The 131,798-nt window shown below is 33.9% G+C and overlaps 11 protein-coding genes and 1 pseudogene across 17 annotated transcripts; 9 read left to right on the top strand and 3 right to left on the bottom strand.

The window, feature by feature from the left end:
- Window positions 1-15,725: 15,725 nt before the first annotated feature.
- Window positions 15,726-19,159, top strand: LOC126719241 (uncharacterized GPI-anchored protein At5g19250-like). The gene is made up of 3 exons (XM_050421816.1): window positions 15,726-15,807; window positions 16,767-17,057; window positions 18,589-19,159. The coding sequence occupies exons 1-3, from the start codon at window positions 15,726-15,728 to the stop codon at window positions 19,116-19,118; spliced, it is 903 nt and encodes a 300-aa protein (XP_050277773.1). The 3' UTR covers window positions 19,119-19,159.
- A 7,561-nt stretch (window positions 19,160-26,720) lies between these two features.
- Window positions 26,721-30,015, top strand: LOC126717061 (uncharacterized GPI-anchored protein At5g19250-like). Its single transcript, XM_050418236.1, has 2 exons — window positions 26,721-26,889; window positions 29,300-30,015. Exons 1-2 carry the CDS (start codon window positions 26,787-26,789, stop codon window positions 29,794-29,796), a joined length of 600 nt encoding a protein of 199 aa, XP_050274193.1. The 5' UTR covers window positions 26,721-26,786; the 3' UTR covers window positions 29,797-30,015.
- A 3,951-nt stretch (window positions 30,016-33,966) lies between these two features.
- LOC126717060 (uncharacterized) lies at window positions 33,967-41,350 on the top strand. 5 transcript variants are annotated; one of them, XM_050418231.1, is made up of 12 exons: window positions 33,967-34,649; window positions 35,089-35,157; window positions 35,381-35,701; window positions 35,791-36,090; window positions 36,204-36,512; window positions 36,605-36,673; window positions 37,208-37,702; window positions 37,790-37,858; window positions 38,305-38,469; window positions 39,277-39,493; window positions 39,634-39,978; window positions 40,670-41,350. In XM_050418231.1, the coding sequence occupies exons 1-12, from the start codon at window positions 34,104-34,106 to the stop codon at window positions 40,780-40,782; spliced, it is 3,018 nt and encodes a 1,005-aa protein (XP_050274188.1). In that variant the 5' UTR covers window positions 33,967-34,103; the 3' UTR covers window positions 40,783-41,350. The 5 variants fall into 5 exon arrangements, with proteins under 5 accessions (XP_050274188.1, XP_050274187.1, XP_050274189.1 ...); XM_050418230.1 differs by having other exon boundaries at window positions 33,968-34,649; window positions 35,791-36,099; XM_050418235.1 differs by having other exon boundaries at window positions 34,485-34,649; window positions 35,089-35,161; window positions 35,791-36,099.
- Window positions 41,351-43,346: 1,996 nt separating this feature from the next.
- Window positions 43,347-49,286, top strand: LOC126717058 (serine--tRNA ligase). Of its 2 annotated transcripts, none has more exons than XM_050418229.1 (9): window positions 43,347-43,664; window positions 43,778-43,848; window positions 45,563-45,720; window positions 45,803-45,908; window positions 46,814-47,007; window positions 47,327-47,430; window positions 47,507-47,690; window positions 48,033-48,212; window positions 48,899-49,286. In XM_050418229.1, exons 1-9 carry the CDS (start codon window positions 43,654-43,656, stop codon window positions 49,106-49,108), a joined length of 1,218 nt encoding a protein of 405 aa, XP_050274186.1. In that variant the 5' UTR covers window positions 43,347-43,653; the 3' UTR covers window positions 49,109-49,286. The 2 variants fall into 2 exon arrangements, with proteins under 2 accessions (XP_050274186.1, XP_050274185.1); XM_050418228.1 differs by having other exon boundaries at window positions 43,350-43,664; window positions 45,559-45,720.
- A 6,431-nt stretch (window positions 49,287-55,717) lies between these two features.
- Window positions 55,718-60,522, bottom strand: LOC126717057 (peroxisomal adenine nucleotide carrier 1). Its single transcript, XM_050418227.1, has 5 exons — window positions 60,187-60,522; window positions 57,221-57,452; window positions 56,735-56,881; window positions 56,444-56,601; window positions 55,718-56,328 (listed from the first exon to the last, which is right to left on the bottom strand). Exons 1-5 carry the CDS (start codon window positions 60,327-60,329, stop codon window positions 56,049-56,051), a joined length of 960 nt encoding a protein of 319 aa, XP_050274184.1. The 5' UTR covers window positions 60,330-60,522; the 3' UTR covers window positions 55,718-56,048.
- A 12,885-nt stretch (window positions 60,523-73,407) lies between these two features.
- On the top strand, window positions 73,408-82,746 carry LOC126717055 (mitochondrial Rho GTPase 1-like). Its single transcript, XM_050418225.1, has 14 exons — window positions 73,408-74,012; window positions 75,314-75,446; window positions 75,762-75,911; window positions 77,010-77,186; window positions 77,362-77,613; window positions 78,879-78,947; window positions 79,110-79,165; window positions 79,370-79,451; window positions 79,679-79,890; window positions 79,987-80,056; window positions 80,166-80,278; window positions 80,743-80,893; window positions 81,834-82,020; window positions 82,302-82,746. Exons 1-14 carry the CDS (start codon window positions 73,795-73,797, stop codon window positions 82,373-82,375), a joined length of 1,944 nt encoding a protein of 647 aa, XP_050274182.1. The 5' UTR covers window positions 73,408-73,794; the 3' UTR covers window positions 82,376-82,746.
- A 611-nt stretch (window positions 82,747-83,357) lies between these two features.
- On the bottom strand, window positions 83,358-84,590 carry LOC126717056 (cyclin-P3-1). Its single transcript, XM_050418226.1, has 2 exons — window positions 84,027-84,590; window positions 83,358-83,849 (listed from the first exon to the last, which is right to left on the bottom strand). The coding sequence occupies exons 1-2, from the start codon at window positions 84,416-84,418 to the stop codon at window positions 83,666-83,668; spliced, it is 576 nt and encodes a 191-aa protein (XP_050274183.1). The 5' UTR covers window positions 84,419-84,590; the 3' UTR covers window positions 83,358-83,665.
- Window positions 84,591-100,642: 16,052 nt separating this feature from the next.
- Window positions 100,643-104,148, top strand: LOC126717054 (putative UDP-glucuronate:xylan alpha-glucuronosyltransferase 4). The gene is made up of 2 exons (XM_050418224.1): window positions 100,643-101,531; window positions 102,767-104,148. The coding sequence occupies exons 1-2, from the start codon at window positions 100,730-100,732 to the stop codon at window positions 103,663-103,665; spliced, it is 1,701 nt and encodes a 566-aa protein (XP_050274181.1). The 5' UTR covers window positions 100,643-100,729; the 3' UTR covers window positions 103,666-104,148.
- A 4-nt stretch (window positions 104,149-104,152) lies between these two features.
- On the top strand, window positions 104,153-106,510 carry LOC126719240 (putative UDP-glucuronate:xylan alpha-glucuronosyltransferase 4; annotated as a pseudogene).
- A 3,269-nt stretch (window positions 106,511-109,779) lies between these two features.
- Window positions 109,780-115,557, top strand: LOC126719239 (putative UDP-glucuronate:xylan alpha-glucuronosyltransferase 4). Its single transcript, XM_050421815.1, has 2 exons — window positions 109,780-110,518; window positions 114,602-115,557. Exons 1-2 carry the CDS (start codon window positions 109,780-109,782, stop codon window positions 115,555-115,557), a joined length of 1,695 nt encoding a protein of 564 aa, XP_050277772.1.
- Window positions 115,558-117,994: 2,437 nt separating this feature from the next.
- Window positions 117,995-126,185, top strand: LOC126717053 (mitogen-activated protein kinase kinase kinase ANP1-like). Of its 2 annotated transcripts, none has more exons than XM_050418223.1 (17): window positions 117,995-118,437; window positions 119,136-119,177; window positions 120,677-120,742; window positions 120,823-120,933; window positions 121,097-121,177; window positions 121,257-121,322; window positions 121,444-121,526; window positions 123,211-123,292; window positions 123,370-123,470; window positions 123,714-123,753; window positions 123,928-123,987; window positions 124,075-124,124; window positions 124,220-124,424; window positions 124,518-124,754; window positions 124,843-125,177; window positions 125,271-125,338; window positions 125,682-126,185. In XM_050418223.1, the coding sequence occupies exons 1-17, from the start codon at window positions 118,126-118,128 to the stop codon at window positions 125,783-125,785; spliced, it is 2,043 nt and encodes a 680-aa protein (XP_050274180.1). In that variant the 5' UTR covers window positions 117,995-118,125; the 3' UTR covers window positions 125,786-126,185. The 2 variants fall into 2 exon arrangements, with proteins under 2 accessions (XP_050274180.1, XP_050274179.1); XM_050418222.1 differs by having other exon boundaries at window positions 121,257-121,334.
- Window positions 126,186-126,749: 564 nt separating this feature from the next.
- LOC126717052 (probable microtubule-binding protein TANGLED) lies at window positions 126,750-129,253 on the bottom strand. The gene is made up of 4 exons (XM_050418221.1): window positions 128,968-129,253; window positions 128,325-128,467; window positions 128,138-128,196; window positions 126,750-127,844 (listed from the first exon to the last, which is right to left on the bottom strand). Exons 1-4 carry the CDS (start codon window positions 129,046-129,048, stop codon window positions 127,060-127,062), a joined length of 1,068 nt encoding a protein of 355 aa, XP_050274178.1. The 5' UTR covers window positions 129,049-129,253; the 3' UTR covers window positions 126,750-127,059.
- Between the last annotated feature and the right edge of the window lie 2,545 nt (window positions 129,254-131,798).

The raw sequence follows: 131,798 nt of genomic DNA, 5'->3' as shown, positions 1-131,798 counted from the left end.
AAAAGCCCAAAGTAATGAATTTGTAGAGAGTGAATTAGAAAACTGGGTTAAAATAAATTGGATCACGAATAAAATGTGCTCGGTAGACAAGGACAGAGAAACAAATTGAATTAAATTAGAGAAAATCGTCCTCGGCACAGTCCGAGGAGATCAGTTCTTATATATTCATTACAAGTTTGGTTGCAGAGTTCATTCTTGATTGCTACAGTGTTTCTTTTGTGATTTTTCGATTCCCTATCCAAGGCGCATCTCTTACATTATATAGTTTCTCTTGGATCATCTTGATCTTACACTTGTTGATCATTTAAGCCATTACTTGAGTGTTTGTCCCATCAGACACATTTTTTGGCCTTCTGTGAGTTGTGGTAGCCAAGGCAGCACTGTTCAGAGGTTTTCTCCACATAAATGCGGCCAGAAAGTTAGTTGCAGGGCATTCAATACGGTAGCAGCAGTTTTCCTTAGACCTTTCCTAGCTCCCTTTCTTCTAGTACGTTTATAATACACGTCCTTCTCAGTGAAATTTTCTGGAAGGTCATTTTGAGTGATAGATTATACGTTTGATCAGTGTTTCATTTATCCGAGGAGGCACTCCTCCTCGGACCACCTTTCCTAACCTTTCCACTTGCATGTTGCTTATGGGACTTTGGACTTAACACCCTCACTATTGTTTGTTCATCCTTGGACCAATCAACATCCTCGAACAAAGCTCAAGGCCCAATACATACAACTTTGGGCCCTTATCCCTACAATATCAATTGTATAAAAATATATGATAAAAAAGAATAGTAAAACACCTAGAAGTAGAATTGGGAGCAAACATGAAACTAAGAAAAAATAATAATTGATATAAATTTTTGCTTTTGAAATGTATTTATTTATTTTCTAGAGAGAATGTTTATTTAATTATTTATTTTTAATGAATGAGCAATTTTAATAGTGTTACTAACACAACACTTTCATAACAAAATGTAGGTAGCAAGTTGTTAAAGGTATATAAAAAAATGATTTAAGTTGTAGGTCTAGATAAAAACTAGTTACAGCTTGCCATTTAACCTTTATTGTAAATTAATTGTGAAAAATACTGTGAAAATAGCACTAAGATGATCATATTCAAGTTCATTCCTGTAGGGTTTAAACAAAATTTAAATTCAGGGTGTTCAAATTTTTATTTTTGGAGGTAAAACAAAAAAAAAATTATATATATTAAAAAAAATGGGACCGTTTAGGGGGTTCATTTGAACCCCTTGGGTTGCCTATAGCACTGCCCCTATCCAAAACATAAGGTTATGGTCCTTATGAATGATAAATAGGAAATTACTAAGTTGTGTAACATAAAAAATAAACAAATAAATGAATGCAGTTGCATCATGTGTCCAGCTGAGAAGATAGAGCCTGGTCCGAAATCATATGATTTAATTCCACATCCTCCTTTTATGTATTTTAATAAAATTATGGGTTTTCATAAATAAATAAAATTATGGGCACATCATCCTTATCATATATACTTATCAAGAAAAAAAAAAAAAACTGAGGTTTTTATTTGTTTTTCAAGGTTAATTTTTGTGGGGCCCAACGATTTATGGGCCGAGCCCATTTATTCATGGGGAGCCCTAAGGCCCAAGCCGAAGAGGGTTACAATCCAAACTCAATAACATAAAGTCCAAAATGGCCCAGAGATGTTGCCGAGGACAGTTCAGTCCTCGGCAGACCCAAAATTCCACCGAGAAGAAGGGCAAAAACGGTATAGGAACAAGCCTGAAAGAAAATCCAAAATATCTAGAAAAAGCTACCCTTCCCATGCAAGGCTCTGACCTAACAGAGTCGTATTCGTCAGCTTTATCAACCATCCCCAACGACTTTAGGTTTGGATGGACAGGACAAGTATCAGTCTTGGAAATGTCGACCCTACACGTGGACGAAGGAAAGTGAATGCAGACTAGTATAAAAGAAAAAATAAGTAATCTAGAGAAGGGGGTGGGGAAGACTGGCCAGAAAGGGAGGGCTTCCAGTCCACCTCCAGGAGAAAGACTCCAAGAGTGAAGGCACTTTAATCACATATGAACACCACAACAACCACCGCTGGGTGACTAAGGCCTAGCCTTTCGAATCCACTCTCTACAAATGATATTGTTTGGGCCCATTCACGTGCGAACCCAACACTACTGCGGTTCGTCGCGGAACGTGACCCTACAATTGGCGCCGTCTGTGGGAAAGGCTTGTGCGTTGGTTCGAGCGGCAGTGGAGTTGAGCTTCTGTCGAACAAGGATCTACGACGAGGCCTTTACGACCGGCGACACATCGTTGTTATTCTGACACAATTTCCTACTAGGGGCTATACCTCGTAATGCTAGTGGCATGGCAAGTCTAGGGGCTTTACACATCAAGCTAGTTTCCCCCACCTTATTCGAGGAGCTAACCTTCAGGAAGTAGATAAATTAAGAAACAGAATACAAGTTTTGGACAGAACCAAGGCCTTGTATGGTCTTCGGACTCAAGCCTCTGGGGAAACCAACTACTTACAAGAAAAATACAAGTTTTGGACAGAACCAAGGCCTTGTATGGTCTTCGGACTCAAGCCTCTGGGGAAACCAACTACTTACAAGAAAAATACAAGTTTTGGACAGAACCAAAGCCTTGTATGGTCCTCGGACCCAAGCCTCTGGGGAAACCAACTACTTAAAAAGAGAATACAAGTTTTGGACAGAACCAAGGCCTTGTATGATCCTCGGACCCAAGCCTCTGGGGAAACCAACTACTTACAAGAAAAATACAAGTTTTGGACAGAACCAAGGCCTTGTATGGTCCTCGGACCCAAACCTCTGGGGAAACCAACTACTTACAAGAAAAATACAAGTTTTGGACAGAACCAAGGCCTTGTATGGTCTTCGGACTCAAGCCTCTGGGGAAACCAACTACTTACAAGAAAAATACAAGTTTTGGACAGAACCAAGGCCTTGTATGGTCCTCGGACCCAAGCCTCTGGAGAAACCAACTACTTAAAAAGAGAATACAAGTTTTGGACAGAACCAAGGCCTTGTATGGTCCTCGGACCCAAGCCTCTGGGGAAACCAACTACTTACAAGAAAAATACAAGTTTTGGACAGAACTAAGGCCTTGTATGGTCTTCGGACTCAAGCCTCTGGGGAAACCAACTACTTACAAGAAAAATACAAGTTTTGGACAGAACCAAGGCCCTGTATGGTCCTCGGACCCAAGCCTCTGGGGAAACCAACTACTTACAAGAAAAATACAAGTTTTGGACAGAACCAAGGCCTTGTATGGTCTTCGGACTCAAGCCTCTGGGGAAACCAACTACTTACAAGAAAAATACAAGTTTTGGACAGAACCAAGGCCTTGTATGGTCCTCGGACCCAAGCCTCTGGGAAAACCAACTACTTAAAAAGAGAATACAAGTTTTGGACAGAACCAAGGCCTTGTGTGGTCCTCGGACCCAAGCCTCTGGGGAAACCAACTACTTAAAAAGAAAATACAAGTTTTGGACAGAACCAAGGCCTTGTATGGTCCTCGGACCCAAGCCTCTGGGGAAACCAACTACTTACAAAGAGAACACAAGTTTTGGACAGAACCAAGGCCTTGTATGGTCCTCGGACCCAAGCCTCTGGGGAAACCGACTACTTACAAAGAGAACACAAGTTTTGGACAGAACCAAGGCCTTGTATGGTTCTCGGACCCAAGCCTCTGGGGAAACCAACTACTTACAAAGAGAACACAAGTTTTGGACAGAACCAAGGCCTTGTATGGTCCTCGGACCCAAGCCTCTGGGGAAACCAACTACTTACAAAGACAATACAAGTTTTGGGCAGAACCAAGGCCTTGTATGGTCTTCGGACCCAAGCCTCTGAGGAAACCAATTATTTAAAAGGAAAAACTACGTTACGTGGACCTTAGAATCTCCCCGAGGAAAATTCTCCATTAACAATTGGGTTAATTCCTGAACTACATGGATTCTCTAGTTTGCCCTCGGATCCTCAACACCAAAGGGACTAGTACGGAATGGGGCAACATGTTTCCAAAAGCATAAGCGAAGTCATTCAATGCTCGGTCATCCCCTTGGATGAATTATTTAGAATTTGTCGTTCTCAGACAGTATTCTCGCACTTATTACAGAACGTTCAACCATTATCTCGGTTAGTTTCCTAAGTTCAACTTACTATGAATTGTTATTATTGTGCCTGGTAGTGTTGGCAAATTAGAATTAGTTGGATTGTATTCCACGGGTTCTTGCTTTAAATATCGCCGAGAAGAAACAAACACATGGAGCACGCCCATTCACAAAGTGGTGTTGCCAAAAGAACAATATTGAAAACAAGTAAGTAAGTTTCCATTTTCACTAAAACAAAGAAACAGTACAACGTACAATGAAAAGCTGGAATCAGCTTATGTCAGAGCTCACTACATAATTGGAAAGGAAGATACAAGAGAATAAAACAAAGCAGAAGAGGCAGTACAGATGAGAGGTTGGCTTCTAAAGCTAACCACATAACCAAAAAGAAAGAAAGATACAAGAAAATAAGATAAAGCCGAGGAAGTGGATCAGAGGAAAGGTTGGCTACTGCTCCAAGACCTTGTTCTTCCTCAATGCCTTTATATGCCCATAACTCAGGCAGCAAAAGAAACCCAACTTGAGCCTCACACCGCTGAAGGAAAGGTGCAGGGAGCCGGAAGTTGAGAAGCCTTCACCAAAAATTTGCCTGCGACAGGGCAGAGACGCTGATGGCGGAGAATCTTTCTTCTGACACACCAAAATTCTGGCATGAACAGAACCTGCTTCGGATTTTGACTAGAAGAGGGAGAAACACCCTTTCCCCTCTGTCGAAGTGGAGTATTCTCTTAAATTTATGCTTCTTTTGCCCGTACCTCACTATTCTGAGTCTCAGGAGGACACGGCGCCTCTGTTGCGGAGAGAGTTTCTTCTCCCCAACCCTCGCCTCAAACATGTTATGCTAAGGGGGGATAGCACTGGATATGGGAGTTGTGATTTGGGAGGAAACTGAAGAATTGGTGCGTAGGTGAAGCAACTTTCTCTCCTATTTATTTAAAGAGATAAGGTGGTGGCATTTAATTCACGCAGCGTTCCGAGGAACGCTACAGACAAGATGGCTCTGGCTCAATCTCCAACGCCACCTGCAACCATGGGATTAAAGGAGTCTCGGGAAGGTGCACCTCGAACATTGGGACGCCAAAAAGTACTGCGTGACCAAAAACTACATAAATACCCTTTAAGTTGTGGGCCTAGTGAATTTGCGGCCCAGGCCCGTTCTGCATGGGGGCCCAGGGACAATGGCCCACGCCGAGGAATAACCGTTGCCGAGGACAGCCTCCTGCTCGGCACCTCGCGAAATACCTGAGGAGAGGGAGAAACTGAACTACAGCCTTCGGACTCAAGCCTATGGGGAAACCAACTACCTAGGTGACAAAACTAGGTTTTGGACAGAACCAAGGCGTTGTGAAGCCCTCGGACTCAAGCCTATGGGGAAACCAACTACATAAATACCCTTTAAGTTGTGGGCCTAGTGAATTTGCGGCCCAAGCCCGTTCTGCATGGGGGCCCAGGGACAATGGCCCACGCCGAGGAATAACCGTTGCCGAGGACAGCCTCCTGCTCGGCACCTCGCGAAATACCTGAGGAGAGGGAGAAACTGAACTATAGCCTTCAGACTCAAGCCTATGGGGAAACCAACTACCTAGGTGACAAAACTAGGTTTTGGACAGAACCAAGGCGTTGTGAAGCCCTCGGACTCAAGCCTATGGGGAAACCAACTACCTAGGTGACAAAACTAGGTTTTGGACAGAACCAAGGCGTTGTGAAGTCCTCGGACTCAAACCTATTGGGACGCCCACTACTCAAATGGGGAAAGCTCTCGGCTCAAATACTTTAAAATGTTGAGGCTGATAAAAGTGTTAGGATGATGGTGAGACACCCCATTATTTGACAGCCTACGGGAGTTGTTCATTCTTGCAGGAAATATGTCTTCGGATGATTACTTCCTATACCGCATAGAGCATCCAGTTCTAATGTCGGCATTGTCTTGGGTAAGTATCGTTATTCACAGATAGGTATTGCTGTGTCAAATAATGCTATTAAAGTTATGGTGACATCTTTTTATTAGCAAGTATTTCGGCCTTAATTGTCATTGGTTCAAATGCTATACTATTGTGCCGAGCAGCGCTTGTAAACTTGTAAAAACATAGAAACAGAATATGCGAAGTAAAACAACAACAATTTTTATTAATATGAAAATTTATTACAACGTACAAAGAGAGGCTTAAACAAGCCTATACAAAAGGTAAACTACCGAAGCAACAATAATATTCGCAATACAGATAAGTAAACAGTCTGGTGTCTTTTAAACTCGTCTTCAAAGTCTCTCCAATCTCTGCCTCAGTAGTGCTCCTATTGAGAGAAGAACTTTCTTTAGAAAAAGTTGAAGGAGAAGGAAGAAGAAAATGAAGGACAAGGAAGAAGAGGATGGAGGAGATGAATGAGGAAGATGGAGAAGATGAATGAGGAAGATGGAGGAGATGAATGAAGAAGATGGAGGACATGAGTAAGAGAAGGAGGAGAAGAAGAGGGAAAAGATGAGAAGGAAGAAAGAGAGGCGGAAGGAGGCGCCAGTGAACGAAGAGAGGAAGAAGCAGGGGCACTTAGTCCCTGCCCCAGTCCTGACTCCTAACACGCTGGCGCCATATTAGATATGCTCATGAGAGAGCGGGTAGTACTGATGATGTGTGTCCTCGGCTCAGTCACGTCAAAAATGTGACGTGACGAGTCCCTGCTTCGGATTTTGGCTGAAAGAAAGGCGAGACAAATCTTGAGTCTCCGCCATCCTTGCCCTGATCGAGCCATTTCGAGTTTCGTTAGAACATGGTGTTTCTGGGAGGGGAATAGTTTTTTCATTGCTAATTACTACGGTGAGTGTGTTTCAGGTTAGGGTATAACTGGAGAATAAGAGTAAACTCCGGAAGGAATCTAAGGGTTTCAAATTTTGGTGGGAGTAAAGGGATTCATTTGTGGGAGAAACCACTCCTGTTTCTCCTCTTTATATAGGGGACGAAGAAAAGAGTGCTTAATGAGTTCAGATCTCCAAGGAAATCTGCAAACATAAATACGTCCGTTTCATTCTCCCACGCCATCAAAAATCGTTGAACCTGGGAGGTCTCGTAAAGGGAAGATATTAAATACGCGCTTCAGATAACCAAACGGCATAAACGCATCGTACGCAAATCAAGGGGAATATCTTGTAGACCGGTACATTCCCTGGGCAGGTGAAGGGTCGCCAGCGTCAGTCAAGGGCTGAATTAAATGAGCTATAATAAAGGCTCGGTATCATCAAAACCCCCCTCTCCAACCAGGAAGTCGGACAGCAGGGTTTTGAGGGGCTATTGTGGGGCCCAACGATTTATGGGCCGAGCCCATTTATTCATGGGGAGCCCTAAGGCCCAAGCCGAAGAGGGTTACAATCCAAACTCAATAACATAAAGCCCAAAATGGCCCAGAGATGTTGCCGAGGACAGTTTAGTCCTCGGCAGACCCAAAATTCCACCGAGAAGAAGGGCAAAAACGGTATAGGAACAAGCCTGAAAGAAAATCCAAAATATCTAGAAAAAGCTGCCCTTCCCATGCAAGGCTCTGACCTAACAGAGTCGTATTCGTCAGCTTTATCAACCATCCCCAACGACTTTAGGTTTGGATGGACGGGACAAGTATCAGTCTTGGAAATGTCGACCCTACACGTGGACGAAGGAAAGTGAATGCAGACTAGTATAAAAGAAAAAATAAGTAATCTAGAGAAGGGGGTGGGGAAGACTGGCCAGAAAGGGAGGGCTTCCAGTCCACCTCCAGGAGAAAGACTCCAAGAGTGAAGGCACTTTAATCACATATGAACACCACAACAACCACCGCTGGGTGACTAAGGCCTAGCCTTTCGAATCCACTCTCTACAAATGATATTGTTTGGGCCCATTCACGTGCGAACCCAACACTATTGCGGTTCGTCGCGGAACGTGACCCTACAATTTTTATTTCACTTTTAAATATATTAGTGGACATATTGGAGAGGGGATTACGGTTTGGGGTTGTACACGATGAGGACTAGTTCTACTTGCCAGTGAAAGCAAGAAAGAATCAGAGTCATCAATAAAAAATCATAATGTGGTAATTCTAAGCGGGTTTGATATCCTTAATTTTGTCATCATTGTCAGTGTTTTTGGTGACTATTTTGGTTGTTTGTGGTGAAAAAAAAAATGTTTTCATATGATTTGGTTTTGGCTCCCTATAAGTTAATATTTATGCTTAGTGAGTTTGCACATCCTACATGCTTTATACAATGTCTTAGAGACATGGGGTTTATTGCTATTATGATTTCTTTTTTGGGGTTTCATTTCTTTCCTTTAGATAGATATGATATGAAAGAGATTTTACAAGTCAAAGATTCAGCAGTTTTGCAGGTAACTATGATTAAACCCCTGCATTAAAAAAAAAAAGCATGAGATTTAATGTTATTTGTGTGTACCTTATGCATTCTAGGAAAAATAAGGTATACTTGAATTCAAAAACCATTTTAAGAAGATTTTCAAATTACTACAAAACTAGTGTGCACTAAAATAATATTGAAGATAGTATAGTAGTTTCTAGGTTTCAGGGATGGAGATTAAGACTGCAATGAATTCTTGAATGGTAGTACATATGAATTTAATTTTAAGGGAATCAAGTTATTTGCCTTTTGCATTGTTGTGATTGTTAGTACAATAGTAATTGAGCTTCAATATTGTATCAAAGAGAGCATAGTAATTCAGAAAACAAAACAATAGTGAAGATAGTATAGTAGTTACTGTGAAAATGTTGTTACTACTTTTCTCACCCCAAAAAAAAAAAAAAGTTGTTATTGCTTCAAACCACTACACATTGTATTTTCCCTATATTATTGTACGATGTAACTTATGGCATGTGGTTTGTCAAATGCTTTCTCATTTTATATGTGCTTACATCTTCTTCTTCTTTTGATTTCAAAAACACAACATGCATACATCTCCCTCTCTCTAAATTTGGGTTTAATCCTCTCTATCCTTCTCTCTAAGGTTCGCTCCTCTGTTTTGATTATCTCCATTGACTCTGCTCACAATTTCAACAACGCTTCACTAAGACACCCACTTTGGATAATGGCTTTTCCAATCTCTGTGCTTTGATAATCCGTTTTACATAATTCAATTGTATTGGCCTTTTCTTTTATGAGGGTTTTTGGGTTTTTTTTTTGGTAGTTGATTAGACGTATAAATTTCGTGTTTTTGATGAATATGGTGGAAACAATTATTTTTATTTTATTTTTATATGGATGACCAAATTTGTGATTTTTAGAGACTTTTTTTTTGGGTTTTGCATGTTGGATTATCTTCTCACAATTTTAATTAAGCATCTATTTAGGCGTTCAGGAAAAAAAAGTGAAGCAAAAGTAAATGGAAACACAATTAATTGTGAAGATTCTTTTTAGATACCTTTGTGAATTATGACTTTTGCTTTGTTAATTTGCCAATTGTGGATTACTTTGTAGGTTTTGGTCGGTATTTTTTTTAGAGAGATTTAACAAAGCAATGAACTATAGCTTTGTATATATATTTTTTCTTGTTAGAGATATATATTAGACATATATTAGCCCAATGTAATAGGCCCAAGTCCAGTCCTACTTATACTAGTAGTCTAGAGTTTAGTCGCCTATATATACTCATGTTATGACTCATTGTAATACAGGTTATTGTATTACACTCTTATACATAATAAAAATATAGCCCTTAAGGGATTCCTTCGTGGATATAAGCCGTCATGGCTGAACCACGTAACCCTCGTGTTCTCAGTGTTCCTATTCTATGCTTTTTCTTCCGCATCCACTCTAGCATATACAAACATGGTATAACACATTATGTTGCTAATAACATTCACTTTAACATTTCTAATAAACGTATTGTTTGTGTCATTCATACTAAGATGTTTCTATGGTATTCTATCATATTTCACTTTCGTTGGTTATTTCAATCCAACATATTTGGGAACTCTCACACCATCGTTCATATGGGAAGAACACCTAAATAACTTCTTTTTTTGTTGCAGATGTTTGCATTTTTTTTTTCATGTTTATTGATGTGCATGAAATATATATAATAAAGTATTTACATATCTACATATTTAACCTTACTTTTATGTTATTTTGTGACTTATTATATAATATTTTTGTATTGCAGGTAACAAGGGCTTTATATACAAAGTGGGGCTAGGCCAATTGAATCAAGCCGACTTACATCCAGCCAGGCATGAATTCATCAAGAGAAGACAAAAAAAATTTAAGAATAAGAAGTGACCCCTACTCAATCTGACGTGGTAAAAGTGCCAAGGAAACATTTAATCATGAGATAGTTTTTTTTTTTTTTTTTTTTTTTTTTTTTGAGAATTTTAATCATGAGATAGTAAAGTTAGCATGTGAAGTAAAATGAAGAAAAAAAAAAGTAGAGATAAAGAATAAAGAATAAAGAGAAGCAGCCTGGAGACACGTGAAGGAGCAAGAAAAAGAAAAAAAAAAGAAGAAGAAATGTGGGCTTGGGCTTTCTTCTTACTCCATCGAACCACAAATAAGAGAGGCTCTAGGCCATTGCGGGTTTTCTGGGAAGCTCTTGCATGTGTCCAAGTATATAAATGGAGCAAAACAGAAAAATAAAAGGAGAGACCACTAGGGATGGAATTGAAGTGTAGGTAGTCGCATGTGGCTTCCACTCTAGCTTTTCTCTAGCATTGTGACTATTTCTTTTTTTATTTTATTTGTCTAGTTTAATGTTTAGTATTTTATTTTTGTGTTTATTTTAATTACCATAAGTAGCTAAATTTATAATTAAGGTTGAAACTTTGTTAAGGATTATCAGTAATATTTATGTGATTTGATTTTTTCCACAATAGTTGTTTTTTAATGATTTAAATTGTTCTTACTTTATATCAATTGACTAGATTTTAGATATGAGTTCAATCATGTTTTTCTCATGATTAAGGATTTGTCTTAATTAATTGAATGTTTAGTTTGTTATTTATTGATTTTAAAATTGGATATCTCTTATGATTTGTTTGGCTATGGATATAATTGATAATTTGATTTTATACCTAGGAAACGAAGAAGAGCATGCTTTAAATATTTAAATAGAAGTTTTAATAATAATATTTTTTATGATAGCAAGATTGATTTCTAGATTATCATGTAGTGGTTGGGAAAAATTAATGATCGTAAATATATACTGATATGAATTAATAAAGCAAATTCCAAAACCTTAATTCATTTCTCTAGATTGTTTACATCTCTTTACTGCTTTATATTATATATTTGCTTAGTTTAATTATTTGCTTAGTATATTTAATTGCAAACAATCAATTTTTATTAAACTAGATTAGGATTAATTTGGTTGAAATTTGATTATTTTTTCTACGTTCATTCAAGTCCCTATGGGTTCGATATTTCGGTACAGTTCGTACACGTGTGAGTGCTTTAAAATTTCACAACATTTGTAGCTGTACATCATTAAGCAAGGGTTACATATAATTCTTTATTCATTGTTTATTTTTTTTCCTTATCTTTTTTTGGTAGTAAGCTTAATTTAAGTACTACATTTGAAGTTTTTTTCTCCTTTGCTCTTGCTTATGTTTTTTTTTTTTTTTTTTTTGCTCTAAAAGAATGTACTACCATATATCTTGTATGTTAGTTGGAGAAGTTAAATATTGTATTATGCTTGGTTAAATGAGATTTTTACATTTTTTTTTGGGTTTCAACTTTTATAATTTTTAGCTGTAAGTTCCTCAGGGCTCAAGTTTCTTAGGGATTTTGTGCACGATAAATCTCTCTCTCTCTCTCTCTCTTCCTCTTAAATTTGCTTATTTTATAGAGTTTACCCAAAAAGTTTTTTTTTTTTTTTTTTAAATGAAAGAATTTGATCTTGTTAATTTTTAAATTTTGAGCAAGTTATTGGAGTTTTAGTACATAAATTTTGCAGTTAGAATATTGTTTCAAATTTGGTGAATTTTGGGGAATGTAATAGTGTGAAAATTTTACAAACTTTTACTGTTTGGGAAACCAACTTGAGTCTAACAAGAAAGTCATGAACAACTTAAGGATCCAACATGATGGCCATGAACATCCAGGTAGTCTGTTGGCATGTTTTTGTTCCAATTCTTTTCCTTCCTTGGATATAACTTTGCCGTTTGATATTTTAACTGAAATTGAAATTACAAAATTTTCTTATTCTTGATGAAATTGTTTATGGGTTTTATTTTATGTATAGTTTTCAATGCAACTAACATCAATTCAATACACAATTATGCAGGTGGAAATGAGAGTTCTTGGTGCTCTTTTTTAAAGCTATGTCTAATTTATTAATTTCTGTTGCTTACTGTTTCAATGTTAAGGATTCAGTGACAAACATATTTTGTATTTGTACTATTGTTTTACTTGTGGGGAAAATTTGATGAGTTTTCTATGTTTGTGTTTTGCAGTTCGGATTGATTTGCTAGATGTGAATAGTGATGCGGGGAGAATTAGACAAAGAAGATGAACTACCTGTCTTCTATCTCAAGGTTTCTATTTTTCCTTTATATTAAGCTATAAATGTGTAATAGTTTCTTCGAAATCTTATATAGATTCTATTTATAGACATACATTCAACATAATATATTAAAAGAAACTCCTATTAATTTTTTTTCCTAAGTTAATTATTGAATCAACCATGCATCCAAAATCTGTTTTAAATGGATATAATTCAACTGATGATTATATACCCTTTTTTTTTTCTAAACTAGAGATGAATGTTTACATTGAATTGTGTACTTGATGGTGCACTCCCACACATAGATAGCGTGGAAGAAAACCATAAACTGGAGTTCTATAGAGTTTTTGAAAACTTGCCTCAAGTTATGATTAGGAGTTCTATGATGATTGTATGTAACTTATTATAGAACATGGTGGAAAAATTGAATCTAAAGGAAAGATGAAACATTTTGGTTGAGAGCAAGTGTCACAAATGTCTCAAAGGTTATTATTGCATGTTGACAAGTTTGGGGTTTGATGGCGCCATAGAAGTTTCAGTGGAAGTCTTCTCTCAGTTGCCAAGCTGTCATGTATGTAAATTAGGCTACTTATTGAAAAATATTGTAAAAATTAGGCTAGATATTGAAAGTTCTTACTGAATGCTATAGTTACTAAAAGCTATGTTTAGCTACTAAACTACTTGAGATGTTCTTTAAATTTTTGGGATATAAGTTAATAAGACATGTCTTTTACATTATGTTTTCAGATACAATTTTTATTCAACTTTGATGTTGGTTTTTATTCCCTTTTAGATTCTATAGAGAAGTAGGAACACAGAATTTGTATTTTAATTTTGTGTATTTTTGTGTATGCTAATCCACATTCCCGCACACAATATATACACTATCAACTTATATAGTTTCATGGCTGGATAGTTTAGCAAATACCTGTTAGTCTTAAATGGGGTTTTGCATTTAATAAAATTTAATGAATTCAAAGTGGAAATTTGTTAGATAGCACCGATTGTGTTTTCAACCAATAGAATTTTCAAGAAACATTTGACATTTTTTTTAATGAATTAGTTTATATAACATGCCTCATTAAATAAATCAATCATCAAATATTTAGAAACAAATTATAAGTAGTATGGAACTTTGCAATATGAACTAAACATTAGACTTGCATATCTCTTTTCCAACTACAAAATGTACCAATAATGAGAAACACTATTTGAAAGGAGATTTAATTAGAAAATAATTGTGCTTGCTGAAGTAAGAGTAAGGGTCCGTTTGGATACAGCTGAAAACTGAAAACTGAAAAACACTGTAGCGAAATAATTTTTAAATGTGTGAATAGTATCGTGGGACCCATTTTTAATGAAAAAGTTGCTGAAAAGTGAAATTTGTGGGTCCGTGAACAGTACACGATGTGCTGTGATTGGTCCAAAAAAATTTGACAAGTCAAAGTTTGCGGCTACTGTTCATTGAACAGTGCATGAACAGTAGCCGCAACACCCAAAACGCGTGAAAAAAATAAAAAATAAAAAAAAAACGTAAACGCAGACGCAGAAGTTTTCATCCCAATCCAAACGCAACCTAAAGATTCATAAATTTACTTTTGTAAGTCTGGAAAGAAGTACTTTTAAAGGTTATGATTATGGATTCATCAAACTTGCAACATTTAACCATTTAAACTTGCTATTTAAGTACATGAATATTAGGAATTAATCTTATAGCTTTCATCTTATAGTCTAGAGGAAGGTGAATTAAAAAAATGAATTTCTTGAACATTTTTTTGAATTTTTCCGTGCATCGCACATGTTAGTAAACTAGTGTATAAGTAATTAAACTTGAAACCTTACATTGTAGCTTTTTGTAACGTGTGGCAAGTGTCTTTGTAAAAGCTACTTAGACACGGCTTCAAGTTATAATGGAGACCACATATTATGTTACAAACAAGGCAATGACTGTTTGAGCCAAAATAAAATAATTAATTAATTAATTAATTATAGGTAAAAGTCCAAAATGAAATAATCCCAAACTTAAATGGTACAAAAGCATACTTTAGTGAATTATTTAAATGATCAATTTTGAAAATTGCTGGTAGTGAATTAATAAGGGATGGCTACATGGAGGCCTCTTTAATATGATTTTTTTTAATCTGCATTTTTGTGTTTCACTTCCATGTCTCTTTAATCATTTAGTAAAGCAGGAATCTTTTACTAATAATTAGGAAATTAAAGAAAAATCAAGAAAGAACAGCCAAAGGATCTTCGATTAAAGTTATTCCCTTCATTCTATTTTAAGATCGTATCCTATTCATTGACAGGCATACGTGTGCTTCCTTTAATATATATATATATATATATATATAATTTTTTTTTTTTTTTAAGATGATCATATTAAGTATGAGCACACTGCACACATATGTTTTTATTTATCAACATTTTTTTATATAATTCATGCCAATCATATTTTTTTTCTGCTAAAATATAAATTACATCCTCTACGTTTGGGTGAATTGTCAATTTCATCTCAAAGTCTAGTTTTCATTTTGTTATAGTTTTTTTTTTTTTTTTTTTAAATTTAATAGTTACAACAAGGAAATAAATATTCAAATCTTAAATCGATATGTTGAAAACACTAAAAAATGTCAACCAATTAATTTGCAAGATTCTTGACTTTTTTGTCACTATAATTCTAAACTTTATCAGCAATTTTATAGACAACAACAAATCCAAGGACCAATTTGCCAGAGATGTTAAGTTTAAGAGCAAAAATTTTGAAAAGGCAAAGTACGTAATTGTAACAGCAACCATTAATATTTTCAAAGCGAGAATTTTCGCTTTAAAATGTCTATCTTTGCAATGATATACTGTAAGCGCAATGCATTACCAAAATATCTTTTAAACTATCGCCGTAAGAGAATCCAACTTCACTTGTTACTGGTACAAGAAAAAGAGATGGAACCTACAGCACCTTGACATGCACGGCAAATTGACAAAAAAAGCTGAGATTCTAAGGACAATTATAGCTAAGAAAAGTTACAAGTTCTTGTCTTCTCTGTCCTACTAACGTGTTCTTGTTATAGTATTTTTATTTTTTATATACTGCTCATCACAAGGCACAGCTCTATAGGATACTCAAGTCTGAAACCATGGCCATCCTTAAACTTAGCCTTGTTTTGCTTGTTCTTCATGTTGTGCAACTGCAAGGCAACGCAATGAGTGATTGTGAGGGTACTCTCTCTCTCTATTAATATATAAATATTAATAAATAAATATATACATAAAAAAAATGTATAATAATATACTATTATACATATAATATAATATATATATAGTATGTTTTTCATATATAGTTTAATTTACTTAGCTGTCGTTGAAGATATACATGAAAAGTTGCATGATTGCTTCACTATCTTTTTTTAAGAAATATTTGTAGAATCCAATGCTTGTTTTCTTTATTCTTCTAATTTTTTTAAAAAAAATTGGGTTTATAGCAAAATCCTAAAATCTAAAATTATGAAAGCATTAGGAGATTGAAGAGAAAAATGTTGATGGGGCAAGAATATATGACATACATAGTGGTTTTTTTTTTATTACTATTGTGGGTACTTTTTTGGAGTTACTTGGTAGCCTTTTGGCTTTCTGTACTCTCCTTTTGGTTTCCCACATCGAATAAAACTCCCTCCCCCTTTGCCTTATAAGCGTGAGCTTAAGAGAAAGGAGTATCATCAAAAAATGCACCCACAACTATTATTCATAGTTTCCGTTACTTTCAAGTGCCCTAAATATTTTGTTTAGTTTAAAATACTGAATCTATTACTTTGAGTTTCAAATACAGTGACAAGACCAGTTTGTTCTACCTTGAAAAAAATGTTGTGATATGGGATATAGTACATGTAGGGACTTTCAATTTGAAAGATAACATTTTCTATTTAGAGGACTACAACTTATCCTATAAAAGTAGGAGTATAATTTTCTATCTTCACTTTATCACTAATTTACTACTAACCAATTCAATTTTTACACCTACAGCTAAAAAAAAATCTCTTCGATGAGATTAATGGTAACAGGACGCCACTACATCTCGCCAACTTCACTAAGAACAGCAATGCAGCTTGCTTGGCTAATAAGATTGCAGACCAATTAAAGAATGTAACATGTAAAACGCCTTCACTATAGCTCTACTCCAGGCACCAAGCCGAATATCACCGATTTTGACAAGCTCCTAGATGGCTGTGACATAAAAGAGAATCACATAGTTCAAGGGGTCATATTGCCTGTTTGTGTGCCCAAAATTAACCTATCGTTGATGACTGATAATTATACAATTACTACAACATCTCAATATGCAAAATATCTGAAGGATTCAAACTACGCTGGGATTGGGATTGGCTCTAAGGATAATTGGATGGTGGTTGTTTTGAGCACTAACACATCAGCCGGAAACTTTTCCCGTGCAACTTCTTTGATTGCAAATTTCAGTATGCGTAATTACTTGGTGGCTTTGTTCATTGGATTTCTTGTTGTTTCAATGAGCTGAAATGCATGCTCCAGGTGCTTGTTATTGATATACAGATCATTTAGCTTCTTTTTGTGTGTTTGTTGTGTAAAGTTGTGAACTTAGTTGAGATTGTTTTTCTTGTTGTAGAGTATCGTGATTGTAATTGTGCATATTTCTTATGGCAAGTTCATTCTTGCTGAATCTGTAAGATATGTATAACAAACTTGTCATGAATAAGATATGGAGTTCCATAATTGATTGTGATGGTTCTCTCTCCCTGCAAAATTAATATATAAATATTAATTAGTACTAATAAATAAATACATAAATAAACAACTATATAATAATATAATTATTATACATAATATATATATACATACGTATTTTTCATATCTAATTTTGTAAAGCAAAGGAATTTCAGGAAGGAAAAGTAAATACTCTGAAATGAAACTTGTATTCACAAAGAAAATGAAAAGGCACACAGAATCTTACTCACTGGGTTGCTATTTATACTTCATAGCAATCAGTTACTCAAGCCCACAAATCAGGCGGTAAACTAGCAAATGTAACTAACTAAAACAGAAAACAATCTAACGGCTAAAAAGAAATCTAATAAAATTACAACACATGTCCATCTAACCGCCTGAATCACGTGCCAGAAACTGAAACCTCATTTAACAATACGACATCGTTTTTCCTTTGTAATTGCTTATTTCCTTTAACAGAAAACGATGTTGTTTTCTTCAATTGCTTCATCAAACTTCTTGCTTCAGTTTCAACAAATTTACTTGCTATCATTGACGAAATACATGAAAAGTTGTATGTGTGCTTCACTGTCTTGATTGTTTCAAGAAATATTTGTAGAATTTAATGCTTCTTTTCTTTATTTTTCAAAATTTTTTATAAAAAAATATCTTAAAGTTTAAAAATTGTGAAAGAGTCAAGAGATTGAAGAGAAAAATGCTGGTGGGGCAAGAAAATATGACATACATAGTGGTTTTATTATTATTATTATTATTATAGCCTCAGTTGCTTTCAAGTGCCTTAAAGATTTTGTTTTTATTATTTTGAGTTTGAGATACCGTGACATGACCCGTTGTTCTGCCCTGAAAATATGTTGTGACCAGTTGAAGCATGAAATTCAATTTCGTTTTCAGTTTCATTAGTAGGACTAAATTTTGGAACATGCATGTGCTCAATTCCAATCAATGGTCCCTGAGTATCAAGGATAATATCGGACTCCTAAAGAAATTCATTGAGTTGCTAAACTAATTTTTTGTTAAAGTAATCAAACAAAATCCAAAACCATCAGTCAGCAACCTTTTTAAAAAATCATGAAAGTATGATAAAGTTATTGAAACAGTGCTAAAAATAATTTTTCTGCAACAATTGAATTCCATCAAAGTATCAGATTAAGAATTAATATTGGTAGCTAGTTGTAGAAAATAGAGAAGATCACTGCTAAATAGGCTAACTTTGGTGCATTACTTAGTTAATCTTCACTCTATTAGTTCTAACCAATGCAATTTTTACATCTACTGCCCAAACATATCTCTGGGATGACCTTAATGGTTACAGGAGGTCACTACATCTCAACAACTTCACTGACAACAGCAATGCAGCTTGCCTAGCTAATAAAATTGCAGACCAGTTAAAGAATGAAACATGTAAAAACGCCTTTAACTTCAGCTCCACTCCAGGCACCAAGCCTAATGTCCCCAAATTTGACAAGTTCTTGCATAAGTGTGACATAAAAGACAAACACGCAGTTGATGGGATCATATTGCCTGTTTGTGTGCCTAGATTAGACCCAATTGTGGTGTTTTCTAATTATACAAAATCTCAATATGCAAAATATCTGAAGAATTCAAACTACACCGGGGCTGGGATTGCCTCTGAGGATAATTGGATGGTGGTTGTTTTGAGCACTAACACAACAACCGGCAACTTTTCCGGTGTAGCTTCTTTGATTGCAAATATCAGTATGGGTAACTATATGTTGGCTTTGTTCCTTGGATTGCTGCTTGTTTCAGTGAGCTGAAATGCTCCAGGTGCTTGTGATTTACACAAATTTACCTTCTTTTGACATGTTTTTTATGTAAAGTTGTGAACTTGGCAGGGATTGTTTCTCTTTTTGTAACATATTATGATTGTAATTGTGCATATTTCTTATGGCAAGTTCATTCTTGCTGAATATGTAAAAACTGCATAACAAACTTGTGCAGTATATGAATAAAATATGGAGTTCCATTACTATGCTTTGGTAATAGAGTAATAATCAAGGGGTAAAGGCCCAAAAACATGACCTTTTTATTCATGTTTATAAAAAAAAAAAATGTCCTTTTTATTCATTAGTATCTTCAATTGATTTAAAGCATTTTTTCTAGCTCATGCTTTCCAAGGTTCAAATGGAGAACTGATGCAGCAAAAGTTGCTTTTAAATAGGATTTTGCAAACAGAAAAATAAAATAAATCTAGGAATCAACACCAAGCAAGAATTAAAAACTTGTCATATAAACTACTACGACTAAACTCTGACCGTAATTGACTTGTACCAAAGCTCAATTATTAAATAATAATTAAAATAGCATTGACTCTAGAAAATTCAATAAATTACTAATTAGCTAATAAGACCTAAAATAAAATCCAATGGACCAATGGTAAAATACAATTGGTTTCTAAAATTAAATGAATTTTAAATAATTGTTGCGCTCCTTGCATCTAGAACTGGCAATACACTTTTATATTTGATTAAATTACATTTTGCCTTTTGGCCCTTTAAAGTTTGAGATTTTTTTTTTCCGTCACTTAAGTGTTAAATTTTTTATTTTAATCCCCCAAGTTTGATTCCGTTTAGACGTTAAATCAATGTCAAATTAGCTCAAAACGATGTAAATTTTTTATTTGAAACTACATCTTTTTAAAGTGTGTTTAATTCACATCACTTTTTATTTTTTAGTAAAATAACTCAATTTTTTTCCTTTTTTTTTCTCTCTAACACTAAAAATAGCAATTCATGCCTTAGAGCTGATAACAATTGGGGTGGAGGATGGTGGCGACACAGTTTGGGTCTATGTATGTTTGAGTAGTGAAACAATAAAATACGATGTACATTGTCATGGTTTAATCATGAGTCAGTCAGTCAGCGGGACTTGTCCCAACTTGGCCATGCAACTGTGTAGGGTGAGTTTCCATTACCATGAAATTGGTCGGTTTTGTGGGTTGTGTTGATGGAGTTTTGTGAGGTCTGAATGTCTGATTGTTGTGTGGATCATATTTTTCCTTGGTTTTACTTTCTATATCCTTGAAATTTGAAAATTATTAGTATCTAATACTACTTGAGCAACTGTTGTAACGTTAGGTTAGTATATAGTTAATTCTCAAAATAAAAAATAAATAAAAATAAAAAAGAAAAGAAAGAAAGAAAGAAAGAGTAGTCTATGGTCAGTAAAGAATTTAGTCCACTATAAATACTCTCCATTGAATTATTGTAACGTAACACACAAGATATGATATAAAAGATATAACCATCAATAACTTTTTCATTATGGATGTAGATCGTTATGCTAAAACATATTATTGTCTGTTTATATACAAATTTACCTACTTTTGTGTGTTTCTTGTGTAAAGTTGTTAACTTAGACGAGATTGTTTTTCTTGTTGTAGCATATCATGATTGCAATTGTATATATTTCTTATGGCAAGTTCATTCTTATTGAATATGTAAGATCTACATAACAAACTTGTGCGATACATGATAAGATATGGAGTTCCATAACTATGCTTTGTTAGATAGCAATGGAGTAATAATCATTAATTAGAATGGTAAAAGGCCCTGAAATATGACCATGTTTATTTAGTATATTCAATTGATTTTAAGCATTCTTTTTTAGATTCATGCTTTATTTTAGAAAATCCAACACCCCCAGTTCTCTTCCTTTAAATTAGTAACATATATAAAGTTCTCCCTATTCATCATATTCATGATGGCTTTAATTTTATTGAACTGTAAATCATGGTCCTGTTTAGAGGCATATATGATATTTTCTCACACATAGATTAGTTGAAGCGAAATTCTTCACTCTAGTGGCGGAGCCAAGATTTTAGTTTAGGAGAGACAAGATTTAAAGAAAATATTAAGCAAAAATAACCTAAAAAAAATTAATTGATATCAATAACCAAATGAATAAAAAGTTGTAAACAACTGTAATTGTCATACAAAATTTAATATAAATGTAAATGTAAACTATAATTTATTTTTCATACCAAGTTTAATTTACGTACTAAAAAGCCTTTGACCTTTTTTTTTTTTTTTTTTTTCATATTTTGAAATTGTTGCATAGTCACTAACAATCAAAGTAAAATATTAATCTAAATAAATCAATCTAAATATGTAAGAGTATAGCAATAACCTGTAAAATTGTATATAGGTATGTGAAAATGACAGACAATAAATCATAGTCTACCACGTAGAATGGTTATGAAAGATGTGTAGTATTGGTTGACTTGAGGTTGTAGAATAACTCAAATGGTTGTGAATATAAATATATATTTTTTTTAGTTAAACACTAAAGTGCAGTGTATGGTACTTATCAAATTGACAACTTGGACAATATAAAAGCTTAAAAAAGAGAAGTTAATATTACTATGGTAACTGTTAAGCGGCGTGAATTGTAAAGCTTTTCCTTTTTCTTTTCTTTTTTTGGTGTCAGGGCTGTTTTCTACAACAGAACAGCTGAACAGGTTACACTTTTTTTTTTCTTCCCTTGTATTAGGCAAAGCATTTAAGAAAGGAACAAAGATGCTATAATATCCATGAGACTTTTCAAGAGCAGTCGCCCGCCCCTACTTCACCCTAACTTCTTTTTAGGTGACAAATAGAAAATTCTGGTTACTATAGATATTTATTAAAGCAAATGATGAAGCTATTAAGGTTTTCATTTCACCGTTAAAACTTGAAAGGGTTTTTTTTTTTTGATAACTTGAAAGTTATTTTGGTTACAAGGTAACGAAACTTGAAGGGTTTTGATTCTCACACATCCACTTTTATGTATTAAAATATGGATATTTTCATATCAATTATGGACATGTGCAGGAAATAATGAATGTGAGTGAATGTGAAACAATTAATATTTTTCAAAAAATAAAATCTTACACCTACAGCCTTTTGTAACATGTGACAATTGTCTTTATTGTAAAAGCTACTTAGACGTAGCTTTAAGCTATTATGGGTACCACAGGTTATGTTACAACCAAAAAAATAAATAAATAACTTGTTTGAGCCAAAATAAATTATAAGGTCCAAAATGAAATAACTTTAAACTTAAAATGTCAAAAGTGTACTTTAGGGAATAATTTAAAAGATCAATTTTGAGAATTGTTAGTAGTGAATTGATAAGCAAATAAGCCATGTCTACTGGGACGGACCTATCTTACGAACAAGGGGGCCAAGTCACCCACCCCAAAAGATTTTATATTATATTACCAATTAAAAAATAAATGCAAGTGTAATAAAAATATATAATTTTAATTAGTAATTTTTGCATCTAAAAAAAACAAGAGAATAGAGTTTAAGTAAAAATATTATTAAGTAATATTTTTTTAAATCATATTTAAATATATATAAAATGTCTCAATTTAGTTCTCTCTTTAGACTCCAAAATACATTAAACCACCCCTGAGTATAAGTATTGTGGTCCAACAACATTCGAAACATACAAGTGGAGCAACAAAAAAGCTAAACCTTACAATTCAGATGCTTTCTCAAGAGTCAAGTAATTCCAAGTTCTTTCCAATGTCTTCCTCATATCCCAAGCAAGGATATATCCTTACACCTTTTTAATATAAGGCAAGACAAATATTTGATAGGAATTGCATTCAAGTTACATTTATGTTAACTTTTACAAAATTATAATACTTGTTAGCTTTTTCCCATAATGTAATATTTGGATATTACAAATATCAAGGAGATTTGGAATTTGGATACTACAAATTCACTAATCTATGAAGAACTTAAATTATAGTATTTTTTATTTTAAAATATAATTAAAAATAAACTCGTAGAGATTTAGTGTCCGTTTGGCATGATTAATTTTGCCAACCTATTTTACTATTTATCTTATTTTTGTTACTATTCATGAGTCCTACTGCACTTTTTGGTACTAGTCATAGGTTCAACTATACTATTTCAGCTAATTTTTATTTTTATCTACAGTACTTTCAATAAAAAATTTTCAGTTTCAGCAAAATAAGCGGGTTCCAAACAGACCCTTAATGACAATAATTGTTGTGAAGTTTTGCATGCATGATAAACCTGCTGAAGATATTTAATCAAACAATGGTTTCAACAAAATTGAAATTTAATAAAAGTTAATAGAATGATGTAACTTTTTTAAAACTTACACTAAATTTAACTTAAACCCAATTCATTTGGCAATAAATCTAACAAAAATGTATTAATTTAAGTGAAAACCAACAACTAATAATTAGGCCCAAAATATATTGCATTTGACATTTACATTACAAATCACATACATACGTAAGAATAATCTTGCAAAAACAGCTTTGAGTACTTACAAGAACAAAAATTCAATTTTGGCTTTAGAATACCCCTAGGAAAGCTTCTGAGTTAGACCATGTCTTCATTCCTTTTAAAGTTAAGTTCACTTCGGAGAGTTCATCTATATAACTTCTACTCTATATAGGACTAAGGTGTTACTTTTTAAGGATAAACACATGTTCTTTTGTTTTTTGGTTTCAACTTATGACTATGTCATTGTGACCAAAAAAAAAATTCTCAAAAACAAAAGAAACGAAAAAGAGAAACAAATGGGTACGTAAGGCATTTATGCTCATATACAAAATTATAAGAATCAAGAAAATACTATATTCCATTAAATTTTTTTGCTCCCACACACAAAAAACTCAATTTAAATCACTAGAATTTCCGTCTAAAATACGTAGGACGTTTGGCAGGTATGCAAAATTACTATAAAATAGTAATTTTTTTATATAACTTTTATAAAAATTCAGGAATCATAAAATTGGGTTTTTATTTATTTATTTATTTTTTGGTGAGTGGGAGAAACAAATTTTAATGGAATATAGTACTTTCTGATTCTTAAAACTTTTTTTTTTTTGATAAAATATATTTTTAGTACTATATTAATTCCAATGTACCTAATCCAGTTACAACATTGTTCGCCTTGTTTGCTATTAAAGAATGGTAAATCATGATATTTTTAAACTTCATTAATAAATTCTAATACCTTTTATATGTTTACAATCTTTTTTAGATTATATATATATATATATATATATATATTGTGGGGTTTTTTCCCCGCACACTCGGCTCATTGTCCTCTTTGGGGAGCCAAGCCCGCAAGGATTTGTCCTCGTCCCCGAGTGTGGGAACCTTCTCTAACCGATGTGGGACTCTAAGGATGCAGTGTAAAAGGCTACAAGGCAAGCCCTTGGCCCGAAGATCCGTCCATCCGATGTGGGACTCTAAGGATGCAGTGTAAAAGGCTACAAGGCAAGCCCTTGGCCCGAAGATCCGTCCATCCAAGGTTCCCACACTTGGGGACGAGGACAAATCCTTGCAGGCTTGGCTCCCCAAAGAGGACAATGAGCCGAGTGTGCGGGGAAAAAAAACCCCACATATATATATATATATATATAGTTTGTTTAGAAATGAATTTTTAGAATTAGACTGGTAGTTATATACCCTAAATTAAAACTAGTGCATAGAAAAATAATAATAATAAATTGGAGACCAATAAATACATTTATAGATCTGTGTATGTTTGATATGGCACTGGAACTCAACGAAGTCCTCACCTTATTTAGTGCTACAATGTCTCCAATCTCAAGTGCTAGTCAATTTGGTGTGCAAAAGTTAGGATCAAACATTGTGAGAAAGAAAGTGTGAAGGAGAGAGGTTGAGAATGGGAATAATAAATTAGGTGTGGACATAATAATTGAAATTTAAAATGGTGTTGGGGATTAGAGTGTGGTTCCGTCTCCCCTTAAGCTTACCAAATATTAGTTTATCATGCTTTTCAAATATCAATGTCATTAGCCATTAATAAAAACTCAATAATTAATGACAAGCTTAATGTTTTTTTTTTTTTGGTGTATTTGTATTTCTAAACATACTAAACAAATAAGCTTATAGACTTAAATGGTATATGGCATCCAATTGTTGTGAAATTTTGTATGTGATTAATTTATAACAGATGTTTAATAAAATTATAAATTTCACTTAATAGTGATTTATAAAAGGTAGAGATCATGTACCCTTTATCAAAGTAGCATTAGATGTGTAGGTTCCAGTTAACTCAACTGATAAAGTCTTTGATGGTTGTATAAGAGATCGTGGGTTCAATCCCCGCCTACACCAAAAACTAATTGGTGTCTTGGTCTGATGATAAAGAGTTATTATCAGGAGCGGACACCATAGGTTGAAACTCTCTAAAAAAAAAAGTAGCATTAGATGTAACATGAATCAAACCCATTAGTAATAAATATTGTTAATTCAAGCAAAAATGATAGTCAAACAACTTAATACCTAGAATTTGTTGTGAAAATGTTGTCGATGTAACACTTCAAAAAAAAATGCCACATACACAAAAATTTCATAACATTTTTATAAACAGTTAAGTTGACAAGTTTTTACTAATTCTCATTTAGGTCTACCACTAATATCATTTTTTTACTTATAACTATCAATCTGTCATATTAACAAGTGTGAAAAGTTTTGTCAACAATTTTTTGCATCTATAAACTTTCTCAAAAAAAAAAAAAAAAAATCTATATTGCTTGTAGGATCTGCTCTAAATTTTGTCACTCAAGTATAAAATAATTGTGATTTTTCTACGCTATGTTTAAACATTTAAACATAGCGTAGAAAAATCACAATTTTATAGCTGCGGGACTCAGGCTCTTCTCCATTCGAACCATTGCCTTTAAAAAATTTCAGAATTGTGTTTTTAGCCACTTTGTTTTATCCTTCGTGTTAAGTTATTGCTTTATTCTCTTCTCAAAAAAGTCATTTTGCCTTTCATTTTTTTTTTTTGGTTAAAGTGAAATATGTAAAATTTATTTTATTAAAGAAAATTTGGGTACAACAAGTCAACAAAGGAAAAAATGTAGTCTATAGAGACAAAAGAAGAACATTGTAAATATATTATAGTCGGTTTTATTGCTTTAGATGGTAGGTTTTTTTTTTTTTTTTTTTTTTTTTTTTTTTTATAAATAAGTGGGTTAGTCATGTTACATTACAAATTAAAAAATAAATGCTAGTAGAACAAGAATGCAAAATTTTAATTCATAATTTTTGCATCTAAAAAGAATCAAGAGAATAGAGTTTAAGTAAAAAAATATTATTTAAGTAATATTAAAAAAAAAATTAAAATCATATTTAAAAAAAATATATATATATATATATATATATATTATATTAATAGGTCTCAATTTAGTTTTTGCTTTAGACCTAAATGCATCAAGCCGACTGAATGGTACAAGAAAAAGAGATGGCACCTAGAGCACCTTGACATGCACGGCAACTAAAAGAAAATCAGAGATTCTAAGGACAATTATAGCTAAGAAAAGTTACAAGCTCGTCTTTTCTATCCTCTGAATGTGTTCTGATAGTATTTTTATATACCCCTCGTTACAAGGCACAGCTCTCTGTGACAAGTCTGAAACCATGGCCATCTTTAAACTTAGCCTCTCCCTTGTTTTGCTTGTTCTTCATGTTGTGCAAGGAAACGCAAAGAGTACTTCGGCTGGTACTCAGAGTACTTCTGCTGGTACTCTCTCTCTCTCTCTCTCTCTCTCTCTCTCTCTCTCTCTATATATATATATATATATATATATATAATCTCATTAACACTTACACCAATGTTACCCTCAATAAGTAATGTTACACTTATATTACTCAATAACTTATTATTAAATTTATATTTTGAAAATCTCACTATTGAATTACATGTTTTATATGCTCTTAACATATTGACAATTATTATACCAATCAGATATTATTAACCGTTTGATCAATAAACTCATCCTTTATGCATTATTTTAAACTACAAAAACTTGAATTTAAACAATTAATTGATAACATGGTTATTGATTTTTGATTATCTTGAAATTTTGCAAGCATGAAGAATATACGAAGATAATGTAATCTAATAGTGTATTTGTCAAAACTTACATCCAATTAAATAATATCAAGTGATGTAAAATTGCATAAAGTTACACCAAGTGTAACTTTAAACTAAGTTACACCACCTAAATTTTTTTTTTTTTTAAAAAGATCACCTAATAACTTTTTATTGGATTAACGTTTCAAATATCCTACTATAGGATAACATGTTTACTATGTTCTTAATATGCATACCAACTTTCATACCAATTATATGCTATCTCCTATTCAATCTAAAAACTCATCTTTTATGTATAATTTTAAATACAAAAACTTGTAAATTAAACATTTAATTAATAACATGGTTATTGATCTCAGATCGTCTTAAAATTTTTTAAGCATGTAAAGTATAAGAAGAAAATCTAATCAAATTGTAGATTTGTTAAAATTTGTGTTTAATAAATAATATTAGATAATATAACATAGCTTAAAACCCAACCAGGATTTTGATTTGGGAAAAGATTAAAAGACATGATTTGAAGCGCAAAAAAAAAAAAAAAAAAAAAATCTATAATTATAATCGGTACTAATAAATAAATACATAAATAGACAACTATATAATAATATAATTATTGTTCATAATATATATATATATATATATGAATTTTTCATTTTTAATTTAATTTACATGCTATAATTGACGATATACATGAGAAGGTGTATGTGTGCTTCATTGTCGTGAATCTCGTGATTGTTTTAAGAATATTTGTAGAATTCGATGCTTCTTCATTCTACTAATTTTTAAAATAATTTGGGTTTATAGCAAAATTCTAAAGTGTGAAATTGTGAAATAGTTAAGAGATAAAAGAGAAAAATATTGGGGGAGCAAGAAAATAAGACATGCATAGTGGTTATTATTATTATTATTAATTTAAAATATAGCCTCCATTACTTTCAAGTGACCTAAAGATGTTGCTATTTTAGTTTTAAAATGCAGAATCAATTACTTTGAGTTTCAAATACCATGACAAGATTAGTTTGTTCTGCCCTAAAAAAATGTTGTGAATATGAATATAGAACATGTAGGGACTTTCAATTTGAAAGATAACATTTTCTATTTAAAGGACTAAGAACATTCACATTAAATGTTCTAAAATAACTAAAATGTTATTTTAGTACTCAAAAATCTAAAAAATCTACAACATCAAAGGTACCAAAAGTCAAATTTTTTAAGACCTAGGTAGGTATTAAACACAAGAAAACATTATTTAAATGAAATTTGAGAGGGAGAGACTTGAGTTGTAAAATAAATAATAAATAAACATATTATTACTGGTATGTGTTGTAGTTACTGTTGTTCGGTCTTAATTACTGTGTTTTTAGGCAAGTTAGTTCCTCAACTTGAAGCATGAAATTCAATTTCATTTTCAGTTTCAGTATAGTAGGACTAAATTTTGGAACATGCATGTGCTCAATTCCAATCAATGGTCCCTGAGTATCAAGGATAATATCGGATTCTTAAAGAATTTCATTGAGTTGCTAAACTAATTTTTTTTTTTTTTTTTTTGTGAAATTAATCAAACAAAATCTAAAACCATCAGGCAGCAACCTTTTTTAAAGTGATGAAGTTATTGGAACAGTGCATAAAATATTTTTCTGTAGAATAGGGTAGTCTGCATTAGAAGAACTGAGCACTTAGACCATTTTATATCTTGAATCTTGATGAGTAACAGGCTTTTCAGAAGTATTTGGTGCTTTCAAGAGAACACAACCAAAATAATCTTTGCTTCTCTCACTTTTTCCCTCCTATAAGATCAAAATTATTTGACAAATCAAGAAAACACAACCAAATTATTTATCTAAATGGCATTTGTTGTCTTTTTTTATTTCTTAAGTTTTGGCTGATGCCTTTCCCACTCTTTCAACCATTTTAATTCCATCAAAATATCAAATTGACATTGGTAGCTAGTTGTAGACATAGAGAAGATTACTGCTAAATAGGTTAACTTTGGTGCGTTACTTACTTAAATCTTCGAATTTATTAATGCTAACCAATGCAATTTTTACATCTACAGCTGAAAGCTATCTCTTGGAAGACCTTAATGGTTACAGGATGTCACTACATCTCAACAACTTCACTGAGAACAGCAATGCAGCTTGCCTAGCTAATGAAATTGCAGACCAGTTACAGAACGAAACTTGTAAAAACGCCTTTCACTTCAGCTCTACTCCAGGCACCAAGCCTAAAGTCCCCAAATTTGACAAGTTCTTGGATAATTGTGACATAAATGACAACAACACAGTCGATGGGGTCATATTGCCTGTTTGTGTGCCTAGATTAGACCCATTTCTGGTGTTTTCTAATTATACAAAATCTCAATATGCAAAATATCTGAAGGATTCAAACTACACTGGGGTTGGGATTGGCTCTGAGGATATTTGGATGGTGGTCGTTTTGAGCACTAACACATCAACCGGAAGCTTTTCTGGTGCAGCTTCTTTGATTGCAAATATCAGTATGGGTAACTATACGTTGGCTTTGTTCCTTGGATTGCTCTTCTTGTTTCGGTGAGCTGAAATGCTCCAAGTGCTTGTTATTTATATACAGATTTGCCTTCTTTTTGTGTGTTTGTTGTGTAAAGTTGTGAACTTGGCAGGGATTGTTTCTCTTTTTGTAACATATTATGATTGTAATTGAGCATATTTCTTATGGCAAGTTCATTCTTGCTGAATATGTAAGAACCGCATAACAAACTTGTGCAGTACATGAATAAAACATGGAGTTCCATTACTATGCTTTAGTAATGAAGTAGTAATAATTAAGGGGTAAAGGCCCAGAAACATGACCTTGTTTATTCATTAGTATCTTCAATTGATTTAAAGCATCTTTTCTAGTTCATGCTTTCCAAGGTTCAAATGGAGAACTGATGCAGCAGAAATTACTTTTAAAAAAGATTTTGCAAACAGAAAAATAAAATAAATCTATGGTTGTGGGTGTGCACACATGATTTTTTTAGTTCATTGAATTTTTTTCACTATTCATTAAGAGTGTGGGTGTGCACACGCATGTGTACGTGGAACTTTGTTATATAACTCTACTCCAAATTAATACTATCTAATCCTACTTGGAGTGCAACTGTTGTAACCTAAATTCGTCTATCGTTGATTCTCAAAAAAAGAAAAAAAAGTTAGTCTATGGTTGGTAAATAATTTAACCTTCTTTTTTTTTTTTTTGAAAAATAATTTAACCTATTATAAATATTCTTCAATGTGTTATTGTAACGTAACACATAGGATATATAATATTAGAAAAATATTATTAGGTACTCTTGGAGTACCATAAATATGTAGTCTTCCTCTCACATGAATGGTGGGTTCCATCATGAATTTAATTAGTAGAACTCACCATTCATGTGAGAGGATGAAGTACACATTTATGATATTCCGGGAGTACACAATAATTTTCCTATTAAGTATATAATTATCAATAACTTTTTTGTTAAGGACGTAAATCATCATATTAAAACATATTAAGTCTACTTTTGCTCTCTATTCTCCCTCTCACTAAATCCAATACCAATTTTAACATATTTTATCTTTCTCTCAAATATTTCTACACGAGGTAGTTAACGTCAATGTTGATTTATTTACATAGATGGCGCAAGAAAGTTTTTTTTTTTTTTTTTGTACGTGTGTGTTTACAACTGTTTCTAGTTGGTGTGTCTACAAAAAAAGCTTCACATACTCTCCAATATTGCAAAGTAATAAACAAAATTGACATGTAATTGACTAAATTAATATACTTCTACACCCCAAAGAAAAAGGAAAAGAAAAATGGAGGCATATTAGCTAGCTGAACCTGTCGGTGCAGCTATCATAATTAAGTAATTAGACCTTTCTTTAGCTGGGCCACAATTCATGAACCTTTTTGATTAATTAAAATTTATAATAATTTGATAAGAATAGAGGAACCTGGTTAGAAAGATTCAATTTCACTTTGTACATCACCAAGACACCAACATAAATTTGTTGGTAGTGAACCATAAATATTGTGTCAAATATTGTAAACAGATTCTTTTCTTATTTGGTTTTCTCTACCTCTTTTGTTCCATGTTTACCAAGTCAAAAAGTGGAACTATTAAAACATCTTTCCATGAAGTTTGGATTGATAAATTATAAAGATAGAATTTTGAAGTATTAAGAAGTCAAGGGAAAAAAAATGCGTTTAAAAATGAAATAAAGTTTTGAGCATATATCTTCTGTATTTGCCTTGTCAAATGTGTATAATCTTGACACACTTTGAAAAAGACAATTGGTTCCCATGAAAATTGAAATTCACATTGAATTATTCGATTGCTACAAAGTTGCTCGTGACTTGAAAAGTTCTGAATTGATTCTCAGCCCAAGAAAATGATGGGGGAAAAATTCAAGCAACAACTGCAGCATGCCAAAAATCTACATGTTGTAAGAACTTCCCTGTGATGACAATTGTTTTGGTATGTCATAATTATCAATAACAAATCCAAGTGATACCGTGAAACTCGAAGAGTCTAAAAAATAATAACATCTTTAATTTTGTGCCGAGAGCGTTATAACTCAACTAGCACATTTGGGTATTTCCAACTAAAATATTTAGATTTCAAATCTCTCATCCTCCGGCTATTAATTTTTTTTAAGCATTATTTATGGTGCCCCATGTTTGTAATTTAAACTCCACTTCTTATGTCCCTCACTTTCTACCTATTAAAAAAATATATTCTTCTTAAAAAAAAAAAAAACTTTCTACCTATTAAAAATATAATAGAATGGTGTTATTTGTACACATTTTCCACACACTTCTTACGGATATCTCTATATCATTAATTTAACATCTATTAACTATAACTCACTATCTCTAAAAAAAAAAAAAAAAAAAAAATTAAAAAAAAAAAACTATAACTCACTATCATACAAATCCATTCACATAAGCACACATTGTAATATGTTCTCTAAATGTAGAATGGACAAAAGAAAATTGTGTCCACGTTATTCGTACATTTTCTACAAACTTCTTTGGTTTGTTTCTTTTCTTGTAAAATGCAATTCTTATTTAACAAAAATAAAAAAGTAAAAAGTATTACATAATTTAAAATGAAAGTCAATTTTCACGAGATATTTGAATTTTTTTTTAAAAAATTGGCAACTAAAAAAATTTAAAATGTGAATTTATATTTTTGATTTAACAAATTTATGTTTCATCTTTTTAAAAATTTAAATTAAAGTTCTTCACGTTCTTGCATGCAATTTATAAGATAGAGAATGATTTAACGGATCTTATAAAAAGAATGGGATTGACATTTTAAACATTTTTTATGGACCACATTATGACTTTTTTTTTTTGGGGAGGGAAATGACTTTAATTTTGGGAAACAAAAATCCAACTCACACCATATTTTAGGACAAAAAATAGAATAATGCTAGAGATATAAATTTTTTTACAAAAAAAAATTTATAAGCTGCTGATGTGGTGAGTGATTAAAAGTAATTTATATATGTATAATAATAGATGAAGCTTAGAGAAATTTTATTAGAATTCCAAATTAGAGTTTCAATTTTGTGCCATGTGTCCTAAATTATTTATTCTTAAAGAGTTTTATTTCTTAATTTTAGAATCAAATGTGAGACCACATCATAAACATTCATCAAACTGAGTTATTAAGAAAAAAAACCAAAGAGTCTAGAATAAATAAGTTGTAAAAAAAAAAAAAAAGTGTTTCATAATAATTTAAAAAAAATGGACAATTTATATTTTATACCTAATAATATCCTTACAAATTTTTTTAAAAAGTTAACAAAATATAAAAATGACTATTAATAGTATTTAAATTATATATATAAATTATATTATGCATCTTATTGTATATCTTTAAATGTATCTATGCATATGTATAGAGTTACAAGTTAGTATTAATAGTAGGTTTAGATAAAAACTAATAAAAAGTTTGTCATATTAGCATTTTGTAAAAATATTGTAAAATAGTTTGTGGAAGTAACATTACTAATAGAAAATAATAAGCTTATTTAATGACATATATTAAGGTGGAAAATTTTGGTTAGTTTAAAATTAAAAAAAAAAATATTATGGGAATAATTTTGTGGTTAGTCTAGTTTCACTTTTACTGTTTTACATGTGATCAACAGTCCAACACTAATCCAACTTGATATATTCAACGAGTCATAAAGTGTATGTCTTCCTAAACTTAAATTAGGAACAAAATTGTATTTTAAACAAAAATAATAATAACAAAATTTTAGTGACACAAAAATTTTCACCATTGTTTAATGTTGTTTATTTGGTTGTGATTGATATATAACAAGACAGTAGTTCTAGGATTATAAACTATTCCACAATTTTTTTGCACAATTCTAATAAGATAGATTGTAAGTAGTTATCTATCATCTACACATGAATCCACAAATTTTTTCTTCGTCACTCGCACTCTATATCACATCACAGTTATGACCAAAAAAAATTGTATAATAATTTATAGTTCTAGATTTTTTTTTTTTTCCATAGAGTAAAGGTTAATTTGAAAAATCATATCTAATGGAGTTGTATTAATTACCCATTACGTTGCTTAAAAAAAAAAACCCTGTAATTGCTAGTAGTATAGCCGTGTTGGATGGAGTTTATTCCACGTCAAATTACACCATATTCGAAGTTATTATTATAACCCACCCACGTGCGCACCGTTTCGTGCCAAGCCAAAACCCTCCATTACCAAAACAAACACACAGAAAACAAAAGAAAGAGAGAGTTTTGTTCAGATTCAGAGGAGTCCTCTCCTCTCCTCTCTTCTCTTCTCTTCTCTTCTTCTCCAGCTAAGTTTTTAATATTCCATGGCGGAGGACGTCGTGGACGAAGACGAGAGCTTCGGTGATTTCCACTTCGCTTCTTTTCCCACCAATCACCATCCCACACCAACCCAAATCAACGGTCGAATTTCCGATTCGTTCGGTGGTTCCAACAACCGGGTCGGGTCGGATAATTCTGGGTGGGTCAAGCCGCGCGGGGCAATACCGTTGTCGATATTTGGGGAAGAGGAGGAGGAGGAGGAGGAAGAAAAGGAGGAGGGATCTGGTGTGGACGAGTCTAGAGTTGGTGACGGTGCTACCGTTTTTTCTCTGGAGAAGAAGAAGAAGAAGCCGGATTTGGAAGTTCATGATTTGATTGCCGATTTGTATAATCGGGATCGGGAAACCGAGAACCGAAATGGGTCGGCTGTGAATTCTAATGGGTCGGCTTTGAATGTTAATGGGTCGGATTCGAATGGTAATAATGGTTTTATTGATGTTGTTGATGACGATGACGATGATGATGATGGGTGGGAATTCAAAGCTGCAGAATTGGAATCTGGGATCGGAAATGGGGATTCTAAGTTAAAGGTAAAAGCTTTTTTGGTCCCCTGACAAAAAGTTTTTTTTTTGGTTGCTGAGAGAAAATAATACTAATAAAAAGAAATGACCAATAAAAATAAGATTTTGCAATTAATTTGAAATTGGTTTTTTGGTTTCTAGGTGATTAAAATTTAAAAATTTGGCACTCTATGATTTTGGTTTTTAATTTTTATGGGAAACAATTGAGTAGAGAATGATTTTTGATAGGATAGAATGATGGAAATGAATACATGTCTATTGAGATCTATAGCTGATCCCATAGTTTTCGAACTAAGGCTTTGTTGTTGTTGTACAATTGAGTAGAGCTTTTAGTTTTCTTAGCTCCTAAAGGGTTCACAATTCTTGAGTTGATAGATAGATATTACTGGCAACAATTAAAAGGGGGGTATTAGGAAAGCTATGGTTTTGATATTTTATTTTATATCAGGAAGAAGGGGTCTTTGAATCACCAGGATTGAAAATGGAAGCAACAGTGCAGAGAGATGAAGAAATCCAGGCGGGTATTGTTTAATTTTTGTGTAATTGTTTGTTGAATTCGTTTGTCACACAATTGAATTACCCTTTGGAATTTAGAAGCAATTAGCTACCTTTAAATTGGCAGTGAACTTGAAATAGGATGTTATATGTGTTGTTGATCATGCTGTTAATATAGATGCATATGCGCTTGAATGTCGATTCTGATTGATCTATATATATAACTTATATTTTCTTGTATAAAGGTTGATGGGAAAGGGCGGGAAAACAATGAGGGAGCCCAACATATATTTGAGTTTGGCAATGGTGTGCATGGTCCTAGTGATTTCTTTACTGCATCAAATGGATTTTCCCACAGAAGTAGTGAGTGGAGCTTTGGGTTTGATTTTAACATGGCTTCAATGACTAAACAAGATGCTTTTACCTTGGGTTCATTCTCTAAAAGTAAGGACAATGATATTGCAAATGTGGTGACCTCTTCCACAACTAATAAAAAAGTTGATTCTGTTGAAAATTTTTGGGATTTCAAGGGTGTGTTTCCAAAAATTGGATCACAGCATAAGTCGGTGAGTCAGTTTGATATGGTTTTTAGTTTTTACTGATAATATACGGATTAGAGGGAATGTTCATTGTCAAACTTTAATTTTGGCTGTAGGAAGAGCAAAAGATTGCTGTTACATCTCCTGCCGGTTTAGACGCACTATCATTTGACAATAATGGCTTCGGTGGTCCTATTGATTTATTTGCCGTATCAGATGGGCTCTCTCAAAAATCTGGGAAATGGGACTCTGGATTTAATTTTGGTCCTAGTTCTGTGAATGGTATCGTCTTGGATTCGTACTCTAAAAGCAAGCAGAATGATTTGATATCCTCTCCTGGTGAGAATGATGGTGCCAGTGGGAATTTTTGGGAATTTAAGGATGCATTTTCAGAATCAGGATCACAACTTAAATCAGTGAGTCAGGTGATTTGAATTCTTTATTCCTTATTTATCAAAAAAAAATTCTTTATTCTTTATATGATGTTGAAAATCTCGAAGAATGTGCTCAAACTTCATTTTGGTTGTAGGAAGAGCCAAAGGTTGCAGATAATTTTCCTACTTCTGCTGGTGTAGCAGTCGTTTATGATGTCAATGGTGCAAGCAATTCTAAAGATTCGCTTGTTGCATCAGATGGGGTTTCTCACAAATCTGGGGAATGGGAGGTTGAATTTAATTTCAATCCAACTTCTGTGACTCAAGATGATATTATCTTTGGGTCTTACTCTAAAAGCAAACAGAATGACTTGAAATCCTCTCCAGTTGATGAGAATGATGAATTTGATGAGAACTTTGGGGAATTCAAGGATGCATCTTCAGAAACTGGATCAAAGCATGAGGTGTTGTATCATTTTGATTTGATTTCCTTTTATTCATTCTCTATGCTAAAATATGCGGAACATGAGTACTAAAACTTTACTTTTGGATGTAGGAAGGGTCCAAGGTTGCTGATCATACTCCTTCTGTTGTAGAAGCACCAGCTTTTAGTGATGAAATCCAGGTAGTAATTTAGATTGTAGGCTTATTGTATTGATTCAGATATAGATGTTGGGTTTCCTGAAATTCAATATCATTCAACCACAGTTGCTAAACAGAACATATTGAAATTCAGGAAAACCAATATCTCTTTCAGCTAATATATATTAGAACCATTCTTCACATTCTTCTTCTTCTTTTCATTTGTTTTTTTTTTTTTTTTGGGGGGGTGTGGGGGGTGGGCGGAGGGGGGTGTTAAAATGATATATATATATATATATATATGCTTCTTGTTGATCTTTAATGATGTTGTTCAACAAATGTAGTTCTAACTATAAATGTCATTGTAACATGATCAAGGTGATGTTTGTTTTTAGCATATATATGGTGCCTTGATGTTGATCTGTTTTCACTTAGCCTTATTGCTTGCAGAATTATATTGGTCTATTTTTTGAAATTTTTTATGCCAATGGCAAATGAAGTTTGCCAGTGGTTTATGCTTTCCTTAGCAAACCTTTTTCCATATAGTTCTGTGACCATTTTCCTATTTTTCTTCCAGAGGAATGAGGTAAGATCTGAGAATCACAGGGAACCCTTGCCCATGTCCATTTTCAGTGATGGAAAACTGGAATCTGATGATTCGTTAATCCTTCAAGATATTTCGAGTTTTACACCAACCTCCAACCCAAAAAGTAACATCCAAAGTCCTGGTTCTAATATATCTATCAACGATCTCTTATCAACTTTATACAGTCAAGCTGAGCAGAATGCTTCTGTTAATAATATGCCAAAAGAAAGTGACCATGAGACTCGTTCCACCTCAACAGTGTTTGAATCTGATTTAGGCAACAGTGATGATTTTGATGATGATTCCTGGGACTTTAAAGATGCCATTTCAGGAACCAGAGCTGAGGATCAAACTTCTGATATTGATCTTGTAGATTCACAGAAAAAACTTTCTTCCACATTAGAGCTAAATGATTGCGTTGATTTCTTTTGTAAATTAAAGGGTGAATTGTGCTCAATTGCACTGTGTCATCTTGACAATCTGAAGGTTGGTAATTTGTTAAGATCATTTTTTGTTGTTGAAATTGTTTACCTTTGTTTACCCATTTAAACTTGTGAAAATGCAATTTGTTAGAAAGCTCAAAGCACTACTGCTCTATCTGGTGAAGAGGCAAAAGCAAAAGCTCTTGATGAGGAAATCCAGGTTGGTGACTTTACTTTTTCACGTGTATTTCTTGGCTTATTATTGCTTTTACTATTTCTGTTTGACTTCATGTTTTGAGTTGACTGAAAAGCTTAAGAAACTTGTATAGAAGCATATTAACTTGTCTGTTTATCTTAAATGGTAATAAATTTATTCAATGAGATCATGGCTTCTAGAGATTGGATCCTCTCTCTTTAACCAATTTATATAAGCATCTTAGGAGTGGATATTGTATTGTTCTCTCTCTCTCTCTCTCATCAATAACACACCTGTTAAATATTTTTTTTGCCTCATTTTGAATTGGTTTGCTAATGCTCATTTTAAACCACGTTTAGTTTTTTCTTTTGATTAGTTTGTTTTAGAATTATTATTATATCTTCTTTGATGAGCAACATTTTTTAATGGGTCTTTCACCTTGTTATCTTTCTTGTTTCTTTCCTTTGTAGAAATTCTATAATGAATTACACGAAGATAATCTGATATCTGAAGAAGACCTGTCTGAGCATCTATCCCAAAGAAATATACACTTCAATGAACTTCCTGAAGTTTTGCAGGAACCAAAGTTCCAAGTGCTTGAGTCTGAATATGAGTTATCAAGAAGATTGTCATTGGTATGCATCTTTCACATTGATTTGTGATGATGAACTAGAAAGCATCTTATATTTTAGCTAAATGCTTCTCTATTTGAGAGTTTCATGTCATAATATTCTGATCAGAACATGCATTAATATATGTACAATGAGTTAACTCAAATAACTTTAGATACTTACATTTTTTTGTATTATGGTCAATATATTTGATTTTTCAATTCTAATACTGAAACTGTGCTTTAACTGCTTGCAGTAATTTGAGCAAATTTTAACTATTATAAGCTGTTTGGCTTATGTTTTTTGTTCAAGTTTGACTTAGAGAGTAGCATGTGCGATGAAATTAAATGCAATTGTTGAGAACTGGTTTTTGCTGGTTCTAAGAAATATTGTTTCCTTGTTTGCTGCCATTCTCCTCCCTCCCTCTCCCTCCCTTTTTATTTTATATTTTATTTGGGTTAGAAATTATGCCAGCATTAGGTTTCCTCCTTGTTTTTTCATTGTTTAAGTAGTTCTTTCGTATGTCTTTTCTGGGGTTCAATTCCATAGGACCTTAAGGAAACAGTGATGAACTCTAATTTTTAGATTCTATGCATCTCATCAAGCGGTTCTGAATTTGGCGCAATGGGATATGTGGAGTCCCAACAATGCTTACAACCAATGTTCCATTTTTTGAACAACCCCCCCCCCCCCCCCCCCCCCCACCAAAAAAAAAAAAAAAAAACAAAAAATGATGTCTTTCAAGACACTTACACAATTTGTATCGGTCATAATATTCTGCTTATTAGACTTTGGCCTTTTATCTCACCATGTATATTTTTTTTTTAACAGGCAGAAAAGGATATCAGATCAGCTATTGATCTCCTAAAAGAAGTGGCATCAGCAGTAACAATTCTAAAATTGGGATCAGCGGAGGAGCAACAGTATTATGTTTCAACCTGGTCTAAAATACTCTCTGTTTGTGCTCAAGAGCTGAAACATGGAGCCTTAATTTGGAAGGAGTCATTACAAAAGAATGTTCAAAGTCAAATATTATCTGAACCTCAAGGTGTATGCACCTTAATGATCATGGCAGATCCCTTTTTACATAGTCTTACACTTATTTTCTTTTTCTAAAAAACAAAGGGTAGATTCTTTTGAGCTTAATTTTTATCCTAATTGTTTATTTTTTGAGGGTTGAAAATACAGGGAAGCGGTATATCCTTGCCCTTGGAGAAATTTACAGAGTAGTTGAAGTTCTTCGAGCCTCAACCAAGATTCACAAGCTGTGGCTATTACTAACTTCTACGGATAACGCTGGCTTGGTTGGCCTTCTAGGTGAATGTTATAGTATATGGTCAAGTTCAGGAATTGAAGATGCTCTCAAGAGTATTTCTGATCCTATTGATTTCGAGTATGATGGAACTATAAAGGCACTGCTGGAATCTATCAAGTATATTCATGATATTGACGAACTTGCACTTCAAAATCATGTTTTCTCTGGACAACAACCTATATGTCACTTGTCAGCCTTGAGTGCCGGAATTGTACCAGGTATATTGATTTCATAGCTCTCAGGGGTCAATTAAGCTATTCCAAGCCATGAAAATAACCATTTTCCTTTGCATGGGTTTTGGATTTATTGCCACCCGCTGGTTTATTGGCATTCTCAGGTGTCCATGATTAAGAAATTCTTTTAGATAATTTTATATATGAAATGGATTGAGGAAAAATTATATGTAAATGGAATAAATAATTGGAGCTGTGATGCAAATTTCTTACTTTGGTCATCAATCTAAGAACATTACTTGACTGAAGCTGAAGCAGCTACTTTCAAAGTAACAGAAAGAAAATCAAAGCCTAGAGTGGGAGAGTCTTTTGTCATTTTCATCAAATTTTAATATATTGCAAGCATCTCTAGTTTGCAAATTTCTTCCTTTGCATTGGTGGTTTGCCATTTTTATCAAATTGTAATATTTTGCAAGCATCTGTCGTTAGCTTATCTAATGAAGTTAAATTTTTTAGTCCAAAAAGATAGTGTGATATGCGAGGATGACTATGTTTGACTTGGCTGTCTGGTGCTTATAAATTGATACAAAAAAATTATAATACCCTACTATCTTATTTTAAATTCTGACCATCTTTGACCCAATCTCAATTTCTGAGTTCATTTTTATCTTTTGTTTTTGGTGGGTGGTGGAAAAAGCCTGAATTTTCTAACCTTCTCTGTATTTGCCTGAATCAGGCTTGAGACTGGTGGCTTGGAATGGGGAGCACTACTTTCTCACACTTGCAAACATGTGGGCAAATCTAATAAGTTGTGATCCTCCTAATTTGCCTCAAATTCATGGTAGCTGATGAGAAGGAACCGTTCAAAAAGAAGTTTGTGAAGGCTTTAAGAGCTCTTCGGCTGTGATCAAAATCCAAGTCAATTGTCTCCTCTGGAATGAGGCTTTCGGGGAACTAATTGCAGGTGCTTGACCATAAGAATCACGCAAGGGAAAGAGAAACAACAATTTGAATTTCAAGATCTTGATAAACAAATGCGTGCTCAGTTTTGATCAGGCCAAGTATACAATTCAATCTTTCTTTTTCTTTTTCTTTACGGATCATCATTCTTTTTGGTAGAAATCATAGCTTAGCAATTGGATGTAGAAGTGTTGTATTATTGTGTTGTTTTGTCTATGTATGTTCAGAAAGTGTTGATAAATAAAACACCCATATACCTAGAAATAGAGCTGGGAAAGAGTATTATGAGTTGAGAGGGAATAATGATAATGAGAATGTTCTTGTTTGTGAAATAAAAATAATTTCATTGTGCAACATATGTAGAATTTCAGGTCAAGACCAGTGTTTTATTTATGTTGGTGGTGGCGGAATACAATGTGAATTGTGAAATGAGTGATGAGTAATATTGTTTTCTCAATCTAGCTTTTCTTTTGAGATATAGTATGTCATTATTATCTGATAACAAATTCTGTAACTAATACTCATCTGATAATAAACATTTATTGGACATCACTAGCTGCAAAGGCCTTTTTAGTTTTAAAAATGTAAAGGATGATCTTCGACAATTCCAAATAGAATTTGCACGTTGTGTCAATGCTTTTCTTGCTTTGCATTTTTTTTTTTTTATAACTGATACGTACTATTAATTCGGTACCTAAAGAAGGTATTGGAGAGAGCCCCAAGCCCTACCTCAATATTTTTTTCTTTTTCTTTTTTCTTATTTGGTTAAGTAAGTGGGAGGCTAGTGGATGAAGAATTTATAGGTGTAAATCTCAAGCTCAACTTAAAAGAAATGTTTTTAACTTGTAAAAGGTAGCTTTATTAGGCACTTATAAAGCATCCAACTCTCTCCTCTTAGCTTTATTAGGCACTTATAAAGCATCCAACTCTCTCCTCTCAGTAACGTCGGATGAAACACACGGCACTAAAAAAATGTCGACATCCCACTCAATCTCACTACCTCAATGTTATTAGCTAAAAATCCTTTTTAAAACAATAAAAACTCATAGTTTACCTAACCATGAGAATGGCTGCAAACGATTTCAAATTAGTAATATATATATATATATATATATATTTCATATAATACTATGTGGGCTAAAATCGCTTACCTATGGGATATGGGCCTTAGCCTTAACAAGTAACAACTAATTTGTAAAGATGGGCCTATAGACTATAATTTAGCTATGGAGAAATCTTGATAGCACAATAGCAGAAAAATAACTAACAATAAATAATAATAAAAACAAGAACGTGTATAATATATGACCTCCCTCGGGATGACCGAGGAGGATGGATTACAAAGAACTCAGGTCTCACTCTACAATTCTTTAATTAGGAATTTACACTTTTCTCTCTCAAGCTCTCTTGTTTTTTTTTTTTTTTTTTTTTTTTTCGGATACCCTTTGCATGAGGAATTAGCTTTTATTTATACTGAGGGTGGATCCATCTTTATCGTCCATTTGTAGGGTAGATATGAGGTGTGTGAGGATAATTGTCTCATCCTCTACTTCCCATTCTTTTAAGGCTAAATGAGTGAGTAACAGGATATTGGAGCACTATTCAGGAGTGTCATTCAATCAAAATGCGGCATAGTTGGTGGGTGAGATGCATTTAATGTGGAGGAGATGATTGCTTCCTCTAGAAGCTTCCTTCTTCCTTATTTGGGATCCCACTGTTACTTTGTTTGAATGGTCATCCATGATACCTTTTAGGCTTATTAGGTGCTAAATATGTTTTTAAAGTCGGGTCACTCCTTGGACATGGGTGATCCTCGAACATTTCTTCTTGAAATCTGTCATGGTGACTCCCACTAGTTCATTTGGCTCTTATCCTTGGACATGATCAAGATGTGTTTTGCCAGGGCCAATTCCCTTTCATTCAAGCTCATTTGGTTTGGTCTAGGCCTCCCCCTTTATCATTAGCTCATGGGGACTTTTTGGGTTTAGACCTGTTTATTTGGATCTTCCCTCTCACACATACTATTCTTTAGTCTAAACTACCATAAAAGAAATTTGTTATTAAAAAATCAAATTTTAAATACGCAATATGTCGTTAAAATTACCAAAAAAAAAAAAAAAAGGTAAAACTCATACTTACTATTATTGGTACAACAATGATAATAACAACACCTTAGTAAAAAAACAAAAATTGAAATCAATCATAGAATCCTTAAGAGACCAATTGCTTAGTTGCATCTATTCTTCTTCATGATTCTATCATAATTGAAATTGTACCATATATTACAATTGCAAGAAAATCATACTATTTGTCGTCAAAAGCCTTGTAACTTAATTAATTCCTTCAAATGTTTTTAACACGTACATGGTTAAATCCCTTATCTCTCTCTCTCTCTCTCTCTCTCTCTTAGAAGCCCTCTCCCAGGCAGGGTTAGGCTCACCCTACATCCCAAACAGCAACTATTCTTTTGCTATTTTGTCTTTTCACAACCTTAAATAGGCTTAGGGTTTTTGAAGAAGATAATAAAAAGCAAAACCTCAAAACCTTTTCTCCCACCTCAACTTTATTCCACTTCTTCTTCTTCACCTCACAGTTTCAGTTTGCAGACAAAAAACGCAGAGAATATAATAGATTCAAAATGCTGGACATCAATCTCTTCAGAGTAGAGAAAGGTGGCAACCCCGAACTCATTCGCGAATCCCAACGCCGTCGTTTCGCCAACGTCGAACTCGTCGACGAAGTCATCGCCATCGACAAACAATGGCGCCAACGTAAAAATCTCTCTCTCTCTTTCTCTCTCTTTACCAAATCTTTGGTTTGGATCTCTGTTTTTTGAATATGGGTTTTGTTTTTTTTTTTTTTTTTTTTTTTTTTTGGGTTGTAGTTCAATTCGATCTGGAGAATCTTCGCAAGGACTTCAACAAGATCAACAGGCAAGTCGCTCAGCTTCGAATTGTGAGTCTTTTCATATCCTTTCTTTCGTTTCGGGTTTTCGGATCGTACTTTTTTTTAATATTAGGATCCACTTCATTTCTTGCTTTAAGATGTTTGTAATTTTCACAAATCTAAAAAAAAAAAAAAAACATAAAGCTTATAGATTGTGTAAACAAATGTGATCAGTTTTCAAATCTTAGTATACTGATGATTACTGATTTCAAATTCAAATGACATGGCGCCATGTGTGTCTTATTGATTCCTTATTAAAAATACTAAATTTCATTTCGAAATAATTTGATTCCTCCCTGTTACATAAACAAATGAAGAGAATGCTTATGCGGGGCTGAGCTGTATATGGTGTCATGTCATTTCAAATCTTAGTACTCTGGTGATAAGTAATCCCCCTGTGAGGTCTCCAGTTCAAGTCCTGGGGTTACTCAATACGTGATTCTTGCTTGTGGTGTCGTGTTATTCGGACTTTACTTGACACGGGTGGATACACGAAGTGATTAAAAGGAAAAAAAATGAAACGAAACCATTTTGATTCATTTAATAAAAGAAATGAAATTGAATTTCACATTTTCACTGTGAAAAGGTCTGATCCCTCCTTGATTCATAAAAAAATGTATAGGATCCTTATATGAGGTATATATGATGTCATGTTTTTTAAAATCTTAATGCCCTCTAAGTAAGGGATTATAAATGATCATTGTACACCTTTATTTTGAGAAAGTTAAAAGCTTCACCATGAAAAAAACTCTTATCAAAACACAAATGGTGAGGATGTTGATAAAGGTTTACCGGAAAATATTTCAACAGAAACATCCTTGTTTGTGATTATATTAGAGCAACAAAAAAATATATATGCCATATATTTAGTATGGCTTCATGCTTTTGTTGGTGAAAAGTTGAAAACTTTTAGGGTATATGATTAGATATGTTGAGAAAGTGCGTAACATACTGTACCTGAAATTTAGGAAAAAAATAATTAGGAGTGTAGAATAACCATTATGATAGTAGCGGAGCCTCTAAAAGTTTTTCAGAGAACAAATTTCCTAAAAAAATTTCCTGTGTAGTTTAGCTTCTGTCCTGTTCTAGTGGGAACAAGATAGATTTGGTCGTGGCACATGCTTCACTTGGGGCCTCAGGGTGCAAGTAGGTGGGATCCAAGGGACACATGCCAGTATCGATGCAGGTTCAACATTAAAAAAGATTTCCTGTATAAGCTAAACAGGAACTTGAGTGTTTTTTGTGTAGATTCTTTAGAAAGCAGAAAAATTTAGTGAAAATACTGGTTGTTCTAATTCTTAATTACATTCTTTTTAAAGTATTTAGATTTCTTTAGTTTTGGAAAAGAAATAAGTTGTTTGAAGATGGGTTTCATTGAATAGACTTCAGAGTGGAGTCTTTAGTTTTAAACCATTATTTTCTTGCTGTATATTGAAGCAATAGAAAAACTAAGCATTTGGCGGGTGTACGCATGCAAGTAAGCTGATGTATTTTGAAATATAGAAAGCATCATTCTTCTGTATAAGAGTCATGAGCTCCAGAATTTGGGATTTGAATTGGATTAATTCTGTGTGGGCAAATGCTGTTTGACTTAAAATTTGTTAGTATTTCAATCTATTTCTTCTGAATATTTTGTTCTTGTTGGATTTTTATTTTTTTAATTAATTCTTGGGTTTGTCTGGTATGTAACTGAATTTCAGAATTTGTTTGTAAAAAAAGGCAGGTGAAGATGCCAGTGAGATGATAAAGAATACTGAGGAGAATAAGAAGTCAGCAGCAGAGAAAGAAGCTGAAGTTCGGGAAGTTTTACAGCAGTTGAATTCAAAATTGCTATTAATTGGAAATCTTGTTCATGATTCAGTTCCAGTTGATAATGACGAGGTGTTGGAGTTGGCAAATTTCATTTCCTTTTTATTGTATTTAATGCTTATTCTGAATTGTGAAGTTGTAACATGTATTACAGGCAAACAATAAGGTGGTCCGATCATGGGGTGAGAAACGATTGGAGCCAAAACTAAAGAATCATGTTGATCTTGTTGAGCTCCTTGGGATTGCAGATTTGAAGAAAGGTATTTAGGAAACTACTTTCATTCAAAGTTCGAAAGCAAGATGGTTTTCTTATATTGAACACGTTGTGGTGGTTTTAATATTTTATGACTTGATTGGAGCATTATTCTAGTTTATTGTTTCTCTTGCGTGCGCTGAATTTAATATGTCAGCTTACAGTTAGTGTACCTGGCTTTCAATTCATGAGTTGCATTTTTAATTCTTTGGGTTTATTCTAAATCTATATTGATTCACCTGATTACAACTTTTTCTGGGCCATATCTGGTTGCAGAAATCTAAATTGTTGATCAAATGTAACTGCAAAACGCATTTGCATCATGACTTTTTTTGAAAAATCAAACCACATCTCTGTTCACTTCTCTACAAGAAAAAACTAAATAAGTAGAAAAGCACCTATATCTAGGTTGAAGTGTCTGGAGTTATTCATTCTAGCTTGATCAGCTCTGAGGTTTTAGCATCTGTACTTTTATAAATAAGTATACTTGTTAAGCTTCTGGAATATGGTCACTAAAATTATGAATCGGTAAATTAGACAACAGTTTCATATATTCTTGTTCAATTCAACCTGGACCAGCGGTTTGTTCTTAGTATAGTGGGTTAGTTGCTTCAACTCACTCATTGCACTCTAACCCATGTATTGTGGTCAACTTACTGAGTTTGTGTAATTCATACTCAGTGGGAAAAAAATAAATAAACGTGTGAATCATATTCCTTGGCCATTCCGAGTTATACTCAGTATCTTAACACATTCTTTTGTCCTTTCATTTCTACTTCCTGTATTTATTACTCCTTTGTAGACCATTGCTAGGCTTTGTATCACTAAAACAATCTCAATAGATTTATACTATGCTACTCTAGATGATGTTAATTTGATTTAATTACTTATCCCAATATGTGTGAACTTTAGGTGCTGATATAGCTGGAGGCAGAGGTTTCTATTTGAAAGGAGATGGTGTGCGTCTTAATCAAGCTCTTATTAACTTTGGTCTTGATTTTTTGGAGAAAAGGGGATATACATTATTGCAAACTCCATTCTTCATGAGAAAAGAGGTCATGGCAAAGTGTGCTCAATTAGCACAGTTCGATGAAGAGCTTTACAAGGTAACATTCGTAAAATTTTGAAAATATCCCCTTATCTTTCTTTATTTGACTTTTTAATATCTTGCATTTTTGCTTCTCTTCTTCCTCTGTTCTTGTTTTAACTTTTGTGAGTTACCTCTCATTTACCTCTCATGCACCTTTTATGCACTCATTCTTTATACTAGTAATTATCAGAAAAAGAAAACAAAAGAAAATGGGGGAGAAAGTGTGGGAGCCCGGGAGGGTCTGACGTCATAGAAAATGAATGCTTCATTCACTTTATTTTCCCACATCATATGTACACGTATGTGAGCTAACTGAAGTAGTTGTCATTTAATAGGTCACAGGTGAGGGAGATGACAAATATCTGATTGCTACAGCTGAACAGCCACTTTGTGCGTATCATCTGGAAGATTGGATCCACCCTTCTGAGCTACCAATAAGGTTGTAATATCTTCTTGAAGCTTGTTCCTACGACTAGAAAGGTGGCCTTTTGCTCATAAATATTCAATTTTTCCAGATATGCTGGATATTCCTCTTGCTTCCGTAAAGAGGCTGGTGCACATGGTCGAGATACTCTGGGAATATTCAGAGTTCATCAGTTTGAGAAAGTGGAGCAGTTTTGTATTACCAGCCCTGATAATAATGAATCTTGGGACATGCATGAGGAAATGATCAAAAACTCTGAGGATTTCTACAAGATGGTGTGTTGAATTTTCCTTTAATCTTTTTTCCTTCCCTTATGTTTTAAGACTATTAAGTAGCATATTAACAAGTTGGTTAGTTTTGTTAATGCCACATGATATGGATGATCCAAGAACAAGTTTTGATGGTCAATGTCTATCTTCTTCCAAGTTAAGAGATACAGATATGTTTGTATTTGGTATGAACATTTGTGTATAAGTCAAGACATAGTGGTATACTTTTGTGTATAGGTTGACTCTTTCCCTCTCTGTGCTTCATGTAGGAGAAACGTGAGGTAATATATATGAATTCCTCTGACTGCTTTTCTCTCTATGAATCTGATTTATTTTTTCATGTTTCAGCTAAACCTCCCCTATCAAGTTGTTTCTATTGTTTCTGGTGCTCTGAATGATGCTGCCTCAAAGAAGTATGATTTGGAGGCATGGTTTCCTGCATCTCAGGCTTACAGAGAGCTGGTGTCTTGTTCAAACTGTACAGACTATCAGGCAAGAAGAATGGAAACCCGATATGGACAGAAAAAGGTAGATCATGCAAACTCTTTTATCACCTCCCATTTATTTGTGTATACTGAGCTGGAATCCTCTATCAACAGCAATATTGAGTATATTTTCAAGAAACAAGGTTACAAACAACCAAATTTATTGGAAAATTTTTGAATTAAAACTTGGTGAAAGTTACTCATCCTAAAAAAAAACTTGGAGAAATTTCAATGCTGTTATAAATTTGTCTGCAAGTCCAAGTAATTTAAATTCGTCACCCACTAGATATTGATGAATTTTCCTTTATAAAGCTATACTCTATCCTAAGTTTTAATTTTAATAATGGCTAAGAAGCAAAGGTTTATAGTGCTTTGGACTTTTCGGGATGATCCAAAATGAGGATTGTCCAAATAACAAGAAAATAAATATTTCTAATAGGCCCTTTATGCTTTCAAACATAAGCAAGGAATGTTTGCTGTTATAAATTGTATCATCATGCCTTGTTGATCAGTCTCGCTAGGAAAGTGAATGCCTATCTTACAGAAAGCCAACCTTTATTGTGAGGATGATAAAAATGGTTTTAGGTTTAAATGGGCAAGTGAACCTAGATTGCACATTTCTGATATCATGATTTTAGCATTGACTGCATTCAACTTCTCAAGTTCTTATGTTATATGACTTTTTCAAATTTATGATTGTTTGCCCACTGTTATTTTGTGCTGTTGCAGAGCAATGAGCAGACAAAGAAATATGTGCACTTGTTGAACTCTACTCTCACAGCAACAGAGAGGACCATGTGCTGCATTCTTGAGAACTACCAGAGGGAGAATGGTGTCGAGATACCAGAAGCTTTACGAGAATTTATGGGTGGAAAGACCTTCCTACCTTTCAAGATCAGACCAGCCCCTGAAGCCAAAGGGAAGAAACCGAAGGCCTAGTTTTATTATTATAATAAGCTTTGACTGAGTATTAGCTGGGAAGTAATTAACATTTCTATGTTTTTTTATGAAGGGTGTCGGGGATGGGTAGGAACAACAGAAAACAAATTGTTCTGATGCATTGTTGAGAAATTGGAAAACCTAATTTTATGATCAGTGTTTAAATTCGATTTTGCAAGATCATCCTTACCTAAATATCATATTGAACCATATGGTAGATTGATTTAATGAGGGCATTGTTACATGTTCACCATTGGCTGGCACCTTCATCGAAATTATTATTATCACTTTTTTTTATAGAAATTAAAGTAATGATTGATGATGTGTAAGTTTGTAGTGGTGGGGTTCTTGTGTTGATATGTCAACAGGATGAGTGCAACTATTCTTTGAGTTTTCAAGTAATATCAATGGGAAGATATGCTTGAAAGCTTGCAATTTTTACCAAATGAGACCCTGTTTTATGGATTTGTTGGGAGTCCTAGGTTGTGTATGTGACTGTTTATGAAAGCAAAGAAAGATTAATTTGATATTCCTGTGGCTTCGATTTAAACTAATATTCCCACTTGATGAGGCTACATCGAGCTGATTGAATTTGATAATGAGCTATGTGTATGGACGTGGCACAAGTCAAATGTCCCATGTAAAAGTGATCAAATCTAGTATAGTCTCATCACTTATGTAGCCTTTAATCACAATCCCGGCTTCTGAAATTTTACATTTTCTTCTTTTGCAGGACACGCAAGTCCATTCAATCCAATCAAGCTGTACCAAAATTCGCTCCAATTATGAAACTGTTTGAAAAGAGGAACATGGTGTGGAAACTTGGGCTTAAATTATTCGGCAAACATTTGTAATAAGAAGTCCAATCTTCTTTAATCAACTTCCCAAAGCACAATGTTTTTAGATTAATTCCTAGCTAGTAATTTATCTAGCTGACTGTTGAAAGTTGGACTTTATAAACTAAGAGTCCACGACAAGGAATTATTTTGCCCTCTGAAAATCAAATTTAATCAAGAACCTTTTTATTATTTTTTATGTTGTATTTTGTTCCATAGTCAAAGAAGGATGTAGCATCGCTCATTTTATTCAAAGTATTGCCCCAATTCAAGGACATAAATATCTTTGTTGTACACAATTAAATATTGAAAATATCATTAGCATAAGGGATTTTCTGCCACATACCTTCATGCTTTTATTGATTTCTCTGCAGTTCATTTCTTTTTTTATGCACACTGCAACCTATATTCCTTATTTTTATTGTTGAACTTCAATATCCTATGGGTTTTTCTTTTTGTTTTTTCGTTTCCTGACTGGTTTATAACCTAAAACGAAGGCCCAGGGCACTACCACCATCCAAACTAGCAAAGCAAGGCATTAGTGGGTTTGCAATTTAATTGAAAAAATTTGGTCCTTTCTTACTTCTATTGGATCGAATTGGGATGGGATGAATATATTGAAATAAATTTTAGTCTGATAGCATGCGCATCCATTTAGAAATGGTGGGTTTAATCCCATGAGGCCCAAACTCTTAACCACCTATCAATAAAGCTATGTTTCTTGCTGCACACAAAGGAGATCCTTAGAGATATTACAAGTGCTACAAGATCTTATTAATGCTGCAATGGTTTAATGAACAGCATGCTTATAATGGAGAAGAGAGACAAGAGAGAAGAGGGGAAAGACAGAAGAAATATAGATCATATTTGATATTTTCCTTTTCTAGTTGAATATAGACATGTAAATGAGACTAAATCCATATACTTAATTTGCTTAAACATTTAAATAGAAAGATGTCTTAATATGTTATATTAACTCTTTGATTAGAACATTCCCAAGTTGTTATCTCTCAATACATACTTTGTCCAATATAGTAAGATTCATTGTTTATTATAGAGTTCAATACACAACAGGGAGAAAAAAATGAACACGATTGATGATTTATCTCTCAATACACTCTCCAAACACAATAGGGAAAAAAATTAACATGGTGATTTATCTTCCTAACACACCCTCCATCCAAAGAAAGTTTTATTATATAATTTAAAACACAATAGAAAAGGAAAAAAAGAAAAAGAAAAAAAGAACATGGTGATCATAGCTACGTGTGTAGGCAATATGACACTGTTATTTTGCACTGATATTGCTCACGTTTAAACTTATTCTTTTTTTTTCAATCCTAGGTAATAAACAATACAAAATAATAAGGAAAAAACAATTAGCTCACGTTTAAACTAAAACATGCATTTTCAATCCTTACAAAATAATAAGGAAAAAACAAACATCTTTTCTATCATTCAAACTTGCCGGATTACTCAGAAGCTTTGACCAATCTCCCTGTAATCAGCAATTTATATACAGCTCCACATAACTTGAAAATTCACTTGCATGTAGATTGTAGACCGACTTAATTACTTGTTGTGCAAGGGGTCAGGACAAGATGGAACTGTTCTCTCGACTGTTGTAAAAGAGCTTTCAACTTCATTTTTAGAGCTTCCACTATTAGAAACTTGAGGGTTCTTTATACTATCCTCCTCTTTTAGATATCTAGCTCCCAAAACTCTATTGTGAAAAGCTGAAATACTTAAAAAAATCAGCAAGAGACACACAACTTGACTCCTTGAGACAAACATGGCTTCCCTATATATTTCAAGAAAAATATTTTATTTTCTTTCTTTCTTTGTCCCTCTTTAGCTTTCTCTTTGAGCTAAAGATGGAGAAGAAACAAAGAGTTGTGAGAGAAAGAGAGAGAAGCTGCACTTGTGGTGCAAATTTGTTTTGGTTTTAAAGGGGAAGGAGTGAGTGAAGGGTATTTATATGGGGAGTGCAATTGTGAAGAGGAAAAGATTTGGTCAAATTCCCTAGCATGGACAACTAGGGAGTGATGGGTTGAGTTCTTATTGTGGTAGAGGTGTCCCACACCTTTTCATGTAAAGAACCCATTGTTTTGGACTTGCTTTAACATCTATAATAATAACAACAACAATACTAGCAATAATAATGACAATACCAATATACCATTCCCCTACATAAAAATTGATGGCATATGATCTCACTAGCTTGAGGTGATGCTTTTCCCCACAGAATATGAGGTATTAGTTACCTGCAATCGTTACACAACGTAACACCTTGTCTTATATACAGACAAGCTTACACATCACAAGTAAACAGAAATTTACAGAACTTTGGGTAGTGTATGTATAATGAAATGTGTTTAAATTTCCACACCAACCAGTCCTTTCAAGTCTCAGACTATGTCAGCCAATAATATTCATATTCAATGAATTGACAATAATCTAAAGCAAGTGAACCTTCAGTATTTTCTCCACAAGAGCCTCAATTTCAGGATCTTTATTTTGACTCTTCCTTTAGTTGTTATAGGTTTCTTCATATCTTTCTTCTAAAGTCTAAATTGCTAAAGTCCATGCTAATGCAGTTCTCTAGGGCTATTTGTACTTCTTTCTGTTTTTTTAATAAAGTTTCATTTGTTAATTATGTTTTTTGTTTCACAAACTACGGTGCTTGCCTTTTGAAGTAACAACACATTTTCAGTAAAAGGTATCTTTAGCATTGGTTTTGTTGGGGTTTAGGTTTCGTTTATTATATATTTTGCAGTGTTTTGTTTTTTGTTTTGGACTAGCTTATGGCAGCTCTAACATGTTGGTCTACTGGTCTCCTTTCTTTAATCTTAGTGTTGGAATTTGTCTACTTAATCTTTATCTTTTGTTTCACCAAATCTCTCTGTCTCTCACACACACACACATTGGCTGTGATTAAGTCTTTCTTTTCATTTTATTTTAAATATTGTGACCATCAAGAGAAATCTCCACAATGTGTCACCATTCCAATTTTTTTGCTAAAATATGTACCATTTTGCATAGATCATTGACTGGTCAAGTATGTCACGTTGGCTCCTAAGTCATGGGTTCAACCATTCAAGGATGAGCAGACAAGAAAATCAGATTTTAGGCTGAGGAAATTATTTCACTAACCACTACTAGAAGTTAGTTGAAGGCTTTGTAAAGTTGGGTTTCAATTTTTTAGTAACATTATATATGTGTTTCATTATAATGCCAAAAGACTAAGCCACTTAATTGACACCTACCTTCTTCTCAAAAAAAAAATAATTGACGCTAACCAATGTATATGATTCAGAAAAAGACTAATAAAAGTCTGAAACTCTAAATAGAAACTAGTTCCAAATTTAGAAATTTTGTGTCAACATCCATTGATCAGAATCTTCTTCTTGAAATTTAAATGAATCAAATAATCAGGCATTTTGGAGTGGATATCATCAAGAATGTGAAGAAAGTAACATCAAATAAAATTTAAGATAATGTCTGCCTTGATAACCCTTATATTGGACAAGTTGCATCCAATTGAATCAAGTCATCTGGACATTATCACAAAACATAATGATAATCCATGCCGTCTGATAAAAATAGAGTGGGAGTTCTAATTGTCACTGAAGTTAAAAGAAATAATTGCAGTAGATCATGGATGGAATTAAAATAAAAAAAAAAAACTATTTTAGTAATACCGTAGGCTCTTTTTTTTTTTTTTTTTTTTTGAAAGCAATACCATGGGCTTCTTAAAATTTTAATTGTTAATTGTCATAGATTAACATTTTATCATGTCACAAGTACTTAAATAAATGCTAAAATTAGGTTAATTTACTAATTTGGTCCTTCAACTATTAGATAAAATTGTTTCTCAAAAAATAAAAATATTAGATAAAATTCAATTTAATCCTTCAACTACTAATTGTGTCTTTAGTCCCTCAAATATTCTTTCTAAAAGAAAAAAAAAGTTCAACTACTAATTTTGTCAATTTAGACATTCAACATTTAAAATCAAGTTAATTTCATGTCCCCTTTATTTAATTTTTAATGGAATTTACTGATATATAACTAAAATATGCATTAATATGTTTTTATAGATAGTGTAAAATTTTGAAATCAAGTCAATTTTAACTATTAATTCTATTAAAATTTAAACAGAGAAGAGATCTAAGAATAAAATTGACTCGATTTTGAAAGTTGATAAGCAAAATGCAGTTAAATACCGCAATTAATAGCTAAGGGACTAAATTGAACTTTGTCCAATAGTGGGAGGATCAAATTAGTAATTTAACCTTCAAATGATGATAATTCTTGTATATTTAAATATTGATAATGTGGCAAAATCTAGACCATTTATTTAACAATGAATTTTTTAATTTTTTTAGGAATTTTATGGTAGAATTATATTAAAAGTTCTAGAGTATCTAAATGGTTTTATGAATTGCCACATAATGGGTTGAAAGGAATTCCTCCAAACCAACTTTGTCCTAAATAATTACCAAGTAGATAAATTAAAGAAACATTTCTCCTAATGGGAGGCACTTCAAATTTTTTTTTTTTTTTTTTTTTTTTTAATTTTACACTACCTTTGTATCTCTATTTTTTTTGGTCTGAATCTACATCTTTGAGTTTTCTATTCTACTATGAATATTCCATTAAAATTTAATATTAGAATTCCAACTTCAGAACGGGGGGGAGGTGGGAAGGAGCTAGTAGGATGGCTATATATCTTTCCATTGATTTTTTTCCTTTTGATCAAGGGGGAAAAAGAAAACATTGAATTGAAATCCTTTGTATTTTGAAGTCAATGCTATAACTACAGTTTGTTTAACTGGATGGAGTCAAGAACACTAGCCAGGAAAATGTTAGGCTACTGTTTTTGACAAAGCTTTTAACTTGATGATTAAAGTTGACAGTGTTAGCATGACTAACAGACCATGGCAAATTAGTCCAGCCTGCCACAGCATGTTAATCATCATAATATATGGACTTAAGGTCCCAATAGAAGATAAATAATCTACATGTAGACTTAGTGTGGGTTGGTAAAGATTCCATCACTCATGAATTGTAAAAAGGCGTCACCATATGATATGATCCTGAAAAATTAAAAAATTTAGGTTAAGATGCAAATTGCATCTTTTAAGTTTGACTGAAATTTATATTAGTCTTCTAATTTTACTTTTGCTCAATTAAAATCCTCTAAATTTCAAATTTATTTAATTTAGATCTTTCTTCTTGTTCCATTAAAAATTTGCCGTTAATTATTAAATGAATCAACAAATCTCACATAAAAAAAAAATGTATATTTTTTTTTTTGTGTGAGAAATATTTTTTTTAATGGCAATTTTTAACAACGTTAGATAAAATGTCTGAATTGAATAAATTTAAAAACTCAATTAAATGAAAGTAAACATAAAGAGCTAAAATAATTAGAGGGTGCAATTTGCATTTTAACCAAAATTCTATCATGGATTCCTTGTAAAGAGGCCCTCAATATATCATCCTAGATTAGTCAATAATGTTGCAATGATGATGTATCGAATAATGAATCAATGATAATTTAAAACTTGTACAGAGTAATCATTTCTCTCTTCCTTGGACAATTGACTTTTTTTTTTTTACTTGTAAAATGGAAAGTGGAAAAAAGGGGCAAGATCTTCCATTAAAATGAGATATTTCTAAATATCTTTCTGATAGCATTTGCAGCAACACATCCATTTCCTCAAGTGGAGTGACTGTCATAAATAAGAACATGACAGAACACATGATCAATAGGAAAATATGAAATTTCATCTCAGAATGAAACTCAACAAATAATTATACACGTAAGTTTAATCAATATTTGCAGAAAATTTTGACCGCGATACATTATTTCTCAGTTGAAAATTTCCTCTGCAAGGATTGGCATTTCTTTCATGTAACATGCATGCCTTACCATTATTGCTCTTTAACTTCAGGAGGAATTCTTTGTTACAAAAAATAATAAGAAGTTTCTACCCAGGAAATTGAGCCAGCTCTATGAAGTCATCTGTTCCAATGAAACCAAATAAAAACTCACCCTATACATTGGATTTATGCAAATCCCCCTCCATATGCTACCATCAAGCATTTTTTAATCCACCCCTTGAGAGCAATAAGAACCTTCTGGTGGCAAGTATAAGAACCCAAGTAGATGCAGTGATTTTCTCCTTGATCATCAAAAGCAGTGCCGAGCTCAGAACAGTCTTCAAGATCTGAGCGTGCAATCCCTTGAAAAAGCCTGGTACCCCTTCACTTTTCCATATAGCACGAATAACTCCTGGCACAGTTTTGCGGGATTTTTTCTGAGCTTTATCAGTTTCATTATCGTTTGAGTCCACAGCTTGGATCATGACCTTACACCTGTATGAAGTTAAAATATGAAATGGTTATAAATATTATGCTTTAACATGTAGCAGTGCAACAGAGAAGACATACATTCTTTTGATAAGTAAAAGATTGAGAGCAAATTATGCACCTGATTGCAGGATATGTCAGAATTGTGGCAATAGTCTTTGAAATTGCACCTAACGCAAAGGCCGAGGAGGCAGAAAGGGCTTCTGGTGATGAACCATTCCCTGCTTTATCCTGTTTTTTCTTCAGGAGTCTGTTTTTCAATTGATCAAATACTGTAAACTGCAGCATATAAACATTTACGTCTAAGCCTGGTTTATTCTCTCAAATCAACTATATAAGATAACTCACAAATAGGCAATACAACTTGGAGTGAAGGATTTGAGATGGAGATGATACAGTCTACCATTTATACCTGAATTGAAGGGTTTGAGGTCAGCAGAAGAGAGATGCCAAGCCCATCAAATGCGTCAGTCCATTTTCCCTCTGTAAGGGTCTTCCAGAGCCCTTTGGATTTCCCAAAGGCACTTGTCTGCATCCTTGAGGAAGCTGTGTCGAGGGGCTGCACAGTAGTAAACCAGATAGCCTAACATTAATCTTCAAGTTTTCTGCATGTTTTAGGCGTGAAATGGAGCATATATGAAAAATTAATGCAAAATCATACAAAGGAAGAATAAATGTTTCCCTGTATAACAAATTGCAGTTCAAATTTTCTATTTTCCAAATATGATGTATAAATACTATGCAAAATTTGAAACTACCACTAGAAATATAGTGCTATGCTCACATGTCAGCAGTTCATACTTTTTATAGCATAGAATGGTAGTTTCAAAAGCCATTAGTTTTTCCAGAAATACTTTCTCAACCAGAATCAGGGACAGATGCCCTCACAACAGCTCACCTGTGTCAAAATGGCAGTGCATGCTCCAGCAGCAGCAGCAAGAACTAAGTTTTCTTTTGTTCCGATTCTTTTGGCACCACTCTTTTCTAGATATAATCTTTTGAAGTAGCTGTACCCATAAAAATAGACAAACTGTGAAATGAAGGATTGCAGGTTTTTTGTACCTAGGCCCTGGTAAAGCGAAAGAAACTGGCGATTTTGAATTGCTTCCCAAAAGACATCTGAGAGGTTCCTGCATAAGCCAGAAAAAGTTAATTCAAGTAAACTTTACACCTTGTCTAAAAAGCTGACTTCTGACTAAAGAATTCTGTGCTTATACAAGAAATTTGGTCTTAGTTTTTAACTATATTTTACCTAGGACACTGAAACCACAACCTAGAATCTACCCCAAAACTCAAGCTTCATCATCTAAGGGTACCTGGAAATACCAACAAGCTAGAGAGAAAAAAATTCATATTCCTTATTATTCATCAAATTCAACAACAACAAACAAACCATAGTCCCAAATTCTTTGTGTTCACTTACGTATCCTCAATAAATTAGTCATGGTCAGCTACATCCATTCCTTTCCACTATTTTATTTTATCAAAAATCAGTAGGGAAAATCCCAAGGTGTACCTGTAGTGGATCCTCTCAGAATATAATTCAAATCAATTCAAAAAACGTAATTTCAAATTCCCATGATTTGGACCAATTGTATACATTGGCATTAAGTTAGTGTCTGCACCAATATTCCAACCCAATCTTCAACTCAACTAAGGAACATATAACGTAACAAGAACAAAGAAAATCTAGAATGCTCAATTAAGAAGGTTCAATTCTATAAACTCTTCTAAGGAAAGAACAGGAATATAAATTTAATTTGTTACATTTGCTAAGTAATTGTTCAAGATCCAGTAGAAAAATGAAACAGATTTACAAGCAACAGACAATTTACAAAGCAACCTCCATACCTATAGTCAATTCAGTATGCCCACAGATAACTGACTTCAAAGTAAACTCACAGTCAGTTCTAACACCTTAGATTGCTTTAAAACCTTAAGTAGCTATATCTTTGACACCAGTACAAGTACAATAACAAAAAACTAAAAACTAAAAAAATCAAAAGTTACAACACAATATATAGTTGACACACTTATTTTTTCACCAATGAATGTTACATGTACTGGAAAACAAGGAATTAGTAACTACTGTTCATGCACGTGCAACATGGCAAAACCTAGGAATTTTACTCACAAGGAATTAGCACACATTTTCTGTTTGGAAATTACACGTTCACAGGAATGTACAACATACAATATGAAGTACAGAGGAGAAAAGTCTAGAAGTCACATTGTAACTCCTATTGTTACAGTATCATCATAGATCAATGGTTCAGAAAGAACCATCTGAAATCAAATAGTTACCGATGGTGTCAAACAATTCTCCTACTGAATGCCAAATATTAGTACTATAGCCAATTAGCCATATGATAGGTGACTGACATTGTGTTATTAGAATGACTTCAGAAGGGAAAACCATAGAGTGCCCAACATATATTATGTTAAAAACCGGACAACATAATACCAATATTGAAAACTATGTTTCCAAAATGACCTTGTAATTACATTCACATAGTTTTAATTTCAAATATTTTCACACAATAAGATATAAAATAAAATAAAGATAATTGGACCATTGGTTGCATAGCAAAACATAATCACAAAGTATGACATAATCTAAACACTGCCCATCAACCAAAGTACTGGATGACACAACAGTAGAAGGTTCAACAATCAAAGATTCCATAAAGGCTAGACTGCCAAATGCGTCATACATTCATACAATTCACCATTGACTTATAATTCACTTATAACAAAAGATCATCATAAAGCATGACATAATCTAAACACTTCTTGTTAACCAAATAAATGGATGACACGCAACAAAAAAAAAAGGGTTCAGCAATCAAATGTACCAGAAAGGTTAGACTGCTAAATGCTTCATAAGATTCAACATTGACTTATAAGTCACTTATAACAAAAGAAAATCACAAAGTATGACAAAATCCAAACACCGCCAGTAAATCAAATCAAAGGATAATGCTCAACAAAAAAGGTACAACAATCAAAGGTACCATAAAGGCTACACTGCCAAATGCATCATAAAATTCATTGACTTCTAATTCACGTCTAACAAAAGATAATCACAAAGTATTTCATATCTAAACACCGCATGTTAACCAAATTAATGGATTAAAGTAACACACACAAAAAGGTTTCAACAATCCAAGGTACCAAAAAGGCTGCACTGTCAAATGCATCATGAAATTCAATATAACTTATAATTCACATACAACAGAAAGATATCACAGAGTATAACATAATCTAAACACTTCCCAGTAACCAAATTAAGAGATGACTCACGATAGAAAAGGTTTCAACAATCAAAGGCACCATAAAGGCTAGACTGCCAAATGCATCATAAAATTCAACATTGACTTATAATTCACATATAACAAAGATAATCACAAAGTATGACATAATCTAAACACTGCCCATCAAGCAAATTGAAGGATGACACCCAACAAAAAAGGTTCAACAATCAAAGGTTTCACAGAGGCTAGACTGACAATTGCATCATAAATTCAATATTGACTTGCAATTCACTTACAAATATAACTATTTCAAATTCAGTCCTTTTGATCCCTATAATATCACAAACACAACATGGGGTTGGTAGAACTCAATTACAGCTAAAAAAAAAAAGAGGCAAATTAAAACACACACATACAGAGGCTACATATAAACAACAAAAATCAGACAGATTATAAAAATAAATAAATAAACTTTACCCAGATACAGTCATACAGAATTACAGAACCATGATCACATAAAAAAAAGACAGACCCAGATCGAGAAAAGGACAAATTATGGTTTAAAAAGAGAGAAAGATTGAAACTTTGTGAAAAAGAAGAGATGGGTAACCTGTATTTTTGCTGGCCATGGGCTCTGACCTCGGCTTGGTACTTGGTCTTACAGGTGTCAAGTGGGTAAAGGATTGTGGTGCTGACGAGGGATCCTATAGCCCCTGAAGTTGCCTCTGATATGGATTCGAGATCAAGACCCATCTCCAATATCCAAGGTTCCAAAATATATTCAAAGATCAAATATACTGTATGGCACTTTTTGGTATTTTATATATGTGGAGAGAGAGAGAGAGAGAGAGAGAGAGAGAGATAAGTTGGTAAGTGTAAACATTTATTGAGGAAGGTAGCTGGAATAGGAAAAACGATGTGAGTTTGGCTATGTGATATTGTGATGTGTGAGTCTTGTTTGTACGAGGGAAAGTGACGGAGACTCGGAGAGACTAATGGTGTGGCGCTTTCTTGGGAATTGAAAAACGTGATTGGTCGGATAAAACTCATATGTTATTTTATCTTTTTGGTTATTACAAGAATATTTCAAATTGTACACTGATTCTGTCAGTGCATTATTCATGCTAAAATGAAGAGACGTGTTAAAATTGGCGTGTTGCTAATTAGAACAAATATATATATATATATATATATATTTTTTTTTTTTGAGAAAAGAACAAATAATTTTTAAACACTTGTTATCTTGTTGAAACGAGTCAAAAGACACTTCATCTTAGGGTAAAAATTGTAGTATTTATAGTCTTTTATCTTTGTCTTTATCTGGTTTTCTTTTTTGGGTCTTTATGAATATCCACAATGGTGGCTTAATTTTTTTTTTTTTAAAAAAATCAAAGTTAAGAGAAAATTCAATTAAATTTTAAATTGGATTTCAATTATTATCTAATTTTATACTATTTTATATAAATTTTTATTTTATTTTTTTGTTCTAAGTGAGTTACGAAGAGTCTAATATAAATAAATTATCAAAAACTTAATAAAAGAAGAAGAAGAAGAAGAAGAAGAAGAAGAGTAAATTTATGTATATATCTATGGTTTAAAAATGTATTACTCTTATACTATGTATAATTTGAACTCATATATGTGTGTTGTGGGGTCCAATAATTTGTGGCCTTGGCCCATTTTTACATTGGGGCCCGAGGCCCGAGCCGAGGAAGGTTATAGCCGAGGATAGGTAATAAAAGTCCAGATAGTCTTGAGACACAGCCGAGGATGATTCTGTCCTCGGAATATCCGAGGTCTCCCTGGAAGGAAGGGCAAAAACGGTATAGGAACAGTTTGAGAAAAAATCTAAAATATCTAGGTCAATAGAGAAGGGTACGCTGAATAGTATAACGACCAAGGTCAAAGGGAAAGCTGCCCTTACTGCCATTCAATACTCTGCACCTGACAGAGCCATACTCTTTAACTTTTACAACCATCCCTAACCACTCTGGATATGGGTGGATGGGACAAGTATCAGTCCTGGAAAGTCGAACCCACACGTGACGTTGGATAAGGGATATAGGCCAGTATAAAAGGAAAAAGAAGAACCCAGAGAAAGAGGCTGGGAAAAATGGCCAAAAACCAGAACCTCCCAGCCCGCCTCTAGGAGAAAGACTCCTAGGGCGAACACGATTTAACTATGTATGAACACCACGAAAAACCCACTGTCTTGTGACCAAGGCCTAACCTTTCAAACCCACGCTCTATAAATGATATTGTTTGGGCCTTTTTACGTGCGAACCCAACGTTATTAAGGGTCGTTACAAATCGTGTCCTCACAATTGGCGCCGTCTGTGGGGAGGCTTGTGTGTTGGCGTAGGCGGTAGGTCGAGACAGTCCCCTTGTCATTTCTAACAGCCGGTTGTAGTGTTCTAGCGTAAAGTTCCACTAGGGGCTACGTTTCTTTACTAGGGGCTGCGCTTCGTAGCGTCAGCAGCACGGATGGTTTTAGGGGCTGGGTCGAGGAGCAGATTCCCCTTAAACCAAGGTCCCACGCCATAATTGAGGGGTTAATTCCCTCAACTACTTAGAAAATCAAGTTTTGGACAGAACCAAGGTATTGCATGGTCCTCGGACTCAAACCTATGGGGAAACCAACTACTTATCAAAATCAAGTTTTGGACAGAACCAAGGTATTGCATGGTCCTCGGACTCAAACCTATGGGGAAACCAACTACTTAGAAATCAAGTTTTGGACAGAACCAAGGTATTGCATGGTCCTCGGACTCAAACCTATGGGGAAACCAACTACTTAGAAATCAAGTTTTGGACAGAACCAAGGTATTGCATGGTCATCGGACTCAAACCTATGAGGAAACCAACTATTTAGAAAATCAAGTTTTGGACAAAATCAAGTTTTGGACAGGACCAAGGTATTGCATGGTCCTCAGACTCAAACCTATGGGGAAACCAACTACTTATAAAAATCAAGTTTTGGACAGAACTAAGGTATTGCATGGTCCTCGGACTCAAACCTATGGGGAAACCAACTACTTATAAAAATCAAGTTTTTGACAGAACCAAGGTATTGCATGGTCCTCGGACTCAAACCTATGGGGAAACCAACTACTTATAAAAATCAAGTTTTGGACAGAATCAAGGTATTGCATGGTCCTCGGACTCAAACCTATGGGGAAACCAACTACTTATCAAAATCCAGTTTTGGACAGAACCAAGGTATTGAATGGTCCTCGGACTCAAACCTATGGGGAAACCAACTACTTATAAAAATCAAGTTTTGGACAGAACCAAGGTATTGCATGGTCCTTGGACTCAAACCTATGGGGAAACCAACTACTTATAAAAATCAAGTTTTGGACAGAACCAAGGTATTGCATGGTCCTCGGACTCAAACCTATGGGGAAACCAACTACTTATCAAAATCCAGTTTTGGACAGAACCAAGGTATTGCATGGTCCTCGGACTCAAACCTATGGAAAAATCAGCTACTTAAGAAGAATTCTAAGTCGCTCAGTCCTCAGACCAAATACCAGAAAAGGTTAAGGCTAGGAAAGTTATTAGGAAGAGGGTGAAACGCCTTATTACTCAGCAACTCGCAGAGGCTGTTTATTTCTGGGTTATATATCCTCGGATGTTTACTTCCTACAAGACATCGAGCATTCAGGCATCATCTCGTTCAAGTTTGGGGCATGAAACCCATTTTCAAGTCGGTCTTATTGTACGCGATACCTCCAATAAGTTCATAATAACACCTTTTTTCTTGGTAAGGGATTTCGGCCCTAAGTATTGTTTTCACAGGTCGGCGTTATTATGCCAGACAGCTATAATAGGCTCATCATAATATCTTTTTCTTTTCTGCTTAGTTAGGATTTTTGCCCTAGGTATCATTTGTTCGAATCGGCCTTATTATGCCGAATGGTTTCAATAAGCACAGAGCAAGGTCTTTTCATTAACTGGGATTTCGGCCCTAAGCGTCGTTCATAATATAAAAATAAAAAAGAAGTCACAGGGTAGTACGTTTATTCACGGCATAACCATTTCAAAAAAAGAAAAAAAAAAGATAGAATATACGAAATAAAGCAATGATGACTTTTTATTAATAAAAAGAGGCATTACAGCGTACAATGAAGGGCTTAAACAAGCCTATATAGACAACGGATTACAAAAGCAATAAAAAACAAAACAAATAAACAACCAGAGTTCTTTTTAGGCTCTGCTCCCAAGTCTTTCCAAATTCCGTCCCAGTGGCACCTATATTGAGAGGAGGACCTTCCTTGGCGGAAGAGGAGAAGAAGAACAAGAAGGAAAAGCACCAAGATGGATCTGGTGATGGGAAAGAAGAAGAAGGGGAGGCAAAAGGAGGAACCAGTGAAGGAAGAGAGGAAAAAGCAGGGATACTTTGTCCTTGCGTCAGTCCTGACTCCTAACACGCTGGTTCCAGGTTAGATATGCTCATAAGGGAGCAGCTGGTACTGATAATGGGTGATCCCAGCTCAGTCGCGCCAAAAGTTTGACGCGACGAGCCCCTGCTTCGGATTTTGGCTAAAAGGAGGATGAGAAGTATCTTGAGTCTCTGCCATCCTTGCCCTGACCGAACCATTTTGAGCTTCATAAGAACATGGTGTTTTTGGGAAGGGTATGGTCCCCTCATTCCCGCTCCTATCTCGAGCATATCACAATTTTTAAGGTGTAAACTAACGGATAAAGTAAACTCTGAAGGAGGCTATGAGTTTCAGATTTCAGAAGAATTAAAAGGGTCTCTGTATAAGAGAAGTAACCTCTTGCCTTCCTTCTTATATGAAAGGCAAAACGGGGGGTATTTAATCTGTCCAGATTTCCAAGAAAATTTGTAAACGAGAATATACCTATTCCACTTCCCCACACCGTCAATAACCGTCGAATTTAAATGGTCTCGTAAAGGGAAATCATTAAAGGCGTGTTTTGGATAATGAAACGGCAGGAACGCATTGTGAATGAATTCAGAGGAATGTCTCGTAGCCCGGTATGTTTCCTGGGTAGATGAAGAGACACCAATATTAATGAAGGACAGGGCTAAACGAGCCGTAATAAAGGCTTGGCATTACCATTTATACTGGCCTGTATCCCTTATCCAACGTTCACGTGTGGGTTCGACTTTCCAGGACTGATACTTATCCCATCCTCCCATACCCAGAGTGGTTGGGGATGGTTGTAAAAGCTGAAGAGTATGGCTCTGTCAGGTGCAGAGTATTGAATGGCAGTAAGGGCAGCTTTCCCTTTGACCTTGGTCGTTATACTATCCAGCGTACCCTTCTCTATTGACCTAAATATTTTAGATTTTTTTCCAAACTGTTCCTATACCGTTTTTGCCCTTCCTTTCAGGGAGATCTCGGATATGCCGAGGACAGAATCATCCTCAGCTGTGTCTCAAGACTATCTGGACTTTTATTACCTATCCTCGGCTATAACCTTCCTCGGCTCGGGTCTCGGACCCCAATGTAAAAATGGGCCAGGGCCACAAATTATTGGGCCCCATAATAGCCCCTCAAAATCCTGCTGTTCGACCTCTTGGTCGGAGAGGAGGGTGGAAAAAGAAGAACCCAGAGAAAGAGGCTGGGAAAAATGGCCAAAAACCAGAGCCTCCCAGTCCGTCTCCAGGAGAAAGACTCCTAGGGCGAACACGATTTAACTATGTATGAACACCAAGAAAAACTCACTGTCTTGTGACCAAGGTCTAGCCTTTCAAACCCACGCTTTATAAATGATATTGTTTAAGCCTTTTTACATGCGAACCCAACGTTATTAAGGGTCGTTACAAATCGTGTTCTCACATGTGTAACTATAATTTTTTTTTTAATTGTATTGTGTATATACATAGGTTATACACTAGTAGATTTAAAGTGTGTGTTGTAATTCCAAAGGCTTTTAAATTTCATCAACTATACTATTAGTTCATGGAGTTTTTCAGGATGTCTCATATGTAAGGTTGATACATCAATTCCTTATATATAAAGGGACAAGATCAAGTTATACTTGCTGTGTAGCTTGAAGCAATATTTCATTTCCTAATAATTTTTATTAGATTTATATTTAAAAAATCTCATATTTGGATTGCATGTTCCTTAAATTCTTAATGTGAATGTCAAATTTCATGTCAATCTATTGTTATTATGGATTTTTTAAATTTTGCATTCAATTAAAAAAATATTGAATTATATAAGTATATAACATTACTTAAAGTTATATCAAATATAACTTGATCCTAACATATATATATATATATCAAATTTTGCATCCAATTACAAATGTAAATAATTTGTTTTCAAAGAGGCGCCAAAACTCTCTCTCCAAAAAAAAAAAAAAAACACAGACACTGAAACAAAACAAACTAATGATAATAAATGACCAAAAAAGCAAGATGCCTCTTGAACTCTAGCAACCCCGATTAGGACTAATCAAACTTTACCGACACTCGGTTCTCCAAAAAAAAAAAAAATATATATATATATATATATTTACCGACACTGTCCACAACTCGTTATTTCACCAATTGGTTATCAAACACTATTTGGTTTCTGTGTAACCAGAAAGATCGAAGGTACAAATAGACTATTATTCTCCGCAATAAATCAAAAAGGATGTGATCCTTCTAAATTTGATTTCGTGGGCGAGTTTGTAAACAGTTAGGAAATTTCGGTAGTCAAATTAATTTGATTATTTGGAACAAATAATTTTGTACAATATTTGCTTACATCAATCTAACAGCAATTCAATTTAAATTATGATGCATATATACGTATAGGCAAGATTGACCAGCAACTAGAGTCCAACAGTGGTCCAAGTTGCAAAACCATGGTCTTGGAGGGCATTTCCTAATCCAAATTTGTTTGTTCAATGTAGATACAATTTAGTGGCTATCATTATCAACATCTTCTATCAAATTTGTCCTGAGTGTTATTCATTTGGTATAACTTATTTTTATTGTTTTGTTTTCTTAAACAATTTGTAGGATAAATTACAGTTATATCTAAAAGAATTGATTTTTTTTTTTTGAAAAAAAAAATTATTTTAAAAGTTATATTAACACGTGTGTGTAAAACTTCACAAAAATTACACATTTTTTAACTGTTGATTTCATAGGATCTAAGGTGAGAAAGAGACAATTTTTCATGTAATTAATATTCTAAATTTTAATTAATGAGATAATTGTCTCCACATTATTTTATTCTTATTTTCCACAATTCCACACATTCTCTCCCTTCTAACAAAAAACCTGACAATTTTTCTCTCTAAGTTTACCTCCTCTTCCAGGGCTCTTTTCTCTCTGTTGATCCTGTTGACAGCAAGGCTCTTGGGTTATAAAACCAACTATGTTTATGAAGTTTTTGTTCTTAGTATATATCCTATTAAGAGTTGAGATGTCATATCACTTTTAGCTTGAACAGATGTCTTCTCAGAAAAAGATTATTAAAAAAAAAAAAAAAAAAAAAAAAACTTGTACAAACAGATGAACTTCAACAAGTTAAAGTTAAAGTTTCTCGCCCCTGCTCCCATGAACATGGAACCAAAAATTTCTCTCTCTTCTTTTTCCATCACTCATGATTGAATCCCTAAATATTGATTGGTTTACACATCAGTTTGCTTAATTAATACTAGTATCTTTTTTCAATTTTTAAGAATGATTTGGAGAATAACGAGTGTAAAGCAATCAATTCAATTTTATGTTTTCTATTAACGACCTAACTCAGCCAAACTTGGGTTTTTAGAATTGATTGCAGAAGTAATCCAAAGAACTTCTTTTGTTTATTGCAAAACTTGATTTATTGCTATTATTACCTTTTCGGAATGTGTATGTCTTGTTTTAGCCTGGTTTAGGGTTTCGGTGTTGCTGTATGTACTGTAGTCAAGTTGCACTTGTACTGTTTATGTTTATCTAATATATCCTCTGTTTACACAAAAAAAAAAAAAAAATGATTTATTGCAAAATATTTTGTTTATTGCAAAATGTGGCACCTCATTTGAGGAATTTTATGGTCAATTTGGATGGAGGAAGGAGAGTAGAATAGAGTCTGTCGAAAATTGCAAACAATTTTAGCTGACTCTATTCTACTCCCCTCCCTCCCCCCCTCCATCCAAACTGGCCATTACAACAAGATACATAAAATGAATTACTACACTAGATCTTGATACATTGATGGTTCAACCAACAAATGTGTATATATATATATATATATATATATATTGTTGCTGGGTTGGTGGTTGCATCTTCTTCTTTTTTCAAGAGCTATGGTGATCGACGATGGCAAGAGTGAGGTAAGAGTGAGAGGGTCCAAGAGAAAAAGAGAGTGAGGTGAAGGAGAGAGATAAAATTAGTAAAATATAAAATGCAAGAGCTACAGTAACCGTGCATATATGCACGGTTACTATAGCACTTGTGCATTTATACACAATTTTATACCCACTGATGTGGGTGTTTTTTTTTTGGTCAAAATGTGTAAAATAAGGGTTTTTTTTTTTTCTTTTCTATTTTGCAAGACTTTACATCCACTGATGTAGATGCTCTTACATTAAGATAAGGACTTGGGTGGCTGAAATAATTTACAAATATTTTACAACTCATAGACTTTCGGTTTATTTACTAAAATTGTTGTCCTTGTTTTTAGTTTTCTACAAACTTACTTCACAATCAACCCTCTATATATAAGATAAGTGAATGAAATATACTTGCAGATAAAAAACAAGAGCAATATTGCTCCCTCAAAATGGGAAGATGATTTCTATGCCTTATCATGTTATTAATAAAAAGATGATTCCCCCTTCTCCCTTTTTCTCTTATTGTTGTGCTGGTAAGGATGCTACATGTTTTACACACTACTTGAATTGTAATTGTCATTGGACTTATATTTCTCAACTAGTTTGGCACATTGTACATTACACCAGCCAAAGTATGTGTTGAGTGCTGACATGGCTGGATCCAGATCTTACACGTGGGCTAGCTGTGAGGAAAGGAAGGAGAACGTTGGTTGAGGGAGAGCATCTTTGGCTCATGCCAATGACGTGACCATCTTGGGGAAGGGTGAGAAATGCACCTGGCATGGAAACCCAACACTAGTGTAAAAGGGAGATAGCGACCCCCTATGGTTAGATGGTATAGAACACCTCTTATTGGTTGAGCTTGTGCTAGACCACTGCTGATGACACGTGCATCACTTCTAGCCTCCTTGATGTCCATTTCCTTATCTATGGCTTGCTCCCCACGTTGCAGCAGAGCCGCCCTCCATCTCACTACCCTGACATTGGCGTGTCTTCTCTCTCTCCAGTCATAGTATAGTACAATAGTTGTATTAGGGTTTGAAATGGGGAAATCATGGCTTGACACCTGTCCTTATGTACTTGGAAACATTCCTCGTACTATAAGAGGAACATGTTGTTGAGCAATTAGGGCAAGAACCTAGAAAGATGAAAAGAAAGAGGCAGAGGTTTAGGTAGGAAAGTGAGGTAAAAAGAAAGACTTTCTTTGAGAAGAACATTATCATTGTATAAAAACCTTAACTTTCACATATTAGAGAGTTCTAAGGGTGAGGGACATTCTTCCCTTCGCTCACTCGTGGTTTTTCATCCCTTCCAAAGGGTTTTCCACCTAATTTCCATGCCTTCTATATTTTCCTTGCTTTGTTTTTACATTTCTCTAGACGTTAAAGTGATAAAGTTCCCATTTTTATTGTCCTTGAGATTTTTCACTTAAATGTACTATTAGATCCATAGCTCATTTTTCCTTTACAAGCTTGTTAGTCTAACTTGCACGTAAACACATTTACATTATTGTAACTTGTATTAGTGTCGTGGTGCTCTTAATTTCCATTTGGATAAAAATTGTCACACATAGACTATTACACACATTTTTTTCAAACTGAAATCATGTCTTCAACTCATTATTTTAGCTCAAAAAATGTATGTGTAATATTGTGTATGTAACAAGGCACTTCCCAATTCTTGTTATATTAGTGTCGTTTTATTTATTTATTTTCTTCATTCTTTTATGGGTTTTGTAATATAATTGTGTTTTCATGATATAAAGACAATCTTTTCGATGAAGGTGTCTTGCTTGATGTACTGAGTTTGGAACTGTTATAGTTGGAGCAAGTGATCATGATAGGTCACAAACTGATAAAGTGGTAGAGTAAGAGTTGGTCAACATTTTGAAGCAGTACATGAGTTTTTTCCTCCAGCGAGAAATGGAGAAGAGGTGGGTGAGTTTATACCTCTTCAAAACAAGATAAACTCAAATGAAGGATTACAAGAGAAGGTTAAGGAGCCAGTTTTGTAATAGCCAATTGACAGCTTGGAGGAAATCAATAATATAATTGAAATAGAAAATTTTTATAAACAATATTAAATAGTATAAGGAAAATAAAATCAATTAGGATAAGGTTACTTATCTCAACTAGCTTACCACAAAAGAATTTTGCCTAGCACTTCCTCTAAAATTTGTAGATATCCCCTAAAACAATTTTTCACGTACCATTTACTCAATAATCAAATAATTTAAGAAAAACTTATAACGGTACCCAGTCAGAAGAGAAACTGCTAAAAATATCCAATAATTTCTCATTATTAGCTCCTCTCATAAAGGACAAAAATAGCATCACAGGGGACTTATCCTATATTTCAGAACCATCATTAATTTATATATGTATAAATTCTATCTCCTCACCAAGCCTAACAAATAGTCCACTATTTCTCACACCAAAAATCCAGTCATAAATTTTTTTTTGGGTATTAAAATTTAAAAATAGTATTTTTCAAATTAAATTCTCATCTAGAATAATCTAAAAAACTAAATAACCATATTGATTATTGTAGGGACACGACTCTTAAACGGCCCAACAACGACGTTGAGCTCGCGCGTGGAAGATCCCCCACAATAATATTTGTAGAGAGTGCGCTTGAAAGGCTAGCGTTGGGTCACGGGGCGTTAATACAGGCCGGACCTTAGATAAACCTAGACTAGAAGAGGCTTTAGTCCGGATATCCAAGCCCAATAACTTTATAAATTGAGGGATTGAACTCCTCGGATCATGTCCGAGGAGCACTAGTGTTTTTCTCCGGTTACCCGTCGATGGGTTTTCCATGGTGGAGCGCATATATTATCCGGGCATTCTCATTCCTGGAGTTTTTTCCAGGAAGTGAGATGGGGGGGCTCTTCCTAATTAGTTTACCTTTCCTTTTATACTAGCCTACGTTTGTTGTCCCTCGTCCACGTGTAGGGTCAGTTTTTCCAGGACTGATATTTGTCCCGTCAATCCCATCCCAGCATTGTTGGGCATGGTTAATAAAGCCTAAGAATCCGGTTCTGTTAGGTGCAATGTCATATCAATGAGGGGTATTAAGGACAATTTCCCCGAGATATTTTCTGATCTTTTAAGTTTGCTTGTATGCCCCTTTCATCAATGAAACTTTGGGTCTGCCGAGGACTAAGCTGTTCTCGGCTGTATCTTCGGGCCACTTTAGGCTTACTATTTTTGAGCCTGGGCCTTGGCCTCCTTCAGTTTGGGGTCCGTGGACTCCTCATAAGCGAGCGGATCGAACTCACAAACTATTGGGCCCCACAATTATATAATAAGAAGTTTTTTTTTTTTTTTTTTTTTGAAGAAACCAAATATGAATAATAATCACAAGAGGTGGAATTTAGTGTAATTTATTATTAAAAAATAAAATTCCAATAGTGGACTATCCACAATTTCACAAAAGAACTAGGGAGCAAATTGCTATATTCACATTCTCTGGTTTACAAATATGCAATAGTGTGCTAGAGAAAGCTTTCTAGTTATTTAATTTTCATAACCACCCTTCTCTTTGCCTTGCGAGCTATGCCAACCAAATAGAAACATATTTTCATTTCAAAATTTTCCTCCTCCTTCAATTCCATTCCCCAAAGCAAATTTTCATGGCTTCACCAATCATTTCAAATTCTTATACGGATCATTACTATCGACCACTACATCATTAATATCTTTACCTGATGGTAAATACTAAATGAGAAATGTTAACCAATGCCCTTAGGGCATTGGTTTAGGAGCTATTTTTAGAAATATTTTATCAGGAGAATGATAAAACAATAAAATGTTATTGACGGCCTTTTATATTTCCCATAAAAATAGTGTCAAAATTTTTCTATTATAGTTTATTAATAATTGTTTTAAGGGCATCTGTTAACATGACCCTATTAATACTATACATAAGAGAGTATCTATAAAGAGAACTTAGTCTAAGAAAATATTGGATTTTTCAGAGGTTTTAAAGTTTAAGTAAGGTTTCCGTGTAATACTCAAGTACACTAGATACAAGTCAAACCTAGTTTTTGGGTGCTTTTCAAAGAGAACATATGCTGAATGCAGATATGCCAACTTGAGAGGACAAAGAATTGCAAAAACTGTGATCAGTTGTAATTAAACCTACCTTAATACCTTATGCTGCACTGGGTTTCAACATAGTGCTGATTTGAATCAATCAAAGTAGCCGACATATATAAAGTATAAAAATCTTGTGGAGCACTGACCACTGACCACTGAATTTAATATTTTAAAATGTTTTGGTAACATAATAAAAGTTAAGCTCAAATTGTCCTTAACCAAATTTAAAAGACCCAACTTGTTCTTAAAAGTTTCTCAAAAAAAGAAAAAAAGAAAAAAAAGCTTGTTCTTAAAAGGCTCTTGTGTTGAGCCCTTTTAGAATAGTGATGGGCTTGATTTGGTTTTGACTGCGAGCCCAAAATACCTGACTCAATTCACTTGGATCGTACCATAGAAAATATATAAAAAAACAGAAATCTCACCATTTAATGGGCCATAGGCCGTAGTGTTAATCTTCTTGTTTCATCAACTTGGAGCTTTATGGTAAAGAGTTGTGTTTAAAATATGGTCTAGATAATTATTTTATTTATTTTTATTTTTTTTATCCTTGAAATCCTGAGTTATATATATATATATATATATATATTTTATGGATAGATGAGATTTGAATTTGAATCTCAAATCTTATTAGATGATAAAAAAAGTTACCAATTGAATTAACAAAAACCCACAAAATCTTAAGTTTAAAACTTAGCAAACTATGTAAAGTTTTTTTAAGATATCCCATACTTTACACATTAAACAAAATAAATGAGTAAAGTTTTTTTTATTCAAGATACAATGTAAATTGCTTGAATAAACTTATTTTTATTGATTTAATTTATTTAAAAATAAGTGTTTTTTGAGATGATATTTAAAATAAGTTGAATACACCGTTTATTTATTTTTTCCTTGAAGACTTTTTAAAAAGTTATTCATCAATCAAATACTACATTAGATCAAACAAGATAACATTACATATTTAAAAAAAAAAAATCAAACAAGATAAGGCTTCTTTCATCACTTCAACGTTCTAAAATGAATCTAGTACAATATGCACAATTCACCTACCTATTTGGCAAAAGTGGGGATACATCTCATTCTCATCTCACAATTTAACCACAATCTAAACACCAAAAAAATAAAAAAAAAATTAATGTACACTTGTCAATAAAAACATACATTCACAACAATAACAATACCACACTCCTTGGGAAGAATCTCGTAACTCAACTCAGTTGACATTTTTTAGTGTTTCCAACGTATCCGTCAAGATTCAAAACAGAGTGAGATAACACTACTTCCATAGTTACATTACATCACATCCCCCTGCATCCCTCATTTCAACATCTCCAAATCTCAGCCGTCAGATCACATCACAAATTGTCAAAATCACCACACACCAAAAAAAAAAAAAAAAAAACAATCTTTGTTGTTGTGTTCTGAGTCTGAAGCTTCCACACACTTTCATTATTTCAAACCCTTTCTCCATCCATAGAGAGTAGTACTTTAGTATAGAGAAACACTCTCTCTAACTAGGGTTTTTCTGCTACTTCTTCTCCAAGGTACTTTCAATCTTCACCCTCATATTCCACCTCTATTTACTCCTTTTGCCATCGTCCCAAAAATTCTTCCCCCCCCCCCCCCCCCCCCCACCTTATTTACCTTTCCTGCCATTCACATCTCTCATTACCACACCTCTCTCTTCTTCACTGAATCCTAATTCTTTTTGCCCTCGATATCTAACGTAATTTACGCTTCTGCCATCGCATTCGAAGCCAGCTTCCGTGTTTAGGGTTTTTGAGGTTTTTGGTTTTTTTTGCAGTCTTTGTCTTTGTCTTTCAATGGCGAGAGCTTCAGCTGGAGCGGCGAACCCGTACGGCCGTACCGGTGTGCGTATCGTGGTGGCCGGAGATAGAGGCACCGGCAAATCCAGCTTGATCGTCACCGCCGCCGCCGAGAACTTTCCGGCGAACGTTCCGCCGGTTCTTCCTCCGACGAGGCTGCCCGAGGATTTCTATCCCGACCGCGTGCCCGTTACGATCATCGACACTTCGTCTCGGTATGTGTGTGTATTGTTTAATTATTGTTCTGATTTTAAATTGCTTTGTTTGGTTGCTGAGAAAAGTGTAGGGAAAGGGAAGAAGCTGGTGAGATGAATTGGTGCTGTTGTATGATGATTTTGAAAATCTGTGTTTGGTCACTGAGAAAGTGTAGGAAAAGAAGAGAAGAGTGTGAGATTATATAGGAAAAAATGGTGTTAAGTGTTGCTTTGTATCGTACTAATGAGATTTGGTTTATTCATGTGTTTTGGAAATCTCTCTTTGGTTAGTAAGAAAGTGTAGGAAAACAGGAGAGTAGGATTTCGTTAAGAATATGTAGGAAAAGAAAGGTGTAATTATATTATGATTTGGGAAAGCTCTGTTTGGGTGCTGAGAAAATGTAGGAAAAGAAGAAGAAAAAATTTAAGATTCTAACTTTTAAGTTGTTACCTAGTGTTTGGGAAAAATGGTCAAAATTGAGGCTAATGCAAGAATTTCTGGCCTCGTTTTAGTTCATTTCAAGAAAAAAAAAAAGTTGTTTGTTAGCTTTATTTATAAATTTTATTTACTTACTTAAAAGCTATGTTTGCTTATATTGTTTTAGTTTTAGTTCTTAGTTAATACTTAATGGTGTATATCTGTTATACATCCTGTGTACATGGGTTGCCTCCTCTAGTGAATAAAGTGAATTAATTTTGCTTCCAATTGTGTATGAATAAGGAGAGAATGTGTAAATGAGTAAAAAGGGTTTACATCTGAGCGGTAGTTTTTTCTTTCAGTTTTGGCCATTAAGAAAATTAGAACTGAGTATGATACAAGTTTTGGGGTTAGTTCAGTTAGGTGTAGTGAAGTGGTTCTGAGTCTTTGATGAAAAAGTGAAGGTATGAATTGGATTTTTGTTACCCCTCTCAATGAAACTATAAAATTTCTGGAACCAAAAAATGTAAAAATATTGTAGTCAAAGGTTACTTGATGATTTAAACCTTTATCTGAATATCAGTTTTGTTTCTCGCAAATAAAAAGATCGTACTTAGTGCACAAAACTCTGACTTCTGTGGGGTCTGGGATAGGTGATTGGTTGCTGACAAATTGAGGACAGAAAATTAAGCTAGGGTTCTGAAATAGAGATTTTATTTTTATTTTTGACAGAAGAAAAGTGTAGCTTCTGCTTGTCTGATCTTAGTACAATTAGATGGCTTGTTAAGTTGAGTTTTTCATTTTGGAAACTTTGAAATGCGTACAAGTTTAAGCTTTTATTACACTAATTGCACTGATATATCCAGTTCAATGTTGAATATTTTATTGTACTGTTCTTAATTAGAGTGGAGGATGATGGTAAAGTTGCTGAAGAACTGAAGAGGGCTGATGCGGTTGTGCTAACTTATGCGTGCGATGAGCCTTCTACACTTGATCGATTGAGTTCTTTCTGGCTGCCAAAGCTTCGTAAATTAGAGGTCTCTATTCATCATTTTAATATTGTTTTCCAATTTTCTTTCTATATGCATTGCTTGAGGCAAGATTCATCCCAGGGCATCTTTTAAGGAAGAGAGAGAGAGAGAGAGAGAGAGAGAGAGAGAGAGAGAGGGCAAGAGAGATACTCTTCTGGAAACCTCATGCTTGTCTGTAAAATCATGCATGGTTATAAATGGAGTCCTGCTTTCTTGCTTATCTAGATTTTTGGAAATTTGTTTGGCATAGCAATAGATGGAGCCACTTTGATTTTGATTGTTTGTTGTCTATGATGTGGATGTGTGGAATTTGATGCGCAGGTGAAGGTCCCAGTTATAGTGGTGGGTTGTAAGCTGGATTTAAGAGATGATAACCAGCAGATGAGCCTGGAACAGGTGATGTCACCAATAATGCAACAATTTCGGGAGATTGAAACTTGCATTGAATGTTCGGCCTTTAAACATATTCAGGTATGCATTGATGCTCCTTTCTGTTTGTCTTTTTATTTTCCCTCTTCTCTTTAAATGATTTTCCTATCTTTGTTTTTGAGCTCCTTTGTGGTTCAAACACATCAATCCTTCATACCATTCTAATCTTGCTGATGGAATATATATCATTGTAGATTTGTTTTAAACGTGATTAGAGCCACATTATGTTTGCTCCTACATTTTTGGTATAGGGTAGATATTTTAAGAGAAGATAAAATGTTTGGGGGTCTTCAGACCACTATAATTTGTTGTGTAAAGCAGAAAAAGTCTGTGTAAGCATTCAGTTTTTAATCAGAATTTAAAATATCAGTTGCTATTAGATGGAACTATAATGCCATGCTAACAAGATGCATAAATGTAAATTTCAATTTTTGATTTTTTCAAATTTTCTTCTGATACCACTTATCAAAAATTTTCTTCTGATACCGTGGCCCAAGAATATACGTGAATCTAATAGGTTTGAACATGAAGCCAGTTCTTAGAGCAAATAGAAGCAAAAGAACAATTGGCTACTTACTTTCTACTGATCTTAAAGAAAAAGATTGAACTTGAGAAATAAACTTAATGTTTGGGTAATGAAGATAAGATGACATTTTGAACTAGTCTAATCAATACAGACACAGTAGATCATGATAAATACTGTTTCTTGAAATCTGGTTTGAGATCAAAGCAAACAAATTTCTGTTGATTAGGTTCAATTTTCATAGAAGGAACGATATTAATTTGTCTGTATTCATGCATGATATGTGCTAATGATGGGTTTGTGGCTTGGCCACTGTAAAGGCATCTAATTGGGTTCTATATGTGCAATATGTAGCAGTCTTATTATATTATACTATAATATCTCGATTTTTTTCCCTTTTGGGTTCCTTGTTATGTGGATTTTTTTTATAGTAATAGAAAATACATTATGTTTGATCTCTTTAGTGCATTAATCCTGTATTTAGTTGGACCTCTATTTATTTTCTTCTTCATCTTCTTCCTTTTTTTGGGGACTGTTTATCTGAAACATTGTTTGTAATTTTTGCTTTATCATTCTAAATTTTTTGGAAATTAATGTTGAAAATTTTCTAATTGTAGATCCCTGAGGTTTTCTACTATGCACAAAAAGCTGTGCTTCATCCGACTGGTCCACTATTTGACCAGGAAACACAGACTTTGAAGCCCCGATGTGTGCGTGCCTTGAAGCGGATATTTATTCTTTGTGACCATGACAGGGATGGCGCCCTCAGTGATGCTGAGTTGAATGATTTTCAGGTTTCTGTTCATCCTTTGTTTGCAACCTGAATTCCAAGTTTGATATTTGTTTTATGTCCAATTATTCAGCTCCTGACAATTTGAGAATGATCTTGTAATACTTGCATACAAGTTTCTCGTCTATTTAAGTTTTAATATTTTCTGCTAAAGTTAATGAGGGATCTCTTGTAAACAGGTGAAATGTTTCAATGCTCCATTACAACCTTCTGAAATAATAGGCGTTAAGAGGGTTGTGGCAGAAAAATTGCCAGAAGGAGTCAATGAACGTGGGCTTACTTTGACAGGATTCCTCTTTCTTCATGCACTATTCATAGAAAAAGGGCGTCTTGAGACAACATGGACTGTCCTAAGAAAATTTGGATACAATAATGATATCAAACTTGCAGATGAACTGCTTCCATCTTCTTTCAAACGAGCTCCTGATCAGGTAATGTTTTCTTGGCTTAAAGTACAATTATTATAATACCCATGGTTTTCTTAAAACGATAGAATGCTTATTTGATGTGCTGAAATAATATATTTGGTTTTTGGAAGTGAAGGGAATTTAGTTAGATTTTTCATGATCCATTGCCAAGAATGTTGGTAGTTCAGTGCTCTTATTTTGTCAATTTTTATGATAACTATCACTTACTCAAATAAACCCAACTAAGCCTTAAGCCCAACTAAAGTTTGCCAGAACAAATTTTATTGTTTGTGAGTGGTGGAGCCCTATCAAACAGGTTGTTTGCAGGTCGTGCTAATATGAACCCTGATATACAAATATTGATAAATAAATATCAATCCTTATGTTTAAATTAATTATCAATGGTCAGCGTTGTTGATATGGTGAAAAAAAAGCCCCTACTGGTGCACTCAAAGCATGCATGGAATGTCATGCGTTTTCTTTTTTGGGTGCATTTATAGTTTCTAGGGATGGATTTTAGTTGCCACTATGCTAGTGCTGTTTGGTTTGTTACTTGTTTTTTCCTTTTCTTTTTCATTAGACCCTGTTTTACAAGTATCTGAGTTGTTTGTTGGTTATCTCATTTGTAAATGGGTGGAGTCTGGTATTAATTATTCCCCTTTGTAGTGGTTGCATCTTGTTGGCCATTTTTTTGGGTTTCAGCTTGGGCTGAGCTTCAAATCTTGTTGTAACACATACTATTGGTTTGACCTCAATTTCCCTCGTTTTAAATGTATGCTGGGATCCCACCTTTCTCATGCCTATTCTAGTTTGCTTCAGAGTGATTCCTCCATCAGGGGGTAATCATGATTTCTATGATCAATACATGGCCATAATTCTCTGTTATATATCCTGAGCTTGTGATTAAACTCCAAATGTTTTTGCATTTAGACTTTGAAATGTAATTAACTGTCAAGTATAACAAATCTGGGGCCATCAGGGACTAGAATAAGCCCCACCTCACATAAATTGTGCCTCTTGAATTTGGTTGGCCTTGGCATTGAGGACTTACGGTCCCTAAATTCCCACCTTCGGGGATGTGCATGGATTTCACTTCTAATATGTTTAATTTTTTGACTATAACATGCCGCTTAGTCATGATTTTATATGATATGTTATGTAATCATTTACAAACCATATACCGCCCCACCCCCCTTTCACTCAAAACCTTCCAACTGAAACTGTTGCATGTTTTTGTGAAGCGCATAATGTTTGTTAAAAAATGCTACTGTTGATTATCATTTGTGTAGAGTGTGGAGCTGACAAATGAAGCCATCGAGTATCTGAAGGGAATCTTTGAATTGTTTGACAACAATCAAGTACGTCTTATTCTGTGCTCTATTCAGTACTTGTCTTTCCAATTTGGTTGATTAGCTTATAGTATAATTTGTACAATCTGTGTAGCCTACAATTATTCAAGTAGCTTAGTAGATTTCCAATTTATTAAAATCATGACAATATGTTTATATTCTTCCTAATAGGATGGGGCCCTACGACCTCGTGAAATTGAGGAATTATTTTCCACAGCTGCTGAGAGGTAGTTTGGTTTTCTTAAGATAATTTATTATGCGGTTTATTTTACTTTTTTACAAGTCTTATGTTCCCCTACCAAGAGAAATCCTGCTTGGCCTCATGTTCACTAAGTCAATCCTCATAAATCTTGCTATCAATGCATCTTTATCAATAACTATAATGATTAGACGCTAAGGGTTTTCAATGTTTGATAAAATTCTTTTGCCAGTCCTTGGGAGAAAGCCCCATATTTGGATGCAGCAGAGAAAGATGCATTTGGAGGTCTATCACTTGATGGGTTTTTGTCAGAGGTAGGCCCCCCTCCCATTTTATCATTTTTGTGTGGAGGTTCGGGTGGCAATGTTGCAAATCTTTTAAATCAATCTACCAATTTGTTAGATCTCAGTTTGCCCATCTCTTCATACGTGAAGTTTTACTGTTTTGCTAACATGTTTATACATACACTTGAACTTCTATCAACTTTAGTGATTCTCTGGTAACTTGTGCTGAACTTTTTGAGATATGTTTGTGGTCACAGTGGTCCCTCATGACACTTTTAGACCCATCTTGGAGCATGGAGAATCTTATATACATTGGGTATCCTGGTGATCCTTTGTCTGCTTTCCGTGTGACTAGAAGAAGGCGTTTGGATCGCAAGAAGCAGCAGACAGACAGAAATGTTTTCCAGTGTTTCGTTTTTGGGCCTAACAAGGCTGGGAAGTCTGCGTTACTGAATTCTTTTCTTGGAAGGTCTTCTGAATCATCCTTTTTAAGTCTGATTGTCCTAGTAATTTAATTTCGTCCCCAAGTAATATAACATATGTTGTTGATGAATCGAAACTTCAGGCCTGTTTCCGATAATTATAATTCAAGCACTGAAGAGCGTTATGCAGTGAATGTTGTTGATCAACCGGGGGTGAGTGCTATTCATCATGCATCACTAAATGCCCTCTGAGTTGCTGTGGTATCTAATTTTGTTGATTTCCCACACTTTTTCCTGAGTATTTGTTTGTTATTTACTTCAGGGAATAAAGAAGACCCTTGTGTTGAAAGAGATACCTGAAGATGGAGTAAGTAAATTGCTATCTGATAAAGAATCCTTGGCTACTTGTGACATTGCAATATTTGTTCATGACAGGTAAACAAAAGCCTGTAACTATTGTCATATTTAGCGTTGAAATGAATTATAGCACTGTCTCTCTGCATGATCTTACAATTAGTTTTTTCAACTTTCTTACACCCAACATTCAGTTATTTTTTTTCTAGTTTAGTTTGACTTTTTCAAACTTCATATATCAATCTAGGGCCATGTATTCATATTACTCTTTTGTATATCAATTTTGTGCTGTCTATTAATTTTACTACTAATCTTATGGTGGTTTTAGTATAGGGTTACTAAATTTTATGGATGAGAATGTTGGGTAGCTATTATTTGCTCTTTATATTTTCTAAATTTCATAGGGAATTCCCATTTATTGATAGGTGAACTTAAGTTTGCACTAAACAGTATTTCAATACATATATATTCATGACCTGTACTATTTTTATAGTTTGCATTTATACATAGGAGTTTCTGAGAATTAATGCATTTTACTTGTGCAGTTCTGATGTGGTATCATGGAAGAGAGCAACTGAATTGCTGGTAGAAGTTGCTGGTCATGGTGAGGATACTGGCTTTGAGGTGCCTTGCCTCATTGTTGCAGCTAAAGATGACCTGAATTCATTTCCCATGGCCATACAAGATTCTACTAGGGTATATGCTTTATTGCGAGATTAAAATATCCTGCAGATTCTATTAAGCAAGCTTAATATTCCCCAAATTATATTTAGTGGTTTTTATTGTTTGCTTGCTCTGGACATTGATGTTTACAGTTGGCTTGTCAGTGTTACAGTCTGTGTTCTTGCAGGTCTTCTCCTTGATAATACAGTGCAAACTTTTTAAAATTAGCTCTTTATCAATTTTTGAGTAATATTGGTTGCAAGCTTGCAATTTGACTTACATGCACAACATTTTTTGGCAGAAAAAGACAATATTGGTTAGAGAAGTTAGGAAGTGTGGTGAATGTTTGCTTCATTATCTGAAAAGCACGTAGGTACTCAGTGTCTAAATGGCCTGAAGTTTTAAATCTTAAAGAAGTGGCTCAAATTTAACATTTTGAACAAAGTACCAACGGAGATAAAAACTATCTAAATAAACTTTATAAATATATTTGAGTTATATTATTTTCTAGTTTGAACTTGTAATACTTGGACACGATTTCCTCATTTTAGGTATTTTGTGGCTTTGGTTGACAATTATATCTAAATATTTAGATATGTCTATGACTATATGTTCCATTGCATAGCTACAAAGATATAAGAACTTATTGATTGCCAAGAGCCTTGTAGTTCAACTGGTTGACATCTCTTAGTGTGTCTGTGACATCCAGGGTACAAATTCCCCATCCCCATTGTAACTATGGAATTATAAAAAAAAAGTATATGAAATTAGTGACTATTATTATTTTTTTATGTTCAATAACAGTAACAATGATGCTTGTGATGATAATGAGAATAAGATTGTTGTCATTTGACTTTTTAATTGTTCATTTGACCACTATTCCATTAATTGTATTGATTATTTTGAAACTGATAGCAGCTTTTAGGCATTAAACCATTCTTAACAAATTTCAATGCTACTTTTGCTTTTATAGGTTAGTCAGGACATGGGAATAGAGGCTCCTATACCAATCAGCGCAAAGTTGGGTGATCTCAATAATGTATTTCGTAGGATTGTAAGTGCTGCAGAACACCCCCATTTGAGCATTCCTGAAACTGAAGCTGGGAGAAGTCGAAAGCAATACCACCGTCTAATAAACCGTTCGCTTATGTTCGTTTCTGGTATGCCAGTCTTTGCAATTTGAAAGTGGTGATTTTGTCTCATGTCTTTTCATATTTTGATCTCTTATACAAGCTTGACGGATTTATATGGAGTTGCTTTTATCTTTCATGTCATGGTCTTGCTGATTTACTGATTAAAAATTTGTTTTATCCTTGTGTATGTTTGCCTCTTGTTTCTAATGCATCATCTAATTATTGTGACTATAAGCCCGAGTTTAATTGCTCCGTTAAGCTTTCAGTTTTTATTTGTTTCTTTCTAAGTCATTTTGTGCCTTTGACAGTTGGAGCTGCAGTGGCCATTGTTGGACTGGCAGCTTACCGTGTCTATGCTGCAAGGAAGAATGCTTCTGGTTAAGGGATGAAAGTTTTCCATCAGTCATTGCAGTTTAGCTCTTCCTCTCCTCAATTTGCATACAGTTGGTTGTGCAACGATTTGTCTTCTCCAAATTTCTACATTGTTGGGTTTCTTGATACAATTCCATTCGTAGAGAAGTTGCAGATTTCTACCAAATTATCACAGCCTAAAATTTTTCTTTCTTTTCTGTTCCTTGTAGGTTTATACTTAATGGGCAATATATTGCCTGCAATTCTCGTATTCCTTGTGGGGTATTTCCCCCCCCTTATTTATGAAGGCTTTTCAAAGTTTTATACTGAAATATACAATGGAGTGAGTTGTGTAGGAATTATGCAATATGAAAAGTTTTGCAAAAATTGTTCCCCCATGTATATCCACCTGTTTAATGATTTCATTTTCCTGTTACAGTTTTTCGTTAATGTGCTCCTTTCAATGTGGTTACTCTTATATTTGGTGACGTTAAATATAACATGCTTACCTATGGTGGGGTGTGTTGAATGAAGGGTTGTTTGTAATTCTCTACTTTCAATGCTTGAATCTAACTCATACGAATCTTTTGCTGGCCAATTGATTATTAACGCACCAAAACTCCAATCTGGAAAAAATAGGGGAGAGAGAGAGAGAGAGAATAAAAAGGGCATCCCGTTTCTGGTGATTGCCATGATACACTCTCCTGGTTTTTGTTAAAAAGGAAAGGAAAATGTTACTTTAGAAATTAGATTTCTTTTAGCATACTTTTACAAAATTCTTTTCTTTTCCATGTTCTTTCCGTAACTCAAATATAAGGTTCGGAAACTGATGCATCTTTTCAGGTAAAACACTGAGGGCAACATAATCTGAGACATCTTCACATTGATTGCAATTTTCTTCGATTCAGAATCAACAAATTGGATCTTTGGGTTTCATAGTCATCAAAGAGCAAAATTGATGTTAATCGTGAAAATAACAAAACAAACAAAATATTGACATAGAACACCAAAGCAGAAACAAGCACCAAGGCATTTATTACTATTTTTTCTTTTGTCATTGATTTGGTTTGGCGAAACCTCAGTAGCCAAATTTCCTGCTCACTTCTGGCCGCATGCATAGAGACCAGGGGCGGATTAGCTCAAGCCAAGGCTATGCTTTAAATTATGCTTCATTTAACTACATTGCCAAAAGAACAAAAAGGGAGAGAGAAATAAGACATAGCATTGTGAGTATCATATGCCTTTGTAGCTGGAGCCTGCCAGTTTGGGTGCACATACAGTTTCATATATGTTAGGCTACTCTATATTTAATCCCCAGGAATTAGTCCAGCAGGTTAATTCGGTTGCGAAGACCTTCCTTTTCAAGCTGGAGACAGTATTTCCCAAAGACCTCAGGGGTAACAAAAAGTCTAAAATCCAAATTGAACAAAAAGTTCAACTCCAAGCTGTTCAGTTCTGCAGTGCTTATGCCACCCACTTTGGCAAAGTAGGCGTTCTCATGACACCTGCATTTCAGTGAGTAATTCATGAATGAATTCTGATATATGCTGCCAATTACATAAAGAAACTAAATCAAACCATGAATGCTACAAAAGAGGATGTTGTGACAGAAAAGAAGAAGCTGCATGGAGTTCATAAAAACATTGCTGCATCTAATTTGGTTATGTGATAGGAGTACTTACTCATCATCCATGAACTTTGCAGCAGCCATAATGCTTGTTATTAGAATCCGATGAACATTGAGGGCAGTAAGATAAGCATCCGTGCGTTGGAGGAATTTTTCGATGTATATGTATGCAACAACAAAGCAAGAAGGGCTGCATTTGCAGTACTTGAAAATGCGCTCAACATACTGTTGAATGCTTAAGATTGGTGCCTTCATACCATGGAAGATTGTAACAGCATCCTTCTTCTTTGACACCTTCAATAACTTTTCATTCTTTGAAATGGTTCTCTCAAGAACAGAAGAAAGAATTAAAAGAACTCTGGGAGTTCCTGAAACCCCATTTTCATATTTATCCAATCCTAAAGATGCACAAATTTCTGATCCAACAGCCTCACTTTTGAGTGCCATTGTTCCTATATCTAATTAGAGCTGCAATATATATGTTCACAACAATAATAACTTATTTGTAAACTTTATGCATCATTTTAATAAACTCAATAAATTGAGCTTAATCTTATGTTAGGGATAGGGCTAACCTTGATGCACGGTTTCCTGCCAGAACAAATTCTTTGGAATAGCATGGCTTTGCTAAGGTCCACTTATTCTTAATAATTGTAGTCACAAATGTAAAGTTGCTTTATCAAAATGAGATTCTTTTCTTTGAGATTAAGTCACTATTCACCAAGGAATATACATATACAACTTAAGAGATTAAAGAATTTTATTCTTGTTAGGCCAATTGGGCAGTGATAATGTATTATTCAAGCTCTCAAGTTTCTTAAGAGCATCAAGGGGAACTATAATGGTGGTATATACTGAGGTATATATGCAGCACAAAGAGGAAAAAAAATATAGATGCTAATTAGAGATAGATACAATTGGAGCACTAGGATAAAGTGGAAGGTACAGTCACAGAAATTTGTTAGAGGGAGCACAAGTGTACAAGGATAAAGAAAAAGGATAACTAGATATTAAAGGAAGATAATGGAACTAAATTTGATTTGGAATGAGGTAGTGTGGCACAACTCTTTTTCTTTTGGGGTGGGTTATGTTTCATTTTGTGTAGTTCAAATAATTGGATTGAACCTAGCCAGAATGTTCCCTGCATATATATGGTAATAACAATTAACTATTGGACTAAGGTGCCTTCAAATAAGTGATGTAACTTATTGGCATCCTCTATTTGCCCCATAATGTTAATCCTCCTAGGAAAATCTAGATTTTTAGAGGAACACCATTTTAATATATTTTCTTTCAAGTTTCAAATAAAAGAATGTAGTTTTTCTAAAGCTACTCTCTTCAGACTTTTTAGATAAAGTAGAAAGCATGTTGGAAAAAAAACGGTGTATTTTATTTTCATTTTCAATTTTCAATGGGATTCACCACTAAAAAACTGGTTTAATTTTGTTATTTGCACTCAGTTTTCATTTTCAATATCCAAAAAAGTGAGTTTGAATATAAAAAATGAATACACCTTTTTGCCGTTTTCATATTCATTAAAAATGAATACAGTGGCATTTTTGTAAAAAAAAAAAAAAACTAAACTCAAAGTTTGTGTTGAATTTATGATTGAAAAGTGAAAAAAAAAGTAGATAAGAAAATTTGTGTCAAACATAAAATGATTTGAAAATAGAAAATGAGTACAAGATTTGAGAAAAGGGAAAATGAGTACAGAAAATGAATACATACCCAACATGAACCAAACAACACCTCACCTAATATTGTGTCTATTAACTTTGTTAACGAGGAACAAAAGTACTGGTTTAAGTTACAAATTATAGAATTTAACAATATGATGACTTGTATTTGTTAAACGGACCCATGGGAATGGGATGAGAAGGATTAGGAGAGAGTTAGAAGTAAAACTAGCTATACCATTCTAAACACCCACTAAGCACTTTTTTGTCCAAATCTTTACACATAATGGTGAAAAGTATGACATGGGAAAGAGAAAAGCAAATGAGAAAAATCATTCATAGACAAAGAGAAGGCTTTGCATGATAGACCGTCGGTCAAATATCATAAAGAATAAAACATGCCGACCGTGGCTCGGTCTAATTGTGACCAAACGTGACCTACTTGTTTTGTTTTTAGAAGGACGTGACCTAGTTGTTGTTGGTTATTTAATTTCCCCACATTAATTTATTATATTTTGTGAACTACTTAAAGATCACAATATGCTAATTTATTTAATTAATAAATTTTTAAATATTTTGTGATTCTCATTCTACCAGACAAATATGCTAATCTATTTAATTAATCATTTTAATTTTGAGGGATTCTACAAGACACGTTTAAATCAATTTGACCTTTGAACTATAAATAGATGTTTATAAAATGGGAGGGAATAATCTTCTGATTATTAGTTGATAAGCCCAAGTCTAAACTCTGAACACAGATCTACAGCCTCCACAAAAAAATAAAATAAAATAAAATTTTCCATATGACACTTAAAAAGAAAAAAAGAAAAAATCCAATTTACTTTGCACTTAGAAATTATCAACCATATCGGGTATGATTATGAGTCTCATTATCATCACCTTTCTTCATTTTGGAGTTTGGGAAAATTTTATGCAGAACAAAAGTGGGCCAATGCTTGAGGGAGGCATTTTATCATGCCTTAATGTCTAATGAGGTGGCGTGTTGCTAATAAAGTTGATTTGTCATCAATTTTTTCATTTATTTTTTTTTTATTTTTTTTATGTACAGCTTTTAAAAATTATTTTAAAAAAATTAGATACAATCATAATTTAACCAAGAGCAATCAATAAAATTTAAATTTTTTTTAGTGAAAAAAAATTCAAATAAGTTAATGAAAAATGAACACTAAGACGATAAGAGGGGTGAGATTCTCCTAGGCTCTTATTTATTTATTTATATTTTAATAACTTGATAATTATCATAATGAAAGGAGGGCTGTTTTAAATCCTAGATCTCCTAATAAAGGAGACAAGATTAAGCCATTGAACTATAAAACTCTAGACGAGATTTTCATGTTTCTAAATTTCCAGTTAGTGATCTATCAAAAAAAGTGGGCCATGAGTTTCGACTATCCTTATATGTAATACTAGTCGCTAACCCGTGCGATGCACGGGATAGTTAAATTTAAAATCACATATATTTCTAGTAACAGAAATAAAACAAATGTGTGACTGCATTTTAATCAGCATGCACCTCTAAATTGTAATTAACATGGAATATGAGCTTAAAGGAAATCCAATTTCAAATTTTCAATAAGAGCCTAAACCCCAAATTAATTTTAGGGGTTTTCAGTATTTCTGCAAATAGGAAAAAATTATAACTGCCCATGGAATTAGAACGTTGTTTTTTTTTTTTTTTTTGTAATTTAGTATAATCAATTGGTTTTTAAGAACTAGGCTAGCTTTTAAGGAAATCCACCCTCTGAAGATACTCCCACACAGATTAGAAGAAGAAGAAAGAAAAACTAATTTCAACCACAAATTTAAGACTACCTTAACATTAAAAATAAATAAAAAAGAAAGAAAAAAAAACAACGGTAATTTATAAACAACACACTTGGTTATATCCTCATAAAAGGATACAATTAGGAGATAGAGTTTTGATTGAATATATTATATCCAAATAGAAAAATTTAGCAAATAGAAAAGGCCTAACCTTGATTTGATTTCTCAAATGTAGCAACCAGAGAAGGAGAGCTAAAAAAGGAGAAAGTATGAATGGCTGAAACTGTAGCTCGAGAAGGAGAAGTGTGGCTAGTATGAACATGTTGAAAAACAAATGTGCGTTATGTAGTTAAAAAAAAAAGTTAAATAAAAAATCACAATAACTATAAAGATTACGAATGAAATTTTTTTTTTAAAAACTTTCTTGTTTAGATTGATACAAAAGTTATTCAAACTCTTTTTTTTTCACTATTTCTTATTCTTATACAACCAAACAAACTTTCTTAACTTTCGTATTAAAAAATACTTAAAATAAAAAAATAAAACTTCTTTACTTGATCAAACCTTGATCCGACTACCTAGCTCATCATATTTATATTTATAACATGAGGAACTTTATTGTAGCCTAATCTGTAGGTATTAAATATAAATAAAAAGAGAAAAAAATGTATTACTTGAATTTATGTCTTGTTGAATATGTGGCTAATGTGCCTTTGGCTGTTTTTAAAGCTCCCACATTTTTACACATCAGCATTATTTAAATAAAAAAATTTTTTTGATTAGAAATTAAAAAAAAAAAAAAAAAACACTCTCCTTCTCCCTAAAAACAAAACCCGATCAAAAACTCTCTTTCTAATGCACTCCCATCTCTTCTAATACAACATTAACTACCAAAGAATTACTTCTCAAAAAAAAATAACCAAAGATTAAAGAAAATCACCGCATAAACAATATACCAAGGATGGAAGAAATCAGCCACCAAAGATTAAAGAAAATTGGCCAACCCCCACCGCATATACCAATGTCAATTATGATTAAACCATTATCAATATCATCCATATGATCTAACTATAGATCCAAATTGTTAGGACATATGTGATTTGATGTTAGAAACATATGTCAATTTAGAATTGGCTAATCCTTTGACAAAATACACTTTACTTGTAATTAGGTAGATCTAAGATGCGTTTAATGCTTCAATGAACAAGGTTTTAAGATCAAGTGTTAAAGCAATGTAAATCTGTCCAAGAAACAAATGAAGAAGTGCTGGGTTTTAAAACTCGACAGCTAGCATCTATCGAGGTTTAAAAAGCTGCTGAAGCCCAAAACTCGACAGCTAGCTCGATAGATACTCTATCTGTTGAGATTTATGAAAACAGATTTTTAGTTCTGTTTTGAATCCAATTTGTGTGTATATGTTTGAGTTTTCTTTTCTCACAACCCTAAACATATATAAGGATTGTTTTGAGGGCCGTCAAAGGTTGCGCGAGTGTGAAGCAAAGTTGTGTTCATGCAAATTATGACCAGAGACAGAATTTGCCCTAGTTCATCTTTCTATTGAAGTAGCTGCTGTGTTTGTACACCGTAGGGTTTTGTGACCAAGGTGCTTCTTAATCTTCATTGTGTGATGAACTGAAGAATTTTGCAGCCAACATCTTTTTCAAGTTGGTGATTAAGTCGCGTACTAGGATCCGCGCATATATTAGTTAGTCACGTACTGGAGCAGTGCATTAAAAAGGAGAGATTGTCACTACAGAATAAGTCCAACTGGGTATTGGGTTTAGGGTTCAACTGTAGGTTGGTATAAGGTACTAAGATTCCTTTACTTGTAACCGCTTGTTTTGATAATAGTGGATTTTCGGGACTGGTGACCTTAAAATCACCCAGTAGGGTTTTTGCCGTGTAGGTTTTTCCCATTTGTAAACAAATCATCGTGTCAATTTAATTTCCACTACATTTAGTTAATTGGTGATTTGTTTGTGCTACCACACGTTTTGCATGTTAGTTGAACTAATTAATTAACTTGGCTAAATCAATTGATTAATTTATCACAAGGGGTCAATATATTCTTGGCCTATCAAGTGGTATCAGAGCAAGTACACTCTGATTAGGTGTTAATTTTTGTTGTGTGATCCATTGACCGTTGTTGTCATAGTTGCAACGGGCTTGAAGAGATCTTTGTTTTCAAATACATCTTGTTTTTCTAATCTCTACTTGTTTGAGTGTATCAGAAAATGCAAGTCTAAAAGTTATTTGAATTCTATTATGATGACTATTGGAAAAGATCTCAGCATGACAAAGAAGAAACTAGACTGTCTCAGAATGAAAATGTGCAAAGGAGTTCGTCTGAGAAAAGTGAAAGTTAAAGGTTTAGTTCATAAAAGGCAGATGAGAGAAAACACCATTCCCACTGATTTGTCATCTAAGCACAAAGTGTGCTTCATGATGAAGTCCGCATTCATGGTTATGGACATGTGTTTGTGGTATCTTGACATTGATTGCTTAAGACACATGACTGGAGATTGATCTCTCTTTAAGGTTTTCGAGTCTAAGAAAGGTGGTAATGTTACTTTTGGCAATGGGAGCAAATCACAGATTAAAGGAAAGGGAATCATCTCTCTACCTGGACTACCAAACATTACAAATGTTCTGTATGTAGAAGGTATGAGAGTGAACCTGTTGAGCATAAGTCAGATATGTGATCAAGACTTTATGGTACTATTATCAAAGGGAAAATGCCTTGTCATGGATGAGTCTGGAAAGAAACTCATAAGTGGTGTTTGCACTCTAGACAATTGTTATGGCTTGGTTCCTGACGCTGATATTGTGTGCAATAGCATTCGTTTACCAAATGAAGATCTATGGCACCAAAGGATGAGACATGCTATTTACAAACATCTTTCAATTGTATCTAAGCATGAGTCAGTTTTGGAAATACCAAAGCTCAGTAGAGTGAGCAATGTGGTGTGTGGACCATGTCAGCTTGGAAAACAGACAAAAGCTAAATATCTGGGCACTCAGACATCTGCTACATCCAGACCATTGGAGCTACTACATTTGGATCTTATGGGTCCAACTAGAACCAAGTCTCTTGGTGGAAAGAGATATATCATGGTTGTGGTAGACGACTTCACTAGGTACACTTGGGTCATATTCCTACGATCCAAGTCTGATGCTCCTGAGCACATTGAAGCCTTGTGCACAAGATTGCAAAATGAGAAGGGCCTGAAGATTGATCGGATTTGAAGTGATCATAGTAAGGAATTCGAGAACTCATATATGGAGTCCTTTTGCACGAGATCAAGTATATCTCAAGAATTCTTTGCTTCTATTACTCCTCAACAGAATGGTGTAGTAGAAAGAAAGAACAGAGTTATTCAAGAGATGGCTAGAGCCATGTTGCACAACAAGGATGTGGTTAGAAACTTGTGGGGAGAAGCCGTTAACACTGCATGTCATACAATTAATATGGTGTACTTTAGACTAGGTACCAAGAAGACTCCATATGAGCTATGAAGGGAAGGAAGCCAAATGTGAAGTATTTCAGAATTTTTGGAAGTACTTGTTTCATTCTTAAGGATAGAGAGAATGTGGGAAGATTTGACTCTCGTAGCGATGAAGGAATATTTTTGGGATACTCCTCTATAAGCAAGGTTTATCAGGTATACAACAAAAGAACCATGAAGGTGATGGAAACAGTGAATGTTATTATTGATGAATCTTTAGAATCCGGTTCTGAGAAGTTTAGTAAGGAAATCCCCAAAGAAATTCTCCAAGTACTCCTAGTGTTGTAGAAGATTTTGTAGATTTATTTGCTTCACCTGATTCTGAATCCTATGAAGAGAAAAGACCTTCCTCTTGGATCAAATTGAATCATCCTCCTAAAGTTATTATGGGAAACATAAATGAACTTACACTAAGGAAGCGTACAGTTAATAAATGTGTTGCTAACTTTGTGTCTTATTCTTGTTACTTGTCATAGGTTGAACCCACTAGAGTTGAGGAAGCACTTCAGGATGAAAGCTGGGTTGAAGCTATGCATGATGAACTACTTCAGTTTCAGAGGAATGATGTCTGGACTCTAATACCTAGATCGGAGGGTGAGCACATCATCAGCATAAAGTGGATATTTCATAATAAGATTGATGAGGAGGGTAATGTGATCCGCAACAAGGCTCGTTTTGTAGCTTAAGGATATTCTCAAATGGAAGGGGTAGATTATGATGAGACATTTCCTCCAGTAGCCAGTATGGAGTCCATTAGAATTCTCTTAGCCTTAGCATGTCACCTGAAGTTCAAGATTTACCAAATGGACGTAAAGACTGTTTTCTTGAATGGGTTCCTTAAAGAATATGTCTATATGGCTCAACCAAAAGGATTCATTGATCCACACTTTCTGGATAATGTGTTGTACCTCAAGAAGGCTCTTTATGGTTTGAAGCAAGCCCCTAAAACTTCGTATGATCAACTCACACAATACTTGGTGTCACATGGGTTCATGAGAGGAAAAGCTAATCAAACTCTCTTCATTAAAAGGGAAGATGACGAGTTAATAGTTGCTCAAGTCTATGTTAATGATTTCATCTTTGGGTCGACTAAGGATGAACTTGCTCATAGTTTCTTAAAACTCATGTAGGGTGAGTTCGAGATGAGCATGATTGGAGAGCTGACTCACTTCCTTGGCTTGCAGATTCATCAACAAGATTCAGGTATATTCCTATCTCAATCTAAATATGCTAGAAAACTTGTGAAAAAGTTTGGTTTGAAATCTACTAGTTCTGTTAGAACCCCTATGAGCCCAAATGTTAAACTCACTGTTGACTTGTTAGGAAAAAATGTTAATTCATCTCTTTATAGAAGTATGATAGGTAGTCTTCTTTACGACTTTACCTTACAGCTAGTAGACCTGATATTAGTTATAGTGTGAGAGTATGTGCTAGATATCAGGCTAATCCCAAAGAGTCTCATATGATTGCTTTGAAAAGAATCATAAAGTATGTCAAAACCACTGCCGACTTTGGTATGTGGTACAGTAAGGACACAAATGATGTCTTAGCTAGGTATTCTGACGTTGGCTGGGCTGGGAATGTTGATGATAGAAAAAGTACATCGAGGGGTTGTTTCTATATGGGTAATAATCTTGTCTCCTGGATGAGCAAAAAGTAGAATTCCATCTCTTTATCCACTGCAAAAGCTGAGTACATCGCTGCCGGTAGCTATTGCACCCAACTTCTATGGATGCAAAAGCTCTTCCATGATTATGGTATTTGTCAAGAGCATCTTACCATCTATTGTGACAATATCAGTGCCATAAACATCTCTAAGAATTCAGTTCAACATTCTCGAACTAAACACATTGAGATTCAACATCACTTCATTCGGGAGCTTGTCGAAGATGGTACTCTTACTCTTGAGTTCATTCACACTAATGATCAGAAGACAGATTTGTTTACCAAACCTCTTGATAGCAAACGGTTTGAATTCCTTCGCCAAAACATTGGTGTTATCTCCATGGATTGATCTCCTCTTCTCTTCCTCTTTCCTCATGCATTTCATCCAATTTTATGCATTGCTTTGTTTAACATGTTTTTGTTTGTTTTCTTTTCACTTTTTGCTTTATTTTGTTTTTCATATAAAAATAAAAATATAGAACTGAAAAATCAGAAAAATACAAAAACAATGTATGGTTGTGTACATTGGTACTTGTGTACCTTGGATGACCATTGAAAGAAAGTTTTCTAAATTTTGTATCTTTTGTAGCTTAGATGAGTATTTCTATGCATAACTAAGCAAGTGAGCTTTGTGGCTCATGTTTATGATGAGTAAGATTGAGTAATCTCTTATATTTAACACTTGTATCACTCTTTTTGACGAGAAGGACTAGAAAATCCTAAGAGAAAGGCATAAATAACCATCTCACCACTATTGCCCGCCAATCATGAAATGTCATTTGTATGCATCGGCATAGTAAAAGTGGAATGTCAAATGCTTTACATCATTGGATATTTCTTTTCTATCTTTTATATACCCATGCATGGTTTACTTAAAAGAAAATATGCAAGGAGAAATAAAAAGCAAAAAGAATCAAATGCTTTATATATGATTGCAAGCGTGTATTCTAGGAGATGTGAAAGTTATAGGATGTACCTCGAAAATGATAGTCCCCATCAAACAGTTATGATTGTGTGTGAGTTAAAGTGATTTTCTTATATCTCAAATCGTCATAACATGTAGACACTTGTGCAATCTTGCGATGTTTTTCATACACAACACGTAAAATTCTTTGCTACTTTTGATATATGTGCAAGTACAATATGATTTGGCCATCACAAGAAATACATGTGTTAATGTATGCTCACTAAACTGTCTTAACTTGTTTTTGAAATATAAAAGTGGTTAGACATGTTTAGTATGTGTGGGTGTTTTGGATCTATATGCTTGACATTTTTCTTGTTGAGAGATGTTTTTGAGAGCTTAAAATGTTGTTTGGATTTTTGGTTGAGTAGCATGTTTGATTGCATTCGTATCCGTGTTTTTCTCTTCTTGACAAACTGTTTTTAAGCAATCTCGATAGTTATGCTATCTATCGAGACCCTTCAGCTGCTTTTTATCACATTTTCGATAGCTTTTCGATAGCTACCTCGATCCATCGAGAATCTTTGTTGTGGACACCTCTCGTTAGAACCTCGATAGCTAAAAAGCGCCTTTTTTAATTCTCGATACCTCTCGATCCATTGAGAAACTGAGATTTCCTATAAATAGGATCCTCGCGATTTCTGTCCCATTTCTCCCTGATCTCTCCCGATAGAAATGTTTCTCTCCTTTTCCCAAACACCCAAAACTCAATCTTTTCATCTTCCTCACTTCATTTTCGATCTCAAGATCTTTGTTCCTCATTTGGTATGATATGTTCTCCCTCTTTATCATGCATTTCATGATCTTTGACCTAACTTTTGGGGTTTTTGAAATTTTTTGAGATTTTTTCAAAACTTTTGAGTTTTGTTAAAATTTTGGGATGAGTTTTTGTTTAATTGGCTTTAAAACATCATGCATTGCATCACATTTGCATTATAACAATGTTTAATGCATTTAGATGTGTGTTTACTTTATTACAATGATTGTGTGCTGTTAGGTTTGGATTGGGTTGAGCCCATGATGTCTTTAAGTTTGCATGTCACATGTTCATGCATTTTCATGCATACGTACCTTCATTTCTTTATATTTTTATATATTGTTTCTTTGGTGCTTTTCTGCGTCTCTCTCTCTCTTCTTCTTCTTCTTCTTCTTCTTCTTCTTCTTCTTCTTCTTACATTAGTCTGCTCTATGGCCCCTAAATGCAAATCTACTCCGTCCCAGAACTCTCTTCGCTCTAATCCTACTCCTTCCCATGTTAGGTTTTGTGATGAGAAGGGCAAGTTGGACTTCTCGGAGAACTTTTCACGACGCAGCATTCATTTGGAATGCCAAGTCGTTCTATTGGATTTTTCCGATACTGACCTTCCCACTATCTATAGTCAAGGTTGGGAGTCACTGTGTGGTATCTCGGTCACATGCCCTTCCGTGATCATAAAGGAGTTTTACTCCAATATGCACGGAATCGATACTTCTGTACCTCACTTCTTCACTCGCGTTCGGGGTACGTGCATTGTAGTCACTCCGGACTACCCTAGTTGTGATCGTTTGCGGACTGTGTCCAAAGACAAACTCTCGTCTCTATTCTATGAGACACCTTCTTCTTGGGGTGACTGTTAAAACACCTCTTGCTCGGGCTTTGCAAAAGGTCCGAGGTTCCTTAACATGGTGATGACATTCATTCTCCATCCTTTGCCTCACTATAACACTATCACAGAGCCTCGTGCTCGATTTTTGTTGTCCCTCTTAGAGGATATCTCTATCGACTTCCCTTTTCACTTCATTCTTTCACTTATAGATGTCTATAAGGATATGGCGACCCACGATATGCTCATTTTTCCTTCGGCTATCACACGGATCCTTCGCCATTTTTCTGTCTCTTATCCTACGTCCCCCCATTTCTTGATCATGGGTGCCAAAGATAAGGCTACCGTTAGAGGGAGTGAGGCTCAGTTTCGACCGAGGCGGCCACGGACAGAGACAATAACTCCTCTTGCTTCCACCGCTCCATCCACCTCCGCTTCTTCATCACGGCCATGGCCACGAACGAAGTCTTTTTGTGATAGGGGGAGTGTATATGAGGGATGTAGTGAGGATTTTTGTATCTTTTCTTTTCTTTCTATTTTAGATACATTATCTCTTGTACATTGGTCTTGTGACCACTTAGTGATAGCACACCTTGTACATTATGTTGATATATATATATATATATATTGAGGTTGTTATTACTTTCTTTTACCTATCTTTACATGTGTTATTTATTTTCTCTCTTTATGCACATGCTTCTTATATAATGAATGCAATTTTATATTTCTGTTTCACACTAAGATGTCTTAATGAGTTTTGTTTAAAGTGTTTTAAAAATACAGGTTGTCAAAGTCTTCTTGCCATAAATTCTCTTCTTGCAAAGTTTTTCAAGAGTTTGTATTAGGATAGATTTTATTGTATTTAACAAGTGAGTATGAGTTGAGTAATTTATGACTTCTCTCATATGTTCATTTGTTTGTTGTGGTTTTGTTACAGATTACCAAAGGGGGGAGATTGTTAGGATATATGTGGTTTGATGTTAGGAACATATGTCAATTTAGAATTGGCTAATTCTTTGACAAAATGCACTTTATTTGTAATTGGATAGATCTAGGATGTGTTTAATGTTTCAAGGAACAAGGTTTCAAGATCAAGTGTTAAAGCCATGCAAATCTATCTAAGAAACAAGTGAAGAAGTGTTGGATTTTAAAACTCGACAGCTAGCATCTATCAAGGTTTAAAAAGCTGCTGAAACTCGAAAGCTCGACAGATACTCTATCTATTGAGATTTATGAAAAATAGATTTTCAGTTCTGTTTTGAATCCAATTCGTGTGTATATGTTTAGACTTTCTTTTCTCACGACCCTAAATATATATAAGGATTGTTTTGAGGGCCGTCAAAGGTTGTGTGAGTGTGAAGCAAAGTTGTGTTCATGCAAATTGTGATCGAAGATAGAATTTGCCATCGTTCATCTTTCTATTGAAGAAGTTGCTGTGTTTGTACACAGTAGAGTTTTGTGACAAAGGAGTTTCTTGATCTTCATCGTGTGATGAATTGAAAAACTTTGCAGCCAACATCTTTCTCAAGTTGGTGATTAAGTCGCGTACTGGGATCCGCGCATATATTGGTTAGTCACGTACTGGGAGCCGTGCATTGAAAAGGAGATATTGTTACTACAAAACAAGTCCAATTGAGTATTGGGGTAAGGGTTCAACTGTAAGTTGGTATAAGGTACTGAGATTCTTTTACTTGTAACCGTTTGTTTTGATAATAGTGGATTCTCAGGAGTGGTGACCTTAAAATCATCTGGTGGAGTTTTTATTGTGTAGGTTTTCTCCAGTCGTAAACAAATTACCATGTCAATTTAATTTCTACTACATTTAGTTAATTGGTGATTTGTTTGTGCTATCACGCGTTTTGCATGTTAATTGAATTAATTAATTAACTTGGCTAAATCAATTGGTTAATTTATTACAAGGGGTCAATACATTCTTAGCCTATCACAAATAACTTAACCATCACAATATAAGAAACTTACATCAGAAACCCCATTGAAAACCCGTATCAAAATCCATGATCAAACTAGAGATCCAAGCCCATATTAGAATCTCCATTAAAAGTCCAGATCTTTTGATTGAATCGTTAGCGCGATTTCATGTTATCTACTTAGTAGTTACTAATAAAATAGAGCATATAAACAAAGAAGAATCACGTGAAGGAAGTACTGCCTGAACCTTACTGATCAAATTGTGAATACATCTATTCAAAAGGTCAAGAGAGGAAACACTCTCCAATTGATGGTCACCCTCATGGATACTGCCTCGATTAACAATTCCGTACACTCCTCCACAAAAACCCAATGCCCATGCACCAAATTTAGCGGTGAAACACAAGTTGTAAATTTCAAGTCTTTATATATATAAAAGAGAGTCCTAACAGGAGTCTCCCTTTTTTTCTTAATCCTAAAGCTTTTTTTATTTTTATTTTTATTTTTATTTTTTAATAATTAAAGAGAGAGTCCTAACAGGAGTCTTTTTTTTTTCCCCTTAATCCTAAAGTTTTTAATTTTTATTTTTATGTGAGTTTTTTTTAATTAAATCAAATAAAAAAATATATATAAAAAATGCTGATATGGAAAATTGTGGAGAGGTCAGAGGCTTCGATTATATATATTGATTACATAATCAAGGAAATAGTTTAATTAATACTTAATATACACATTCTAATCTTTACTGGGTAAAACACTGGATCAGGATTATCTTATATGAAGAAAGATTAAAGGCAAAGCTTTCATTTGGTGCTCTAGTGCAGTAGATAAGTCACGATATGGACACGTTGTCAATTTTAGACACATATCTGCATCATATTAGGTATAGTGTATTGGACACATAACAAATCCAAATATTAAGAATTTAAGACAGTCTTCCCTTGTCCACGTGTGCTTTTGAAGAAGTGGTTGCACTTGCACACTTCATTATGGAGTTTGTCAGTTAGAACATCCCACTTTTACAAAGACTCAAACCGATGAAGCTACATCCATTGGAACTTAACATTAATTCTTCTTCATGTTGCTTTGGTAACAATTGAAACAAAAAAATCAAAAAAAGAAAAAGAAAAGCAAATTGAATAATACATAATATTAAAAGTATACAAATTGATTGCATGCATGAATTAATTTAATTTGTTAAGTATTTCTTGTAAGGACCTGATTCGGGTCCTTGGCCCAAAAGACGGATGGACTTAAGCTCAAAAAGCCCAAAACAATAAATTTATAGAGAATGAGTTGAAGAACTGGACTTCAGTGAGTTAGTTAACCAAGAAGGTAGATCTTGATGACAAGAGAAAGAAAATAGACAAGTTTAGTCTTGAGAAAATAGTCCTCGGCCAAGTCCGAGGAGATTGATTCTTTTATATTAATACTCAAGTTGGGTTACAAGATCTGTTCTGGATTGTTACAGTGTTTTTTCCTCTTTTTTCTAATCCCCTCTTTGTCAGGGACCCCTTATATTATATATCTCCCTTTAAATGATCTTGACCCTCCATTTATTGATCATCCAAGTCACTATTTGAGTGCTTGTCGTATCGGACACCCTTTCTGACCCTCTGTGAGTTGGGATTGCCAAGACAGCACTGTTTAGGGGTCTTCTCCACATAAATGTGGCCAGAAAGTTAGTTGCAGAGCATTCAATGCGGTGGCAGTAGCTTTCTCTTAGATATTTCCTAACTTTCATTCTTTTAGTGCGTTCGTAATGCACGCCCCTATCAGTGAAGTTTCCTGTAGGGTCACTTTAAGTGATGTGATATGTATTCAGTCTGTGCTTCGTCTATCCGAGGAGACGATCCTCCTCAGACCACCTTTCCCAACCTTTCTGTTTGCATGTTACTTATGGGATTTTGAGCTTAACAACCTTACTATTGTTTATTAGTCCTTGGACTAATCAATGCTCTCGGCCAAGGCTTAAGGCCTAAGGCCTAATATATGATTTTGGGCCCTTATCCCTACATTTCTAAATTTGCAGAAATAATTTATTTATTTATTATTAATTCATTATATTATCTTTTTTTTTTCATTATATTATCTCAATAATTTACATTTTCTAATTCCTTGTATTTTAACTATATGGAACAAATACTAATGCTGTAGTTGAAATTTGTGCTATATAGGTAAACAAAGTATTAATATGGTACGTGAAATTATTTCTATGTATTAGTTATTTATATGTAGTGCACTAATTATTTATGCAAATTGAATTTTTATAAGATTTATATATGAAACAATTGATTTGTAAAATAACATATTTGTTCAAATTGCGTTGCTTTAGCAACAATTGAAACAAAGTACAATAGAAAATAAAAGCAAATTTAGTTTTATGAAATCAAGAAAATAAGAAATAATTGTACCTTTAATTAATTAGTAGAAATAATTAAATATTTATTAATTTTCTCAATTAGTTACTATTATTAAAAATCCTCTCTTTCTAATGACATGTTATATATAATCGAAGTTTTGATTATCAAAATATTATAACACATAATAAGTATTTTACATGGATCATAATATAATTTCTTAAAAATTATTTCAAAATGCTCGATTCATCACGCAATATATCAGAAAGTTTAAAAAATAATACTAATACATTAGCTACAATGGAATTAAAAAGTTTCTTAAAAAAAAAAAAAAAAAATAGTTGGTCTGTTGGTAATAAACCATCAGCCAAATCATTAGCCAATGGCAAAACATTGTCTTTGGCATTTTAATAATCAAAATATCCGATCTTCATATGGGTTTTTTTAATGATATTTCCAACAAATTGTGGGGTGCATGTACTAGGTGGAATTATTGTTCAATATCTCATGAGTATATTATTGAATATAAGACAAATTTACGCGCGTTTACGATTTTTTTTTTTTTTTTTGGGTTATGTGTAATATTATTACTGCCTATTTATTACAATGACAAAAAAATGAGGGGAAAAATATATGTGTTATCATGTCATTCATGTGATTTTTTTTATTTTTATTTTTTTTATATAAAAGAATGCGACTCATGTGGCTTGATGAAGTCATGATTTTTTTTTTTTGGATGAAATCATGAAAGCGAAACTGAAACATAATATCAAACTCAGACGTTAGCCTATTTGACCAACTCACAACCTAACCTTTTTTTTTTTTTAGAAAGAAACTTTCATTCAATTATAATAGTGAAACATCATGATACAAGGTTGTCAAGGCAGGTGAAGGAGAATCCTCCAACCAATATAAATCTCATCTAAATTCCTAGCATATTCCTCTTTGGTAGGCAAGTTTAAACACAAATTTTCACATTTTAAACAATATTACACATATTTCTACACATATTTTTACCCATACATATTTCAAAAAATCACAAACAACATTACTCAAACTACTCTACCAAAAAAATTTATTTTATTCTTTCAAGTTAGGTTGTGTAACCATTTCACAACCTAACTTGAAAAAATAAAATAAAATATATTTAGAGTTAGACATGAAAGTCAAGGAATAATAGGCTGTCACAGGGTCTGGATAACACCAAATAAGTAAACAAAGAGCCAAAGATGACAAGATCAAGGTGCGTCCATGCAAACCTTCCTTACAAATCCATTTCAGATATAAATGCACCGTCAAAGCTCTCTCTCCCACTTACACCACCACCACACCAAGACGTGGGGAGCTCAATCAATGGCTTCAAAAACCTCTTCTTCTAAACCAAAACCCTTCATTTTCTTTATCCTCTTCCTCTCCTTCTCCCTCTTTTTCGTTGAGTTATCCTTTAGACCAAAGCCAAACCTTGTTAACACTCGTGCACTTCAACATCATCGGGCCAAGATATCAAGTGGGTTCAATCTTATTGCAAAAGAATTAAAGGGTAAGAAAGTTAAAGTTGGTTTGGTTAATGTAGGTGATAGAATAGAAGCTACATATAGATTACTTGGATTAACAAAGTCAAACACTGAAACTGTCAAGGTAGGGTTTGATCATGTGTCCAAGAATTTGACATGGAATGACTTCTTCCCTGAATGGATTGATGAAGATGAGAAATGGGCTCCACCCAAGTGCCCGGAGATACCGTTGCCGAGGGTGGAGGATTATGAGGACCTTGATTTAGTAATAGCTAAGGTTCCATGTGATAGGGCTAAGGAGAATAAAGGGATTAGGGATGTGTTTAGGTTACAAGTCAATTTAGTGGTGGCTAATTTGGTGGTAAGCAATGGATGGATTAGTCTTGATGTTAAGCGGACGGTGTACGTTGTGTTCATCGGGTCTTGTGAGCCAATGGTGGAGATTTTCAGATGTGATGATCTTGTGATGCATCAAGAGGATCATTGGGTGTATAAGCCTAATATGAGGAGACTGAAGCAGAAAGTAATCATGCCTTTTGGGTCATGCCAACTTGCTCCTAATTATGCACAAACCGGTGAGTTTTAGTTTAATCAGAATTTCTTTGTGTAGTTCTGTTGATATGCCAATAAGAAAGACATGACATAATTTCTTTTACTTTTTTTTTATAAGTTTCATTGAGGAGATTAGTTTGTTTACAAAAAATTTCTAGACAATTAAGGAAACTTTTTTTGTCCATAATTAATAATTAACCTGCCAAACTTTCCAAAATTCTACATGCTATGTTCTGGCATATATTTTTCTTTTCATTATCAGGATTGTAATGGCTGATGAGGAATAAGAAATGATAACTCTAATTGAGGGAAATCATGCGGTCAAAACTCTTGTATATTAATTATTGAGTTCTAAATAATAAATATTGTAATTAAATTAGTAAGATATTATTAAGGGATTGACCATCACGGCAATATTTTGGACAAAAGCAAATTGGGTTGGTGCGTTTTAGACTTTTAGTACACCAGGATTGACATTTTCATACTAGTTTTTTTTTTTTTTGGGGGGGGGGGGGGGGGGGGGGGGTGGGTAAGCGACATAAAAGCAAACTCAGTATAACGAGACATTTAAAAGTGTGGTATAACAACAAGATTCTATAATTTCAATATATAGGAACAATAAAATAAAAAGCCCATTTGTACATATTGATATTTCTCATTATACAGAGTTTCATTTATCTTATTAATTTGGCTCTTAGCTTATGGATGCAACCTAAATATCACAAGTTTTCTACATTTTGAGCGTCAATTACTTGTTGTTTTTGGTTAAAAGTCTTACGGTTCAGTGGTAGAATTGGCTTCAAAAACCATCGCTTGCTGTATGGAAAAAAATATTTAAAGAGAAGGAATTATATTGCTTGTATTCTTTGTAATTACACACAAATGTTTGAACAACAAGTAGTAAAAGGATGAAATGGAAATTAGATGGGTGTAAGGTTCAATATATGAAACATAAAAAGGATATGATAAAGGCTCATAGTCTTGTAGCTCATCATTGATTAGTCTCTTTTATAAGAAAAACCAAGGTTTATTTCAAAAAAAAAAAAAAAAAAACTAAGGTCTAAATCCTTCATATTTTACTTATTGTAACAATTGAATTATATATATAAATTTAAAAAAAAAAAAATTTGAAAGAAAACAAAAGAAAAAAAGTCTAATTGCACATCTCATAACATGAAAACCCTTGTCAAGCAATTTCAATAATATCCTACATTAGAATTTAGAACTATATAACAATTTCAAAGCTTTGATTTTTTAGGTGATGAGACGTGGAGAAATCATAGGTCACAGTTTCAAAGGGAGGCCTATGTAACAGTCCTCCATTCTTCAGAAGCTTATGTTTGTGGCGCAATAGCCTTAGCTCAAAGCATCATTCAGAGCAAATCCAACAAAGACCTAGTCCTCCTTGCTGATTACTCCATTAGTTCCAAGTCCATCCGAGGCCTAACAACCGCCGGATGGAAGATCAAACGCATCAAACGCATCCGAAGTCCATTTGCCGAAAAGGGTTCCTACAATGAGTGGAACTACAGCAAGCTACGCATATGGCAGCTCATAGAGTATGACAAAGTTATGTTTATAGATGCTGATCTTTTAGTCCTAAAGAACATAGATAAATTCTTCATTCTTCCACAAGTATCTGCTGCACCAAATGATATGGTGATTTTTAATTCTGGGGTCATGGTAATTGAACCATCATTGTGCATGTTCAAGGAGTTAATGTCTAAGAGTTTCAAGCTGGAGTCATATAATGGTGGTGATCAAGGATTTCTTAATGAAGCTTTTACATGGTGGCACCGGTTGCCTAAAAAGCTCAATCAGCTCAAAAGTTTCGATGGGTCGAGCAATGAGAAGCATGACATACCGGAGGATAGTTATACAATGCATTATTTGGGGTTGAAGCCATGGATGTGCTACAAGGACTATGATTGTAATTGGGACATGTCGAGTCACCATCCATTTGCTAGTGACTCAGCCCACAAGAGGTGGTGGCAAGTGTTTGATGCCATGCCAAAGAATTTGCAACAATATTGTGGACTCACTAAGAAAATGGATGCAAGGATAAGGAAGTGGAGAGGGATAGCTAGGAGAGCTAGTTCTGATGGGCATTGGAGAATTAAGGTTAAGGACCCGAGACAACACCATTTTTTGGACTAGTTAAGAGATGCCAATAGTTGAATAGAACAATACACACTTTTTTTTTTTTTTGAGAGAGAGTTTTAACTTATGGCGTCCGCTCCTGATGATAGCTCTTTTATTATCAGACCAAAACACCAATCGGTTTTTTGGTGTAGGCAGAGATTGAACCCCAAATTTCTTATTCAACCATCAGAGACTTTACTAGTTGAATTAACTGAAACTTACGAACAACACACTATTTGTTATAATGGTTCCTATTTTTTTTGAACAAATTAATAATGTAATGGCATTGTAGCTATAGAAAATTTTGAAAATAGTTACCTTAATGTTAGATTGTTAATGTTGTTTTTGTATTGACAGACAAAAGAACCTCACAAGTTACCACTCACAATCCCGCACTTGGGATGAAGTGACGGGGTTCTTAGTTTTCTGTACAAATATCATCTAAGGTTGAATTAATGTTTTAGATTGAATTTTTTTTTTCTTCAGGTTTTAGATTGAATTAATGTCTCGTTTGTTGTTACTATTTCAAAAGATAATAAGATATGAGTTTATATATTGCATGATGTCAAATTACCTATTGTTTCAAAAGTTTAAGCTTTGAGATATGATGAATTTAATCATTTAAATACACAATTCTAATATTCTCCCTTAGATGAAACAACGTTCAAACTTAGGACTTCTTACTCTGATAAGATTTTAAATTACCGATTGTCCAAAAAATTTAAGTTTTAAAAGATAGTAAATTTAATTATTTGACCACGCTCTAAGATGTGACAAATAAAATAATAAGACAAAACTTGAATTGTAATCTAACAAATAGATTCTACAACTAGAGGAGCTTGGATTGAGAATGCCATAAATGGGCTTTAAGACCTGCGAGCCTAAGTGAGGGGTCTCTTGGGCTCTCGAACCATAGCTTGCCCTGAATCAAAGTTTCAGGGCATGGTTTACCGTTGCCGAGGGTGGAGGATTATGAGGACCTTGATGTAGTAATAGCTAGAGTGGTTAAAGAGAATAAAGGGATTAGGGATGTGTTTAGGTTACAAGTCAATTTAGTGGTGCCTAATCTGTGGGTAATTAATGGATGGATTATGGCTTGTTTGGATGGCCTATTTCCGTTACTCAATTCTTAGTTTCCATAACTCATAACTCAAAAATGGTAGGACCCATAGCTCAATATCCGTTTGGCGTACGATAACTCTGTTTCCATCACTCAATTCTCTGATTTTTGAGTTATGAGTTATGGAAACTGAAAACACATTTTAGCTGTTTTCAATTTCCATAACTCATAACTCAATAGCATTTTCATAATTAAACATACACAAGGGACCCACCAGCCGCAACTTTTGACTCACTTTTTTTTTTTTTTTTTTCTTCTCCAGGTTTCTTTCTTCTTTCTTTGTTCTTCCATTTGGTCTTTCTTTCTTTTTTTTTCCTCCTTTTCGCCTTTCTCATCTCAGTTCATTTTTTTTTTTCATCTCAGACCCAAGAGTTCCATTCTTCCAACTCTGCATTCATCAGCCTAGTCAGAAGCTATTTTTTTCAAAATGGGTTACTGCGAGTTGTTTGTTCTTTCTTGGTGGGTTGCTTGAATCGGTCTGAGTTCGGTGTTGAAGGACGGTTTGAATTTCGGTCTTGAATCGATGGGTTGCTTGCCGGTTTGGGTGTGGGTTTTTTCTAGGTTTGTTGTTTTTTTCTACTTCTTTTTTCTGGGTTCGTTGTCTTTCACTGGGTTTGAAGTTCAGTGTTTTTTTCTGGGTTTGTTGATGCTATGACACACAAAGTTGAAGTTTGCCATGGTTTGAAATTGACGGTATAACTGGGTTTCTGGGTTTTTTTTTTTTTTTTTTTTTTTTTTTTTCACTGGTTTGGGTGATCTGGGTACTACCAAAAAAAAAGAAAAAAAAAAAGGCTATGCCGAGACAGGTATGGGACCCACAAACAGTGTGAAAAATATTGAGTGATAGAAATTGAGTGATGGTGCCAAACGGGTGTGGTATTTTAGAGTGATGAGTGATGAGTGATGGAAATTGAGTGATGAAAAAAAATGATCCAAACGAGGGTTAGTAGTCCTGATGTTAATCGGACGGTGTACACTGTGTTCATCGGGTCTTGTGAGCCAATGGTGGAGATTTTCAGATGTGATGATCTTGTGATGCATCAAGGAGATCATTGGGTGTATAAGCCTGAGTTGAGGAGGTTGAAGCAGAAGGTACTCATGCCTTTTGGGTCATGCCAACTTGCTCCTAGTTATGCACAAACAGGTGAGTTTTAGTTTATGGATGCTGATCTTTTAGTCCTAAAGAACATAGATAAATTCTTTATTCTTCCACAAGTATCGGCTGCACCAAATAGTAGGATGATTTTTAATTCTGGGGTCATGGTAATTGAACCATCATTGTGCATGTTCAAGGAGTTAATGTCTAAGAGTTTCAAGCTGGAGTCATATAATGGTGGTGATCAAGGATTTCTTAATGAAGCTTTTACATGGTGGCACCGGTTGCCTAAAAAGCTCAATCAGCTCAAAAGTTTCGATAGGTCGGGCAATGAGAAGCATGAGATACCAGAGGATAGTTATACAATGCATTATTTGGGGTTGAAGCCATGGATGTGTTACAAGGACTATGATTGTAATTGGGACATGTGGAATCACCATCCATTTGCTAGTGACTCAGCTCACAAGAGGTGGTGGTAAGTGTTTGATGCCATGCCAAAGAATTTGCAACCATATTGTGGACTCACTAAGAAAATGGATGCAAGGTTAAGGAAGTGGAGAGGGAAAGCTGGGAGAGCTAGTTTTCCTGATGGGCATAGGAGAATTAAGGTTGAGGACCCGAGACAACGCCAATTTGTGAACTAGTTAAGGGATGCCAACAGTTGAATAGAGCAATACAATATTTGTTATAATGGTTCCTTTTTGAACAAATAATGTAGTGACATGGTAGCTATAGAGAATTTTGGAAATAGTTACCTTAATGTTAGATTGTTAATGTTGTTTTTGTATTGACAGACGAAAGAACCTCACAAGTCACAAGTCACAATCCCGCATTTGGGATGAAGTGATGGGGTTCTTAGTTTTCTGTACAAATATCATTTAAGATTGAATTAATGTTTTAGTTTGAATTGCTGTCCTGTTTATTGTAACTGCTAATTATCTCAAATATAAGACATGAGTTTATATATTGCATGATGTTAAATTACCGATTGTCTTAAAAGTTTAATCTTTGAAATATGGTAAATTTAATTATTTAACCATACAATTCTAACACTACCCCTTACGGTTGGGCTCATTTAAATAAGAGTAAGAGTATAGGAGATAAAAATTGAATTTAGGACTTTTTTCTTTGATATCATGTTAAATTACCCATTGTTCCAAAAGTTTAGAGCCCGTTTGGTATGTGTGTTTAAACAACAGTTTTCAGTTTTTTTAGAAATATGTATGGGTGAAAAAGTGTGTGGAAATATATGTAATGTTGTTTAAAAACTGAAAACATGTATTTAAACACATGTACCAAACGGGCCCTTAAACTTTGAAATATGGTAACTTTAATTATTTAACCACACAATTTTAACATATGATAAATAAAATAATAGCACTAAACTTGAATTGTAATCTAACAAATAGATTCTACAACTGGAGGAGCTTGGGTTGAGAAAGCCATAAATGGGCTTTAAGACCTACTAGCCTAAGTGAGGGATCTCTTCGGCTCCCGAACCATAGCCTGCCCTGGATCAAAGTTTCAGGGCATGATTTACGTAAAAATACTAGGCTAGTATTGCTCTCTCTTCTCAATAAAAACTAGTGCCATTCTCATTGGCCAAGTATGCAATTCTTCCCCTAAAAAGTTTGAGTTGGAGTGTCTTTAGTTAACCCTACCTCTAGTCGCCCCTAATTATTTGGAGGAATCTTCCTTTCTTTTATAGAAAACATTACAATCTTTAAAAAGGAATCTTGTTCAATCACAAATAAAAAATGAAGTTTAATTTAACCCTATTATTAATTAATTAATTTTTTAGGAGATATGATAGAGTTTCAATTAATGGTGTTTACTTCATGATTGCTCTTTATAATCAGGCCAAAACACCAATTGGTTTTTTAATATAGTCGAGGTTTGAAATTCATATCTCTTATTTGATAGCAAAAGACTTCAAAAAAAAAAAAAAAATTGGAGACAAAATTTTGCTCTAAATACATTTGGAGCCTTAAGTTTTAATCCCAACTAGAAAGATGAAATGTGTTTCTATCATAGGACAAAGTTTGGTCATTTCATCCACTAGAGATATATGAGAAGAAGTTTCAGTCAAAAGATACAAAACCCAGCTGACTTTTAAAGTGAATTTTTGCCATGCTTTTTCCTGAAAAATATTGTATTCAGTCAAATTAAGTGTTTGTTTCAAGACTATGGAATGATCTTTGCTTTAAAAGCTTGCTGATCTTTGTGGGTCATTGGCTAGGAGTTTGGCGTGGGTTATCGAGTTGATCAGCGTTGGTCTCTGATCGTTGTGGTGGTCATTGGAATTGTGGTGACTAGTGGCTAGCAGTGGGTAGTATTGCTGGGTTGAGAAAGAGAGAGAAAGAGAGAAAGAGAGACAGTGAGACGAAGAGGGAGAGAGGATGAAAAAAACAAAAACAAAAAAGGAATAAAAACAGAAGTTTTGATGTTGTAAAAAAAATAGAAGTTTTGATGTTGAGTGTATTATAAAGTGAGATGTTAAATGTTATAAAGTGGTTTTTTGAGATGCCAAATGCTAAAATTTTTAAAACCCTTGATGTGAATGCTCTTAGTTCAGGTTGTTGCTATCTTCTACATAGGGACAACCACCGATCCTTGAACATCTCCCTATTGAAGCAAAAGATTTTCTGCTGAAATGTTTGAAAAGGTATGTAATTTTTATTGTTCTCTACATGCTGTCTCTCCTTCAAATAATTTGTTTGAATTCTGGATGTCCTAAATATATATTGCACTGGAAAACTTTCTTTTTCTTGTTCAAAATTATTTCTTAAGAGTAATTTTGATGAGCAATTTAGATTCAGAGACTACTAATTTTAGTTTTAGTTGTTCTTTATATATTCACTAATTTCTTCTATTTTTCTTTTGTATTTTAATAGATCAATACAATTTATACCTTAAAAAACTTGAATTTGTAAATAATAACATCACTATTCACCACTATTTCTGTGAAAAGAGACGTCATTTTCATGTACAATCTTAAAATTTTGATTTCTATATTCTTCCCTTGCCAAATGATTTTTGATTGCCAAATTCAACAAGGTATAAAAAGAGGTGACACAATGACTACACAACGACCACAATTTGAACTTAGTGCGTGTTTAGACTTATGATGTAGTTTTTTAGTGATTGCTTATTTGTTAAAAAATAAAAATTGATTAAACTGTAGTGTTTAGAAAATGTGAGTATATAATAAAATAGGCTAAAAACTACAAAAGAAATCAAAGAAAAAGGCATAAGAAAAATGAAAATTTTAGATAAGACATCAAATTCAAGGAACTATAGGAAATCGAAATATTTTATATGCCACTCTTTCTATTCCATTCTATTTACCACAAATTAAAATCTGCCACTTGTCAATTAATACCTAATTTTACACTTTTTATTTAACTTGCCAAAAATAAGAGGAAAACAAGAATGTCATTCCTACGGTCCTACCTCTGGTAACACCACAAGCAAGAAACAACCACCACCAACCTTAATTACCAGTGCTTGATTGGCCCGCCATTGCGACCACCTTTGCTTTCCTGTTTTCTTGCCCTGAACACAAGTCCCATCACCATCGTTGTTTAATCCACTTCCATTTCCACCACCATCACCTTTGCCTTGCTCCTCATTTTTTTTTTTTCTTCTTTATTTTTTTGATTTTATCTCATTTTTGGTAAGTGAAATAAAAGGTAGAAAAAGTAGGTATTAATTGACAGGTGGCCGATTTTAATTTGTGTTACATAGAATGGAATAGAGAGAAGATTTTGATTGCCAAAAATGACATGATCAACATGCGCATCCATGCAAAGATTCCTTAAAACCACTTTTGGGATATAAATACACTACAAAGTTCTCCCACTTACACCACCACACCAAAACTTGGGGAGCTCAATCAAATCAAATCAAATCAATGGGTTCCAAAACTTCTTCTTCTACTAGAGCAAAACCCTTCATTTTCTTTCTCCTCTTCCTCTCATCCTCCCTCTTTTTCACTGTGTTAACCTTTAGACCAAAGCCAAAATTTATTAACACACATGGGCTTCAACATCAAGCCAAGATATCAAATGGGTTTAATCTTATTCCAAAAGAATTCAAGGGTAAGAATGTTAAAGTTGGTTTGGTAAATATTGTGGGTGATAGAATAGAAGCTACATACAGATTACTTGGATTATCAGAGCCAAAAACTGAGACTGTCAAGGTAAGGTTTGATCATGTGTCCAAGGATTTGACATGGAGGGACTTCTTCCCTGAATGGATTGATGAAGATGAGAAATGGGCTTCACCCAAGTGCCCGGAGATACCATTGCCGAGGAAGGAGGATTATGAGGACCTTGATGTGGTAATAGCTAGGACTCCATGTGATAAGGTTAAAGAGAATAAAGGGATTAGGGATGTGTTTAGGTTACAAGTCAATTTAGTGGTGGCTAATCTGGTGGTGAGGAATGGATGGCTTAGTCCTGATGTTAATCGGACGGTGTATGCTGTGTTCATCGGGTCTTGTGAGCCAATGGTGGAGATTTTCAGATGTGATGATCTTGTGATGCATCGAGGAGATCTTTGGGTGTATAAGCCTGAGTTGAGGAGGTTGAAGCAGAAGGTACTCATGCCTTTTGGGTCATGCCAACTTGCTCCTAGTTATGCACAAACAGGTAAGTTTTAGTTTGATCAGAGTTTCTTTGTGCAGTTTTGTTGATATGCTAATTAGACATGACACTTAATTTCTACCACTTATTTATGTATTTTTGTATGAGATGGGTTCAAGTTACACCTGGTGTAACTTCAAAAGCGTTACACCTATTTTAAACCATTGATTTCTCACATATCTAACGGTAGAAAAAAAAAACTAGTATTTATTGCTTTCCAACTCATCTCATCTAATTAATACTAGCATTTTAGTCGCTCTCTTATTTATTACATTTATAAGTATCTTAACATTTAGGGAGATAAAAAAGTATTATTACATTTATAAGCATCTTAACCTTTAGGGAAATAAAAAGGAATTGCAAAATCACCGATAACTAAGAACTTGGATTACATCCAAAACTAAAAAAAACAATGAAACAGGAAATTGTGAAGCTATGTATCAGGTAGGGAGAGAAAACAAAGATGACGACTTTTCAACAAGAACTTTGCTAGAGCCTCTGGAAATAAATTTTTATTGGGTACCAAAGAATTCCTTTTTATATGTCTAATCTAAACAAACCTTGTTTGATTTTTCTCCTACAAAATAAAACCATCTTTTTTTCTAAAATCTAAATAAATCCCAATATTTTTTACTTTAAAGTTTTCCCCTACTTATTATGGGCCAAGGCGACTTGAGCTTGGTCTTCCTAGCCATCTTTGGGCAAGGCGGCAGTGACTTTGGCTTGCTTATCCCTTTCCCCTTTCCCATGGTGTTTATTTATTAAATATTTGGGCCGTGGGCATGTAGTCAGTGAGGTAGTCGCAAATAATGGCTCTCGATTTCACTGAAATTGCTGAGTATCATTGAAAATGTTCTTGTGATGGACATCGATAAATTCCTGCATTTGGGTTTTTTTTTTTTTTTTTTGGGAGAAAACCTGCATTTGGGTTTGAGAGTTGACCGAGAGATATTTTTTCTTTAATGGTACAAATGAGAGAGATAGAGATCGGAGAAGTTAGCTGACTTTTATTTTATTATAAGATGTTTATAAATGGTTATATTTAATAAATAAGAGAGAGACAAAAATGCTAGTATTAATTAGATGAGATGAGTTGGAAAACAATAAATACTAGCATTTTTTCTACCGTTAGATATGTGAGAAATCAATGGTTTAAAATAGGTGTAACTTGAACCCATCTCTTTTTGTATTATTGATTGAGGAGATTAATATATTTACAAAATATTTATTGGCAATTAAGGAAAGTTTTCTTTCCATAACTGATAATTAACCTGCCAAACTTTTCCAAATTCAGCATGCTATGTTTTGGATTTTTTTTTTTCTTTTCGTTATCATGATAGTGATGGCTTATGAGAAAAGAAATGACCGCAGGGAAATGATGTGGTCAAAATTCTCGTATAATATTATTGAGTTATAACTATTGTAACTTGTATTAAATAACTAAGACTTTATTAAAGGATAGACCATCTCCCCATATAGGCAATATTTTGGACAAAAGCAAATTGAGTTGGTGTTTTTTAGTCACCAGGATTGACATTCCATATTAGTTTTCGCTTTTTTTTTTGGTAAGTTCTTTAACAGAATGAGACTCCTCTTTTTTTTGGTAAGAAGCAGAATAAGTCAGTTAGAAAAAAGAATTAAATACGTATGAGGGGATTAAAAAAAATGGATGTGCAAGTTGATAGTTATGTATGGTCCAATGGAGCTGCTCAAATCCATTTCGTCATGATTTTTTTTTCTTTATTATATTAAGGGGAATATTTTCACCAATGCAAAATAAACCTAACACACAAGGTTCGTCATGTAATTAGAGGACCCCACATACAAAGGGATCGCCAGGTACCTACATTTGGTGATCTTTGAAGCAATCCCACTGATGCCTACTTGTCCAATGCACCATGATGGCGAACGAATGACCCTTGATGAACGATTCCTTACACTTAGCGTGAGTTTGGATTGGGATTATAAATAAAAATTATTTTATTATTCAACTTATTTTTTCTATTATTCATAAGTCTTACTGCACTTTTTGGCATTATTCATGAACTCTATTGTACTATTTCAATTAACTTTTACCTTTATTTACAGTACTTTCAGTAATAATTTTTTAGTTTCAGCAAAATAAATGGTATCCAAACACATCCTTAGTCCTCCAAACCATTTGTATGCCCTCCATGCCTCTATCTCCATATGTAAAGAATTTGCACATACGCCCAAATATCCCTCTACAGATTCGTATCTTTTAAGTATGGGAAGTCAGACCCAAGGATCTCGAGTATTAACTCCACTACGCTCCCTATAAGGGATAAGCCTAAATTCATGGAAACTTGGTCATTTCTATTTCACTATATAAATATCAAACCTCCTATTCTCCAAGGTACGTAGAATTTCATAACTCTAATATTTTTGGAGTGATTAAAAATCATTGAGTCACTAACTTAACCTTCAAAAGGTCTTTGGTCAGCATCACATTGGTATACTCTATAAATATCAAACCTCCTATTCTCCAAGATACATAGAATTTCCTAACTCTCATATTTTTGGAGTTATTGGAAATAATTGAGTTAATAACTTAACCTTCAAAAGGTCTTTGGTCAGCATCACGTTGGTATACTTTATAGGTTCTTCATTCTTCAGGTACCCTGCAACTACGCTTTTGGACTATTAACTCATTGACAATTCTTTACATTATCATTAGATATGATATTAATTTTTGATGTAAGGAGATAAGAGATCTTACTAGTATTATATAGCCTTCTCAAATATATATATATATATATATATATTATACAAGATAAAAATTCTATTCTAGCTTAATCTAAATGTATATGTGTATGAGATTTGAACTTTGACCCTTGCCCCTTACACCTTACAAACACTTATATTTGTGGAGTGACCCATGCACCAAGGGTGTGTGGCAGTCGCATCAAATAAAGATATAAATATAATACACCCTCTACACTAATTAATTGACATAAATAATCCTAAAAAAACAAACGATAGAAAAAGACTTTCAAACTATTGCTTTCGAGAAGTACTTTTGTTAGAGTTGCTTAGTTGGATTTCATGCTTTAAAGCGTTTGTTCGATTTTTGAAACGGCCGAGCCATGACACCTTAGATTGAAGCTGATTCATTTGTAGGATTAGGTACCCATTTGCATAGGCCCTTATAAAATCTTCATACATAATTAAATTTACTTTTTTTTAATCCTTTACTAGTTTGTTTAATATTCTGGTAAAAAGACAACATAGATTTCCCTCTTTCAATTTCAGAAGTTAAATTCACGTCTCCATATATATATATATATATATATATATATATATATTTTATCAATCATTGCTGTCTTCAATATATACAACCCATATATATATATATATATATATATAATATAGTGACATAAAAACACAAACTCCACATAATGAGACACTTAAAAGTGTGATATAAAAAAAAAATAAAAAACCTATAATTTCAACATATATATATATATATATATATAGGAACAATAAAATATAGAGCCCATTATAATGATATTTCTCATTCTGTACAGTTTCATTTATCATTTTAATTTGGCTCTTAGCTTATTGATGCAACCAAAATATCACAAGTTTTCTGTTGTTTTTGTGTGTGTGTGTGTGTCAATTTCTTGTTCTTTTGGCTAAGAGCCTTATGGTTTAGTGGTTCTGGGTTGAAAACCCTCACTTGTGGTAAGAGAGAATTGCTTGTATTCTTAGTAATTACTTGCAAATGTCTGAACAAGTAGTAAAAGGGTGGAATGGAATTAAATAGATGGGTGTAAGATTCAAATTTTTTGAAATTAACATACATAAAAAGAATATGAAAAAGACCTTAAGAGTGTTGTAGCTCAGCATTGATTTGTCATTTTTATAAGGAAAACCAAGATTTGAATCATTCCTCTCCTATTTATTGAAGCAATCGAATGGTATAAATTTTTTTTTTTTTGAAAAAGATCAAAAGAAAAAATTCTAGTAGCACGTCTCATAACAAGAACCTTTGTCAAGCAATTTTAATAATATCCTACATTAGACTTTAAAACTATATAACAATTTTAAAGTTTTTGACTTTTTTAGGTCAAGAGGTGTGGAGAAATTTTATGTCAGAATCAAGACAACAGAATCACAGCATTACCTTACACCGCCATAAGAAGGCATATGCAACAGTCCTCCATTCTTCAGAAGCTTATGTTTGTGGTGCAATAGCCTTAGCTCAAAGCATCATTCAGAGCAACTCCACCAAAGACCTAGTCCTCCTTGCTGATCACTCCATTAGTTCCGAGTCCATCCGAGGCTTAAGAGCTGCCGGATGGAAGATTAAACGCATCAAACGCATCCAAAATCCATTTGCCGAAAAGGATTCTTATAATGAGTGGAACTACAGCAAGCTACGCATATGGCAACTAATAGAGTATGACAAAGTTATGTTTATAGATGCTGATCTTTTAGTCCTAAAGAACATAGATAAATTCTTTGTTCATCCACAAGTATCGGCTGCAACAAATAATATGATGATTTTTAATTCTGGGGTCATGGTAATTGAACCATCATTGTGCATGTTCAAGGAGTTATTGTCTAAGAGTTTGAAGCTGGAGTCATATAATGGTGGTGAACAAGGATTTCTTAATGAAGCTTTTACATGGTGGCACCGGTTGCCTACAAAGCTTAATCAGCTAAAAATTTTCGATGGGTCGAGCAATGAGAAGCATGAGATAGCAGAGGATAGTTATACGATGCAATATTTGGGGTTGAAGCCATGGATGTGTTACAAGGACTATGATTGTAATTGGGACAAGTTGGATCACCATCAGTTTGCTAGTGACTCAGCCCACAAGAGGTGGTGGCAAGTTTTCGAGGCCATGCCAAAGAATTTGCAACCACATTGTGGACTCACTAAGGAAATGGATGCAAGGATAAGGAAATGGAGAGGGATAGCTAGGAGAGCTAGTTTGGCTGATGGGCATTGGAGAATCAAGGTTGAGGACCCGAGACAACACCATTTTGTGGACTACTTGAGGGATGCCAACAGTTGAATCGAACACAATACTATTTGTTCTAATAGTTCTTTTTTTTAGAACAAATAATGTAGTGGCATGGTAGCTTTATAGACTTTATACAGAGTCAATTCTAGAAAATTTTGAAATAGTTAACTTTATGTTAGTTGCTTGTTTTTTTTTGGACAGATAAACGAAGCCCCCACAAGCCCGCATTAGAGATGAAGTGATGAGGTTCTTAGTTTTCTGTACAAATATCGTCAAGAAGCATTAAATTAATGAACTAAAGACAAGAAACTTCTTTTTATTTAAAATCTCTAATTAGCGTAACTCAAATATTACTTCAGTCTATACCAAATTGGAAAATTATTAAGTACTTTCGGAATATCATAAATACGTATTCTCCACTTTCATATAAATAATGGGTCCCACCATGAATTTAATTAGTGAAGCCCACCATTCATGTGAGAGGAGGGAGTATGCATTTATGGTACTCCGAGAGTACACAATAATTTTCCATATCAAACGAAACAAAGTAACAAATACATAATAACATAGAATTTATTGTTTTCTAACTTTCTATAAATAATTAATAGTGGAAAAATATGAGATCAAAGTTTCGTAATTAAGTCCAAAGTAACTTCAAAGAAATAAATTATGAGAAAAGTTAATAGATGTCCTAAAAATATTAATTTAGGAAATATTTTTAGAAAGTTTTATGGGAAGAGAAAAAATAATTAATTAATTTTTACAGTTTTTTTATATTTCTCATAAGAGTGATATCAAAACTTTCTTAAAATTTTTTATTACCAAATATCCTAAGAGTATCGTTAACTAGACTCATAAATTATTAACACACTTTTTAGAAAGGACTCAGAATTAGTATAAGTATATATTGAAACTAGAAACTTAATTCAATGGGACTATCATCACCTTTGAATTACAAATAATAACACGAAACTTGAATTGTAATCTAACAGACTAATAGATTCTTCAAAATATTTCAAAAAAAAAAAAGATTCTACAACTGGAGGTGCTTGGTTTGAGAGAGAGACATAAATGGGCTTTAGGACCCACCAGCCCAAACGAGGGGCTCTTGGGCTCCTGAAATAGAGCTTGCTCTCAATCAAAGTTTTAGAGCATGATTTACTAAAGGGCAAGACTTAGGAATTGATCTAAGTGGATATTTTTGACATGAAATGGAAGTATATTTTTTAGTTAAGTAGTCATATGATTGAATCTTAATAGGGGAATTTAAAAAACAACACTTAAAGTATTGTACTTAAGTTTTATCCTACCTTTATAGTATTGCTCTCTCTTCTCTTTAAAATTATTAAAAACTAGTCTCATTCTCATTAGCTTGAGGAGTCTTTTTGTTTTTTCTTTTTAGGTAAAAAAAAAAAAATTACAATTGATCACAGGGAATTTTGTTCAATCAACTGAGACAAATAATTTTTGTGGCTCATTTTTTTGTTCTTTATTCTCACCCACCTACACCAAATTGCTAAAAAGAATGATGTAAAAACTACTACAAATTTTACTACATTTTAATTATAAATTGTCTTACATATATTATACAAGTCAATAATCATGTCAATTTCTATGGTCTTTCTCACAAAATCTTTTTTTTTTTTTTTAAATTATTCCGTTCGGCATCAATTTAATGGTAAAATATAAACTTTTTATTGAACTTGAATAGTTTATATTTTAAAAAGTAAACTATACATTTTCTTTTTTATTACAATGTAATTACAATAATATTAAATTTCAAATTTAAACAATGTCTCTCTTACTTATAGATATTAAGAGCATTTCACATTTGGTTCACCAAGATTCACTTTTTTGCATTACCAAAAAATTACTTTTTCTTAAAGTTGTAACTCAAATCTTTGATTTTTATTTTTTTTCCCCTTGGTGTTTCCCTCTTTTCACTTACCAGATGTAGGACAATTGGCGGTGATTGATTGAATATTCTATTGTCGCAAAATAATTGAACTATTATTAATACACATATACAATTATATTTTTAGCAAATTTTTTTTACAAAAAACTAGATAAATTGTTCTCAAGCAAACATATTAAAAAAGAATATTGTTATCTTTTTTGCATTTTTATGGATTTTACACACAAAAAAGAAAGAAACGTTCTTAATTTTAACTTTTAACTAGTTTTAACCGGACTGATTTAAGGTCTAGTTCCCCCATTGAACTAGGCAGTCCAAGGGAAATTAAATATTAGTTTTACATGACCGATAAAATTGTTCTTATAGCCAAGGTGAAAATTGCAACTTTACCATAATCAAAGGAAAAAAAGAAGGAAGAAGCAATTAATCCTATTTTTAATTAAAAAAAAAAACTTTTGTCCTTCATCTTTACTGTGATTGAGGGAGAGACAAAAAAGAAAAAAACCCATTATTTTTCTATATTTCATTTTTATTTTTCTTTTTCTTTTTTCAAAAACAATCACACCCACCTTTTTCCCTCCTCTCTCTCTCTCTCATATTTCTCCACTCTGCTTTTCTCACACACTGTAACCCCAAATCCAATACTCTCACTCTCTCTCTCTCTCTCTCTGTGTCAGAAACACATACATACATACATACACACAATGCAGGACATATTTGGATCAGTCCGTCGATCACTGGTGTTCCGTACAGCCCCACCAGAAAGCGATGATTCACCATCATCGCAATCACCGTCACCATCACCGTCACACTCACCACTGCCATTACCACTAGTCGACAAGATCAATTCTTGCATTCGTAAATCCAGAGTCTTCTCCAAACTCTCTTCTCCTCCTCCTCCTCCGCCACCGCCACCGATCCGATGGCGAAAAGGCGAGTTGATCGGCTGCGGCGCATTTGGGCGCGTCTACATGGGCATGAATCTTGATTCCGGGGAGCTCCTAGCTGTCAAACAGGTTGCTTTATATATATTGCTTTCTTGTGGTTTTTTGTCTTTTTGATTTTTGGTGGGTATTGGCTAGTTTTGGTTTTGGAGGCCAGTTTTTTGGGGTTTTTGATTGTTGATTTTATCTTGGTTTTGGTTAATTTTGGATTTGAAGATCAGTTTTGGGGATTTATCTTGATGGTTTTATCTGGGTTTGGGTAGATTTTGAGTTTGGAGGTTAATTTTGGGGTGAAAAAGTGAGTTTAATGGGGGGTTTTCTCTTGGTGACTTCATTTGGGTTTTGGTTAATTTTGGATTTGGAGGTCAGTTTTTGGGGTTTTCTCTTTTTGATTTTATCTGGGTATTGGTTGATATTGGGTTTGGAGGTTAGTATTGCAAGTGAAAAAAGTAATTTTGGGGAGGTTCTTTCTTGTTGATTTCATCTGGGTTTTGGTTAATTTTGGACTTGGAGGATAGTTTAGGGGTTTTTTTTCTGATTGATTTTCATCTGGGTTTATGTTAAATTTGGATTTTGGATTTTGATTCTGAGTTCTTTCTTTGTTGCAGGTTCTATAATGGGTTTTTGCTAATTTTAGTTTTGGAGTTATTGTATCTGGATTGTCTTCTTTTTGGTTCTAGTGGTTTTTGGTTAATTTAGTGTTTTGTTATTGTTTCTTTTTGATGGATGTGGAATCTGATTTTAGCTGTTTCGTGCTTGTTCTTGTCCAGGTTCTGATTGCAGAAAATAGCGCTTCAAAGGAGAAAGCTCAGGTTTGATTTCCAATTTCCTGTTTTTAGTGTGCTGCATTTGATATCAAGTGCTTTGTATTTGATTTTGTATTGATATTGTGGAGTTTATGCATTATCTCTTTTACTATTTTGTTACTGAGAGAGGAAAAAAGCAAAATTTGCCATTATTAGGTTTCATTATGTTCTGACTGCTGAACAATTTAAGTCATCAACTAAGGCGTTTAGATTTAGAAGTAGTAGATTCACTTGATTGTTAGCCTTTCTCTTTCTTATCCCTAGAAATGCAATATACTAACAGCAGGGTTGGCGGGATACAATTGGAGGTTTAATGGGACAATTTTAAGCTGAGTTTTTTTCCCTATAATATTCATTCTTCTTGCTTATGAGATGCAACAATGTAGTAGAGATGCAAAATAAAAGTTAAGTTTTTGTATTCGAGTTTTGCTAACTTCTCTTTTTCAAGTAAATTAAGTAATAATATAGCTCCAATTTTTTGTAATGCTGATCTTAGATAGGGTTTTATCATTTTGAATTTTGTTTTGTTTTGTTTTGTTTTTTTCTTGTAGAAGCAACTGTAACAATGAAATTCTATAAGCAATACATATATTTGGAAAAGAATATAGCCTTGTTATATAAATTAGTATGTTAATTAGAGTATTTTCGTTTATTTGTAAAACTTCTTTTGAAATGTTAGTTCTGAAAAGAAATCTATACTATCAATATGAGAATAAATATGATGTTTTAGAAAACATGAGAAAAAACAAAATTACAGGGCCTTTGATGGAATGAATGGTAGATTTTTTTTGGGTAATTGATGTAAAGATGATGATGATGATGATTATTATTATTAATTAATTAATTTATTAAAATATTTGATGGAAAGACTTTTAAGAAGGAGAGAGAGAGAGATGCAAAAAAAGAGTATGTGAGTTTTTTATTTTTTTCATTGTTAGCTAGACAAGAACTGTGTTTATTCTTTTATAAGTCAATGGGTATGATATTTATATATGCAGTATTATACTGAAGGACCAAAATAATGGGGCCTTATTCCACTTGGGGGGGTCTTAGGCATTTGCTAAGTGGCCTGGTGGGAGAGCAGGCCCTGTATAACAGTTATAGATGTTGGTTTGTTTCTACTTCCTTCTGCGTTTTGTTTTAGTTTATCTTCTGTTTATTGTTGGGAGATAGTTTAAATTAAGATGTTTAGATTCAAAACTTTATGCTCCATTGTGTTTTCTTCCAAAAGGATTGACAGATATTTCTCAGCTATGCCAGATAGTTTTGTGATGCTTCATTGAGTGAAGATTATTGATTTTATTTTGCATTACATTTTTTTTTCCCATATTTGAAACTGAAGACAACAATTCAGCAATAGAGGATTGATTTCTCTGGTCCTAATTAATGGCTGTGCATGTATCAGGTCTTTTTATTTTGTGAAGTTGGAAATTGTGATGATTGGTCACGTTTATTGGTTATCTAATATTAATTTACTGAATACTTAATATTAATGCTATCACTAGGCACATATCAGGGAGCTTGAGGAAGAAGTGAAGCTTCTAAAGAATCTCTCCCATCCTAACATTGTTGTGAGTATGACCTTCTATTATTCATTAAATAGAAGAAGCCTTTCACTCCTCTGATAGTGTACTTTGTTTGGGTCCATTAGAGATATTTGGGTACCGTGAGGGAGGAGGAAACCTTAAATATTCTGTTGGAGTTTGTCCCTGGTGGATCAATATCTTCACTTTTGGGGAAATTTGGATCTTTCCCTGAGGCTGTAAGTTCTTGCATACTCAACTTATATTGTAAGGTGTTTTTTTTTAATGAATGATAAACTTTAATAAAAGAAATCTCTGTATACAAGAAATATACAGAGAAAACAATTATCAATGAAAGTAAGTGTTTTAAACGCAAAACTTATGGTCTGTTTTGTTAAGCAGGTTATAAGAACATACACAAAACAGTTGTTATTAGGACTGGAGTATTTACACAGAAATGGAATCATGCATAGGGACATTAAGGTGCTGTTCCTTATCCTGTTAGTGACATATGCGCAAAAAGGGGTCCTTTTTCCTTGACTCATTATTTCTTTAATTTCAGGGGGCAAATATTCTTGTAGATAATAAAGGATGCATTAAACTTGCAGATTTTGGTGCATCCAAACAGGTTGTTGAGCTGGTACTTACACTGCCTTTCCCCTCACTTTCCAATCAGATGTACAAGTTTTATTTTTTAGACACTTGTACTTCTTATATGATATCTAATTGAGAGATGTGCATTAGTGTAGGCTACTGTTTCAGGTGCCAAGTCTATGAAGGGCACACCATATTGGATGGCTCCTGAAGTCATTCTCCAGACTGGGCATAACTTGTAAGGACAACTAGAACCTTCTTACCATCTAAATGATTACCAGCATCCTACTATATCTTCAATATGCTTGCAAAAGAGGTTTTTCTGGGAATTGGTTATTAGATTATTTCCCTTATTGCTAAGTTATCATAGCAAGTGCCTCCACCAAAAGTGATAGGTCAAGGGTTTGAGTCAGGGATTCAGCCTCTCCATGACCTACCATGATAGGTCAAGGCTACCTACCATGACCTCTCTTAGACCTTGCAAAAGTGGGAGCTTTGTGCATTAGGTACAACTTTTTTATTGCTGAGTTATAGAAGTGCCAGGTGGGTATTGAGCCCACGATTATACCCTCGATCCCATTCATTTGAGCTATAGTGCATTGGATTGTCACTAAAATTTGACCATGGATATCTTCTGTGCAGTTATTTATTTGGTTGTTTTAGCATGAGGGTTTTTGGATATAGAATAGAATGCATAAGAAAGGTTAAAAAAGAAGAAAAGGTTCCATACGGTAAGTAAAAGAAATTTAGATATACTATGAATATACTTGTGTCTTGCTGAAGATCCAGAGTTTAAGGGAGTCAATCAACTTTAGCTAACATAGCATCTCGTCTCATTGTAAGAGAAAGGTGGAGGGTGAGGTCATGGGTTCAAGACCCATTGGGTGCACAAGTCATTTACCAATAAAAAAGAAACTTGATTTAAGGGCATTGATTTTTAATACTTCTAATTTTTTGATAGGTAGATTTACCTAAATACTTTCAGGTCACTGCTGTTTTTTTTAAGCAGCTGCCTAAAGATTGGAAGATTAGGTACAGATATGAAATGACACTGTATAGCTACATTGAGAAGATCTGATTAACACTAAGCCTTCCCCACTCACTTTGTTTTCAGCCACATATTGATGCTAGAGCTATATGCTTTCACAAGACAAGAGTCCTTTTTAATTTTTATGTTTAATGCTTATCTAATTTCTCTTATAATACAAAAGAGATTGGAAAAGATTACAGGATTTATGAAGAAATATATAGCAAGGTTATCTGCTCCTGTAGATTTGGGAGTCCAAATGCTTCATAAAACCCCTTTGTTGCCTCAACATCAAGCAAAACTGGAAGTTTTTTTGTATTCATTCTATGCTATACATGAGAGTTGAGGCAGACTTTATATTAATTCTAAAAGTTATGTTCTTTGAATAATATCCTGTTATAGTTGTACTACATATTTATTGTTTAATATTAGCAAAAAAAAAAATAATAATAATAATAATTATTTAAGAGGTATGTAGAATTTTTCTGGGTTAACTTGGTCCCCTAGAGATATATGAAAGAAAAATCAGTTAAAACTAAGCTAAGTTTTAAAGTGAATTTTTGCCATGCATTTTCCTGAATATTGTATTCAGTCAATGTGTTTGTTTTAAGACTACGGAATGATCTTTCCTTTAAAAGCTTGCTGTTCTTTGCATGACAAAGCCAAGTTTTATACCTGAACCCCAGAGTAACTTTTAGTAAAGAGTGGCGGCAACAATGCATTATGTTAGCTTATATATGCACCCTGTTCTGACTTTTGGTTACGCCAGCTGCTTCTGTAATTCTGTTGTGGACCTTACAGTCCTAGATAGATGGTGAAATTCATTGGTATTATATGCTATATGATGGATCTGGTAGTGTCTGAATCCCTGATATCCTATGAACATATTCTCTAGTTCTGCTGATATATGGAGTGTTGGATGTACTGTAATTGAGATGGCCACTGGAAAGCCCCCATGGAGTCAACAGTACCAGGAGGTATTTATTCTGCTGAATTCTAATATTTGGTTTAAGGTGTTCTCCTCTAGGTTGTAATAACAACAATGTTAGTTCAGGTTGCTGCTCTGTTCTACATTGGGACAACGAAGTCTCATCCACCGATCCCTGAGCATCTCTCTGTTGAAGCAAAAGATTTTTTGCTGAAATGTTTGCAAAAGTATGTAATCTTTATTGTTTTCTACTCTCTTTTTTTTTTTAAATAATTTTTTTGATGTTCTAAATATATATTTCACTGGAAAACTTCTTTTTCCTGGTCAAAATTATTTCTTAAGAGTAGTTTTGTTGATGAGCAATTAGATTGAGAGAGGGAGAGAATTCTGACTCCTGATTTTAGGTTTTTTTTTTTTTTTTTTTCCCCAGTTATTTAATAAATACTTTGTCATGTGTAATCCAATGGCAGGGAACCAAATTTGAGGCCTGCTGCATCCGAGTTGCTCCAGGTGATTATAGTTTTAGCACTTCTCTATAATCAATTGGCACATTGTAGGTGGTAGTAGTAAAAATAACTTTCCGTTATTCACTGTAGACTCATGTTTCTGGTGATTATCAAAATGTTGGCCATTCAGTGGTTATATTTCACCAAGTTTTGTTCTTACTTTGCCAACTACATGCAGCATCCCTTTGTTACTGGTGGACAAGTGGAATCTCATCCTTCTTATCGTACTTCTGTCACGGTTTGTTCCACTGAACTGAATCATATAACTTGTTATTTATTTGTTCCTTTAAACCATTTTGTATAACAGTAATTTTACCACCATCAGGAGAATTCTGAAACCCCTTCTTTACCCACTGCCACAGATCATGCGACTTCGTAAGTTTTGCAATTGAAGTTTTCCCCGAATTTGAAATGCATCTTTAATGATGTTTGGATTCCCTTTGACATGATAGCATTAACTTTGTTTCCAGTAAGATGTCAACTAGCCCTGGATCAACAGATCTTTGTAATTTGGATAGTCTGCGTTGCTCAACTGCATTTCTTGAGAAGTCTTCAGAAAAAATGCATATTTGGGAATTGAACAACAGTGATGATGACATGTGTCAGACTGACAAAGATGATTTTACAGTGCAGGAAGTAAAGATTGGTTCTTCTTTGATGCCTGAGAACTTAAAGGTAACTACTTTTATTTCCTTTGTTCTTGGACTTTGTATGAGCACTCAAGAACTTTGGAAACTAATTGTTTATGTATTACTTGGTTATAATTAGAGTTTCAACCCCATGCGTGAGCCCACTGATGGCTGGGGGTGCAAATTCGATGCAAGTCCAGAACCAGAACTAACAGGAATAAATCCAGACACTAAAGAACAGATTTCTCAGGCTGCTGATTGCTCTGGGGTTTTTGGTGAGGGGGACAAAGATTTTTCATTTCCTTGTGGCCCGTCACTTTCTGAGGATGATGATGAACTTACTGAGTCAAAAATCAGAGCCTTTTTGGATGAGAAGGTACTGATTTCAGTTAAGATTTCATGTATAAATATATGTTATCGTGCTCTGAATAATTGTGTTGTTGAAATGAAAATCAACATGTCAGGCTTTTGAACTGAAGAAACTGCAAACACCTTTGTATGAAGAGTTTTACAACAGTTTGGCAGCTTGCTCTCCAAGTTTTACGGAGAGTACACGTGATGAAACTACCCCAAAGTATTTGAAATTACCTCCAAAAAGCAGGTCGCCGAGTCGAGGTCCAACTGGTGCTCCATCTCCAACAGTTGATTCCTTTAATACTGGAAGCCCGGGAAGTAATAGCAGGCATGTGTCAAATATTGGCAATGCAAGTGATCAAAGTTCACAGGATAATCCTTCACCTCCGCCTAGTGATTGGAGAGGACGTGTAGTTGATGCTCAGCAAGAGCCCAATAGTCCAAGGTTAGTATCAGTTAATGGTTTGATTAGTTTGCCCCAATATGATTTTCTGCTAGTTGGGGATCAATCTGAAATTCTCTACTGTGCTACTCACAGTATGAGCTTTTCCGAGAGACAGAGGAAGTGGAAAGAAGAGCTTGACCAAGAGCTTGAAAGAAAGCGAGGTATATATTTCTTGCCTTGCCTCTTATAATCTCAAATACCATCTAAATAGTGTTTCTGTAGCACCCAATGTTTAGTGGGACTCGTTTGTGTGTACGTGAGGCTTACTTCCATAGAAGTCATCACTAAGTTTGGTTTAATGTATTTTTTAGGAACTCTTAGAGATGCCATTGCTAAGTTTTTGTTTTTTGTTTTTGGTTAAAACGCTGTAAAATTTTTGGGATTTTTGCTTGATGATGTGCCTTAGTATATCTAAATTTAAGCTGTAGAATAACTTTATGTGAATAATGCATCAAAACAAGTAGAATTTTTTGTACTTCATTGCGTGATTGTCTGTCTTTGCAGAGATGATGCGGCAGGCAGGTGTGGGAGGGAAAACATCTTCACCAAAGGATCGAGCTTTAAATCGGCAGAGAGAGCGGACAAGATTTGCATCTCCCGACAAATAAGTTTTTCAAAGATTTCTTGTTGGCCCTTGAGAGTTGAGTTTTCCCATTAGGAGTTCAACACAACAGCTGCAGTTTTGGCGAGTGGTAAAATATTACTTGGCCTGGCCAGTTTGCAAGCTCTGTGTGAATACAGCAATGATGCATCTTGCTCACAATTTCCGTTGTTCATATTTTATGAATGCATCCTTGTATGATTTGAGGCCTAGTGGTGTATGTAAGTTGTGCTATATAAGCATTGTTTAGGGTGATCTCTGGAGATAATTTTCCTCTGTATTCTTGGGTGCTTCTTGTGGGGATGAGGGAAATGGATACATTTTTTTTTACATTCGTTTCAAATGCATAGAAATTGTATTAATGTAATATAATAGACATAATAGCCTATGAAAAAATTTCATGACACTTTCTTTTGTAATACACATGTGGACATACAAGTCTATTATTTGGATAACAAAATGGTTTTTCCAACTTAAAATTCTTTATGACGGTTTAACAAATTAGTAGGAAAAAATAACAACTTTTTAAAGACTTCATTTGGCCACTTAAAAATTAAAATTATTTCACTATTCAACTTATTTTTGTTACTATTCTCACTGTACTTTTTGGTACTATTTATGGGTTTTTTATTATTTTAATTAACTTTTATCTTTATCTACTGTACTTTCACAATAATTTTTTAGTTTCAACATGTGTTTAAAAACTGAAAATTGTTATTTGAAAATATTTGTAGAAAAACGTGTGGGTGAAAAAGTGTGTAGAAATGAGTGAAATGTTGTTTAAAAACTGAAAATAGTTGTTTGAAAACACAACCACCACCAACCCCCCCCCCCCCCCCCCCCCCCGATGTTTTTCAAGCCTCTTTTCTCAATTCCCAATATTCTCTTCGAAGAATTTATCTGGCTTGAAATTTTCACAAACACTAGTGATAAAAACAATAAAAAGATTAAAACTATGAAGAATAAGAGCATAAGAAATTTTCAGTTTCCACTGCAAGTCGACAATATTTATATCTTGCAAACTTGTACATCAACAAATGCTATGAATGACCAAACTCAAACCCACAAAAGAAAAAGAATTAACTATGATGGACAACAAGAAAGTATCATAAACAATGAGAATTTATGAATTATTTGCAAACTTGTACATCAGCAAATGATTTGAATGACCAAACTCATATCCCCACAAAGAAAAAGAATCAACTATGGACAACAAGAAAGTATCACAAACAAAACGTTCAACTTTTATAGAAGAGTTCCCCCCCTTTTATTTCTCCGTGTTTAGAATCGCATTGGTGTCACAGCTGGACGCTGCTTCAATCCACTCATTAACCCATCAATCTTCTGTACACACTTTCTGCTCCTCAATGGAGACACCAATCTAGTTGCCAGTCTTGAAGGAGAGAAAGACCGGCGCAACTTTGATGCAGTTGACATCTTTGGAGACATCTTTGGAGACTTCTTGCTCAAACTTGTATGCCTAGTGGGAGAAAGAGAAACCACTGGGGGGCTCTTGATCTTGACTTGAAACTTGGAAGAAGCTGATGGTGGAGACTTAATTAAGAACTTATGTGGTGTTTGTTTGTTTCTTGCTATAACTGGAGACCTTGTCTTGCAAAACTTCTGTTGCTGTGCAGAAGCTGTAGACAAGAACAAAGGATTGGGGAATAGAACTGTCTTTTTAGCCCATGGTCTATTCTTGGGGGATATTCTATTCGCCAAATATCGGCTATTTTCTTTGTCCAATTCTCTAATCTTTGGGGGTGAAACTTTGAAGTTGATTCGTGAACGAGCCCTTTGAAGTGATGGTGTATCAGACTCTGATCGAATCAATTGCAATTTGTTTTGCTTCTCCCTCTTTCTTCTAGTCCTGAGTTCTGAGTTTTCTGGTTGTGGCCTCTGGTTCCTCCGTTGAGTTACTGGAGTTTTAGGATCATCAAGTGTGATTTTCTTGGTTTTGTTAACAACTGCTGCTACTATTTCTCTTGCAAATTGGCTTGCTTGTAGAATTTCTCCAACCGTTTCACCTACAAGCATTGCTGGTAATGACATTCTACGCCATTCCTCTGTTTGTAAAAACAATAATGTTGTCACTCAATCCAATTAATTGATTTATAAAAGACATATAAAAGAGTGGCAATTTTGAATTTCGGACTCATCGTTTATAAAAACATATAAATGAAATCATATCAGAAGAGTTCTTGTTACAAATGGGACCCAAGTAAAAGCATACATTCTCTTTTACCTTTTCCTCTGTTCAGAATAAACCAAATAGAGTTTGAGTTAAAAGAAACAAAAAAAAGCCCATTTCTCCTATTTGTTCACAGAGAGAGAGAGAGAGAGAGGGAGAGAGAGAGACCTCCTGTGTGAGCTGGAAACTTCCCCACTGGAGATTTCTTAGAGGTAGCATTCTTGATCCTTCAAATCAATGAGACACACACAGAAAACCCATTTGAGTATTGCTTATACAAAAATGATGAAAGCACAAAAAATAACTAAAAATTTTGCACATAATCAAATCGAAAACAATCCAGATCCAAGTGTACCTTGCAGACTCTTGCTTGCATCTGAGACTGGTCCTCAGATAACCCCTGGTACTGCGAGGGCTTAGACTCACCCCTGATATCACCTTTGTCCCACCTGACACTGTGTATTGCAGCTCTTGCAGCCTAGCCATACACCTATCCACCTTCACAAACCCATCAAAACACACAAATCCATAAGTTTGAAAGATGATTAGCTGCTAAGAAAATTAAGGAAATGAAAAATAAACACAGAAACCCATAAGTTTGAAAGATGATTGGCTGCTAAGAAAATTAAGGAAATGAAATATAAACCCAGAAACCCATTAGTTTAAAAGTTGATTGGCTGAATAAAAAAAAAAAAAAAAAAAACCGTGACTATGAAATCATTCGCTGCTGAGAAAATGAAAAGAAACACAAAAACCCGCAAGTTTGAAAGATGATTGGCTGCTGAGATAATGAAGGAAATGAAAAGCAACATAGAAACCCACAACTTTTAAGCTAATGTGAAGTCGAAATTTCTACTGATCTGAATCGTAGCTAACTGAAGAATTAAGACCCAAGATTGGATTTTTCTTGTCTCTGCCTTCATCTTTCTTGGAACTCAAAAGAAATTCTATTTGTTTTTCACTTTTTCTGTTCTATTAGATAAAATAATATAGTTTACCTTCTTTACAGTTTCTCTGAGTAGGACCGGATTGATAGGTGCTACCATTTTCTTCAGTTTTTGTGGGGTTCTTGCAACCATTTTCGCAGTAAAGAAGAAAACCCCAAGTGGGTCTCAAATTACTCTCTCTCTCTCTCTCTCTCTCTCTCTCTCTCTTTCTCTCTCTCTCTCTCACACACACACACACTCTCTCTCTCTCTCTAAATACCCATGAGCCAAAGATGAAAATTTATCACTTTGAGTTTCTCTCTCTCTCTCTCTCTCTCTCTCTCTGTGTGTCCCTCTCTCAAACTCTTTTCTTTTTAGTTCCTCTCCGAAGTGACTAAGTCAAACTCAAACGGGTTTGGCTAACATGAGCCTTTTGCTAACGGATCTTTTTTGGTTTCAACGGTCGAGTCTATCCTGCCTATGAAAACGTATGCACCTAACGGCTACTTTCTAATTTCAACTTAAGTAGGTATTTACTCTTTTTGTCTTTTTGTTTCTTTCTTTTTGGTTTTTTAAATAAAAAGAAAGATCTCTGTTTATAAGGTAGAGATTTTGATCAATGGGCCTAGTTGGTGGGCACAGCCTGTAAAATGTAAAGTACACAATGTGAGCCCAACTAACCGAAAAATAGTTGGGATTAAAGAAAATGTAGACCCTTTAGGCTGGACCCCATGTCCAACACTCAGCCTTTTAAGTTTTTAAACTCTTCACATGCAATACATCCTAGGCCCTAGGAAAATAAACTAGATCAATCTTAGCTTTGTTTGTTAAAGCTTCCTCATTTTATCTAGCTTGTTTACAATTTTTTTTTTTTTAATTATATGATAGAATTTCAAGTTATGAGGTTCGGTTCAATGGTTCATGATAATTACTCTTTTATTCTTTAAGTCAATATTAATTGATTTTTAGAATAAACAAGATTTGACATTCGAATCTTAAGTAATGTTAGGATTACAATTTTTACCACAACTTATTCACGTGTTCACGTGACAAGTTGTGAGTGATAGAGTTGTGAGCTAACATGGACCCACAACTTTTACTCCATCACTCACAAACTTGCCACATGTGCAAGTTGTGGTCCTTATATTACTCTCGCGTCTCAAATCTCTTGCTTAATAAAAAGAAATTTTACCCGTAGAGTTAATTGAAACTCATTATTTACAACTTTTTAAAACCTTACTATTTCCAACACAATTATAATTTTTTTTAACTTATCCGAAACCCAATAAGCTGATTTACAAAGGAACTAAGACTTGCTTTTGATCTTTTGGTTTTGGCTAAAATTATTGGTTTGGTTTGTATCTGTACATTAGCATCAAATCTGTTCAATCCTATCTGGAATTTTCTTTTCTTCTTTACTTTATTTTTTGCGGAGAAATTCCAGGAAAAAAAAAAAACATAAAATTTGTCTCTTATGATATATATATATTGATAAGCTCTTATGACAAATTAGACCCTGGTTTTTTAGTTTTACTATTTTAAAACACTTACTTTTATAAGTCTTGATAATTAAAATACTTTGCTCAAGTATGTTAAAAACCATTAATAGAAAACTTGTTTTTGATTGTTTTACGATCTCTCGCTCTCTCAAAGTTTCTCTATCTAATGTGGAGAATCCACAAAAAACAATAGACACCAATCAAAATTTTACTCTCATTATTTTATTTTATTATTTTTATATAAGTTGCTTTGTTAGTAGTTTAATATTTAGATTTCTTGGTTTAGATTATCGTTGCTAAAGTTTAAGGTCTAATACGACTAAATAAAAATACTAGGGTTTGCCGAAGTGGGACTTAGCATCTGAAACATTATACATACTGTATAATATTAGGTTAAATTACCATTTTGTTCATCCAATTATAGTGTAAATTGAATTTGGTCCCTTAAGTATTAATTGTGTTAATTTACTCTCTCAATTTTTAAATTACTAATGGATGTGGCTAGTGGAGCATATGTTAAAAGGGTTATTATAGAAAGTGTAAAAATTTCAAAATTAAGTCAATTTGAAGTTTCAACTATTGATTTAATTAAATTTTATATGGAAAAGAGACTGAAGGAAGACATGATTGATTTTGAAATTTGAGGAACTAAATCAACACAATTAAGAAAGCTTGTTTTTTAACGCATGTAGCTTCTTGATGTTGGGACAAAGAATTGTTATTCTTAGATATTCATGCTGTTATATGTATTCATGATGTTCATATATTACTCTTAGGTATTCATGCTGTTGTGTATGATAAATCTAGTTAGATAATTTAATGGAAATGAAACAGAGAAATTAGTTTCAGATGATGATTTCCCTTCTGAGAAGCAGAACCTTTATGCAGAAGCTATGCAACTGGTTGATACATGCCTATGTCCACAAACAGAGCGCGGAGAGTAATTGACCAGATTTGCGGACATTCCTGTGAGGAAACATTTATGATACTAGAACTCATGCCTTGCCGAGCATGTGATCCGATTCTGAAATTGGTTAATTCTGCAGTGACAAATGCTAGTAACAACATGGATTTGAAGGAAACAAGTTTGTTATCAGTAAAGCTGAAGTAAATGAGGGTCCTACTAGGAAAAAAATTAGACCTCAAGCTTGAGGAAGAGTTCATCCTATATAAGGTGCACTTATCATATAACTGCTATATTGAAAGATACATCTTTGTGATAATGAAAGACTTGCAACTAAACTTTTAATGCCAGTTCAACTAGGTTCAGTTTGTAGTATTGAAACACATGCAAGGTGGCTCTTTGTGTTATTCATACTGACAAGTCTTTTGTGCTATCCAATTTGTCAACTGATTATGGATATTGTCAAAGCTAATGAAGGCATTATGATGTATTGTTTTCTT

The sequence above is a fragment of the Quercus robur genome, chromosome 3, assembly GCF_932294415.1.
Source record: "Quercus robur chromosome 3, dhQueRobu3.1, whole genome shotgun sequence".
Classification (NCBI taxonomy): domain Eukaryota; kingdom Viridiplantae; phylum Streptophyta; class Magnoliopsida; order Fagales; family Fagaceae; genus Quercus; species Quercus robur.
This window is presented reverse-complemented; position numbering and strand designations above follow the sequence as displayed.

What these genes read in the sequence shown, in the direction of transcription:
- LOC126717060 (XM_050418230.1), top strand. Translation starts at nt 34,104, where the DNA reads ATGGCGGAGGACGTCGTGGACGAAGACGAGAGCTTCGGTGATTTCCAC. An exon ending in AACTTAAATCAGTGAGTCAG is followed by an intron (nt 36,100 to 36,203) that starts GTGATTTGAATT and finishes TTTTGGTTGTAG; the next exon opens with GAAGAGCCAAAGGTTGCAGA. An exon ending in GAGTGCCGGAATTGTACCAG is followed by an intron (nt 39,979 to 40,669) that starts GTATATTGATTT and finishes TGCCTGAATCAG; the next exon opens with GCTTGAGACTGGTGGCTTGG.
- LOC126717052 (XM_050418221.1), bottom strand. Translation starts at nt 129,048, where the DNA reads ATGGTTGCAAGAACCCCACAAAAACTGAAGAAAATGGTAGCACCTATC. An exon ending in TGCAAGCAAGAGTCTGCAAG is followed by an intron (nt 128,197 to 128,324) that starts GTACACTTGGAT and finishes ATTGATTTGAAG; the next exon opens with GATCAAGAATGCTACCTCTA. An exon ending in GTTTCCAGCTCACACAGGAG is followed by an intron (nt 127,845 to 128,137) that starts GTCTCTCTCTCT and finishes TTTTACAAACAG; the next exon opens with AGGAATGGCGTAGAATGTCA.
- LOC126717055 (XM_050418225.1), top strand. Translation starts at nt 73,795, where the DNA reads ATGGCGAGAGCTTCAGCTGGAGCGGCGAACCCGTACGGCCGTACCGGT. An exon ending in CTGAATTCTTTTCTTGGAAG is followed by an intron (nt 79,891 to 79,986) that starts GTCTTCTGAATC and finishes TCGAAACTTCAG; the next exon opens with GCCTGTTTCCGATAATTATA. An exon ending in TTCGCTTATGTTCGTTTCTG is followed by an intron (nt 82,021 to 82,301) that starts GTATGCCAGTCT and finishes TGCCTTTGACAG; the next exon opens with TTGGAGCTGCAGTGGCCATT.
- LOC126717061 (XM_050418236.1), top strand. Translation starts at nt 26,787, where the DNA reads ATGGCCATCTTTAAACTTAGCCTCTCCCTTGTTTTGCTTGTTCTTCAT. An exon ending in TACTCAGAGTACTTCTGCTG is followed by an intron (nt 26,890 to 29,299) that starts GTACTCTCTCTC and finishes TTACATCTACAG; the next exon opens with CTGAAAGCTATCTCTTGGAA.
- LOC126717054 (XM_050418224.1), top strand. Translation starts at nt 100,730, where the DNA reads ATGCACCGTCAAAGCTCTCTCTCCCACTTACACCACCACCACACCAAG. An exon ending in TCCTAATTATGCACAAACCG is followed by an intron (nt 101,532 to 102,766) that starts GTGAGTTTTAGT and finishes TTGATTTTTTAG; the next exon opens with GTGATGAGACGTGGAGAAAT.
- LOC126717056 (XM_050418226.1), bottom strand. Translation starts at nt 84,418, where the DNA reads ATGGCACTCAAAAGTGAGGCTGTTGGATCAGAAATTTGTGCATCTTTA. An exon ending in GCAAAGTTCATGGATGATGA is followed by an intron (nt 83,850 to 84,026) that starts GTAAGTACTCCT and finishes ACTGAAATGCAG; the next exon opens with GTGTCATGAGAACGCCTACT.
- LOC126717058 (XM_050418228.1), top strand. Translation starts at nt 43,532, where the DNA reads ATGCTGGACATCAATCTCTTCAGAGTAGAGAAAGGTGGCAACCCCGAA. An exon ending in TTCCAGTTGATAATGACGAG is followed by an intron (nt 45,721 to 45,802) that starts GTGTTGGAGTTG and finishes CATGTATTACAG; the next exon opens with GCAAACAATAAGGTGGTCCG. An exon ending in CCCGATATGGACAGAAAAAG is followed by an intron (nt 48,213 to 48,898) that starts GTAGATCATGCA and finishes GTGCTGTTGCAG; the next exon opens with AGCAATGAGCAGACAAAGAA.
- LOC126719241 (XM_050421816.1), top strand. Translation starts at nt 15,726, where the DNA reads ATGGCCATCCTTAAACTTAGCCTTGTTTTGCTTGTTCTTCATGTTGTG. An exon ending in CGCAATGAGTGATTGTGAGG is followed by an intron (nt 15,808 to 16,766) that starts GTACTCTCTCTC and finishes GCTCTACTCCAG; the next exon opens with GCACCAAGCCGAATATCACC. An exon ending in TTCTTTGATTGCAAATTTCA is followed by an intron (nt 17,058 to 18,588) that starts GTATGCGTAATT and finishes TCACTCTATTAG; the next exon opens with TTCTAACCAATGCAATTTTT.
- LOC126719239 (XM_050421815.1), top strand. Translation starts at nt 109,780, where the DNA reads ATGGGTTCCAAAACTTCTTCTTCTACTAGAGCAAAACCCTTCATTTTC. An exon ending in TCCTAGTTATGCACAAACAG is followed by an intron (nt 110,519 to 114,601) that starts GTAAGTTTTAGT and finishes TGACTTTTTTAG; the next exon opens with GTCAAGAGGTGTGGAGAAAT.
- LOC126717057 (XM_050418227.1), bottom strand. Translation starts at nt 60,329, where the DNA reads ATGGGTCTTGATCTCGAATCCATATCAGAGGCAACTTCAGGGGCTATA. An exon ending in GCACTGCCATTTTGACACAG is followed by an intron (nt 56,882 to 57,220) that starts GTGAGCTGTTGT and finishes ACTACTGTGCAG; the next exon opens with CCCCTCGACACAGCTTCCTC. An exon ending in CCTCAAACCCTTCAATTCAG is followed by an intron (nt 56,602 to 56,734) that starts GTATAAATGGTA and finishes TATATGCTGCAG; the next exon opens with TTTACAGTATTTGATCAATT.
- LOC126717053 (XM_050418222.1), top strand. Translation starts at nt 118,126, where the DNA reads ATGCAGGACATATTTGGATCAGTCCGTCGATCACTGGTGTTCCGTACA. An exon ending in CTCCAGACTGGGCATAACTT is followed by an intron (nt 121,527 to 123,210) that starts GTAAGGACAACT and finishes CATATTCTCTAG; the next exon opens with TTCTGCTGATATATGGAGTG. An exon ending in TTGCTGAAATGTTTGCAAAA is followed by an intron (nt 123,471 to 123,713) that starts GTATGTAATCTT and finishes ATCCAATGGCAG; the next exon opens with GGAACCAAATTTGAGGCCTG.